The 144,179-nt window shown below is 50.2% G+C and overlaps 1 protein-coding gene across 1 annotated transcript; it reads left to right on the top strand.

Moving 5' to 3' along the window:
• The first annotated feature begins 30,180 nt into the window (after window positions 1-30,180).
• si:dkey-199f5.8 (beta-1,4-galactosyltransferase 3) lies at window positions 30,181-118,951 on the top strand. Its single transcript, XM_059957371.1, has 7 exons — window positions 30,181-30,264; window positions 90,674-91,135; window positions 95,563-95,798; window positions 105,040-105,227; window positions 107,990-108,112; window positions 108,222-108,326; window positions 115,480-118,951. Exons 2-7 carry the CDS (start codon window positions 90,880-90,882, stop codon window positions 115,625-115,627), a joined length of 1,056 nt encoding a protein of 351 aa, XP_059813354.1. The 5' UTR covers window positions 30,181-30,264; window positions 90,674-90,879; the 3' UTR covers window positions 115,628-118,951.
• The last annotated feature ends 25,228 nt before the right edge of the window (window positions 118,952-144,179 follow it).

The raw sequence follows: 144,179 nt of genomic DNA, 5'->3' as shown, positions 1-144,179 counted from the left end.
CCATGGAACAAGAAACCCCATAGAATGAATGATGGAAACTTCGAAGTCCTGAAGCCCCCCCCTGCCCCCCCACCAGCTGTACAAGCATCAGCAAATCATCAACCCCTCCCCTGGCATCCCCACTTGTGACAGGAAAAGCACCGACACCCCCAACACCAGGCAAGCAACAGCGAAAGCCCCCCCTGTCCCACCCAAGACCTTGATCAAGGGTCCATCAAAACTGCAGTCTATCAGCCAGCACATTGGTAACTTAGACAGGCTCCCTCTCTCCATAACAGGGGAGAGGTAGCTCTGCAGCAACAAGAATGGAGATCAACAACTCGCTGTTCTGTTGTTACAGTCTCCCAGCCCCCCATCTCGAGGAGGAAGGGAGAGAGAGAGAGCTCTGAAGCTTCTGACATTCCTGCGTACCACACCATTATGTATCCTGTTGAGATACTTTAAGCAGTAGATCTATAGAGGTTTGTCAGAGTGTTCTGTGACAAATTGAACCCCCTTAACCTCCCAAGGTGTTGGCGCACCTTTCTTATGATTGCAGCTACACTCAGTGGCACTTTAATTAGTACCTCCTGTACCTGTAGGTATGTTCGTGGTCTTCTGCTGCTGTATGCCATTCACTTTAAGGTTCGATGTGTTGTGCATTCAGAGATACTCTTCTGCACGTCTCTGTTGTAACGTGCGGTTACTTGAGTTACTGTCCCATTTCTTTCAGCTTGAACCAACCTGGCCATTCTCGTCTGGCCTCTCTCATTCACAAGGCGTTGCCCACAGAATTGCCGCTCACTGCACAGCTTTTCTTTGTTTTTGCACCGTTCTCTGTAAATTCTAGGGACTGTTGTCTGTGAAAATCCCTGAAGATCAGCAGTTTCTCTGATATTCAAACCTCCCCACCAGGCACCAGCAATCAGTTCACGGTCGATGTCACTTAGGTTACCTCGTCTGGGGCAGAGGTGACCTGCACAAGAGAGACGGGCTGCGCCAAAACTGGAGGGGAACCAGTATCCTGGGCTGGAGGTTCGCTAGTCCTGCTCAGGAGTGTTTAAACTAGTTTGACAGGGGATGTGAACCAGAACTCCAAGTCAGAAAGAGGATGGACAGAATGGAAGGTAGCTGTGAGCACCAGCAAAACCAGGCAAGAGTGAAGTAATAGATAGGATAGGACGGATAGTTTGTTCTTGCTGGAGAGTATTAAACTGGAGCGGGGCAAATTACGGAGCTAATAAGAGTTAATTGGGACGGCTATTTTTGGGCAAGTCCACGTCCAACATGTAGAGGGTGCTTCAAAGCCAACTGCAGAGGGTAAAGGACAGGCATACCCTTTACTAAAGAAGCCAGAAAAGAACTCAAGAAAGGAATTAGGAAAGGCAGGAAGGGACACGCAGTGTCCTTGGTAAGTAGGATTAAAGAGAATTCCGGGGCATTCTATAGGAATATCAGGAGCAAGAGGATATTTAGGGAGAGGGTGGGGCCACCCAAGGATAAAGGAGGGAGGGGGCACATTTTTTTGAATATGAAGGACGAGGGTTAGGTCTTTAATGAACACCTTACATCAATATTTACCAAGGAGAAGGACGTGGAGGATGGGGAGAACAGTGCCAAGAGTATTAATAAACTAGGGCATTTCGAGGTAAGGGAGGAGGTAGTGTTGGGTCCCTTAAAGAGCATTAAGATGGATAAGACTCCAGGGCCTAATGGGATATAACCCTGATCATCAAGGGAGGCATGTGAAGAGATTGGCTGGGCCTATGATCTTCTTGTCCTCTCTGGTGAGCTCCTGGAGGACTGGAGGGTAGCTAATGTTGTTCCATTGTTCAAGAAGGGAACCAGGGATAATCCCGCAAACTGTAGACCGGTGAGACTCACATCGGTGGTAAGGGAGTTACTGGAGAGACTTCTTTAAGGATAGTATTTATGAGCTTTTGGAAAACCACGGCTGAACTAGGGAGAGCCAGCATGGATTTGTGCGGGTAAGTTAACTGGGTTGAGGTTTTTGACAAGGTGACAAGGCCGATTGATGGAAGTAGAGTTGATGTATACATGGATTTTTGTAAGGTGTTTGACAAATTTCCTCATGGGACGCTCATCCAAAAGATTAAGATTCATGGGATCAATGGTAAATTGGCTGTTTGGATTCAGAATTGGGTTGCACATAGTAGACAGAGGGTAGTGGTTGACTTATTCAAACTGAAGGATTGTGATTAGTGGTATTCTGCAGGGATGTGTGCTGGGACTGGGATCTCTGCTGTTGGTGATGTATAAATGACCTGGATGAAAATGTGTTGGTAAATTTTGCAGATGATACAAAGATTGGCGGTATTGTGGATAGCGTAGATGACTGGCAAAAATACAGCAGCATATAGATCAGTTGCATATATGGGCAGAGAAGTGTTGATGGAGTTTAACCCGGCCAACTATGAAGTGTAGCACCTTAGTAACTCAAATGTAAAGGGACAGTCCACTGTTAGCGGCTAGACCCTTAACTGTATTGATGAGCAGAGGGATCTTGGAGACCAAGTTGAAAGCTCCCTGGAAGTGGCTATCCAGGTTGATAGGGTAGTTAGGAAACCATTTGATATGCTTGCCTTTTTTGTAGAGACACTGAGTTCAAAACTCAGTAGTTATATTGTTGCTTTATAAAGCTTGTATAGCTTTATATAACTTGCATATTGTTCTGTTCTCTCCATTATAGGAAGGATCGAGGCTTTGGTGAGGGTGCAGAAGATGTTTAGCAGGATGCTGCCTGCATTAGAGGGAATGTGCTATAACGAGGGGTTAGACAAGCTTGGGGTATTTTGTCTGGAGCGGCAGAGGCTGAGGGGAGATCTGATAGAGATTAATAAGATTATGAGAGGCACAGACAGAGTAGACAGACAGGATTTTCTCAGGCTCGAAGTGTCTAATACCAGAGAGCATGCCTTTAAGGTGAGAGGGGGTAACTTGAAAGAAGATACGAAAGGCAAAATTGGTGGGTGCCTGAAGTGCACTGCCTGGGCTGATGGTTGGGGCCGATACATTAGATGCTGTTGAGAGACTTTTAGATGGGCACATGAATGTGAGGAAAATGGCAGGATGTGGATATTGTGTAGGCAGAAGGGATTAGTGTAGTTAGTCATTTGTTTATTAATTTATTTGACTTGACATAACATTGTATGCTGAACAGCCTGCTCCTGTACTATGTTCCTAAAATTAAACTGTTCAATCCTATTGTAATTTCTATTCTGTTTCAGAATCTGTTCTAAGGTAAATTCCTCCTGAATATAAAGAGCTAACAGTTTGTCTGCTGGTTGTAATTGGCATCAGTCTCTGGGAGGACTGATTTTGTCACCAAATCCTGTAATCTTATTAAGGGACCCTTCCACTGAATTATCACTGTTGGTGAAAGTATTCTCCCGGAGCTGGACTCCATAGTGCGGGCGAGGAGAGGTCGGAACCTGGGAATGGTATTGTGGGATGTCACAGGAATAGATCAGGATCGGGGAATTGTGAAGTTGGAATCTACGAGAAATGGGGGAGATGCGGTCTGGCTGTCCAGAAGACCATAAAACCATAAGATATAGGAGCAGAATTAGGCCATTCAGCCCATTGATTCTGCTCCGCCATTCCATCATAGCTGATTCCAGATCTCACTCAACCCCATATGCCTGCCCTCTCGCCATAATCCCTTGATACCCTGACCAATCAGGACACAATCCACAGTCTTGGCCTCCACCACAGTCTGTGGTAGAGAATTCCACAGATTCACCTCTCTTAGGGTAAAAAAATTACTCCTTGCTTCTGCTGTAAAAGGTTGCCCCCCCCCCCCCCGATTTTGAGACAGTGCACTCCGGTTCTGGATGCTCCTCTCCACATCCACCCTGTCCAGTCATTTCAACATTCGGCAGGCTTCAACGAGATCCCCCCAAATTCTTCTAAACTGCAGTGAGTACAGGCCCAAAGCTGCCAAACACTCCTCATATGTTAACCCTTTCATTCCTAGAATCATCCTCATGAACCTCCTCAGAACTCTGTCCAATGACAACACATTGTTTCTGAGATATGGGGCTCAAAACCATTGACAATTCTCCAAGCGTGGCCTGTCTATTGTCTTATAAAGGTTCGTGAGGATGATGGCGCATGGCCAAGTGGTTAAGGCGTTCGTCTAGTGATCTGAAGATCGCTAGTTCGAGCCTTGGCTGAGGCTGCGTGTGTGTTCCTGAGCAAGGCGCTTAACCACACATTGCTGTGCGACGACACCGGTGCCAAGCTGCATGGGTCCTAATGCCCATCCCTTGGACGACATTGGTGGCGTGGAGAGGAGAGACTTGCAGCTTGGGCAACTGCTGGTCTCCCATGCAACCTTGACCGGGCTTGTTCCCTGGAAACTTTCCAAGGCGCAAATCCATGGTCTATCGAGACAACCTGCTACAAAGCTTCAGCTTTATCTCCTTGCTTTTATATTCTATTCTTCGTGAAGTGAATGCCAACATTGCATTTGCCTTCTTTACCACAAACTCTACCGGTAAATTAACCTTCTAGAAGTTCTGCACAAGGACTTCTAAGTCCCTCTGCACCTCTGATGCTTGAAAATTCTCCACATTTAGGTAATAGTCTGCACTATTGTTCCTTTGACCAAAATGCATTATCATACATTTCCCAACACTGTATGCCATCTGCCACTTTTTTGCTCAATCTTTCAGTTTGTCTTTTCTATTGCAATCCCATTGCTTCCTCAGCACTACTTGCCCCTCCACCTACCTTTGTATTGTCTGCAAACTTTGCCACAAAGCCATCAATTCTTATTATCCAAATCACTGACAAACAATGTTAAAAGTAGTGGTCCCAATACAGACCCCTGAGGAACACCACTAGTCACCACCAGCCAACCAGAAAAGGCCCCTTTTATTCCTACCCACAGCTATTCCACCCATCCATGCCAGTATCTTTCCTGTAATTCCATAGGATTTCATCTTGTTAAGCAGCCCCATGTTTGGCGTTTATCAAACACCTTCTGAGAATCCAAGTACATTATATCCACTGCCTCTCCTGGATTTCCCTTTTACAGAAACCATGCTGACTTTGAATTATTTTTATCATTAGTCTCCGAGTACCTCAAAACCTCATCCTTACTCCAGCACTTTCCCAGCCACTGAGATTAGGCTAACCGACCTATAGTTTAATTTCTTTTGCCTTCCTCCCTTCTTAAAGAGTGGAGTGATGTTTGTAAACTTCCAGTCTTCTGGGACCGTACCTGAATCAAACGATTCTTGAAAGATCCTGACCAATGCACTCGCTATCTCTTCAGCGATCTCTCTCGGGACTCTGGGTCGATTTGGCCCAGGTGTTTTATCTACCTTAAGACCTTTGAGTTTGCCTAACACCTTTTCCCTTTGTAATAGCAATAACACTCACTCCGCTCCCTGACGCTCACACACATTGCTAGTGAAGGCAGATAGAAAGTACCCGTTAAGTTCATCTGCCATTTCTTTTTCCCCTATTACTATCTCACCAGCATCATTTTCCAGTGGTCCGGTATCAGCTCATCTCCTTTTTATTCTTTATATAACTGAAAAAATCTTTATTGACTAGCCTGCCCTCATATTTCATCTTTTCCCTTCCTATCACTTTCTGGTTGCCTTTTGTTGGATTTTAAAAGCTTTCCAATCATACAAATTCACATTCACTTTTGGTACCTTGTATGCCCTTTTCTTGGCTTTTATGCCATCCTCAACTTCCTTTGTCGGCCACAGATGCCTAACCCTGCCTTTTGAGAACTTTTTCCTCTGTAGGACAGATTTTGGTTGGATGGACTCATTGGGTTAAAGGGGATCTGTATCACCCTATGACATGGTTAGCTCGTTCCACATACACACCACCCTCTCCATGAAGTTACTCTGAAGATCCCTTTTATATCTTTCCTCTCTCATCTTAAAACTATACCCGTTAGTTTCACCCTTCTCTTTCCCTGGAGAAAAGCAGTCATTATATGCCCTTCGTGATTTTATACGCCTCTAAAATGTCACCCATGAGATGCCAGGACATAATAACCAATGGACCGTAAACTGCGGATTGTGCCCCAATCATATAAAGTGTTTTCTAATTCTGATAGTTATAGCATTTAAAAAAGTGCAAATAGCTGAATATTATCAAAACAACAAGATTTTCGAAGTAGTCAAAAATAAACTTAAATATACCTTAAACTGTAAAAAATAACATTAACAATTAATGTAACTATACAATATACCTTTTTTTTAAAAACACCAGGTCAACATTCCCAGTTAAGCAATTAATTTTGCAGCATGTGGCCATGACTGATGTTTCCACTCAAGGTATGAAATCTGTTTCTCTCTTTGATAGACGTTGACTGACCTGTTCAGTGTTTCCAGCACTTGTTTCATCTTTTGGTCATCTGCAGGTTATTTGATTTCCCATTCAATATATTGCATTTTTCTGTTTGGTCAGGGCACAAGGACCGTAATTAACATTTGCTCCTTGTACCCACTGAAGTGAGAGGCTTGATGGGCCGCTTCAGTTAAGACTTTGTGAGACTAGAACAATTTCTTTACATGATTTCCAACCATTAAATAGTTCCAGTCATGGAATCACAGAAAGATACAGCACAGAAAACATCCCTTCAGCCCATTGAGACTATACAAACCAACAAGTTTACAGAAATCCTATGTTGATCCTATACTTTCTTATTCTCCCTGCTTAACACCCTGCACCTTGGGAACTATTCCCAGAAACTTCAGCCATTTCTGCTCTGCCGTCATCCCTGCCAGTATCCTCCCCCAATCCACCTGGGCAAACTCCTCTCTCATGCCTCTGTATTTCCCTTTATTCCACCGTTATACAGGTACTTGTGGATTACGGTATGAATTCAGTTATATGATGATCACTGTCTCCTAAGGTTTCCTTTACATTAAACTTCTGTTAAGGATCTGGCCTGAACACTGGGTCAAAGGGCCTCTGTTGTTAGCTCTGGACCCTGACAGTCTTTAACTTCTGCTTTCTTTCACCTGGCCATGTGGGTTTTGGCCCAGCCCCTTTCCTTTTTGTACTTTCTCCAATTACCTGCTTGTCTCCTCACTTGCACCCACCTGTTTCTATTTTCACTCATTACCCTGTCCATTTAAACCCTGCCTTGACTTGCATTCTCTGCCAGTTCATCCCAGCTCTGACCTGTGTCATTCTAGCCTGTCATTGCGACTGCTGCCAACTGATTTTGCCTGATTCTGTGTTTTTGGATTTTGCCTGTTCTTGGACCTGATTGTTGCCTGTGCACTCTGGATTGCCTGCCCTCGCTGGACTGCCTTTCCTGGGTAAGACCTCCGCCTGCTATTTCGGATTCATGCCTGCCTCCTGTTTTTGAAAGACTGTTGCCTTTGTGCTCCCTAATAAATCCTGGTAAAAGAGCATTCATGGGTCTGCACTTGAGTCCCACCATAACCTGACAACTTCCTAATATGATCTTGGTTATTACACGGTGCTCAATCTAATATAGCCTTTTCTCGAGTAGGCTCAAGCACAAACTGCACTAAAAAGCCATCTCATTGGTATTCAACGAATTCCCTCTCTTTCAATCTGATTTTCCCAATCCCCTTGCATATTGAGGTCCTCCATTACAAGTGTGTCATGAACCTTGTTACACGCCTTTTTCATCTCCCTTTGCAATCTAACTCCCACATCTTGGCTACTATTTTGAGGCCTATATATGATACCCACAAGGGTTTTTTCTTACCCTTGCAGTTTCTTAACGCCACCCACAAAGATTCAACATTCTCTGACCCCGTCACCTCTTTCTAAGGATGTAATTCCATCTCTTACCAACAGAGCCACACCACCACCAATGCCTTCCCACCTGTCCTTTCAATACGAAGTATATCCTTTGATGTCAACCTCCCAGCTTGGCCTTTTTTCAGCCACGGCTCAGTGATGACTACATCGCTTTACCAATCAATCTCCAATTGCACCAGGAGTTTTTCCACCTTATTCTGAATGCTACGCACATTTAAATACAGCATCTCAGTCCAGCGTTCTTCACCCTTTTGAATTTTGCCTCTGGCAACTGTTTAACTGTGCTCTGTCCACATTTGTACCCAATCACTGGCTTGTCCTTCCTTACATTCATATTACATCCATTATCTACTTGTAAACCTGCTGGCTCATCCTCAGTTCTATCATACTGGTCCCCGTCTCCTTGCCATGTTAGTTTAAACCGCTCAGAACAGTTCTAGTATGTCTGCCTGCAAGACTATTGGTCCCTCTCAGACTTAAGTGTAACCTGTCCCTTTTGTACAGGTCCCACCTGTCTCAGAAGAGGCCCCAATTATCCAGAAGTCTGATTCCATGCCCCAATTCTTCAGCCGCACATTTATCTGCCACCTCATTCTATTCCTATCCTCACTGTCACGTGGCACAGGCAGCGATCCCGAGATTTCTCAGCTTTCTTCCTAACTTCCTGTATTCTTTTTTCAGGACCTACCTATGTCGTTGGTACCAATATGTACCAGGACCTCTGGCTGCTCATCCTCTGTTTTTGGGATATTGTGGATGCGTCCAGAAACACTGTGGACCCTAGCACCTCAGAGGCAAACCACCATCTGTGTTTCCTTTCTGCATCCACTGACTGTCCCCCTGACTATAGGTCCCCTATTACTGCTGCCATCCTCTTCAGTTCCCTACCTTTCTGAGCCACAGGACCGGACTCAGTGCCAGAGGCACGGTCACTGTTACTTCCCCAGGTAGGTCGTTGACCACCACCCCCCCACCACCAACAGTACTCAAAATGGAGTACTGATTATTGAGGGGGATGGCCACAGGAGTGGTCTGCACTATCTGAATTTCTCCCTTCCCTCTCCTGACAGTCACCCATTTATCTGCCTCCTGTAGCCTTGGGGTGACTACCTCCCTGTAGCTCCTGCCTATCACTGCTTCACTTCCCCAAACGAGCTGAAGGTCATGAAGCTGCAGCTCCAGTTCCCTAACTCGGCCTCTAAGGAGCTGCATCTCGATGCGCCCGGTGCGGATGTGGCCATCGGGGGAGGCTGGAAGTCTCCTGCAAATCCCATATCTGACCCCCAGAACAGTACTGGTTCTGTACACACAACACTTATTCTCTCCAGAGTTAAATAAGGAATGAAATCAAACTACTAACCTTGCCTCCTCCTATTCTTGTCAAAGCCTCATTGAGCCAAAGCTTACTACCCTGCCTCAGACTACACCAACAATGACCGCTCCCACAATTACCTCTCTTTTATAGAGACCGGCTCTTTAAAAGCTCTTTGTCGGACCTGCACAGGAAAGCTTCTGTTGTGTCTGTGCAGTACTCCAATAAACATCTCTATGTTTTTGCAGATTTGCCTTTGATAACTTTCGACTACAGGATCCACGCCGTGTTCTGAACTACTCATCTGATTTATTATTCCCTGCTCATTATACTGATATATAGTTTAACCACATTTTATATCCGCCTCCCTCAAGTTGCTATTCCTGGTAGTCTATTACCCTTCGTGTGTCAGGACACTGGAGCAGGGATCCAGTCACAGACCTGGTTCTGTGCACACAGTGATATTAATTGAATAACAAATCCCAAGGTTCAAACAAAGTCAGTGTCAAAGTTCAGGCAGAGATCAAAACATCCAGAGAAATCCAAAAACCAGAATCGGGAAACAGGCAAAGTCGATATTCAGACAGATAGACTACAGATACAAATGCTGGAAAAGCTCAGGAAAATTCACCGGCACAATCTGGCAACAACAGGTGAAAACACGGGACTGAAATACACTGAGCAGTAAACAGAGAGGCAGATGATAGGTGGAGCACAATGAGACACACGTGGCAGCAATACAGGGAATAATGAGAAACAGGTGAGAGGCGGAGTACTCAGTGATACAGGGGTTGGAGTAGAGCAGGAGCAGGGACAGGAGAACATGGCGATACAAAACCACGGACTGACAGCTAGGGGAAACACACAAAAAGACAGAGTTCAACTGGAGGTACTGACACCATTTTAATTCTATAAACCCTCATTACAGTTCTGGCAATCTACGACAGTACTCCAGAGCGCATACCATAAATGTGAGATGCTGTAAATCCAAAGCAACATGCACAAAATGGAGGAACTCAGCAGGTCTGGCAGTAGCTATGGAAATGGGTAAATAGTTGACGTTTCTTATCGAGACCTTTCTTCAGGACCACGTCTCTGCCCACTCTACATGTAAATGTCAGGCATGTAAATTCCAAGTGAACATTCGGAAGGGGGTGGGGAGAAGACGTTACTGCAATAGATCGACAGAGCGATTAGGCAAGTGGAGCAGATCGCCTTATAACAAACAGGTCTAGAAATCTTGGAAATGGTTTATTTTTGTTACGTGTACTGAGATACGGGGGGGGGGGAAATTTCGTTTTGCATGCAACGATACAAAACACCTCATCACGCTTAGCACATTGTGATAGTACAGTGGGAAAAACAGAATGAAGTGTTACAGTAACCGAGAGAGTGCGGTTCAGGCAGAGAATAAGGTGCACGGCTAGAGCAAAGGAGTTTTGAGGTCGTGACCATCTTATTGTAAGAGGAGGCTTATAACAGTGGGGTAGAAGCCGTCCTTGAGCCTGCTGGTACCTGCTTTCCTGCTCGATCGGAGGGGGGTAGAAGTGGGGTCGCTGATTATTCTGGCTGCATGGAGGGCAGGCTGGTTTCTGGGATGTGCTGAGCTGTGTCCACAACTCTCTGCAGATTCTTACGATCACGGGCAGAGCAGGTGTCCGACTAAGCCGTGATACTTTCTGTGGTGCGTCAATCAAAATTGACGGGTGCATAAATACCACATTTCTGTAGACTCCTGAGGCGCTGGTGATCTTTCTTGGCTGTGGCGTCAACGTGATTGGCCCAGACTGTTGGTGACGTTGACACCTCGGAACGTGAAGCTGTCAACCCCCTCAATATAAACACCATTGACGTAGGCAGGAGCATGCGCACACCACCGGCCTTCCTCACCTTCCCGGTCAATGAGCCCCCATGACGCCATGCCACCAGGCTCTCTATTTATACTCCGACGGATTTTTTTTGTTTGAAAGTTGGCATGATTTCGTCCCCAAATGTGCAAATGGAGTTAGTAGGGAAACTGGCCACACCACCCTGACTGAGTCCGTGGAATTGTTCCACGCGTGGAACGCTCTGCCGGGGGTTATAGGGCTGTTACGTTAAGGACACATCTGAGTCTCTTAGATAGGCACATGACAAGAAAAATGGAGGGCTGTATGGCAGATTTGATGCACCATCAATAACTCTGAGACGTGGGTTAAGGTAGGCTTTTATTGACTGGAAGAAAGCACAAGCAGCAAGTGACCACCACACGACATCCTGGAGACTGAGGCCGGGGCTGTGTCTCCAATCGCCTTTATACCGGGGGGTGTGGGAGGAGCCACAAGAGCAGTCAGCGGGGGGGGGGGGGGGTCGAGACAGGTATATGTAGTTCACCGCAAGATTGATCTTAGAGTAGGTAAAAGGTCGGCGCAGTATCGTGGGCCGAATGGCCTGTAATGTTCGCTCTGCACAGTGAACGTGTCTACCATCATTATGTTGTTGTGGGGAAAATGTCCGCAGGAGTCACCCGTGACCTAATTACCTTGGGAACGGCGGATCTCCCAGTCGTCATCCTCCGTCTGATTCGAAGGCAGGTTGCGACTTTGATTCCCGTCCTGCGCGGACCGGTGCGGGGCCAGTTGTGACCCCTGGCCGGGTTTCTCCTGAACCTCCCGACCATCAGACACGGTTTCCGTGCGAGCCGAGCCCGCTGGAGACTCCGGGCGGCGGGCAGTTAGGGCAAGCCCCCGAGACCGGGTCAGAGCCGCAGGAGGTCCTTGATTCTGCTGCTGGTCATCTCGGGCAAATTCAGCGTATTGTAGCCGCTCTTCCCGCGGAGCCCCGGGTGGTTCGGCCTGTCCTTCCTGGACGTGCCATCCGTTTCACTGCGCGAAGCGAGCCTCGTGCTGCAGTTCCAGAGTTGCTGCCCTTTATTACCCGACACAGGCCAAGCCCAGGGGGCAGCTGAGGGTTTGCTGCCATCCCCTCTCGCATGACTGAGAGATGGCTCTCGGTGCTGAGCCGAGCCGAGGAGTCCACGCCACGCCCCTGCCTCCCAGAACTCTGTGCCCTTCGCGGCCCCGCCGAGGTTCCCGTCGTACCAGCTCAACCTCTTCAAGGCCTACCCGGTGTTCCGGGCCCAACCTCGTCACACTGTTCTGCTGAGGACCTGGTATACCCTCCGCGCCTCCGCCCTACCCTTAATATCAGCACAGTCACGCCGAGTTTCCGGCATTTCCGTTGCCCACTGATTGTCACCGGTTCTACTCCCTCCCTCTCCGATATGACACTCCATGAGGTCTCGCAGCCCGCTGGGTTGATCGAGTCATCTTTTTCGCTCATCCCCCCCCCCCCCACCCCGCTGGATTGACAAAATGAGATTGGAAGCTGACGCTCCGGATCAGTTTTCACTTCAGATGCAGTAATTCAGTTGATAAATAGAGCCAGACAAATATCAAATGTAGTAATCAGAGTGGCGAAACACCGGAGAAGATGAAGACCCTCTCAGGTTGTCCTCGGGTGCTCGGGTTGTCATGGTCCTGTACGTTAACTCCTCATTTCAGTTGATTTCCTTCCCCCCGCGTGTTCCACTGGGCTCCTTGATTAGGACACCTGATCCTCATTCGAACCGGCAGCATTTAAACTCCGGCTTTCATCTACTCGCTGCTGGTTCCCCACCTCAGCAGAGCGGCGAGTCAAGAGGGGAGGGGGGCATCTTCGTGAGCTTCTCCGTGACACAAGATTCGTATTGTCTGCTGTTGTTTGGTTTCTGTCGTCTCGTTCCCAGCTGAGTAGGTCCGGCCGTTTGCCGCTACTCTGAGCCGAGATAATGAATCATCTGTCTTTGTTTGGTGTTGTCCTCTCTGTGTTCCAAGTCCGTCTCCAGTTCCAGGCTTCTCGTCCGGTGTCCAAATCAAGTCCAGTTCCAGGCTCCTCTGGTTTGAAGTCCAACGTTCATGTCCCAATTTCCCTCGGGATCAATAAAGTATGTCTGTCTGTCTGTGTAATCATCCAACCCGATCTCCGTGTCTGTGTTCTGCACTTGGGTTCGCCCCCAGTCGCTCCATGTAACACCAGTTTCCAACGATGTACTGGGTAGTTTACTATGTTATTGTATTAGGTTAGGGTTAATCGGGGTTGTGGGGTCGCTGGGGTGAAATGGCTCGAAGGGGCATATTCTGTGCTGTATCTCTAAATAAATAACCACGTTTGCAGGTGACACCAGAATTGTCAGTGTGGTGAAAAGAGAACATCGATGTCTAAGACCCAAATCAACAGGGAAAGTGAACCAAGGGATGGCAGGTGAAATTTAACTCGGCCGAGTGCGAGCTATTCTACTTTGGTCAGTTAAACCAGGGTAGGACTTACAGAGTAAACGGCTGGGACTGTGGAAGTGATGGAGAACAGAGGTACAGGTACATAATGACCTGAAAGCAGCATTGCAGGTGGACAGGGAGGGAAAGGAAGTGTTTGGCGTACCAGCCTTCATCAACCGGAGCACTGAGTACAGAGGTTGGAATTTGAATTGGTTTATGTACCAAAATACAGTGAAAAGTTTGTGGTTTGCACACTGTTCATACAGATCAGATCCTGACATAGTGCATTGAGGTAGAACAGGTAAAGCAGTAACAATTCAGAATGAAATGTTACAGAGAAAGTGCAGTGCAGGCAGACAATAAGGTGGAAGATCATAATGAGGTAGATGGTGAGGTCAAGAATGCAATTTATCATACTAGGGGACCATTTACCAGTCTTATCAAGGAGCTGTCCTCGAGCCTGGTGGGACCTGCTTTCAGGCTTTTGTATTTTATCCCCTATGGTGATGGAGAGGAGAAAATGTCTGGGGTGGGTGGGGTCTTTGATTATGCTGGCTACTTTACTACAGCAGCAGGAAGTGTAGATAGTCCTTGGAGGAGAGGCCAGTTTCGGTGATAGTCGAATTGTAGTCTGGAGTGATGGAGTTAATGCAATCTCACCAAGCACCACCATGATGGTGGATGTCAGAGTCACTGAGCTGCAGTCGTTAAGGCGCATTGTCTTCTTTTTCTTAGTTACCAGAATGATTGTGATCTTCTCAAATCAGGAGTGAACTGTGCCTGAAGCAGGGAGATGTTCAAAATAGCTAAATACAAATAACCAACAGGCTCTGGGACAGTTTCCTCAGACTGATGAACTCACGCTGGTCTGAGTGTACTCTATAATACATTAACTGTTCTATTTATTATAAATTACTATGATTCCACATTGCACTTTTAGATGGAGTCATAACATAAAGATTTTTACTCCTCGTGTATGTGAAGGGTGTAAGAAATCATGTCAATTCAAGAGAAAATATGCAGATGCTGGAAATTCAAGCAACATACACAAAATGCTGGAGGAACTCAGCAGGCCAGGCAGCTTCTGTGGAAAAGAGTCTAGTCAACATTTCGGGCCGAAATCCTTCAACAGGACTAGAGAAGATGAGGAGTCTTAGTGAGAAGGTGGGGAGAGGGGAGGAAGAAACACAAGGTGAAACCAGGAGAGGTGAACTAATGAGCAGGAAAGTTGAAGTTGATTGGTGGAAGAGATATAGGGCTGGAGAAGGGGAAATCTGACAGGAGAGGACAGAAGACCATGGAAGAAAGGGGGAGGAGCACCAGAAGGAGGCGATGGGCAGGTAAGTAAAGGTGAGAGGGGAATGGTGTGGCTTCCTGCATATCGGGAGACTGCTCCATCCACTAGAAAAAGCGGATCTCCCAGTGGCTTCTCAGTTGAATTCCTCTTCACATTTCCATTACGACATGTCAGTCCATGGTCTCTTCTACTGTTGCAATGAGGCCACAGTCAGGTTAGAGGAGCAACATCTTATATACTATCTGGGTAGCTTCCAACCTGATGGCATGAATATCGATTTCACGAACTTCTGGTAATGCCCCCCAACCATTCTCTATTCCAATTTCCCTCCCTGACCTTATCTTCTTATCTGCCCTTCACGCCCCCCCCCCCCAGTGCTCCTCCCTCTTTTCTTTTTTCCATGGCCTTCTGTCCTCTCCTATCAGACTCCCCCCTGCCCCAGCCCTATATCTCTGTCACCAATCAACTTCAACTTGCCGGTTCCTTTCTTCACCCCTCCCACCCCCCCCCCCGCCGGTTTGATCTATCACCTTGTGTTTCTTCCTCCCCCCACCTTTTTTTTTAATTTTTTTTAATTATTATTCGAAAATAACACAGGTACATCGAAGTAACAATGCCTAAAAAAAAGAAATTATCTTAAAGATTGAGGATCTTCCATCTTCTTACTCGGACATCTCATCTTTTTTCTCTAGTCCTGAGTAAGAGTCTCGGCCCGAAACGATGATTATGTACTCTTTTCCATAGACGCTGCTATGAGCTCTAACAGCATTTTGTGTCTTTATTAAAAATATCTGCCCAATTTCGTTCTCTGGCCTGCTGTAGTTTGTGAGTCCTTCCACAGTTGATGCCTGGTCTAGAACTTCGTGTTGGAACGGTGCTGCCACTTAGCATCTCTGATAACTTGGCTCAAGTCATATCTCGATTTGGTGTAAAAGTTAGGCTCGTCTCAGTTGAATTTTCCGACCTGGAGTTCAGTTAGGAGAGGATCTCGTGGTTCACGTTCGACACCCTTCCTACATGTTACAGCTGAACCAGACCTTGGTGAGACCGCGCTTGGAGTATTGTGTGGACTTCTGGACGCCCAGCTACAGGAAGGAAGACAAGCTGGTGAGGGTGCAGGAAATATTCATGACGATGTTATCGGAACTGGCGGGGGCGAGATAGCCTGTGACTGTTTTCCCTGGAGCGAAGGGGGCTGAGGGATGACCTCATTAAACCGCAAGGGGGTAGTCACAGCCTTTTCCACCTAGTAGGGGAGTTTAAAACCACAGGGGACAGGTTTGGGGTGAGACGGGAACGATTTAAAGGGGACATGAGGGCCATGTTTTCTATACAGGAAGGTTGTGCGTATGTGTGTTTGAGGCAAGTACGTTGACAACATTTAAAATACACTTGGCTAGGTTCGTGGATAGGAAAGGATTAGAGGGCAAATAGGGCAAGCTCAGGTGGATGATTTGGTTGGTATAGACCAGTTGGGCCGAAGGGTATTATTTCTATGCCGTTTGAGAGATTCTGGCTCTGAAATCAACTGCAACCCCGTTTCCTACTTCCTTTAAAATCCCAGGGGCTCTTGCTTGGTCGTCAGAGCTGGTTGATGATTGTCACTGAAAAGGTCTGTGTCTCAACCACGGATTCCGCAGTGCAGCAGATTCGGCAATTGCGCTTGTGAATGTGGACGTGTCAGCTGATTATTTTAGTGTGATTATTTAACTCCATTCATTAGTATTTGTCGAGACTTGGAACACAGCAAGGATTCGCTGCTTCCGTTCCGGCTTGCCCGAGAAATGGGACTGTCGGGTCAACTGACTCTGAAGACGAGCGGTGTTCGTTTAGCTTTGTTGTCTTTTACGGCCGCAGTTTAGGCTTCATCCTCCATTTGAAAGTTTTAGTTCACAGCCCTGTTTGGCCTGGCGTTTATTGTTTTCTTTAACACTGTTCGCATTGAAGTCTGTGAACTGTCGACCTGCTTCAGTGTCTCTCGCTCCGCACTTGGGCCGTTATCCGAAACAGGTGACAGTTTGTTTGATCGATCATCCCGAAATAGCATTCAAGACACACGTGCCTCGAGGCAGCTCCAGGGAAAGGCAATAAAATGTGGAGTGAAGTGTTTCAGTTACAGAGAGGACAGACAGCGCAGGCGAGGGCCACGATGAGGGAGATGGTGAAGTCAAGAGTTCATCTCTAGATTCAAGGTTGTTTAATGTTATTTCCAGTACACAGGTGTAAAGGAGACAAAATATTTTTTTCTCCGATTCCAAGGCGGCATAAAACACAGTAAAATGAAGGACACTATAATAAAAATACGCAGTGAATAGAAATGCACCAGAGAGCTTATATACATAGATATATACGTCCATAAAGTGACACCGGGCGCAGGAGGGGCTGTACAATAAAGTGACTCACAGGAAATGATTAAGTAGTGGTGATGGTGGGTGTCGAGGGGTGGGTTAGTGGGTGGACGTGTTGATCGGCCTTACTGCTAAGGAAAAGTAACTATTTTTGAGTCTGTTATCACTGCTGTTGTGGAATGTGTTACTCCGCGGCTGCAGTACAGCCCAAAGGCAGATAATGTCACAAAACAAAATAGTTCAAAAGCGGGATGGTGAGGGTGTTCATGCACCATTTGGAAATCTGACGGCAGAGGGCAAGAAGCTCCTCCCTACGCAGAGAGATTGGAGAGATTGGGCTTGTACACGCTGGAATTGAGGAGATTGAGAGGGGATCTGATTGAAACGTTTAAGATAATTAAAGGATTTGATAGGATTGAGGCAGGAAATATGTTCCAGATGTTGGGAGAGTCCAGTACCAGAGGGCATGGATTGAGAATAAGAGGTCAGTTATTTAAAACAGAGTTGAGGAAGAGCTTCTTCTCCCAGAGAGTTGTGGAGATCTGGAATGCACTGCCTCGGATGACGGTGGAGGCCAATTCTCTGGATGCTTTCAAGAAGGAGCTGGATAGATATCTGATGGATAGGGGAATCAAGGGATATGGGGACAAGGCAGGGACTGGGTATTGATAGTGAATGATCAGCCATGTTCTCAGAATGGCGGTGCAGACTCGAGGGGCCGAATGGTCTACTTCTGCACCTATTGTCTATTGTCTAAAACACTGAGCGTGGGTCCTAGTTTTGCACAGTAAGACAGTGACTGGGGTTGGTTGAAGGGAAGCAGCTGTTCCTGAACCCGGTGTTGTGGGAGTTCTGTACCTTTTGCCCGATGGGAGCTGCGAGAAGGTGGGATGGTCCGAATGGTGAACGTTGCCTTCTGGATGTGCCCGTGGTGTATTGAGCGGAGTCCGTTACTCTGTGAAGCTTCTTACGTTGCTGCGTATTCGAATTGCTGTGATGTAACCTGTCAAAAACACCAGGACTGTTCCTGTTCTGATTGCGTTCCTTCTGGTAAAACTTATGCATAAATTACATTTCTGTGAACGTTGTGTATCTCTTACTATAGCCTGTGATGCTGTTCGAAGCAAGCTTTAAACCGCGCCTGTGCGCACATGGACTTGTGAAACTGACAAACTCGACCTCGACTTTTGACTTCGGAAACCTCAAATGGTTAACCAAATTAACCGTCAAGTTATTCCGCAATGATCGTAGCAGTTGTGCTACCATGTGTTGTTACCAACCCCGTAACTGGGTCACTTACCAGCAAAGATAGAGAGGTCCGTTGAAGTCTGATGGTACTATTTTAACAGTATTTATTGATAAAAATACACAAATATAATATCAATGCAAACATACAGATAATATACATCGTCAATACTAAATCTAAATGCACGGGTATAATAATAATCGATAAGGAATAGCTCTATCGTTGTCTAGGGGATAATGTATTGTCCGATGTAAATATAAAAGTCACTTTAGTTCATTCAAGCTGAAGCTTTCTGGTTGGAGAGAAAGACGGGTTAAAACTTGCCCAGTCCTTTTATGATGTCAATCCTTCGAGATTCGTTGGGAGTTGATTTCCCCGTTGTGAGCTAAAAACCGTTCTTAAATGGTAAAGGACACCGATTCCGGGGCAAATGGAAACGGACGCACGTGGCCTTCTCACCGGCTTTCACTATTACGGGATCGCTAGCGTTTCTTCTGGTGCGTCTGAGGGGCTGTTCCCACAGACCCTCTTTTATCCTGACTCACAGGGTCTCAGATGTCAATCAGGTTGGGATGATGCAATCCCTCCACCAACCTCCCTCGGTTCATTCCCTGGGGGCTTCGATGCATCGTACAGGATGCAATACACAAGTCCGTCTCCAAGAGACAATAACCGGTATCAATGGCTCCGCTTTTCGGGGGCCAGGACACATTCCAACTCTTTGTGGACTCTGCATGTCTTTCTCTCATTTCCTGGGTCTCCTGAACTGACTCAATAGTGATCTTGCGATTCTCACAAAGGAGGGGGCTACCCCGCACCCTTCGGCCTCTCAGAGCGGTGGCACATTCGTAACAGTGTTGAGTAAGTTGTTCTCCAAAGCGGTTGTCTGCTCGTGGGTCTTCAGGCTGTGCAGGCCGACCCGGATCCGCATAATCCGGGAAGTTAGGGTGAATTCCTTTAGTGACTCTGTAGACGTGGAGAGGCTGATGCACGGGCAGCACCACAGGTTCCTCGAGAGATCGGAGTCAGGGTCCAGTGGCACGGAAGGCAAAACGGCTGGGGACCCAACACTGTCGCAGCCTTTACCGCCGATCTGATGCGTTATCGTCTTCCGCCAGATCAACCGCTGCGATCAGGGTTGGATTACTCTTTGTCCGGAGCCTCCTCGCTTGACCTTACCGTCATAGGTGACCCTACCAGAAACAAGCTCCAGACGGTATCACTCCACCACGCCAACGTGACGATTCTCGGAGACGATGACCACTCATTCTGATCGTCCGGCCATGACTGGGAGACCCTCCACTCCTACCCTCCTGATTCCTCCCACTACCCCAGCTCAGTCTATCTCTCAGCCAGCAGGGAAAGGCTTTGAAGTCTGCGCTGCACCTCAAAATTCTCCCACAGGGAAGGGCGGCCTAATTTTTACAAAGCAGCCAGTTTCTCATCTCTGTCACCCAGTCTGGGAGAGGTAGAAATGAGTGTGAATGGAATGCTGGGATTTATTGTAAGGAGGATTTGATTACAGTTGTATTCGGTTGTACGAGGATCAGTGTTTTTTTTAAAAGCTTTATTTTGATTGAACACAAAAACAGAAACATTAAACACATGATAACAAAGACAGGGAATCACACATAAGCAGCAACAAATATATAGAAGCATAGAAACATAGAAAATAAGTGCAGGAGTAGGCCATTCGGCCCTTCGAGCCTGCACCACCATTCAGTATGATCATGGCTGATCATCCAACTCAGAACCCTGCACCTGCTTTCTCTCCATACCCCCTGATCCCTTTAGTCACAAGGGCTGTATCTAACTTCCTCTTAGATAGAGCCAATGAACCGGCCTCAACTGTTTCCTGTGGCAGAGAATTCCACACATTCACCACTCTCTGTGTGAAGAAGTTTTTCCTCATCTCGGTCCTTTATCCTTAATCTGTGACCCCTCGTTCTGGACTTCCCCAACATCGGAAACAATCTTCCTGCATCTAGCCTGTACAATCCCTTTAGAATTTTATACGTTTCAATAAGATCCCCCCTCAATCTTCTAAATTCCAGTGAGTATAAGCCTAGTTGATCCAGTCTTTCTTCATATGAAAGTCCTGCCATCCCAGGAATCAATCTGGTGAACCTTCTCTGTACTCCCTCTATGGCATGAATGTCTTTCCTCAGATTAGGGGACCAAAACTGCACACAATACTCTAGGTGTGGTCTCACCAAGGCCTTCTACAACTGCAGTAGAACCTCCCTGCTCCTGTACTCAAATCCTTTTGCTATGAATGCCAACATACCATTTGCCTTTTTCACCACCTGCTGTACCTGCATGCCCACCTTCAATGACTGGTGTACAATGACACCCAGGTCTCGTTGCACCTCCCCTTTTCCTAATCGGCCACCATGCAGATAATAATCTGTTTTCCTGTTCTTGCAACCAAAGTGGATACCCTCACATTTATCCACATTAAATTGCATCTGCCATGAATTTGCCCACTCACTTAATCTATCCAAGTCACCCTGCATCCTCTTAGCATCCTCCTCACAGCTAACACTGCCACCCAGCTTCGTGTCATCCACAAACTTGGAGATGCTGCATTTAATTCCCTCGTCTAAATCATTAATATATATTGTAAACAACTGGAGTCCCAGCACTGAGCATTGCGGTACCCCACGAGTCATTGCCTGCCATTCTGAAAAGGTCCCGTTGACTCCCACTCTTTGCTTCCTGTCTGTCAACCAATTCTCTATCCACATCAATACCATACCCCCAATACCATGTGCTTTAAGTTTGCACACTAATCTCCTGTGTGGGACCTTGTCAAAAGCCTTTTGAAAATCCAAATATGCCACATCCACTGGTTCTCCCCTGTCCACTCTACTAGTTACATCTTCAAAAAATTCTATAAGATTCGTCAGACATGATTTTCCTTTCACAAATCCATGCTGACTTTGTCCAATGATTTCACCTCTTTCCAAATGTGCTGTTATCGCATCTTTGATAACCGACTCTAGCATTTTCCCCACCACCGATGTCAGACTCACCGGTCTATAATTCCCCGGGTTTTCTCTGCCTCCTTTTTTATAACTATTAACTTTAAATACACAAATAAACAAGAAAATCCACTCTAAATACTGTTGGGCAGAAGGAACTATATCTAAAAGGAGTCACAAAACAGAAATATTTAAGGAGTTAACCTGAAACGCTGACAGATTTGTACAGTCTTTACAGCATTCTGGTTTAGGGAAGTTTTCAGAGTATTAACGTATAGTGTGAAGTCTGATGTAAAAATATAAATGAAAGTTCTTATTCCTGTATTTGCATTTATGGATATAAAATTTGCTGTAAATTAACAAAAGATTTATGATAAAGAAATGATCCCCATGAGATTTGGTATTATTAGTAAACCCAAATAAGACCAAAAGTAAAATCTACATTAATATATTGATCTATAAATTGAAAAACATCAACCCAAAATGTTTTAACATATTCACAATCCCAAAACAGATTTGTGCTTGGAATATTGTTGCATTGCTCTGAATCATCACACACAGAAAGGTTATTTGCTTAGGAGGTGACTGACCCGATTGATCCCGGAGAAAGTCATAGCGAACTACCGCGCAGAAACAGGCCCTTCGGCCCGTCTAGTCCATGCCCCGCTACTGTTCTGCTTAGATTCATCGACCTGAACCTTACCTCTCCCAAACACGTACTTATCACACACGCCACGATTCCGGAACAGGACGAGTTGGCGGCTAGGGATGACACTGAATACTGGTCCCAGGTCCTGGTATTCTGTGGGGACTCGGGACAAATCGAGGGGTTCCGGGAGAGGCGGGGTCGCGGTAGCTTCCCTGGGAGATGGGGCTGACCACAGACAGTTGGCGTGGCAAGACTGGCTCCACTTGGCTGTCCTCCCGGTTGATCAGTCGATGTGGGGATTGTGTTGGGTCAGCCATGGGTACCCTAGAACTACCGGGGCTTGAGGTGAACGAATGAGACTGAACCGTACCTCTTCCCGATGGCTGCCGGATAGGATCAAGGTCAGGTGAGGCGTACAGTGGGTCACCCGAGCCAGCAGTCTTCCGTCCGGGCCCCGGGCCTCCAGGGGGGTAGTTAGCGGCTCGCGAGGTATTCCGGTCTGGGAGGCTATGGCTTCGTCTAGCAGATTGCCCTCGGCACCGGAATCCACCAAAGCGGATCGGGACAGAGACTGTCGTTGGTAATTCACGGTAGCTGGGATCTGCTTCTGAGTCTGGGGGGCTGAAGGGAGTGTCGTCAAACTCACCAGAACAGTAGGAGCGGGAGAGGTTGGGGGGGGGGGGTGGAAGAAGTTAAGGTGGACCGTGGGATGGCCCGAGGAACGGGGTAACCGGTCTTCTCTCTCAGACGTTCTCGGTTGTCCAGCCTGTCCATCACTGCATCCAGGCTGTTAGTGACCCAACACAATCCCCACATCGACTGGTCTACCGGGAGGACAGCCAAATGGAGCCAGTCTTGTCACCCCAACTGTCTGCGGTCAGCCCCATCCCCCAGGGGAGCTACCGCGACCCCACCTGCCCCAGAACCCCTCGATTTGTCCCGAGTCCCCACAGAATACCATGACGTGGGACCGGTGTGCAGTCAACAACGGGCCTCCGCACCGCCCATATGATTGCGCCATCGACCTTCTCCCCGGGGCCTCGCTACCCAGCAGTCGCCTATGCCTATGCCGACCGGAGAGAGAGGCCATGGAGAAGTACATCAGCGAGACGGGTCGCTTCGTCCTTGCATTGATTACAGAGGCCTAGACAGTATAACAGTTACGAACAAGTACCCTCTACCCCCATTCGTTCGGCTTTTGAACCCCTGCATGGAGCCACCATTTTCTCAAAGCTGGACCTTCGGAACACATACCATCTAGTCAGGGTGAGGGAGGGGGATGAGTGGAAGACGGCCTTTAATACCCCTCTGGGCCACTTCGAATATTTGGTCATGCCGTTTGGCCTCACCAATGCTCCCACCGTTTTTCAAGCCCCCATTAATGACGTACTGAGGGACTTAATTATTCGTTTACCTCGATGATAGCCTGATATTTTCTAGCACCCCCCAAGAACACGTTCACCATGTTCGTTAAGTTCTCCAGAGACTGTGGGAAAACTAATTATTTGTGAAGGCGGGGAAATGGGAGTTCCACGTTCCTTCGGTCAGCTTCCTGGGCTATATCATCGAGGGCGGGCAGGTGAGGGCAGACCCCGAGAAGATCCGGGCAGTGGAGGAATGGCCGAGGCCCACAACCCGCAAACAACTTCAACTATTACTGGGTTTTGCAAATTTCTATCGCCGATTTATCAGACACTACAGTCGAGTGGAGGCCCCCCTTACCTGGCTTACCTCGTCTACTACCCCCTTCTGTTGGGACTCTGAAGCTGACTCGGCGTTCACCGACCTGAATGGGCGTTTCACCACCGCTCCCATCCTGGTCCATCCGGGCCCAGCCCCTAAATTCATTGTCGAGGTGGACGCCTCTGACTCCGGGATAGGATCAGTACTGTCCCAACGATCAAGTTCGGACGAAAAGCTTCACCCCTGCGCCTTCTATTCTCGCCGACTGTCCCCCGCCCAGCGGAATTACGACGTGGGGAATCGGGAACTCCTGGCGGTCAAACTAGCATTGGAAGAATGGAGGCACTGGCTGGAGTGGGCAGAACAACCATTTGTGATATGGACTGATCATAAGACCCTGGGGTATATTCAGACCGCCAAATGTTTGAACTCCCGCCAGGCCCGCTGGGCGTTATTTTTCGGACGTTTCAAGATTTCCCTCACATTCCGTCCAGGGTCCGAGAACGGGAAGCCGGACGCGCTCTCCCACCAATACGACTCCAAGGAGGACACTTCCAGCCCAGAGACCATCCTCCCACCATCCTGCGTGGTGGCCACCCTCACTTGGGAGATCGAGTCGAAAGCCGAACGGGATGACCCCGACCCCGGCAATGGACAGAGCGCTGGCCTGTATGTGCCCGTTTCCGTCAGGTCCCAGGTTCTTCAATGGGGGCAGACGTCTTGGTTCGCCTGCCAGCCCGGGAGTGATCGGACCCTAGCGCTCCTGAAGAAACACTTTTGGTGGACGTCCATGGAGCCGGATACCAATTCCTATGTCTCGGCATGTTCCATCTGTGTCCGGGGAAAAGCCTCTCATCGGCCACCTGCGGGTGTACTTCGTCCTCTACCTGTCCCTGGTCACACATCGCCCTGGACTTCGTCACCGGTCTACCCCCTTCATAGGGGAACACTACCGTACACACCGTGGTAGACCCGTTCTCCAAGGCGGTGCACTTTGTGACCCTCCCTTCCTCTCTAGAAACTGCATATCTTTTCGTCCGCCACGTCTTCAGCCTCCACCGAATCCCCGCGGACATCGTCTCCGATCGTGGTCCCCAGTTCGTCTCGCAGGTAAGGAAGGCCTTCTGTCAAGCCTCAGGTGCAACGGTCAGCCTGTCACCCGGCTTCCGCCCGCAGACGAACGGGCAGACGGAACGGGTCAACCAAGACCTGGAGACGACGCTACGTTGTGTAACGGCAAACAACCCGTCGACCTGGAGCGACCGCACCCCCGTGGGTTGACTCCGCCCATGTCTCTAATGAGCTCGGCCATCCGAGTGTTCCCTGGGGCACCAACCCCCGCTGCTCCCCGCGCAGGAAGAGGAGATTGCGGAACCATCGGTTCAGGACCATATCGAGCGATGCCTTAAGGTTTGAGAGGGACTATTCAATGTCGAAAATATTAATCCCGCAGCGGTCCGCCTAAAACTGCCAAGATTTATGTGCATCTGCCCGACTTTTCATATTTCCCAGTTAAAGCCAGTTTCCGTCAGCCCCTTGTGTCCCCCGGCTGAGGCTCCCCCACCTGCCCGTGTAATCGACAACCATCCGGCACACACCGTCCGAAGACAACGCCATAGGGGCAGGGGTTTCCAATACCTGTTTGACAGGGAAGGGTATGGTCCAGAGGAGCATTCCTGGGTTCCCCGCTCCTTCATCCTAGACTCTTCCCTCATACAGGATTTTTATCGGGACCATCCATTCAGGCCTGGAGCGGTACCATCATGGTCCCTTCTGGCAATCACCCACCTGGCTACTTACCTCAGGAATTGGGTCTCAATCACCTCGTTTAGTTTCCAATCATTCCCAGGTTCCACTAACTACAAACACCTGCTTTCCATCGGCAAATGCACTATAAAAAACCCCGCGACCACAACAAGGAGATGCCAGATCGTTGGTCAACTCCAGTGTGAGTAACCTCGTTTCATGGTTCCTAGGACGACCAGTTATAGGTCTAGCATCGGTCCTGGATACCGACTGCACGCTCGCTACGTTAATAACGCCTCCCGACTCTGCCTTCATGCCCGTGTTCTACACTTGGGTTCGCCCACCGACACGCCGGCCAGTTCGTTTTCCCCTCATGTTCCCCTTCAACATTTCACCTTTCAGCCTTAATCCATGACCTTTAGTTCTAGACTCACCCAACGTCAGTGGGGGGGGGGGAGAGCCTTATATTTGTCGTGTCTATACCCCTCATAATTTTGTATAACTATAAAAGATCACGCCCGCATTCTCCTACGCCCCTCAGTCGTGTGACAAGAGTTTGCAAAATCCCTGAGAGGGTGAAGATGGGGAAGGGCGTGCGGCCCTGTCTGTGGGTCCCAGCCTCAGAATAAGGCGATAGAAATTGCCGAGCAGAATTAGGCTGTAGGAAGAACTCAGTTCAGGTAGAGAGGAGCCTGCTTCCCCTCCCCTCCACACACACACACAATCAATCAATCACTGTGACAGGGTGGATGGGATAATTAGTCACAGTGACTTTGTGTGTATGTGTAGGAGGCGGGGAGGGAGGCTCCAGAGACTGAAGGGTGGGGTGTGGTGAGGAAGCCATACATGGAAACATAGAAAATCTACAGTACAATACAGGTTTTTCGGCCCACAATGCTGTGCCAAACTTTAGAAATTATTGAGGGTTACCCATAGCCGACTATTTATCTAAGCTCCATGTACCTATCCTAGAGTCTCTTAAAAGGCCCTATTGCATCCGCCTCCTCCACAGTCGCTGGCAGCCCATTCCACATACTCATCCCTCTCTGCATAAAAACTTGCTCCTGACATCTCCTCTGTGCCTGTTTCCAAGCACCTTAAAACTGTGCCCTCTCGTGTTAGCCATTTCAACCCTGGGGAAAAACCTCTGACTATTCATACACTCAATGCCTCTCGTCAACTTATACACCTCTATAAGGTCACCTCTCATCCTCTGTCGATCCAAGGAGAAAAAGCCGAGTTCACTCAACCTATTCTCATAAGGCATGCTCCCCAATCCAGGCAACATCCTTGCAAATCTCCTCTGCGCCCTTTCTATGGTTTCCACATATTTCCTGTAGTGAGGCAACCAAAACTGAGCAGAATACTCCAAGTGGGGTCTGACCAGGGTCCTATATAGCTGCAACATTACCTTTCAGCTCTTGAAATCATTCCCACGGTTGATGAAGACCAATACACCATATGCCTTCTTAATCACACAGCCAACCTGCGCAGCAGCTTTGAGCGTCCTATGGACTTGGACCCCAAGATCCCCCTGATTCTCCACACTGCCAAGAGTCTTACCATTCATACTATATTCCGCCATCATATTTGACCCACCAAAATGAACCACCTCTCACTTGTCTGGGTTGAACTTCTTCTGCCCAGTTTTGCATCCTATCAATGTCCCACTGTAACCTCTGACAGCCCTCCACACTGTCCACAACACCCCCAACCTTTGTGTCATCAGCAAATTTACTAACCCATCCCTTCACTTCCACATCCAGGTAATTTATAAAAATTATGAAGAGAAGGGGGTCCCAGAACAGATCCCTGAGGCACTCCACTGGTCACTGACCTCCGTGCAGGATATGACGCATCTACAGCCACACTTTGCCTTCTGTGGGCAAGCCAGTTCTGGATCCACAAAGCAATGTCCCCTTTGATCCCATGCCTCCTTACTTTCTCAATAAGCCTTTCATGGGGTAGCTTATCAAAAGCCTTGCTTAAATCCATATACACTACATCTACTGCTCTTCCTTCATCAATGTGTTTAGTCACATCTTCAAAAAATTTAATCATGCTCGTAAAGCCGACCTGCCTTTGACAAAGCCGTGCTGACTATTCCTAATCATATTATGCCTCTCCAAATGTTCACAAATCCTGTCTCTCGGGATCTTCTCCATCAACTTACCAACCATTGAAGTAAGACTCACTGGTCTATACTGTAATTTCCTGGGCTATCTCTGCTCCCTTTTTTGAATAAGGGAAGAACATCTGAAATCCTTCAGAACATCTCCCATCCCCATTTATGTTGCAAAGATCATCGCCAGAGGCTCAGCAATCTCCTCTCTCGCCTCCCACAGCAGCCTAGGGTATATCTCGTCAGGTCCCGGTGACTTACCCAACTTGATGCTTTCCAAAAGCTCCAGCACATCCTCTTCCTTAATGCCTATATGCTTAAACTTTTCAGTCCGCTCTAAGTCATCCATCCCTACAATCACCAAGGTCCTTTTCCGTAGTGAATACGGAAGCAAAGTATTCATTAAGTATTTCCATTACCACCTCTGGTTCCATACACACTTTTCCACTGTCACACTTGGTTGGTCCTATTTTCTGTTGCCTTATCTTCTTGATCTTCACATACTTGTAAAATGCTTTGGGGTTTTCCTTAATCCTGTTCGCCAAGGCCTTCTCATGGCCTCTTGTGGCTCTCCTAATTTTTATTCTTAAGCTCCTTCCTTCCAGCCTTATAATTTTCTAGATCTCTATCATAACCTAGTTTTTTTTAACCTTTTGTAAGCTTTTCTTCTTGACTAGATTTTCAACAGCTTTTGTGCACCATTGTTCCGGTACCCTACCATCCTTTCCCTGTCTCATTGGAACATACCTATGCAGAACGCTACACAAATATCCCCTGAATATTTGCCACATTTCAGCCTTGAAATGTTCTGCCCTGAGAGTATCTGCTCCCGATTTATGCTTCCAAGTTCCTGTCTGATAGCTTCATATTTCCCCTTACTCCAATTAAGCATTTTCTTGACTTGTCTGCCCCTATCACTCTCCAATGCTATGGGAAAGGAGATAGAATTGTGATCACTATCTCCAAAATGCTCTCCCACTGAGAGACCTGACACGTGACCAGGTTCATTTCCCAATACTAGATTAAGTATAGCCTCTCCTCTTGTAGGCTTATCTACGTATGGTGTCAGAAAACCTTCCTGAACACACCTAACAAATTCCACTCCAGCTAAACTGCTCGCTCTAGGGAGGTGCCAATCAATATTGGGGAAATTAAAATCTCCCACCGTGACAACCCTGTTATTATTGCACTGTTCTAGAATCTGTCTCCCTATCTGTTCCTCAATGTCCCCGTTACTGTTGGGTGGTGTCTAAAAAAACCCAGTAGATTTATTGACCCCTTCTTATTCCTAACTTCCACCCACAGATACTCCGGAGACAATCCCTCATGACTTCCTCCTTTTCTGCAGCAGTGACACTATCTCTGATCAGCAGTGCCCCACCCCCACCTCTTTTGCCTCCCTCCCTGTCCTTTCTGAAACATCTAAAGCCTGGCACTCCAAGCAGCCATTCCTGCCCTGCACCATCCAAGTCTCTCTAATGGCCTGGCATCATAGCTCCAAGAGCTGATCCACGCTCTGAGCACCATGTTACTGATCTCGCTGTCCACGTCTCAGCCCAAAACAGGGTCCAGAGGTATCTCGCACCCATCAATTGATTCCGTTTTCTTCCCCTTCCCCGGAGAATCTCCCCAATCCCATGGCTCCGGCAATCGGCTGGGAAACAAGAAAGGTCCCTTCTCCGTCTCCGTGACACTTCCGGCCCCTACACCCCTCCCCGCCCCCGTGACGCCCGGCCTCTACACCACATTTCTGTCTGTAAACTAGGTTCTGGAACAGTTATTACCCCTCAGCCAGCAGGCTCTTGAACCAAAGGGAATGACGTCACTCGCCCCACCACTGAACTGTTCCCACAACTAGGGGATCACTTTCGAGGACTTACTGTTGCATCTTCTCGATATTTATTATCCTTTTATTTTTTTCTCAGCTCAAGCTGGTAAAGCCTGAGGTGCGGACATGGCCAAGCACACTCATTTCTCAATAGCTAGGAACTTTCTAACTTTTCTAGCGGTGTTTAGTATTGTGGCTTTCTGGAGATTTACATGGGTATCACCGTGCAGCCCTGATTATTTAATGCTATTGTGTAGTGCCTTTGCGATGATACCAGTTGTAGGTATTACCCCACAATAGCAAGAGTAACCTGCTCATGTTCCTACACAATAGTTACTACTCAATTTCCTCTCCTAATTCAGCATATTTCTGGCGTTTTTCAATTATTAATTTCTGTAAGTTATGTGTGTTTGCAATGGCTATAACTATTAAATAAGCTGTTCTTGCTTCTTTACCCTGTAATATTATTTATATCCGATTGCCCTATTATTATTATTTCCTGTTGTATTTATACAGTATTATTTCTTTGGCACATTGGTAGTTTGTTCGTCCTTTTGGGCGTGGTTTTTCATTGACACTGTTGTGTTTCTTGGATTTGTTGTGCCGGCTCGCAGGGAAACGGTACGTACATGGATAATAAATTTACTTTAATTTTGTTGTACTTTGTAAACCCCTTTGGGAACTATAGTCCTTCCCGTCTGTCACCCCTTCCAGCCCCGCATTCCTCCAATCACCGTGGCTCCCCACGCCAGCGTTGCCAAGAGACCCGAGGCAACCCAAACCCGCCAAGCAACGGCAGGCGCTGTATTCCAGCCGCTGCCAATCACTTGCCTGTCGTCACAAGCAGTAACCAATCAGCAGCGAGGATTGGGACGAGGGGCGCGGATAATGTTACGCGTCACCTCCGTGGCGCGGGGCGGGGAAACTTCCAAATCTGTTAAATTTGGAATTATATTAGGGAGGGACGCGGCGGGATTTCAGGTACGAGCTTTTCCCCACAGTTCAGATTAATTTTACATTGTTTGCTGACGAACTGCGCGACTGCTGCTCAGAGACGAGCCGAGCTTCCTCGCAAGTTAGTTCGTGTTTCCTCCGTCTGGGACGGCTTCAAACTCTGAGAGAGTTGAAACGTTGCCCGTGTGCTCAGCAATCATTAACCGCTTCCAAGAGTGAGCCTGGCCTATTCTCGGGCGGGGTGGAGGGGGTGGTGAGGGGAGAGAAGGAAGTGGATGGGGCAGAGCGAGAGAGGGAGACAAAGGGGGAGGGGAGAGTAAAGGGAGGTAGAGGGTGGAAGAGGGAGAGAATTTAATTTAATTGGCACATGTTGTGAAATCCTGTTTTGTGGCAGCGGTACAGAACTAGACAACCATTACTGTAACTTTCAAAATAGACTGTGCAAAGGAGGTATATTGTAACAGTGTTCGTGGGCCGTTCAGAAATCTGATGGCAGAGGTGAAGTTGTTCCTGAATCACTGAGCTTTGGCCTTGAGTCTCCATATGAGAGTAATGAGAAGAGGGCGTGTTCTGGATGGTGAGGGTCCTTAGTGAAAACTACCACCTTCTTGAGGCACTGGCATTAAGAAGGTTGGGGTGAAGGGGAGGGAGAGATGGAGGGTGAGGGGTAGAGAGGGTTGGGGATAGAGAGAGGGGATGAAAAGGGGAGGGTGGGCATTCGGAGTGAGAGAGAGGAAACGTAGTGAGAACGTAATAGGGAGAGGGGGGTTTGGGCGTAGTAAGGGGGGCAGAAGGAATGTGGAGGGGGTGAGGGGGTAGGGAGCGGATGTGTCAGACTGAGAGAGGAGATTCCGAGCCAGAAGAGCAGGATCTGTGTGTGTGCGCGCGCAGCTGAGGGGCGGCGGGGCAGTCTGTGCCGCTTTGTAGCAAATTCCAGCAATTTGTTGCTTACTAGTGGCTTCGGGGAGATGTCCCCAGGGTCCGGAATGTCGTCCTAGGAGAGTGAAGGAGTCACAGAGATGGGCAGGGGTGTCAGTGACGAAGGGGACACAGAAGAGCACAGAGAAGGGTATAGGGGGCGGAGGGGGTCGCAGAGCTGGACAGGGGTGAAGGGGCCAGAGGGGTTCACAGAGATGGGGAGGGGAGTAGGGGCTGAGTGGTTTGCAGAGATAGGGAGGGGTGGAGGGGGTCATGGTGACGGGGAGGGGTGTAAAGGTTAGAGTTTAGCCTTATTTGTCAATGTTCATCAAAGCGTAGAGTGGAATGCATTGCTTTCGTCAACAAGCAACACAGCCCGAAAGTGTTCCCATGCTTTCAGCGCCAACATAGCACGCCCACAACCAACATCTTGGGAACATGGAGAAAAGCTGAGCACTGAGAGGAAACCCACGCGGTGGCGGGGGCAATGCGGAGACTCCTTACAGACAGCGGGGGGTATTGAAGCCCGGTCGGTTTTCCAGCCGGCGCTGTGAAGAGGGGAGGCCATCACGATTGCTAGCTCTCTCCGAGAGTGGAGCGTTGATCGCCTTCCCTGCTATTCCGAGCGCTCTCGTTATCTGCACTTCTCAGACAGGACGTGGGTTGCGCTGTGGTGATGGCTGTCGTCGAGAACAGGAGCACACGCGTCTGACCGTAACGTGTTGGTAGTCTTTCCTTTGCGATGGGGCAGCTCAGTGGGGGAATCGTCGGTAACTGGGGCTGAGGGTGGGGAACAAACAGAACTGCACTGGACAGGAAGGTTCTACCGTGGCTGGTCGAAACTGTCCAATTCATCACCGGCACCAGCCCACCCGCTGTCAAAGGCACACATACAGAGTGGGGGGGAGGGGGGGAGGCCTACAATATCATAATGGGACACTAGACACAAAAACAGTTACTTGCCCCAAGCAGTAAGGCTCTCTATAGCCCGACTGCCATTATTTTATCATTTCCTGTCAGTCACTCTGTGTACACTCCTGTGCCCAGCATCACTTTATGTACATATTGGTCTCTGTACTGTGTATAATTGAGTATTTATTGTGTTTTTTCTGAGCTGCGTTGGATCTGGAGTAACAATTACTTCATTCTCCTTTGCACCCGTGTACTGGAAAGATGATAAACCATCCGGAGAGTTGAGATTAGGTGTGGTTTATCAAGTTTGGTCAGATACATGTATAAAAATCTGAACAGACGCATTCCATCATATTAGTAGCATTCTCAGGAAAATCATCTTTCACAATAACAAAGCACAAAACAAGCTGACCCTAGTGTTGTTGAGCTGAAGCAGTGACTGGGGTTCAAGGGATTGAATGGTTGAAGGGAAGATGCTGCTCCTGAACCTGGTGGTGTGGGACTTCAGGCTCCTGTGCCTCCTGCCTCTTGGGAGCAGTGAGAAGATGGTGTGGCCCAGATTGTGGGGGCATCTTTGATGTGAGTTATTGCCTTCTTCAGGCAGCACCTCCTGTAGATACTATCGATAATGGGAAAGGATATGCCTGTGATGTATTGGGCCAAGCCCACTATTATCTGGCAACCACGGTTCGTCACCCGGCACATGTCAGGTTTGTTCAGGAAAAACTCCCCACCTCCCTTGGTTGAGTTAGTCCATGCAGTCTGCATTCGCCACATTACCTCTCCCCCAACGATGTCAGGAGTGTGGTGGCATATTCTGCACATGCCTGGGAGGAGTTAGTCTCTGAACTCTGCAAGTGCCACATTACCTGACCCCACCTACAAGACAGGAGTGTGGTAGGACACTCTAAACTTTCCTGGGTGGAGTTTGTCTGTGCACTCAACGTCTGCCATGTTACCTGTCCTCAATCTACAATGCCTGAGTCAGAAGTCAGAATCGCCACCTGCCACGTTGGAAACACGGGAAGCTCAATTCCCCAGGACACAGCAGCACACTGAATTGACATCCACACAGAGTCGTTCACTCACCCCACAAAAGATCAGCTCCCCATCGACAGTTCACTCACTCCACGATGAATCAGCTCCCCATCCTGGACAGTTCACTCACTCTACCACCGATCGGCTCCCCATCCTCGACAGTTCACTCACTCCACCGATCGGCTCCCCATCCTCGACAGTTCACTCACTCCACCGATCGGTCACCATCCTCGACAGTTCACTCACTCCACAACTGATCGGCACCCCATCCTCGACAGTTCACTCACTCCACCGATCGGCTCCCCATCCTCGACAGTTCACTCACTCCACCGATCGGCTCCCCATCCTCGACAGTTCACCCACTCCACGATGAATCAGCTCCCCATCCTCGACAGTTCACTCACTCCACCGATCAGCTCCCCATCCTCGACAGTTCACTCACACCACCGATCAGCTCCCCATCCTCGACAGTTCACTCACTCCAGCAATCAGCTCCCCATCCTCGACAGTTCATTCACTCCATCACTGATCATCTCCCAATCCTCGACAGTTCACTCACTCCACCGATCAGCTCCCCATCCTCGACAGTTCACTCACTCCACCGATCAGCTCCCCATCCTCGACAGTTCACTCACTCCACCACCGATCAGCTCCCAATCCTCGACAGTTCACTCACTCCATCACAGATCAGCTCCCCTTCCTCGACAGTTCACTCACTCCACCGATCAGCTCCCCATCCGCGACAGTTCACTCACTCACTCCACTGGTCAGCTCCCATCCTCGACAGTTCACTCACTCACTCCACTGGTCAGCCCCCCATCCTCGACAGTTCACTCACTCCAGCACCGATCAGCTCCCCATCCTCGACAGTTCACTCACTCCACCACCGATCAGCTCCCTATCCTCGACAGTTCACTCACTCCATCACCGATCAGCTCCCAATCCTCGACAGTTCACTCACTCCATCACCGATCAGCTCCCCATCCTCGACAGTTCACTCACTCCACCGATCAGCTCCCCATCCTCGACAGTTCACTCATTCCATCACCGATCAGCTCCCCATCCTCGACAGTTCACTCACTCCACCGATCAGCTCCCCATCCTCGACAGTTCACTCACTCCACCAATCGGCTCCCCATCCTCGACAGTTCACTCACTCACTCCACCGATCAGCTCCCATCCTCGACAGTTAACTCACTCCACCAATCAGCTCCCCATCCTCGACAGTTCACTCACTCCAGCACCGATCAGCTACCAATCCTCGACAGTTCACTCACTCCACCGATCAGCGCCCCATCATCGACAGTTCACTCATTCCACCAACGATCAGCTCCCTATCCTCGACAGTTCACTCACTACACCGATCAGCGCCCCATCATCGACAGTTCACTCATTCCACCAACGATCAGCTCCCTATCCTCGACAGTTCACTCACTCCACCGATCGGTCACCATCCTCGACAGTTCACTCACTCCACCACAGATCAGCCCCCCATCCTCGACAGTTCACTCACTCCACCGATCAGCTCCCAATCCTCGACAGTTCACTCATTCCACCAACGATCAGCTCCCCATCCTCGACAGTTCACTCACTCCACCACCGATCAGCTCCCCATCCTCGACAGTTCACTCACTCCACCGATCGGTCACCATCCTCGACAGTTCACTCACTCCACCGATCGGCTCCCCAACCTCGACAGTTCACTCACTCCACCACCGATCGGCTCCCCATCCTCGACAGTTCACTCACTCCACCGATCAGTCCCCCATCCTCGACAGTTCACTCACTCCACCGATCAGTCCCCCATCCTCGACAGTTCACTCACTACACCGCTCGGCACACCATCCTCGACAGTTCACTCACTCCACCACCAATCAGCCCCCCATCCTCGACAGTTCACTCACTCCAGCACCGATCAGCTCCCCATCCTCGACAGTTCACTCACTCCACCACCGATCAGTCCCCCATCCTCGACAGTTCACTCACTCCACCGATCAGCTCCCAATCCTCGACAGTTCACTCACTCCACCACCGATCAGCTCCCAATCCTCGACAGTTCACTCACTCCACCACCGATCGGCTCCCCATCCTCGACACTTTACTCACTCCACCACCGATCGGCTCCCCATCCTCGACAGTTCACTCACTCCACCGATCAGCTCCCCATCCTCGACAGTTCACTCACTCCATCACCGATCAGCTCCCAATCCTCGACAGTTCACTCACTCCATCACCGATCAGCTCCCCATCCTCGACAGTTCACTCACTCCACCGATCAGCTCCCCATCCTCGACAGTTCACTCACTCCATCACCGATCAGCTCCCAATCCTCGACAGTTCACTCACTCCACCACCGATCAGCTCCTTATCCTCAACAGTTCATTCACTCCACATCCGATCAGTTCCCTATCCTCGAATGTTCACTGACTCCACCGATCAGCTCCCCATCCGCGACAGTTCACACACTCCAACGATCGGCTCCCCATCCTCGACAGTTCACTCACTCCACCACCAATCAGCTCCGAATCCTCGACTGTTCACTCACTCCACTGATCAGCTCCCCATCCTCGACAGTTCACTCACTCCAGCAATCAGCTCCCAATCCTCGACAGTTCACTCACTCCATCACTGATCATCTCCCAATCCTCGACAGTTCACTCACTCCACCGATCGGCTCCCCATCCGCGACAGTTCACTCACTCCACCACCAATCAGCTCCCAATCCTCGACAGTTCACTCACTCCACAACCGATCAGCTCCCCATCCTCGACAGTTCACTCACTCCACAACCGATCAGCTCCCAATCCTCGACAGTTCACTCACTCCACCGATCAGCTCCCCATCCTCGACAGTTCACTCACTCCACCGATCAGCTCCCCATCCTCGACAGTTCACTCACTCCACTGATCAGCTCCCCATCCTCGACAGTTCACTCACTCCAGCAATCAGCTCCCAATCCTCGACAGTTCACTCACTCCATCACTGATCATCTCCCAATCCTCGACAGTTCACTCACTCCACTGATCAGCTCCCCATCCTCGACAGTTCACTCACTCCACCGATCAGCTCCCCATCCTCGACAGTTCACTCACTCCACCACCGATCAGTCCCAATCCTCAACAGTTCACTCACTCCATCACAGATCAGCTCCCCTTCCTCGACAGTTCACTCACTCCACCGATCAGCTCCCATCCTCGACAGTTCACTCACTCCACCGATCAGCTCCCCATCCTCGACAGTTCACTCACTCCACCGATCAGCTCCCCATCCTCGACAGTTCACTCACTCCACCGGTCAGCCCCCCATCCTCGACAGTTCACTCACTCCAGCACCGATCAGCTCCCCATCCTCGACAGTTCACTCACTCCACCACCGATCAGTCCCCCATCCTCGACAGTTCACTCACTCCACCACCGATCAGCTCCTCATCCTAAACAGTTCACTCACTCCATCACCGATCAGCTCCCAATCCTCGACAGTTCACTCACTCCACCACCGATCAGCTCCTCATCCTAAACAGTTCACTCACTCCACCACCGATCGGCTCCCTATCCTCGACAGTTCACTCACTCCATCACCGATCAGCTCCCAATCCTCGACAGTTCACTCATTCCATCACCGATCAGCTCCCCATCCTCGACAGTTCACTCACTCCACCACCGATCAGCTCCGCATCCTCAACAGTTCACTCACTCCACCACCGATCAGCTCCTTATCCTCGACAGTTCACTCACTCCACCACCGATCAGCTCCCCATCCTCGACAGTTCACTCACTCCACAACTGATCGGCACCCCATCCTCGACAGTTCACTCACTCCATCACCGATCAGCTCCCCATCCTCGACAGTTCACTCACTCCACCGATCGGCTCCCCATCCTCGACAGTTCACTCACTCCACCGATCGGCTCCCTATCCTCGACAGTTCACCCACTCCACGATGAATCAGCTCCCCATCCTCGACAGTTCACTCACTCCACCGATCGGCTCCCAATCCTCGACAGTTCACTCACTCCACCACCGATCAGCTCCTCATCCTAAACAGTTCACTCACTCCACCACCGATCAGCTCCCCATCCTCGACAGTTCACTCACTCCACCGATCGGTCACCATCCTCGACAGTTCACTCACTCCACCGATCGGCTCCCCATCCTTGAAAGTTCACTCACTCCACCACCGATCGGCTCCCCATCCTCGACAGTTCACTCACTCCACCACCAATCAGCTCCCCATCCTCGACTGTTCACTCACTCCACCACCGATCAGCTCCCATCCTCGACAGTTCACTCACTCCACCGATCAGCTCCCCATCCTCGACAGTTCACTCACTCCACCGATCAGCTCCCCATCCTCGACAGTTCACTCACTCCACCGATCAGCTCCCCATCCTCGACAGTTCACTCACTCCACCGATCAGCTCCCCATCCTCGACAGTTCACTCACTCCACCGATCAGCTCCCCATCCTCGACAGTTCACTCACTCCACCGATCAGCTCCCAATCCTCGACAGTTCACTCACTCCATCACAGATCAGCTCCCCATCCTCGACAGTTCACTCACTCCACCACCGATCAGCTCCGCATCCTCAACAGTTCACTCACTCCACCACCGATCAGCTCCCCATCCTCGACAGTTCACTCACTCCAGCAATCAGCTCCCCATCCTCGACAGTTCACTCACTCCAGCGATCAGCTCCCCATCCTCGACAGTTCACTCACTCCAGCAATCAGCTCCCCATCCTCGACTGTTCACTCACTCCACCACCGATCGGCTCCCCATCCTCGACTGTTCACTCACTCCACCACCGATCAGCTCCCATCCTCGACAGTTCACTCACTCACTCCACCGATCAGCTCCCATCCTCGACAGTTCACTCACTCCACCAATCAGCTCCCCATCCTCGACAGTTCACTCACTCCACCGATCAGCTCCCCATCTTCGACAGTTCACTCACTCCACCGATCAACTCCCATTCCTCGACAGTTCACTCACTCCACATCCGATCAGCTCCCCATCCTCGACAGTTCACTCACTCCACCACCGATCAGATCCCAATCCTCGACAGTTCACTCACTCCACCACCGATCAGCTCCTCATCCTAAAAAGTTCACTCACTCCACCGATCGGCTCCCCATCCTCGACACTTTACTCACTCCACCACCGATCGGCTGCCTATCCTCGACAGTTCACTCACTCCACCACCGATCAGCTCCCATCCTCGACAGTTCACTCACTCCACCGATCAGCTCCCCATCCTCGACAGTTCACTCACTCCACCGATCAGCTCCCCATCCTCGACAGATCTCACACTCCACCGATCAGCTCCCCATCCTCGACAGTTCACTCACTCCACCAATCAGCTCCCCATCTTCGACAGTTCACTCACTCCACCGATCAACTCCCATTCCTCGACAGTTCACTCACTCCACATCCGATCAGTTCCCTATCCTCGACAGTTCAGTCACTCCATCGATCTGCTCCCCATCCTCGACAGTTCACTCACTCCACCACCGATCGGCTCCCCATCCTCGACAGTTCACTCACTCCACCGATCAGCTCCCCATCCTCGACAGTTCACTCACTCCACCAATCAGCTCCCCATCCTCGACAGTTCACTCACTCCACCAATCAGCTCCCCATCCTCGACAGTTCACTCACTCCACCACCGATCAGATCCCAATCCTCGACAGTTCACTCACTCCACCACCGATCAGCTCCTCATCCTAAAAAGTTCACTCACTCCACCGATCGGCTCCCCATCCTCGACAGTTCACTCACTCCACCACCGATCAGCTCCCATCCTCGACAGTTCACTCACTCCACCGATCAGCTCCCCATCCTCGACAGTTCACTCACTCCACCACCGATCGGCTCCCCATCCTCGACAGTTCACTCACTCCACCAATCAGCTCCCCATCCTCGACAGTTCACTCACTCCACCGATCAGCTCCCATCCTCGACAGTTAACTCACTCCACCAATCAGCTCCCCATCCTCGACAGTTCACTCACTCCATCACCGATCAGCTCCCCATCCTCGACAGTTCACTCACTCACTCCACCGATCAGCACCCCATCCTCGACAGTTAACTCACTCCATCACCGATCAGCGCCCCATCATCGACAGTTCACTCATTCCATCACCGATCAGCGCCCCATCATCGACAGTTCACTCATTCCACCACCGATCAGCTCCTTATCCTCAACAGTTCATTCACTCCACAACCGATCAGCTCCTTATCCTCGACAGTTCACTCACTCCACCACCGATCAACTCCCCATCCTCGAGAGTTCACTCACTCCACCGATCAGCTCCCCATCTTCGACAGTTCACTCACTCCACCGATCAACTCCCATTCCTCGACAGTTCACTCACTCCACTGATCGGCTCCCCATCCTCGACAGTTCACTCACTCCACCGATCGGCTCCCTATCCTCGACAGTTCACTCACTCCACCACCAATCAGCTCCGAATCCTCGACTGTTCACTCACTCCACCACCGATCAGCTCCCCATCCTCGACAGTTCACTCACTCCACTGATCGGCTCCCCATCCTCGACAGTTCACTCACACCACCGATCAGCTCCCCATCCTCGACAGTTCACTCACTCCAGCAATCAGCTCCCCATCCTCGACAGTTCACTCACTCCACCACCGATCAGCTCCCCATCCTCGACAGTTCACTCACTCCAGCAATCAGCTCCCCATCCTCGACAGTTCATTCACTCCATCACTGATCATCTCCCAATCCTCGACAGTTCACTCACTCCACCGATCAGCTCCCCATCCTCGACAGTTCACTCACTCCACCGATCAGCTCCCCATCCTCGACAGTTCACTCACTCCACCACCGATCAGCTCCCCATCCTCGACAGTTCACTCACTCCACCGATCAGCTCCCCATCCTCGACAGTTCACTCACTCCACCACCGATCAGCTCCCAATCCTCGACAGTTCACTCACTCCATCACAGATCAGCTCCCAATCCTCGACAGTTCACTCACTCCACCACCGATCAGCTCCGCATCCTCAACAGTTCACTCACTCCACCACCGATCAGCTCCCCATCCTCGACAGTTCACTCACTCCAGCAATCAGCTCCCCATCCTCGACAGTTCACTCACTCCACCACCGATCAGCTCCCATCCTCGACAGTTCACTCACTCACTCCACCGATCAGCTCCCATCCTCGACAGTTCACTCACTCCACCGATCAGCTCCCCATCTTCGACAGTTCACTCACTCCACCACCGATCAACTCCCCATCCTCGAGAGTTCACTCACTCCACCGATCAGCTCCCCATCCTCGACAGTTCACTCACTCCACCACCGATCAACTCCCCATCCTCGAGAGTTCACTCACTCCACCGATCAGCTCCCCATCCTCGACAGTTCACTCACTCCACCAATCAGCTCCCCATCTTCGACAGTTCACTCGCTCCACCGATCAACTCCCATTCCTCGACAGTTCACTCACTCCTCATCCGATCAGCTCCCAATCCTCGACAGTTCACTCACTCCATCACAGATCAGCTCCCAATCCTCGACAGTTCACTCACTCCACCACCGATCAGCTCCCCATCCTCGACAGTTCACTCACTCCATCGATCTGCTCCCCATCCTCGACAGTTCACTCACTCCACCGATCAGCTCCCCATCCTCAACAGTTCACTCACTCCACCACCGATCAGCTCCTTATCCTCGACAGTTCACTCACTCCACCACCGATCAGCTCCGCATCCTCAACAGTTCACTCACTCCACCGATCAGCTCCCCATCCTCGACAGTTCTCTCACTCCACCGATCAGCTCCCCATCCTCAACAGTTCACTCACTCCACCACCGATCAGCTCCTTATCCTCGACAGTTCACTCACTCCACCACCGATCAACTCCCCATCCTCGAGAGTTCACTCACTCCACCGATCAGCTCCCCAACCTCGACAGTTCACACACTCCACCGATCAGCTCTCCATCCTCGACAGTTCACTCACTCCACCGATCAGCTCCCATTCCTCGACAGTTCACTCACTCCACATCCGATCAGCTCCCCATCCTCGACAGTTCACTCACTCCACTGATCGGCTCCCCATCCTCGACAGTTCACTCACTCCACTGATCAGTTCCCCATCCTCGACAGTTCACTCACTCCACCGATCAGCTCCCGATCTTCGACAGTTCACTCACTCCACCGATCAGCTCCCCATCCTCGACAATTCACTCACTCCATCACCGATCATCTCCCCATCCTCGACTGTTCACACACTCCAACGATCGGCTCCCCATCCTCGACAGTTCACTCACTCCATCACCGATCATCTCCCCATCCTCGACTGTTCACTCACTCCACCGATCAGCTCCCCATCCTCGACAGTTTACTCACTCCACCGATCAGCTCCCCATCCTCGACAGTTCACTCACTCCATCACCTATCAGCTCCCCATCCTCGACTGTTCACACACTCCAACGATCGGCTCCCCATCCTCGACAGTTCACTCACTCCACCACCGATCAACTCCCCATCCTCGAGAGTTCACTCACTCCACCGATCAGCTCCCCATCCTCTACAGTTCTCACACTCCACCGATCAGCTCCCCATCATCGACAGTTCTCACACTCCACCGATCAGCTCCCCAACCTCGACAATTCACTCACTCCACCGATCAGCTCCCCATCCTCGACAGTTCACTCACTCCACCAATCAGCTCCCCATCTTCGACAGTTCACTCACTCCACCGATCAACTCCCATTCCTCGACAGTTCACTCACTCCACATCCGATCAGTTCCCTATCCTCGAAAGTTCACTCACTCCATCGATCTGCTCCCCATCCTCGACAGTTCACTCACTCCACCACTCAGCTCCCCATCCTCGACAGTTCACTCACTACATCACCGATCAGCTCCCAATCCTCGACAGTTCACTCACTCCACCGATCAGCTCCCCATCTTCGACAGTTCACTCACTCCACCGATCAGCTCCCCATCCTTGACAGTTCACTCACTCCACAGATTGGCTCCCCATCCTCGACAGTTCACTCACTCCACCGATCAACTCCCCATCCTCGAGAGTTCACTCACTCCACCGATCAGCTCCCCATCCTCGACAGTTCTCACACTCCACCGATCAGCTCCCCATCATCGACAGTTCACTCACTCCACCGATCAGCTCCCCATCCTCGACAGTTCACTCACTCCACCGATCAACTCCCATTCCTCGAGAGTTCACTCACTCCACCGATCAGCTCCCCATCTTCGACAGTTCACTCACTCCACCAATCAGCTCCCTATCCTCGACAGTTCACTGACTCCATCACCGATCAGCTCCCTATCCTCGACAGTTCACTCACTCCACCGATCGGTCCCAATCTTCGACAGTTCACTCACTCCACCGATCGGTCCCAATCTTCGACAGTTCACTCACTCCACATCCGATCGGCTCCCCATCCTCGACAGTTCACAGACTCCACCGATCGGCTCCCTATCCTCGACAGTTCACTCTCTCCACCACCAATCAGCTCCGAATCCTCGACTGTTCTCTCACTCCACCACCGATCAGCTCCTCATCCTAAACAGTTCACTCACTCCACCGATCGGCTCCCCATCCTCGACAGTTCACTCACTCCACCGATCAGCACCCCATCCTCGACAGTTCACTCACTCCACCACCGATCAGCTCCCCATCCTCGACAGTTCACTCACTCCACCGATCAGCACCCCATCCTCGACAGTTCACTCACTCCACCGATCAGCTCCCCATCTTCGACAGTTCACTCCCTCAACCACCGATCAGCTCCCCATCCTCGACAGTTCACTGACTCCACCGATCAGCTCCCCATCCTCGACAGTTCACTCACTCCATCACCGATCATCTCCCAATTCTCGACAGTTCACTCACTCCACCGATCAGCTCCCGATCCTCGACAGTTCACTCACTCCACCGATCAGCTCCCCATCTTCGACAGTTCACTCACTCCACAGATTGGCTCCCCATCCTCGACAGTTCACTCACTGCATCACCGATCAGCACCCCATCCTCGACAGTTCACTCACTCCACCACCGATCAGCTCCCCATCCTCGACAGTTCACTCACTCCACCGATCAGCTCCCCATCTTCGACAGTTCACTCACTCCACAGATTGGCTCCCCATCCTCGACAGTTCACTGACTCCACCGATCAGCTCCCCATCCTCAACAGTTCACTCACTCCACCGATCAGCTCCCCATCCTCGACAGTTCACTCACTCCACCGATCAGCTCCCCATCCTCGACAGTTCACTCCCAGAACCACCTATCAGCTCCCCATCCTTGACAGTTCACTCCCTCAACCACCGATCAACTCCCCATTCTCGAGAGTTCACTCACTCCACCGATCAGCTCCCCATCCTCGACAGTTCACTCACTCCACCGATCAGCTCCCCATCCTCGACAGTTCACTCACTCCATCACCGATCAGTTCCCCATCATCGACAGTTCACTCACTCCACCGATCAGCTCCCCATCCTCGACAGCTCACTCACTCCACCGATCAGCTCCCCATTCTCGACAGTTCACTCACTCCACCACCGATCAGCTCCCCATCCTCGACAGTTCACTCACTCCATCACCGATCAGTTCCCCATCATCGACAGTTCACTCACTCCACCACCGATCAGCTCCCCATCCTCGACAGTTCACTCACTCCACATCCGATCAGTTCCCCATCATCGACAGTTCACTCACTCCACCAATCATCTCCCCATCTTCGACAGTTCACTCACTCCACCGATCAACTCCCATTCCTCGACAGTTCACTCACTCCACATCCGATCAGTTCCCTATCCTCGACAGTTCACTCACTCCATCGATCTGCTCCCCATCCTCGACAGTTCACTCACTCCACCGATCAGCTCCCCATCTTCGACAGTTCACTCACTCCACCGATCAGCTCCCCATCCTCGACAGTTCACTCACTCCACAGATCAGCTCCCCATCCTCGACTGTTCACACACTCCATCGATCGGCTCCCCATCCTCGACAGTTCACTGACTCCACCACCGATCAACTCCCCATCCTCGAGAGTTCACTCACTCCACCGATCAGCTCCCCATCTTCGACAGTTCACTCACTCCACTGATCGGCTCCCCATCCTCGACAGTTCACTCACTCCACCGATCAGCTCCCCATCCTCGACAGTTCACTCACTCCACCGATCAGCTCCCCATCCTCGACAGTTCACTCACTCCACAGATCAGCTCCCCATCCTCGACAGTTCACTCACTCCACCGATCAGCTCCCCATCTTCGACAGTTCACTCACTCCACCGATCAGCTCCCCATCCATCACAGTTCACTCACTCCACCAATCAGCTCCCCATCTTCGACAGTTCACTCACTCCACCGATCAACTCCCATTCCTCGACAGTTCACTCACTCCACATCCGATCAGATCCCAATCCTCGACAGTTCACTCACTCCACCACCGATCAGCTCCTCATCCTAAAAAGTTCACTCACTCCACCGATCGGCTCCCCATCCTCGACACTTTACTCACTCCACCACCGATCGGCTCCCTATCCTCGACAGTTCACTCACTCCAGCAATCAGCTCCCCATCCTCGACAGTTCACTCACTCCAGCACTGATCAGCTCCCCATCCTCGACAGTTCACTCACTCCACCGATCAGCTCCCCATCCTCGACAGTTCACTCACTCCAGCACTGATCAGCTCCCCATCCTCGACAGTTCACTCACTCACTCCACCGATCAGCTCCACATCCTCGACAGTTAACTCACTCCACCAATCAGCGCCCCATCATCGACAGTTCACTCATTCCACCACCGATCAGCTCCCAATCCTCGACAGTTCATTCACTCCACCACCGATCAGCTCCTTATCCTCAACAGTTCATTCACTCCACAACCGATCAGCTCCTTATCCTCGACAGTTCACTCACTCCACCACCGATCAACTCCCCATCCTCGAGAGTTCACTCACTCCACCGATCAGCTCCCCATCTTCGACAGTTCACTCACTCCACCGATCAGCTCCCCATCCTCGACAGTTCACTCACTCCACCGATCAGCTCCCCATCCTCGACAGTTCATTCACTACATCACCGATCGGCTCACCATCCTCGACAGTTCACTCACTCCACCACCGATCAGTCCTCCATCCTCGACAGTTCACTCACTCCACCGATCAGCTCCCAATCCTCGACAGTTCACTCACTCCACCGATCAGCCCCCCATCCTCGACAGTTCACTCACTCCACCACCGATCAGTCCCCCATCCTCGACAGTTCACTCACTCCACCGATCAGCTCCCAATCCTCGACAGTTCACTCACTCCACCACCAATCAGCTCCGAATCCTCGACTGTTCACTCACTCCACCACCGATCAGCTCCCAATCCTCGACAGTTCACTCACTCCACCACCAATCAGCTCCGAATCCTCGACTGTTCACTCACTCCACCACCGATCAGCTCCCAATCCTCGACAGTTCACTCACTCCACCGATCAGCTCCCCATCCTCGACAGTTCTCTCACTCCACCGATCAGCTCCCCATCCTCGACAGTTCACTCACTCCACCACCGATCGGCTCCCCATCCTCGACAGTTCTCTCACTCCACCGATCAGCTCCCCATCCTCGACAGTTCACTCACTCCATCACCGATCAGCTCCCAATCCTCGACAGTTCACTCACTCCACCGATCAGCTCCCCTTCCTCGACAGTTCACTCACTCCACCACCGATCAGCTCCCCTTCCTCGACAGTTCACTCACTCCACCGATCAGCTCCCCATCTTCGACAGTTCACTCACTCCACTGATCAGCTCCCCATCCTCGACTGTTCACTCACTCCACCACCGATCAGCTCCCCATCCTCGACAGTTCACTCACTCCACCACCGATCAGCTCCCCATCATCGACAGTTCACTCACTCCATCACCGATCAGCTCCCAAGCCTCGACAGTTCACTCACTCCATCACCGATCAGCTCCCCATCCTCGACAGTTCACTCACTCCACCGATCAGCTCCCCATCCTCGACAGTTCACTCACTCCACCAATCAGCTCCCCATCCTCGACAGTTCACTCACTCCACCAATCAGCTCCCCATCCTCGACAGTTCACTCACTCCACCGATCAGCTCCCCATCCTCGACAGTTCACTCACTCCACCACCGATCAGCTCCGCATCCTCAACAGTTCACTCACTCCACCGATCGGCTCCCCATCCTCGACAGTTAACTCACTCCACCAATCAGCTCCCCATCCTCGACAGTTCACTCACTCACTCCACCGATCAGCTCCCATCCTCGACAGTTAACTCACTCCACCAATCAGCTCCCCATCCTCGACAGTTCACTCACTCCATCACCGATCAGCTCCCCATCCTCGACAGTTCACTCACTCCACCGATCGGTCCCCATCCTCGACAGTTCACTCACTCCACCGATCGGTCCCCATCCTCGACAGTTCACTCACTCCATCACCGATCAGCTCCGCATCCTCGACAGTTCACTCACTCCACCGATCAGCGCCCCATCCTCGACAGTTCACTCACTCCACCGATCAGCTCCCAATCCTCGACAGTTCACTCACTCCATCACCGATCAGCTCCGCATCCTCGACAGTTCACTCACTCCACCGATCAGCGCCCCATCATCAACAGTTCACTCCACCACCGATCGGCTCCCCATCCTCGACACTTTACTCACTCCACCACCGATTGGCTCCCTATCCTCGACAGTTCACTCACTCCACCGGTCATCTCCCCATCCTCGACAGTTCACTCACTCCATCACCGATCAGCTCCCAATCCTCGACAGTTCACTGACTCCATCACCGATCAGCTCCCCTTCCTCGACAGTTCACTCACTCCATCACCGATCAGCTCCCAATCCTCGACAGTTCACTCACTCCATCACCGATCAGCTCCCAATCCTCGACAGTTCACTCACTCCATCACCGATCAGCTCCCAATCCTCGACAGTTCACTCACTCCATCACCGATCAGCTCCCATTCCTCGGCAGTTCACTCACTCCACCGATCAGCTCCCCTTCCTCGACAGTTCTCTCACTCCACAACCGATCAGCTCCCCATCCTCAACAGTTCACTCACTCCACAACCGATCAGCTCCTTATCCTCGACAGTTCACTCACTCCACCACCGATCAGCTCCCCATCCTCGACAGTTCACTCACTCCACCACCGATCAGCTCCCCATCCTCGACAGTTCACTCACTCCACCGATCAGCTCCCCATCCTCGACAGTTCACTCACTCCACCGATCGGTCCCAATCTTCGACAGTTCACTCACTCCACCGATCGGTCACAATCTTCGACAGTTCACTCACTCCACATCCGATCAGCTCCCCATCCTCGACAGTTCACTCACTCCACTGATCGGCTCCCCATCCTCGACAGTTCACAGACTCCACCGATCGGCTCCCCATCCTCGACAGTTCACTCACTCCACCACCGATCAGCTCCTCATCCTCGACAGTTCACTCACTCCACCACCGATCAGCTCCCTATCCTCGACAGTTCACTCACTCCACCGATCAGCTCCCCATCCTCGACAGTTCACTCACTCCACCACCGATCAGCTCCCTATCCTCGACAGTTCACTCACTCCACCGATCAGCTCCCCATCCTCGACAGTTCACTCACTCCACCACCGATCAGCTCCCAAGCCTCGACAGTTCACTCACTCCATCACCGATCAGCTCCTTATCCTCGACAGTTCACTCACTCCACCACCGATCAGCTCCCAAGCCTCGACAGTTCACTCACTCCATCACCGATCAGCTCCCCATCCTCGACAGTTCACTCACTCTACCGATCAGCTCCCCATCCTCAACAGTTCACTCATTCCACCACCGATCAACTCCCCATCCTCGAGAGTTCACTCACTCCACCGATTGGTCACAATTTTCGACAGTTCACTCACTCCACATCCGATCGGCTCCCCATCCTCGACAGTTCACAGACTCCACCGATCGGCTCCCTATCCTCGACAGTTCACTCACTCCACCACCGATCATCTCCTCATCCTAAAGAGTTCACTCACTCCACCGATCAGCACTCCATCCTCGACAGTTCACTCGCTCCATCACCGATCAGCTCCCCATCCTCGACAGTTCACTCACTCCTCCACCGATCAGCTCCCCATCCTCGACAGTTCTCTCACTCCACCGATCAGCTCCCCATCCTCAACAGTTCACTCACTCCACCGATCAGCTCCCCATCCTCGACAGTTCACTCACTCCACCACCGATCAACTCCCCATCCTCGAGAGTTCACTCACTCCACCGATCAGCTCCCCAACCTCGACAGTTCACACACTCCACCGATCAGCTCTCCATCGTCGACAGTTCACTCACTCCACCGATCAGCTCCCCATCCTCGACAGTTCTCTCACTCCACCGATCAGCTCCCCATCCTCAACAGTTCACTCACTCCACCGATCAGCTCCCCATCCTCGACAGTTCACTCACTCCACCACCGATCAACTCCCCATCCTCGAGAGTTCACTCACTCCACCGATCAGCTCCCCAACCTCGACAGTTCACACACTCCACCGATCAGCTCTCCATCGTCGACAGTTCACACACTCCACCGATCAGCTCTCCATCGTCGACAGTTCACTCACTCCACCGATCAGCTCCCCATCCTCGACAGTTCACTCACTCCACTGATCGGCTCCCCATCCTCGACAGTTCACTCACTCCATCACCGATCAGCTCCCCATCCTCGACAGTTCACTCACTCCACTGATCGGCTCCCCATCCTCGACAGTTCACTCACTCCACTGATCAGTTCCCCATCCTCGACAGTTCACTCACTCCATCACCGATCAGCTCCCAATCCTCGACAGTTCACTCACTCCACCGATCAACTCCCCATCCTCGACAGTTCACTCACTCCACCGATCAGCTCCCCATCCTCGACAATTCACTCACTCCATCACCGATCATCTCCCCATCTTCGACAGTTCACTCACTCCACCGATCAGCTCCCCATCCTCGACAGTTCACTCACTCACTCCACCGATCGGCTCCCCATCCTCGACAGTTCACTCACTCCACCGATCAGCTCCCCATCCTCGACAGTTCACTGACTCCACCGATCAGCTCCCCATCCTCGACAGTTCACTCACTCCACCGATCAGCTCCCCATCCTCGACAGTTCACTCACTCCATCACCTATCAGCTCCCCATCCTCGACTGTTCACACACTCCAACGATCGGCTCCCCATCCTCGACAGTTCACTCACTCCACCACCGATCAACTCCCCATCCTCGAGAGTTCACTCACTCCACCGATCAGCTCCCCATCCTCTACAGTTCTCACACTCCACCGATCAGCTCCCCATCATCGACAGTTCTCACACTCCACCGATCAGCTCCCCAACCTCGACAATTCACTCACTCCACCGATCAGCTCCCCATCCTCGACAGTTCACTCACTCCACCGATCAACTCCCATTCCTCGACAGTTCACTCACTCCACATCCGATCAGTTCCCTATCCTCGAAAGTTCACTCACTCCATCGATCTGCTCCCCATCCTCGACAGTTCACTCACTCCACCACTCAGCTCCCCATCCTCGACAGTTCACTCACTCCAGCAATCAGCTCCCCATCCTCGACAGTTCACTCACTCCATCACCGATCAGCTCCCCATCCTCGACAGTTCACTCACTCCACCGATCAGCTCCCCATCCTCGACAGTTCACTCACTCCACAGATTGGCTCCCCATCCTCGACAGTTCACTCACTCCACCGATCAGCTCCCCATCCTCGACAGTTCACTCCCTCAACCACCCATCAGCTCCCCATCCTCGACTGTTCACTCACTCCACCACCGATCAACTCCCCATCCTCGAGAGTTCACTCACTCCACCGATCAGCTCCCCATCCTCGACAGTTCTCACACTCCACCGATCAGCTCCCCATCATCGACAGTTCACTCACTCCACCGATCAGCTCCCCATCCTCGACAGTTCTCACACTCCACCGATCAGCTCCCCATCATCGACAGTTCACTCACTCCACCGATCAACTCCCATTCCTCGACAGTTCACTCACTCCACATCCGATCAGTTCCCCATCCTCGACAGTTCACTCACTCCACCTATCAGCTCCCCATCTTCGACAGCTCACTCACTCAACCACCGATCAGCTCCCCATCCTGAACAGTTCACTCACTCCACCACCGATCAGCTCCTTATCCTCGACAGTTCAGTCCCTCCACCACCGATCAGCTCCCCATCTTCGACAGCTCACTCACTCAACCACCGATCAGCTCCCCATCCTCAACAGTTCACTCACTCCACCACCGATCAGCTCCTTATCCTCGACAGTTCACTCACTCCATCACCGATCAGCTCCGCATCCTCAACAGTTCACTCACTCCACCACCGATCAGCTCCCATCATCGACAGTTCACTCACTCCACCAACGATCAGCTCCCAATCCTCGACAGTTCACTCACTCCATCACCGATCAGCTCCCAATCCTCGACAGTTCACTCACTCCACCACCGATCAGCTCCGCATCCTCAACAGTTCACTCACTCCACCGATCGGCTCCCCATCCTCGACACTTTACTCACTCCACCACCGATTGGCTCCCTATCCTCGACAGTTCACTCACTCCACCGATCAGCTCCCCATCCTCGACAGTTCACTCACTCCATCACCGATCAGCTCCCAATCCTCGGCAGTTCACTCACTCCCCCACCGATCAGCTCCGCATCCTCAACAGTTCACTCACTCCACCGATCAGCTCCCCTTCCTCGACAGTTCTCTCACTCCACCGATCAGCTCCCCATCCTCGACAGTTCACTCACTCCACCGATCAACTCCCATTCCTCGACAGTTCACTCACTCCACATCCGATCAGTTCCCTATCCTCGAAAGTTCACTCACTCCATCGATCTGCTCCCCATCCTCGACAGTTCACTCACTCCACCACTCAGCTCCCCATCCTCGACAGTTCACTCACTCCAGCAATCAGCTCCCCATCCTCGACAGTTCACTCACTCCATCACCGATCGGCTCCCCATCCTCGACAGTTCACTCACTCCACCGATCAGCTCCCCATCCTCGACAGTTCACTGACTCCACCGATCAGCTCCCCATCCTCGACAGTTCACTCACTCCACAGATTGGCTCCCCATCCTCGACAGTTCACTCACTCCACCGATCAGCTCCCCATCCTCGACAGTTCACTCCCTCAACCACCCATCAGCTCCCCATCCTCGACTGTTCACTCACTCCACCACCGATCAACTCCCCATCCTCGAGAGTTCACTCACTCCACCGATCAGCTCCCCATCCTCGACAGTTCTCACACTCCACCGATCAGCTCCCCATCATCGACAGTTCACTCACTCCACCGATCAGCTCCCCATCCTCGACAGTTCGTTCACTCCACCGATCAGCTCCCCATCATCGACAGTTCACTCACTCCACCGATCAACTCCCATTCCTCGACAGTTCACTCACTCCACAGATCGGCTCCCCATCCTCGACAGTTCACTCACTCCACCTATCAGCTCCCCATCTTCGACAGCTCACTCACTCAACCACCGATCAGCTCCCCATCCTGAACAGTTCACTCACTCCACCACCGATCAGCTCCTTATCCTCGACAGTTCAGTCCCTCCACCACCGATCAGCTCCCCATCTTCGACAGCTCACTCACTCAACCACCGATCAGCTCCCCATCCTCAACAGTTCACTCACTCCACCACCGATCAGCTCCCATCATCGACAGTTCACTCACTCCACCAACGATCAGCTCCCAATCCTCGACAGTTCACTCACTCCATCACCGATCAGCTCCCAATCCTCGACAGTTCACTCACTCCACCACCGATCAGCTCCGCATCCTCAACAGTTCACTCACTCCACCGATCGGCTCCCCATCCTCGACACTTTACTCACTCCACCACCGATTGGCTCCCCATCCTCGACAGTTCACTCACTCCACCGATCAGCTCCCCATCCTCGACAGTTCACTCACTCCATCACCGATCAGCTCCCAATCCTCGACAGTTCACTCACTCCATCACCGATCAGCTCCCATTCCTCGGCAGTTCACTCACTCCCCCACCGATCAGCTCCGCATCCTCAACAGTTCACTCACTCCACCGATCAGCTCCCCTTCCTCGACAGTTCTCTCACTCCACCGATCAGCTCCCCATCCTCAACAGTTCACTCACTCCACAACCGATCAGCTCCTTATCCTCGAGAGTTCACTCACTCCACCGATCAGCTCCCCATCTTCGACAGTTCACTCACTCCACCGATCAGCTCCCCATCCTCGACAGTTCACACACTCCACCGATCAGCTCCCCATCTTCGACAGTTCACTCACTCCACCGATCAGCTCCCCATCCTCGACAGTTCACTCACTCCACCGATCGGTCCCAATCTTCGACAGTTCACTCACTCCACCGATCGGTCCCAATCTTCGACAGTTCACTCACTCCACCGATCAGCTCCCCATCCTCGACAGTTCACACACTCCACCGATCAGCTCCCTATCCTCGACAGTTCACTCACTCCACCGATCGGTCCCAATCTTCGACAGTTCACTCACTCCACCGATCGGTCCCAATCTTCGACAGTTCACTCACTCCACCACCGATCAGCTCCGCATCCTCAACAGTTCACTCACTCCACCGATCGGCTCCCCATCCTCGACACTTTACTCACTCCACCACCGATTGGCTCCCTATCCTCGACAGTTCACTCACTCCACCGATCAGCTCCCCATCCTCGACAGTTCACTCACTCCATCACCGATCAGCTCCCAATCCTCGACAGTTCACTCACTCCATCACCGATCAGCTCCCATTCCTCGGCAGTTCACTCACTCCCCCACCGATCAGCTCCGCATCCTCAACAGTTCACTCACTCCACCGATCAGCTCCCCTTCCTCGACAGTTCTCTCACTCCACCGATCAGCTCCCCATCCTCAACAGTTCACTCACTCCACAACCGATCAGCTCCTTATCCTCGAGAGTTCACTCACTCCACCGATCAGCTCCCCATCCTCGACAGTTCACACACTCCACCGATCAGCTCCCCATCTTCGACAGTTCACTCACTCCACCGATCAGCTCCCCATCCTCGACAGTTCACACACTCCACCGATCAGCTCCCTATCCTCGACAGTTCACTCACTCCATCACCGATCAGCTCCCCATCCTCCACAGTTCACTCACTCACTCCACCGATCGGTCCCAATCTTCGACAGTTCACTCACTCCACCGATCGGTCCCAATCTTCGACACTTCACTCACTCCACCGATCGGTCCCAATCTTCGACAGTTCACTCACTCCACTGATCGGCTCCCCATCCTCGACAGTTCACAGACTCCACCGATCGGCTCCCTATCCTCGACAGTTCACTCTCTCCACCACCAATCAGCTCCGAATCCTCGACTGTTCTCTCACTCCACCACCGATCAGCTCCTCATCCTAAACAGTTCACTCACTCCACCGATCGGCTCCCCATCCTCGACAGTTCACTCACTCCACCGATCAGCACCCCATCCTCGACAGTTCACTCACTCCACCGATCAGCTCCCCATCCTCGACAGTTCACTCACTCCACCACCGATCAGCTCCCCATCCTCGACAGTTCACTCACTCCACCGATCAGCTCCCCATCTTCGACAGTTCACTCCCTCAACCACCGATCAGCTCCCCATCCTCGACAGTTCACTGACTCCACCGATCAGCTCCCCATCCTCGACAGTTCACTCACTCCATCACCGATCATCTCCCAATTCTCGACAGTTCACTCACTCCACCGATCAGCTCCCGATCCTCGACAGTTCACTCACTCCACCGATCAGCTCCCCATCTTCGACAGTTCACTCACTCCACCGATCAGCTCCCCATCCTCGACAGTTCACTCACTCCACCACCGATCAGCACCCCATCCTCGACAGTTCACTCACTCCACCACCGATCAGCTCCCCATCCTCGACAGTTCACTCACTCCACCACCGATCAGCTCCCCATCCTCGACAGTTCACTCCCTCAACCACCGATCAACTCCCCATTCTCGAGAGTTCACTCACTCCACCGATCAGCTCCCCATCCTCGAGAGTTCACTCACTCCACCGATCAGCTCCCCATCCTCGACAGTTCACTCACTCCACATCCGATCAGTTCCCCATCATCGACAGTTCACTCACTCCACCGATCAACTCCCATTCCTCGACAGTTCACTCACTCCACCGATCAACTCCCCATCCTCGACAGTTCACTCACTCCATCGATCTGCTCCCCATCCTCGACAGTTCACTCACTCCACCGATCAGCTCCCCATCTTCGACAGTTCACTCACTCCACCAATCAGCTCCCCATCCTCGACAGTTCACTCACTCCACAGATCAGCTCCCCATCCTCGACTGTTCACACACTCCATCGATCGGCTCCCCATCCTCGACAGTTCACTGACTCCACCACCGATCAACTCCCCATCCTCGAGAGTTCACTCACTCCACCGATCAGCTCCCCATCTTCGACAGTTCACTCACTCACTCCACTGATCGGCTCCCCATCCTCGACAGTTCACTCACTCCACCGATCAGCTCCCCATCCTCGACAGTTCACTCACTCCACCGATCAGCTCCCCATCTTCGACAGTTCACTCACTCCACCGATCAACTCCCATTCCTCGACAGTTCACTCACACCACATCCGATCAGTTCCCTATCCTCGACAGTTCACTCACTCCATCGATCAGCTCCCCATCCTCGACAGTTCACTCCCTCCATCGATCAGCTCACCATCTTCGACAGTTCACTCACTCCATCACCGATCAGCTCCCAATCCTCGACAGTTCACTCACTCCACCTATCAGCTCCCCATCCTCGACAGTTCACTCACTCCATCACCGATCAGCTCCCAATCCTCGACAGTTCACTCACTCCACCGATCAGCTCCCCATCCTCGACAGTTCACTCACTCCACCAATCAGCTCCCCAGCCTTGACAGTTCACTCCCTCAACCACCTATCAGCTCCCCATCCTTGACAGTTCACTCCCTCAACCACCTATCAGCTCCCCATCCTCGACTGTTCACACACTCCAACGATCGGCTCCCCATCCTCGACAGTTCACTCACTCCACCACCGATCAACTCCCCATCCTCGTGAGTTCACTCACTCCACCGATCAGCTCCCCATCCTCGACAGTTCACTCACTCCACCGATCAGCTCCCCATCATCGACAGTTCTCACACTCCACCGATCAGCTCCCCATCATCGACAGTTCACTCACTCCACCGATCAGCACCCCATCCTCGACAGTTCACTCACTCCACCGATCAACTCCCATTCCTCGACAGTTCACTCACTCCACCGATCAGCTCCCCATCCTCGACAGTTCACTCACTCCACCACCGATCAGTCCCCCATCCTCGACAGTTCACTCACTCCACCACCGATCAGCTCCTCATCCTAAACAGTTCACTCACTCCATCACCGATCAGCTCCCAATCCTCGACAGTTCACTCACTCCACCACCGATCAGCTCCTCATCCTAAACAGTTCACTCACTCCACCACCGATCGGCTCCCTATCCTCGACAGTTCACTCACTCCATCACCGATCAGCTCCCAATCCTCGACAGTTCACTCATTCCATCACCGATCAGCTCCCCATCCTCGACAGTTCACTCACTCCACCACCGATCAGCTCCGCATCCTCAACAGTTCACTCACTCCACCACCGATCAGCTCCTTATCCTCGACAGTTCACTCCTTCCACCACCGATCAGCTCCCCATCCTCGACAGTTCACTCACTCCACAACTGATCGGCACCCCATCCTCGACAGTTCACTCACTCCATCACCGATCAGCTCCCCATCCTCGACAGTTCACTCACTCCACCGATCGGCTCCCCATCCTCGACAGTTCACTCACTCCACCGATCGGCTCCCCATCCTCGACAGTTCACCCACTCCACGATGAATCAGCTCCCCATCCTCGACAGTTCACTCACTCCACCACCGATCAGCTCCTCATCCTAAACAGTTCACTCACTCCACTGATCAGCTCCCCATCCTCGACAGTTCACTCACTCCACCGATCGGTCACCATCCTCGACAGTTCACTCACTCCACCGATCGGCTCCCCATCCTCGAAAGTTCACTCACTCCACCACCGATCAGCTCCCCATCCTCGACAGTTCACTCACTCCACCACCAATCAGCTCCCCATCCTCGACTGTTCACTCACTCCACCACCGATCAGCTCCCATCCTCGACAGTTCACTCACTCCACCGATCAGCTCCCCATCCTCGACAGTTCACTCACTCCACCGATCAGCTCCCCATCCTCGACAGTTCACTCACTCCACCGATCAGCTCCCCATCCTCGACAGTTCACTCACTCCACCGATCAGCTCCCCATCCTCGACAGTTCACTCACTCCACCGATCAGCTCCCCATCCTCGACAGTTCACTCACTCCACCGATCAGCTCCCAATCCTCGACAGTTCACTCACTCCATCACAGATCAGCTCCCCATCCTCGACAGTTCACTCACTCCACCACCGATCAGCTCCGCATCCTCAACAGTTCACTCACTCCACCACCGATCAGCTCCCCATCCTCGACAGTTCACTCACTCCAGCAATCAGCTCCCCATCCTCGACAGTTCACTCACTCCAGCGATCAGCTCCCCATCCTCGACAGTTCACTCACTCCAGCAATCAGCTCCCCATCCTCGACTGTTCACTCACTCCACCACCGATCGGCTCCCCATCCTCGACTGTTCACTCACTCCACCACCGATCAGCTCCCATCCTCGACAGTTCACTCACTCACTCCACCGATCAGCTCCCATCCTCGACAGTTCACTCACTCCACCAATCAGCTCCCCATCCTCGACAGTTCACTCACTCCACCGATCAGCTCCCCATCTTCGACAGTTCACTCACTCCACCGATCAACTCCCATTCCTCGACAGTTCACTCACTCCACATCCGATCAGCTCCCCATCCTCGACAGTTCACTCACTCCACCACCGATCAGATCCCAATCCTCGACAGTTCACTCACTCCACCACCGATCAGCTCCTCATCCTAAAAAGTTCACTCACTCCACCGATCGGCTCCCCATCCTCGACACTTTACTCACTCCACCACCGATCGGCTGCCTATCCTCGACAGTTCACTCACTCCACCACCGATCAGCTCCCATCCTCGACAGTTCACTCACTCCACCGATCAGCTCCCCATCCTCGACAGTTCACTCACTCCACCGATCAGCTCCCCATCCTCGACAGATCTCACACTCCACCGATCAGCTCCCCATCCTCGACAGTTCACTCACTCCACCAATCAGCTCCCCATCTTCGACAGTTCACTCACTCCACCGATCAACTCCCATTCCTCGACAGTTCACTCACTCCACATCCGATCAGTTCCCTATCCTCGACAGTTCAGTCACTCCATCGATCTGCTCCCCATCCTCGACAGTTCACTCACTCCACCACCGATCGGCTCCCCATCCTCGACAGTTCACTCACTCCACCAATCAGCTCCCCATCCTCGACAGTTCACTCACTCCACCAATCAGCTCCCCATCCTCGACAGTTCACTCACTCCACCAATCAGCTCCCCATCCTCGACAGTTCACTCACTCCACCACCGATCAGATCCCAATCCTCGACAGTTCACTCACTCCACCACCGATCAGCTCCTCATCCTAAAAAGTTCACTCACTCCACCGATCGGCTCCCCATCCTCGACAGTTCACTCACTCCACCACCGATCAGCTCCCATCCTCGACAGTTCACTCACTCCACCGATCAGCTCCCCATCCTCGACAGTTCACTCACTCCACCACCGATCGGCTCCCCATCCTCGACAGTTCACTCACTCCACCAATCAGCTCCCCATCCTCGACAGTTCACTCACTCCACCGATCAGCTCCCATCCTCGACAGTTAACTCACTCCACCAATCAGCTCCCCATCCTCGACAGTTCACTCACTCCATCACCGATCAGCTCCCCATCCTCGACAGTTCACTCACTCACTCCACCGATCAGCACCCCATCCTCGACAGTTAACTCACTCCATCACCGATCAGCGCCCCATCATCGACAGTTCACTCATTCCATCACCGATCAGCGCCCCATCATCGACAGTTCACTTATTCCACCACCGATCAGCTCCTTATCCTCAACAGTTCATTCACTCCACAACCGATCAGCTCCTTATCCTCGACAGTTCACTCACTCCACCACCGATCAACTCCCCATCCTCGAGAGTTCACTCACTCCACCGATCAGCTCCCCATCTTCGACAGTTCACTCACTCCACCGATCAACTCCCATTCCTCGACAGTTCACTCACTCCACTGATCGGCTCCCCATCCTCGACAGTTCACTCACTCCACCGATCGGCTCCCTATCCTCGACAGTTCACTCACTCCACCACCAATCAGCTCCGAATCCTCGACTGTTCACTCACTCCACCACCGATCAGCTCCCCATCCTCGACAGTTCACTCACTCCACTGATCGGCTCCCCATCCTCGACAGTTCACTCACACCACCGATCAGCTCCCCATCCTCGACAGTTCACTCACTCCAGCAATCAGCTCCCCATCCTCGACAGTTCACTCACTCCACCACCGATCAGCTCCCCATCCTCGACAGTTCACTCACTCCAGCAATCAGCTCCCCATCCTCGACAGTTCATTCACTCCATCACTGATCATCTCCCAATCCTCGACAGTTCACTCACTCCACCGATCAGCTCCCCATCCTCGACAGTTCACTCACTCCACCGATCAGCTCCCCATCCTCGACAGTTCACTCACTCCACCACCGATCAGCTCCCCATCCTCGACAGTTCACTCACTCCACCGATCAGCTCCCCATCCTCGACAGTTCACTCACTCCACCACCGATCAGCTCCCAATCCTCGACAGTTCACTCACTCCATCACAGATCAGCTCCCAATCCTCGACAGTTCACTCACTCCACCACCGATCAGCTCCGCATCCTCAACAGTTCACTCACTCCACCACCGATCAGCTCCCCATCCTCGACAGTTCACTCACTCCAGCAATCAGCTCCCCATCCTCGACAGTTCACTCACTCCACCACCGATCAGCTCCCATCCTCGACAGTTCACTCACTCACTCCACCGATCAGCTCCCATCCTCGACAGTTCACTCACTCCACCGATCAGCTCCCCATCTTCGACAGTTCACTCACTCCACCACCGATCAACTCCCCATCCTCGAGAGTTCACTCACTCCACCGATCAGCTCCCCATCCTCGACAGTTCACTCACTCCACCAATCAGCTCCCCATCTTCGACAGTTCACTCGCTCCACCGATCAACTCCCATTCCTCGACAGTTCACTCACTCCTCATCCGATCAGCTCCCAATCCTCGACAGTTCACTCACTCCATCACAGATCAGCTCCCAATCCTCGACAGTTCACTCACTCCACCACCGATCAGCTCCCCATCCTCGACAGTTCACTCACTCCATCGATCTGCTCCCCATCCTCGACAGTTCACTCACTCCACCGATCAGCTCCCCATCCTCAACAGTTCACTCACTCCACCACCGATCAGCTCCTTATCCTCGACAGTTCACTCACTCCACCACCGATCAGCTCCGCATCCTCAACAGTTCACTCACTCCACCGATCAGCTCCCCATCCTCGACAGTTCTCTCACTCCACCGATCAGCTCCCCATCCTCAACAGTTCACTCACTCCACCACCGATCAGCTCCTTATCCTCGACAGTTCACTCACTCCACCACCGATCAACTCCCCATCCTCGAGAGTTCACTCACTCCACCGATCAGCTCCCCAACCTCGACAGTTCACACACTCCACCGATCAGCTCTCCATCCTCGACAGTTCACTCACTCCACCGATCAGCTCCCATTCCTCGACAGTTCACTCACTCCACATCCGATCAGCTCCCCATCCTCGACAGTTCACTCACTCCACTGATCGGCTCCCCATCCTCGACAGTTCACTCACTCCACTGATCAGTTCCCCATCCTCGACAGTTCACTCACTCCACCGATCAGCTCCCGATCTTCGACAGTTCACTCACTCCACCGATCAGCTCCCCATCCTCGACAATTCACTCACTCCATCACCGATCATCTCCCCATCCTCGACTGTTCACACACTCCAACGATCGGCTCCCCATCCTCGACAGTTCACTCACTCCATCACCGATCATCTCCCCATCCTCGACTGTTCACTCACTCCACCGATCAGCTCCCCATCCTCGACAGTTTACTCACTCCACCGATCAGCTCCCCATCCTCGACAGTTCACTCACTCCATCACCTATCAGCTCCCCATCCTCGACTGTTCACACACTCCAACGATCGGCTCCCCATCCTCGACAGTTCACTCACTCCACCACCGATCAACTCCCCATCCTCGAGAGTTCACTCACTCCACCGATCAGCTCCCCATCCTCTACAGTTCTCACACTCCACCGATCAGCTCCCCATCATCGACAGTTCTCACACTCCACCGATCAGCTCCCCAACCTCGACAATTCACTCACTCCACCGATCAGCTCCCCATCCTCGACAGTTCACTCACTCCACCAATCAGCTCCCCATCTTCGACAGTTCACTCACTCCACCGATCAACTCCCATTCCTCGACAGTTCACTCACTCCACATCCGATCAGTTCCCTATCCTCGAAAGTTCACTCACTCCATCGATCTGCTCCCCATCCTCGACAGTTCACTCACTCCACCACTCAGCTCCCCATCCTCGACAGTTCACTCACTACATCACCGATCAGCTCCCAATCCTCGACAGTTCACTCACTCCACCGATCAGCTCCCCATCTTCGACAGTTCACTCACTCCACCGATCAGCTCCCCATCCTTGACAGTTCACTCACTCCACAGATTGGCTCCCCATCCTCGACAGTTCACTCACTCCACCGATCAACTCCCCATCCTCGAGAGTTCACTCACTCCACCGATCAGCTCCCCATCCTCGACAGTTCTCACACTCCACCGATCAGCTCCCCATCATCGACAGTTCACTCACTCCACCGATCAGCTCCCCATCCTCGACAGTTCACTCACTCCACCGATCAACTCCCATTCCTCGAGAGTTCACTCACTCCACCGATCAGCTCCCCATCTTCGACAGTTCACTCACTCCACCAATCAGCTCCCTATCCTCGACAGTTCACTGACTCCATCACCGATCAGCTCCCTATCCTCGACAGTTCACTCACTCCACCGATCGGTCCCAATCTTCGACAGTTCACTCACTCCACCGATCGGTCCCAATCTTCGACAGTTCACTCACTCCACATCCGATCGGCTCCCCATCCTCGACAGTTCACAGACTCCACCGATCGGCTCCCTATCCTCGACAGTTCACTCTCTCCACCACCAATCAGCTCCGAATCCTCGACTGTTCTCTCACTCCACCACCGATCAGCTCCTCATCCTAAACAGTTCACTCACTCCACCGATCGGCTCCCCATCCTCGACAGTTCACTCACTCCACCGATCAGCACCCCATCCTCGACAGTTCACTCACTCCACCACCGATCAGCTCCCCATCCTCGACAGTTCACTCACTCCACCGATCAGCACCCCATCCTCGACAGTTCACTCACTCCACCGATCAGCTCCCCATCTTCGACAGTTCACTCCCTCAACCACCGATCAGCTCCCCATCCTCGACAGTTCACTGACTCCACCGATCAGCTCCCCATCCTCGACAGTTCACTCACTCCATCACCGATCATCTCCCAATTCTCGACAGTTCACTCACTCCACCGATCAGCTCCCGATCCTCGACAGTTCACTCACTCCACCGATCAGCTCCCCATCTTCGACAGTTCACTCACTCCACAGATTGGCTCCCCATCCTCGACAGTTCACTCACTGCATCACCGATCAGCTCCCCATCCTCGACAGTTCACTCACTCCACCACCGATCAGCACCCCATCCTCGACAGTTCACTCACTCCACCACCGATCAGCTCCCCATCCTCGACAGTTCACTCACTCCACCGATCAGCTCCCCATCCTCGACAGTTCACTGACTCCACCGATCAGCTCCCCATCCTCAACAGTTCACTCACTCCACCGATCAGCTCCCCATCCTCGACAGTTCACTCACTCCACCGATCAGCTCCCCATCCTCGACAGTTCACTCCCAGAACCACCTATCAGCTCCCCATCCTTGACAGTTCACTCCCTCAACCACCGATCAACTCCCCATTCTCGAGAGTTCACTCACTCCACCGATCAGCTCCCCATCCTCGACAGTTCACTCACTCCACCGATCAGCTCCCCATCCTCGACAGTTCACTCACTCCATCACCGATCAGTTCCCCATCATCGACAGTTCACTCACTCCACCGATCAGCTCCCCATCCTCGACAGCTCACTCACTCCACCGATCAGCTCCCCATTCTCGACAGTTCACTCACTCCACCACCGATCAGCTCCCCATCCTCGACAGTTCACTCACTCCATCACCGATCAGTTCCCCATCATCGACAGTTCACTCACTCCACCACCGATCAGCTCCCCATCCTCGACAGTTCACTCACTCCACATCCGATCAGTTCCCCATCATCGACAGTTCACTCACTCCACCAATCATCTCCCCATCTTCGACAGTTCACTCACTCCACCGATCAACTCCCATTCCTCGACAGTTCACTCACTCCACATCCGATCAGTTCCCTATCCTCGACAGTTCACTCACTCCATCGATCTGCTCCCCATCCTCGACAGTTCACTCACTCCACCGATCAGCTCCCCATCTTCGACAGTTCACTCACTCCACCGATCAGCTCCCCATCCTCGACAGTTCACTCACTCCACAGATCAGCTCCCCATCCTCGACTGTTCACACACTCCATCGATCGGCTCCCCATCCTCGACAGTTCACTGACTCCACCACCGATCAACTCCCCATCCTCGAGAGTTCACTCACTCCACCGATCAGCTCCCCATCTTCGACAGTTCACTCACTCCACTGATCGGCTCCCCATCCTCGACAGTTCACTCACTCCACCGATCAGCTCCCCATCCTCGACAGTTCACTCACTCCACCGATCAGCTCCCCATCCTCGACAGTTCACTCACTCCACCGATCAGCTCCCCATCTTCGACAGTTCACTCACTCCACCGATCAGCTCCCCATCCATCACAGTTCACTCACTCCACCAATCAGCTCCCCATCTTCGACAGTTCACTCACTCCACCGATCAACTCCCATTCCTCGACAGTTCACTCACTCCACATCCGATCAGATCCCAATCCTCGACAGTTCACTCACTCCACCACCGATCAGCTCCTCATCCTAAAAAGTTCACTCACTCCACCGATCGGCTCCCCATCCTCGACACTTTACTCACTCCACCACCGATCGGCTCCCTATCCTCGACAGTTCACTCACTCCAGCAATCAGCTCCCCACCCTGGACAGTTCACTCACTCCACCACCGATCAGCTCCCCATCCTCGACAGTTCACTCACTCCACCGATCAGCTCCCCATCCTCGACAGTTCACTCACTCCAGCACTGATCAGCTCCCCATCCTCGACAGTTCACTCACTCACTCCACCGATCAGCTCCACATCCTCGACAGTTAACTCACTCCACCAATCAGCTCCCCATTCTCGACAGTTCACACATTCCACCACCGATCAGCTCCCAATCCTCGACAGTTCATTCACTCCACCACCGATCAGCTCCTTATCCTCAACAGTTCATTCACTCCACAACCGATCAGCTCCTTATCCTCGACAGTTCACTCACTCCACCACCGATCAACTCCCCATCCTCGAGAGTTCACTCACTCCACCGATCAGCTCCCCATCTTCGACAGTTCACTCACTCCACCGATCAGCTCCCCATCCTCGACAGTTCACTCACTCCACCGATCAGCTCCCCATCCTCGACAGTTCATTCACTACATCACCGATCGGCTCACCATCCTCGACAGTTCACTCACTCCACCACCGATCAGTCCTCCATCCTCGACAGTTCACTCACTCCACCGATCAGCTCCCAATCCTCGACAGTTCACTCACTCCACCGATCAGCCCCCCATCCTCGACAGTTCACTCACTCCACCACCGATCAGTCCCCCATCCTCGACAGTTCACTCACTCCACCGATCAGCTCCCAATCCTCGACAGTTCACTCACTCCACCACCAATCAGCTCCGAATCCTCGACTGTTCACTCACTCCACCACCGATCAGCTCCCAATCCTCGACAGTTCACTCACTCCACCACCAATCAGCTCCGAATCCTCGACTGTTCACTCACTCCACCACCGATCAGCTCCCAATCCTCGACAGTTCACTCACTCCACCGATCAGCTCCCCATCCTCGACAGTTCTCTCACTCCACCGATCAGCTCCCCATCCTCGACAGTTCACTCACTCCACCACCGATCGGCTCCCCATCCTCGACAGTTCTCTCACTCCACCGATCAGCTCCCCATCCTCGACAGTTCACTCACTCCATCACCGATCAGCTCCCAATCCTCGACAGTTCACTCACTCCACCGATCAGCTCCCCTTCCTCGACAGTTCACTCACTCCACCACCGATCAGCTCCCCTTCCTCGACAGTTCACTCACTCCACCGATCAGCTCCCCATCTTCGACAGTTCACTCACTCCACTGATCAGCTCCCCATCCTCGACTGTTCACTCACTCCACCACCGATCAGCTCCCCATCCTCGACAGTTCACTCACTCCACCACCGATCAGCTCCCCATCATCGACAGTTCACTCACTCCATCACCGATCAGCTCCCAAGCCTCGACAGTTCACTCACTCCATCACCGATCAGCTCCCCATCCTCGACAGTTCACTCACTCCACCGATCAGCTCCCCATCCTCGACAGTTCACTCACTCCACCAATCAGCTCCCCATCCTCGACAGTTCACTCACTCCACCAATCAGCTCCCCATCCTCGACAGTTCACTCACTCCACCGATCAGCTCCCCATCCTCGACAGTTCACTCACTCCACCACCGATCAGCTCCGCATCCTCAACAGTTCACTCACTCCACCGATCGGCTCCCCATCCTCGACAGTTAACTCACTCCACCAATCAGCTCCCCATCCTCGACAGTTCACTCACTCACTCCACCGATCAGCTCCCATCCTCGACAGTTAACTCACTCCACCAATCAGCTCCCCATCCTCGACAGTTCACTCACTCCATCACCGATCAGCTCCCCATCCTCGACAGTTCACTCACTCCACCGATCGGTCCCCATCCTCGACAGTTCACTCACTCCACCGATCGGTCCCCATCCTCGACAGTTCACTCACTACACCGATCAGCTCCCCATCCTCGACATTTCACTCACTCCATCACCGATCAGCTCCGCATCCTCGACAGTTCACTCACTCCACCGATCAGCGCCCCATCCTCGACAGTTCACTCACTCCACCGATCAGCTCCCAATCCTCGACAGTTCACTCACTCCATCACCGATCAGCTCCGCATCCTCGACAGTTCACTCACTCCACCGATCAGCGCCCCATCATCAACAGTTCACTCCACCACCGATCGGCTCCCCATCCTCGACACTTTACTCACTCCACCACCGATTGGCTCCCTATCCTCGACAGTTCACTCACTCCACCGGTCATCTCCCCATCCTCGACAGTTCACTCACTCCATCACCGATCAGCTCCCAATCCTCGACAGTTCACTCACTCCATCACCGATCAGCTCCCATTCCTCGGCAGTTCACTCACTCCACCGATCAGCTCCCCTTCCTCGACAGTTCACTCACTCCACCGATCAGCTCCCCATCCTCGACAGTTCACTCACTCCATCACCGATCAGCTCCCATTCCTCGGCAGTTCACTCACTCCACCGATCAGCTCCCCTTCCTCGACAGTTCTCTCACTCCACAACCGATCAGCTCCCCATCCTCAACAGTTCACTCACTCCACAACCGATCAGCTCCTTATCCTCGACAGTTCACTCACTCCACCACCGATCAGCTCCCCATCCTCGACAGTTCACTCACTCCACCACCGATCAGCTCCCCATCCTCGACAGTTCACTCACTCCACCGATCAGCTCCCCATCCTCGACAGTTCACTCACTCCACCGATCGGTCCCAATCTTCGACAGTTCACTCACTCCACCGATCGGTCACAATCTTCGACAGTTCACTCACTCCACATCCGATCAGCTCCCCATCCTCGACAGTTCACTCACTCCACTGATCGGCTCCCCATCCTCGACAGTTCACAGACTCCACCGATCGGCTCCCCATCCTCGACAGTTCACTCACTCCACCACCGATCAGCTCCTCATCCTCGACAGTTCACTCACTCCACCACCGATCAGCTCCCTATCCTCGACAGTTCACTCACTCCACCGATCAGCTCCCCATCCTCGACAGTTCACTCACTCCACCACCGATCAGCTCCCTATCCTCGACAGTTCACTCACTCCACCGATCAGCTCCCCATCCTCGACAGTTCACTCACTCCACCACCGATCAGCTCCCAAGCCTCGACAGTTCACTCACTCCATCACCGATCAGCTCCTTATCCTCGACAGTTCACTCACTCCACCACCGATCAGCTCCCAAGCCTCGACAGTTCACTCACTCCATCACCGATCAGCTCCCCATCCTCGACAGTTCACTCACTCTACCGATCAGCTCCCCATCCTCAACAGTTCACTCATTCCACCACCGATCAACTCCCCATCCTCGAGAGTTCACTCACTCCACCGATTGGTCACAATTTTCGACAGTTCACTCACTCCACATCCGATCGGCTCCCCATCCTCGACAGTTCACAGACTCCACCGATCGGCTCCCTATCCTCGACAGTTCACTCACTCCACCACCGATCATCTCCTCATCCTAAAGAGTTCACTCACTCCACCGATCAGCACTCCATCCTCGACAGTTCACTCGCTCCATCACCGATCAGCTCCCCATCCTCGACAGTTCACTCACTCCTCCACCGATCAGCTCCCCATCCTCGACAGTTCTCTCACTCCACCGATCAGCTCCCCATCCTCAACAGTTCACTCACTCCACCGATCAGCTCCCCATCCTCGACAGTTCACTCACTCCACCACCGATCAACTCCCCATCCTCGAGAGTTCACTCACTCCACCGATCAGCTCCCCAACCTCGACAGTTCACACACTCCACCGATCAGCTCTCCATCGTCGACAGTTCACTCACTCCACCGATCAGCTCCCCATCCTCGACAGTTCACTCACTCCACTGATCGGCTCCCCATCCTCGACAGTTCACTCACTCCATCACCGATCAGCTCCCCATCCTCGACAGTTCACTCACTCCACTGATCGGCTCCCCATCCTCGACAGTTCACTCACTCCACTGATCAGTTCCCCATCCTCGACAGTTCACTCACTCCATCACCGATCAGCTCCCAATCCTCGACAGTTCACTCACTCCACCGATCAACTCCCCATCCTCGACAGTTCACTCACTCCACCGATCAGCTCCCCATCCTCGACAATTCACTCACTCCATCACCGATCATCTCCCCATCTTCGACAGTTCACTCACTCCACCGATCAGCTCCCCATCCTCGACAGTTCACTCACTCACTCCACCGATCGGCTCCCCATCCTCGACAGTTCACTCACTCCACCGATCAGCTCCCCATCCTCGACAGTTCACTGACTCCACCGATCAGCTCCCCATCCTCGACAGTTCACTCACTCCACCGATCAGCTCCCCATCCTCGACAGTTCACTCACTCCATCACCTATCAGCTCCCCATCCTCGACTGTTCACACACTCCAACGATCGGCTCCCCATCCTCGACAGTTCACTCACTCCACCACCGATCAACTCCCCATCCTCGAGAGTTCACTCACTCCACCGATCAGCTCCCCATCCTCTACAGTTCTCACACTCCACCGATCAGCTCCCCATCATCGACAGTTCTCACACTCCACCGATCAGCTCCCCAACCTCGACAATTCACTCACTCCACCGATCAGCTCCCCATCCTCGACAGTTCACTCACTCCACCGATCAACTCCCATTCCTCGACAGTTCACTCACTCCACATCCGATCAGTTCCCTATCCTCGAAAGTTCACTCACTCCATCGATCTGCTCCCCATCCTCGACAGTTCACTCACTCCACCACTCAGCTCCCCATCCTCGACAGTTCACTCACTCCAGCAATCAGCTCCCCATCCTCGACAGTTCACTCACTCCATCACCGATCAGCTCCCCATCCTCGACAGTTCACTCACTCCACCGATCAGCTCCCCATCCTCGACAGTTCACTCACTCCACAGATTGGCTCCCCATCCTCGACAGTTCACTCACTCCACCGATCAGCTCCCCATCCTCGACAGTTCACTCCCTCAACCACCCATCAGCTCCCCATCCTCGACTGTTCACTCACTCCACCACCGATCAACTCCCCATCCTCGAGAGTTCACTCACTCCACCGATCAGCTCCCCATCCTCGACAGTTCTCACACTCCACCGATCAGCTCCCCATCATCGACAGTTCACTCACTCCACCGATCAGCTCCCCATCCTCGACAGTTCTCACACTCCACCGATCAGCTCCCCATCATCGACAGTTCACTCACTCCACCGATCAACTCCCATTCCTCGACAGTTCACTCACTCCACATCCGATCAGTTCCCCATCCTCGACAGTTCACTCACTCCACCTATCAGCTCCCCATCTTCGACAGCTCACTCACTCAACCACCGATCAGCTCCCCATCCTGAACAGTTCACTCACTCCACCACCGATCAGCTCCTTATCCTCGACAGTTCAGTCCCTCCACCACCGATCAGCTCCCCATCTTCGACAGCTCACTCACTCAACCACCGATCAGCTCCCCATCCTCAACAGTTCACTCACTCCACCACCGATCAGCTCCTTATCCTCGACAGTTCACTCACTCCATCACCGATCAGCTCCGCATCCTCAACAGTTCACTCACTCCACCACCGATCAGCTCCCATCATCGACAGTTCACTCACTCCACCAACGATCAGCTCCCAATCCTCGACAGTTCACTCACTCCATCACCGATCAGCTCCCAATCCTCGACAGTTCACTCACTCCACCACCGATCAGCTCCGCATCCTCAACAGTTCACTCACTCCACCGATCGGCTCCCCATCCTCGACACTTTACTCACTCCACCACCGATTGGCTCCCTATCCTCGACAGTTCACTCACTCCACCGATCAGCTCCCCATCCTCGACAGTTCACTCACTCCATCACCGATCAGCTCCCAATCCTCGGCAGTTCACTCACTCCCCCACCGATCAGCTCCGCATCCTCAACAGTTCACTCACTCCACCGATCAGCTCCCCTTCCTCGACAGTTCTCTCACTCCACCGATCAGCTCCCCATCCTCGACAGTTCACTCACTCCACCGATCAACTCCCATTCCTCGACAGTTCACTCACTCCACATCCGATCAGTTCCCTATCCTCGAAAGTTCACTCACTCCATCGATCTGCTCCCCATCCTCGACAGTTCACTCACTCCACCACTCAGCTCCCCATCCTCGACAGTTCACTCACTCCAGCAATCAGCTCCCCATCCTCGACAGTTCACTCACTCCATCACCGATCGGCTCCCCATCCTCGACAGTTCACTCACTCCACCGATCAGCTCCCCATCCTCGACAGTTCACTGACTCCACCGATCAGCTCCCCATCCTCGACAGTTCACTCACTCCACAGATTGGCTCCCCATCCTCGACAGTTCACTCACTCCACCGATCAGCTCCCCATCCTCGACAGTTCACTCCCTCAACCACCCATCAGCTCCCCATCCTCGACTGTTCACTCACTCCACCACCGATCAACTCCCCATCCTCGAGAGTTCACTCACTCCACCGATCAGCTCCCCATCCTCGACAGTTCTCACACTCCACCGATCAGCTCCCCATCATCGACAGTTCACTCACTCCACCGATCAGCTCCCCATCCTCGACAGTTCGTTCACTCCACCGATCAGCTCCCCATCATCGACAGTTCACTCACTCCACCGATCAACTCCCATTCCTCGACAGTTCACTCACTCCACAGATCGGCTCCCCATCCTCGACAGTTCACTCACTCCACCTATCAGCTCCCCATCTTCGACAGCTCACTCACTCAACCACCGATCAGCTCCCCATCCTGAACAGTTCACTCACTCCACCACCGATCAGCTCCTTATCCTCGACAGTTCAGTCCCTCCACCACCGATCAGCTCCCCATCTTCGACAGCTCACTCACTCAACCACCGATCAGCTCCCCATCCTCAACAGTTCACTCACTCCACCACCGATCAGCTCCCATCATCGACAGTTCACTCACTCCACCAACGATCAGCTCCCAATCCTCGACAGTTCACTCACTCCATCACCGATCAGCTCCCAATCCTCGACAGTTCACTCACTCCACCACCGATCAGCTCCGCATCCTCAACAGTTCACTCACTCCACCGATCGGCTCCCCATCCTCGACACTTTACTCACTCCACCACCGATTGGCTCCCTATCCTCGACAGTTCACTCACTCCACCGATCAGCTCCCCATCCTCGACAGTTCACTCACTCCATCACCGATCAGCTCCCAATCCTCGACAGTTCACTCACTCCATCACCGATCAGCTCCCATTCCTCGGCAGTTCACTCACTCCCCCACCGATCAGCTCCGCATCCTCAACAGTTCACTCACTCCACCGATCAGCTCCCCTTCCTCGACAGTTCTCTCACTCCACCGATCAGCTCCCCATCCTCAACAGTTCACTCACTCCACAACCGATCAGCTCCTTATCCTCGAGAGTTCACTCACTCCACCGATCAGCTCCCCATCCTCGACAGTTCACACACTCCACCGATCAGCTCCCCATCTTCGACAGTTCACTCACTCCACCGATCAGCTCCCCATCCTCGACAGTTCACACACTCCACCGATCAGCTCCCTATCCTCGACAGTTCACTCACTCCACCGATCGGTCCCAATCTTCGACAGTTCACTCACTCCACCGATCGGTCCCAATCTTCGACAGTTCACTCACTCCACCACCGATCAGCTCCGCATCCTCAACAGTTCACTCACTCCACCGATCGGCTCCCCATCCTCGACACTTTACTCACTCCACCACCGATTGGCTCCCTATCCTCGACAGTTCACTCACTCCACCGATCAGCTCCCCATCCTCGACAGTTCACTCACTCCATCACCGATCAGCTCCCAATCCTCGACAGTTCACTCACTCCATCACCGATCAGCTCCCATTCCTCGGCAGTTCACTCACTCCCCCACCGATCAGCTCCGCATCCTCAACAGTTCACTCACTCCACCGATCAGCTCCCCTTCCTCGACAGTTCTCTCACTCCACCGATCAGCTCCCCATCCTCAACAGTTCACTCACTCCACAACCGATCAGCTCCTTATCCTCGAGAGTTCACTCACTCCACCGATCAGCTCCCCATCCTCGACAGTTCACACACTCCACCGATCAGCTCCCCATCTTCGACAGTTCACTCACTCCACCGATCAGCTCCCCATCCTCGACAGTTCACACACTCCACCGATCAGCTCCCTATCCTCGACAGTTCACTCACTCCATCACCGATCAGCTCCCCATCCTCCACAGTTCACTCACTCACTCCACCGATCGGTCCCAATCTTCGACAGTTCACTCACTCCACCGATCGGTCCCAATCTTCGACACTTCACTCACTCCACCGATCGGTCCCAATCTTCGACAGTTCACTCACTCCACTGATCGGCTCCCCATCCTCGACAGTTCACAGACTCCACCGATCGGCTCCCTATCCTCGACAGTTCACTCTCTCCACCACCAATCAGCTCCGAATCCTCGACTGTTCTCTCACTCCACCACCGATCAGCTCCTCATCCTAAACAGTTCACTCACTCCACCGATCGGCTCCCCATCCTCGACAGTTCACTCACTCCACCGATCAGCACCCCATCCTCGACAGTTCACTCACTCCACCGATCAGCTCCCCATCCTCGACAGTTCACTCACTCCACCACCGATCAGCTCCCCATCCTCGACAGTTCACTCACTCCACCGATCAGCTCCCCATCTTCGACAGTTCACTCCCTCAACCACCGATCAGCTCCCCATCCTCGACAGTTCACTGACTCCACCGATCAGCTCCCCATCCTCGACAGTTCACTCACTCCATCACCGATCATCTCCCAATTCTCGACAGTTCACTCACTCCACCGATCAGCTCCCGATCCTCGACAGTTCACTCACTCCACCGATCAGCTCCCCATCTTCGACAGTTCACTCACTCCACCGATCAGCTCCCCATCCTCGACAGTTCACTCACTCCACCACCGATCAGCACCCCATCCTCGACAGTTCACTCACTCCACCACCGATCAGCTCCCCATCCTCGACAGTTCACTCACTCCACCACCGATCAGCTCCCCATCCTCGACAGTTCACTCCCTCAACCACCGATCAACTCCCCATTCTCGAGAGTTCACTCACTCCACCGATCAGCTCCCCATCCTCGAGAGTTCACTCACTCCACCGATCAGCTCCCCATCCTCGACAGTTCACTCACTCCACATCCGATCAGTTCCCCATCATCGACAGTTCACTCACTCCACCGATCAACTCCCATTCCTCGACAGTTCACTCACTCCACCGATCAACTCCCCATCCTCGACAGTTCACTCACTCCACAGATCAGCTCCCCATCCTCGACTGTTCACACACTCCATCGATCGGCTCCCCATCCTCGACAGTTCACTGACTCCACCACCGATCAACTCCCCATCCTCGAGAGTTCACTCACTCCACCGATCAGCTCCCCATCTTCGACAGTTCACTCACTCACTCCACTGATCGGCTCCCCATCCTCGACAGTTCACTCACTCCACCGATCAGCTCCCCATCCTCGACAGTTCACTCACTCCACCGATCAGCTCCCCATCTTCGACAGTTCACTCACTCCACCGATCAACTCCCATTCCTCGACAGTTCACTCACACCACATCCGATCAGTTCCCTATCCTCGACAGTTCACTCACTCCATCGATCAGCTCCCCATCCTCGACAGTTCACTCCCTCCATCGATCAGCTCACCATCTTCGACAGTTCACTCACTCCATCACCGATCAGCTCCCAATCCTCGACAGTTCACTCACTCCACCTATCAGCTCCCCATCCTCGACAGTTCACTCACTCCATCACCGATCAGCTCCCAATCCTCGACAGTTCACTCACTCCACCGATCAGCTCCCCATCCTCGACAGTTCACTCACTCCACCAATCAGCTCCCCAGCCTTGACAGTTCACTCCCTCAACCACCTATCAGCTCCCCATCCTTGACAGTTCACTCCCTCAACCACCTATCAGCTCCCCATCCTCGACTGTTCACACACTCCAACGATCGGCTCCCCATCCTCGACAGTTCACTCACTCCACCACCGATCAACTCCCCATCCTCGTGAGTTCACTCACTCCACCGATCAGCTCCCCATCCTCGACAGTTCACTCACTCCACCGATCAGCTCCCCATCATCGACAGTTCTCACACTCCACCGATCAGCTCCCCATCATCGACAGTTCACTCACTCCACCGATCAGCACCCCATCCTCGACAGTTCACTCACTCCACCGATCAACTCCCATTCCTCGACAGTTCACTCACTCCACCGATCAGCTCCCCATCCTCGACAGTTCACTCACTCCACCGATCAGCTCCCCATCCTCGACAGTTCACTCACTCCACCGATCAGCTCCCCATCCTCGACAGTTCACTCACTACATCACCGATCAGCTCCCAATCCTCGACAGTTCACTCACTCCACCGATCTGCTCCCCATCCTCGACAGTTCACTCACTCCACATATCAGCTCCCCATCCTTGACAGTTCACTCCCTCAACCACCTATCACCTCCCCATCCTTGACAGTTCACTCCCTCAACCACCCATCAGCTCCCCATCCTTGACAGTTCACTCCCTCAACCACCTATCACCTCCCCATCCTTGACAGTTCACTCCCTCAACCACCTATCAGCTCCCCATCCTTGACAGTTCACTCCCTCAACCACCTATCACCTCCCCATCCTTGACAGTTCACTCCCTCAACCACCTATCAGCTCCCCATCCTCGACTGTTCACACACTCCAACGATCGGCTCCCCATCCTCGACAGTTCACTCACTCCACCACCGATCAGCTCCCCATCTTCGACAGATCTCACACTCCACCGATCAACTCCCCATCCTCGAGAGTTCACTCACTCCACCGATCAGCTCCCCATCCTCGACAGATCTCACACTCCACCGATCAGCTCCCCATCCTCGACAGTTCACTCACTCCACCGATCAACTCCCATTCCTCGACAGTTCACTCACTCCACATCCGATCAGTTCCCTATCCTCGACAGTTCAGTCACTCCATCGATCTGCTCCCCATCCTCGACAGTTCACTCACTCCACCGATCAGCTCCCCATCTTCGACAGTTCACTCACTCCACAGATCGGCTCCCAATCCTCGACAGTTTACTGACTCCACCGATCAGCTCCCCATCCTCGACAGTTCACTCACTCCATCACCGATCAGCTCCCCATCCTCGACAGTTCACTCACTCACTCCACCGATCGGCTCCCCATCCTCGACAGTTCACTCACTCCACCGATCAGCTCCCCATCCTCGACAGTTCACTCACTCACTCCACCGATCGGCTCCCCATCCTCGACAGTTCACTCACTCCACCGATCAGCTCCCCATCTTCGACAGTTCACTCACTCCACCGATCAGCTCCCCATCTTCGACAGTTCACTCACTCCACCGATCAGCTCCCCATCTTCGACAGTTCACTCACTCCACCGATCAGCTCCCCATCCTCGAAAGTTCACTCACTCCACCGATCATCTCCCCGTCCTCGACAGTTCACACACTCCACCGATCAGCTCCCCATCCTCGACAGTTCACTCACTCCACCGATCATCTCCCCGTCCTCGACAGTTCACTCACTCCACCGATTGGCTCCCATCCTCTACAGTTCACTCACTCACTCCACCGATCGGCTCCCATCCTCGAGAGTTCACTCACTCCACCGATCAGCTCCCCATCTTCGACAGTTCACTCACTCCACCGATCAACTCCTCATCCTCGACAGTTCACTCACTCCACCGATCAGCTCCCCATCCTCAACAGTTCATTCACTCACTCCACCGATCAGTTCCCAATCCTCGACAGTTCACTCACTCCATCACCGATCAGCTCCCAATCCTCGACAGTTCACTCACTCCACCGATCAACTCCCCATCCTCGACAGTTCACTCACTCCATCACCGATCAGCTCCCAATCCTCGACAGTTCACTCACTCCACCGATCAGCTCCCTATCCTCGACAGTTCACTCACTCCATCACCGATCAGCTCCCAATCCTCGACAGTTCACTCACTCCACCAATCAGCTCCCCACCCTTGACAGTTCACTCCCTCAACCACCGATCAGCTCCCCATCCTCGACTGTTCACACACTCCACCGATCGGCTCCCCATCCTCGACCGTTCACACACTCCACCGATCAGCTCCCCATCCTCGACAGTTCACTCACTCCACATCCGATCATTTCCCCATCCTCGACAGTTCACTCACTCCACCGATCGGCTCCCCATCCTCGACAGTTCACTCACTCCACCACCGATCGGCTCCCCATCCTCGACAGTTCATTCACTCCACCACCGATCAGCTCCCCATCCTCGACAGTTCACTCACTCCACCACCGAGCAGCTCCCCATCCTCGACAGTTCACTCACTCCACCACCGAGCAGCTCCCCATCCTCGACAGTTCACTCACTCCACCGATTGGCTCCCCATCCTCGACAGTTCACTCACTCCACCGATCAGCTCCCCATCCTCGACAGTTCACTCACTCCATCACCGATCAGCTCCCCATCCTCGACAGTTCACTCACTCCACCAATCAGCTCCCCATCCTCGACAGTTCACTCACTCCACAACTGATCGGCACCCCATCCCTGATAGATCACTCACTCCACCGATCAGCTCCCCATCGTCGACTGTTCACACACTTAACCGATCAGCTCCCCATCCTCGACAGTTCACTCAGTCCACCACCGATCAGCTCCCCATCCTTGACAGTTCACTCCCTCAACCACCGATCAGCTCCCGATCCTCGACAGTTCACTCACTCCACCGATCAGCTCCCCATCCTCGACAGTTCACACACTCCACCGATCAACTCCCCATCATCGACAGTTCACTCACTCCATCGATCAGCTCCCCATCCTCGACAGTTCACTCACTCCATCGACCTGCTCCCCTTCCTCGACAGTTCACTCACTCCATCACTGATCATCTCCCAATCCTCGACAGTTCACTCACTCCACCACCGATCAACTCCCCATCCTCGAGAGTTCACTCACTCCACCGATCAACTCCCCTTCCTCGACAGTTCACTCACTCCATCACTGATCATCTCCCAATCCTCGACAGTTCACTCACTCCTCCACCGATCGGCTCCCCTTCCTCAACAGTTCACTCACTCCATCACCGATCAGCTCCCCATCCTCGACAGTTCACTCACTCCACCACCGATCAGCTCCCCATCCTCGACAGTTCACTCACTCACTCCACCGATCAGCTCCCATCCTCGACAGTTCACTCACTCCATCGATCAGCTCCCCATCCTCGACAGTTCACTCACTCCATCGACCTGCTCCCCATCATCGACAGTTCACTCACTCCACCGATCGGCTCCACATCCTCGACAGTTCACTCACTCACTCCACCGATCGGCTCCACATTCTCGACAGTTCACTCACTCCACCGATCAGCTCCCAATCTTCGACAGTTCACTCACTCCACCGATCAGCTCCCCATCCTCGACAGTTCACTCACTCCATCGATCAGCTCCCAATCTTCGACAGTTCACTCACTCCACCGATCAGCTCCCCATCTTCGACAGTTCAGTCACACCACCGATCAGCTCCCCATCCTCGACAGTTCACTCACTCACTCCACCGATTAGCTCCCCATCTTCGACAGTTCAGTCACTCCACCGATCAGCTCCCAAGCCTCGACAGTTCACTCACTCCACCGATCGGCTCCCCTTCCTCAACAGTTCACTCACTCCACCGATCGGCTCCCCATCCTCGACAGTTCACTGACTCCACCGATCAGCTCCCCATCCTCGACAGTTCACTCATTCCACCACCGTTCAGCTCCCCATCCTCGACAGTTCACTCACTCCACCACCGATCAGCTCCCCATCCTCAACAGTTCACTCACTCCACCACCGATCAGCTCCCCATCCTCGACAGTTCACTCACTCCACCACCGATCAGCTCCCCATCCTCGACAGTTCACTCACTCCATCACCGATCAGCTCCCCATCCTCGACAGTTCACTCACTCCACCACCGATCAGCTCCCCATCCTCGACAGTTCACTCACTCCACCGATCAGCTCCCAATCCTCGACAGTTCACTCACTCCATCACCGATCAGCTCCCCATCCTCGACAGTTCACTCACTCCACCACCGATCAGCTCCCCATCCTCGACAGTTCACTCACTCCACCGATCAGCTCCCCATCCTCGACAGTTCACTGACTCCACCGATCGGCTCCCCATCCTCGACAGTTCACTCACTCCATCACCGATCAGCTCCCCATCCTCGACAGTTCACTCACTCCACCACCGATCAGCTCCCCTTCCTCGACAGTTCACTCACTCCACCGATCGGCTCCCCTTCCTCAACAGTTCACTCACTCCATCACTGATCATCTCCCAATCCTCGACAGTTCACTCACTCCACCACCGATCGGCTCCCCTTCCTCAACAGTTCACTCACTCCATCACCGATCAGCTCCCCATCCTCGACAGTTCACTCACTCCATCACCGATCAGCTCCCGATCCTCGACAGTTCACTCACTCACTCCACCGATCAGCTCCCATCCTCGACAGTTCACTCACTCACTCCACCGATCAGCTCCCATCCTCGACAGTTCACTCACTCCACCAATCAGCTCCCCATCCTCGACAGTTCACTCACTCCATCACCGATCAGCTCCCAATCCTCAACAGTTCACTCACTCCACCACCGATCAGCTCCCCATCCTCGACAGTTCACTCACTCCACAACCGATCAGCTCCCCATCCTCGACAGTTCACTCACTCCATCACCGATCAGCTCCCCATCCTCGACAGTTCACTCACTCCACCGATCACCTCCCCATCCTCGACAGTTCACTCACTCCATCACCGATCAGCTCCCCATCCTCGACAGTTCACTGACTCCACGGATCAGCTCCCCATCCTCGACAGTTCACTCACTCCACCGATCACCTCCCCATCCTCGACAGTTCACTCACTCCATCACCGATCAGCTCCCCATCCTCGACAGTTCACTGACTCCACGGATCAGCTCCCCATCCTCGACAGTTCACTCACTCCATCACCGATCAGCTCCCCATCCTCGACAGTTCACTCACTCCACCGATCACCTCCCCATCCTCGACAGTTCACTCACTCCATCACCGATCAGCTCCCCATCCTCGACAGTTCACTGACTCCACGGATCAGCTCCCCATCCTCGACAGTTCACTCACTCCACCGATCACCTCCCCATCCTCGACAGTTCACTCACTCCATCACCGATCAGCTCCCCATCCTCGACAGTTCATTCACTCCACCGATCACCTCCCCATCCTCGACAGTTCACTCACTCCATCACCGATCAGCTCCCCATCCTCGACAGTTCACTCACTCCACCGATTGGCTCCCCATTCCTCGACAGTTCACTCACTCCACCGATTGGCTCCCCATCCTCGACAGTTCACTCACTCCACCGATTGGCTCCCCATCCTCGACAGTTCACTCACTCCACCGATTGGCTCCCCATCCTCGACAGTTCACTCACTCCACCGATTGGCTCCCCATTCCTCGACAGTTCACTCACTCCACATGCGATCATTTCCCCATCCTCGACAGTTCACTCACTCCACCGATCGGCTCCCCATCCTCGACAGTTCACTCACTCCACCGATCAGCTCCCCATCCTCGACAGTTCACTCACTCCACCGATCAGCTCCCCATCCTCAACAGTTCACTCCCTCAACCACCGATCAGCTCCCCATCCTCGACTGTTCACACACTTAACCAATCGGCTCCCCATCCTCGACAGTTCACTCACTCCACCGATCAGCTCCCCATCCTTGACAGTTCACTCACTCCACCACCGATCAGCTCCCCATCCTTGCCAGTTCACTCACTGCACCAATCGGCTCCCCATCCTCGACAGTTCACTCACTCCACCACCGATCAGCTCCCCATCCTCGACAGTTCTCTCACTCCACCGATCAGCTCCCCATCCTCGACAGTTCACTCACTCCACCACCGATCAGCTCCCCATCCTCGACAGTTCACTCACTCCACCACCGATCAGCTCCCCATCCTCGACAGTTCTCTCACTCCACCGATCAGCTCCCCTTCCTCGACAGTTCACTCACTCCACCAATCAGCTCCCCATCCTTGACAGTTCACTCACTCCACCACCGATCAGCTCCCCATCCTTGCCAGTTCACTCCCTCAACCACCGATCAGCTCCCCATCCTCGACTGTTCACTCACTCCACCGATCGGCTCCCCATCCTCGACAGTTCACTCACTCCACCGATCAGCTCCCCATCCTCGACAGTTCACTCACTCCACCGATCAGCTCCCCATCATCGACAGTTCACTCACTCCACCGATCAACTCCCATTCCTCGACAGTTCACTCACTCCACCACCGATCAGCTCCCCATCCTCAACAGTTCACTCCCTCAACCACCGATCAGCTCCCCATCCTCGACTGTTCACACACTTAACCAATCGGCTCCCCATCCTCGACAGTTCACTCACTCCACCGAACAGCTCCCCATCCTCGACAGTTCACTCACTCCACCGAACAGCTCCCCATCCTCGACAGTTCACTCACTCCACCGATCAGCTCCCCATCTTCGACAGTTCACTCACTCCACAACTGATCGGCTCCCCATCCTCGACTGTTCACACACTTAACCAATCGGCTCCCCATCCTCGACAGTTCACTCACTCCACCGATCAGCTCCCCTTCCTCGACAGTTCACTCACTCCACCGATCGGCTCCCCATTCTCGACAGTTCACTCACTCCACCGATCAGCTCCCCATCCTCGACAGTTCACTCACTCCACCAATCAGCTCCCCATCCTCGACAGTTCACTCACTCCACCAATCAGCTCCCCATCCTCGACAGTTCACTCACTCCACCACCGATCAGCTCCCCATCCTTGCCAGTTCACTCCCTCAACCACCGATCAGCTCCCCATCCTCGACTGTTCACTCACTCCACCGATCGGCTCCCCATCCTCGACAGTTCACTCACTCCACCACCGATCAGCTCCCCATCCTCGACAGTTCTCTCACTCCACCGATCGGCTCCCCATCCTCGACAGTTCTCTCACTCCACCACCGATCAGCTCCCCATCCTTGCCAGTTCACTCCCTCAACCACCGATCAGCTCCCCATCCTCGACTGTTCACTCACTCCACCGATCGGCTCCCCATCCTCGACAGTTCACTCACTCCACCACCGATCAGCTCCCCATCCTCGACAGTTCACTCACTCCACCACCGATCAGCTCCCCATCCTCGACAGTTCTCTCACTCCACCGATCGGCTCCCCATCCTCGACAGTTCACTCACTCCACCACCGATCAGCTCCCCATCCTCGACAGTTGTCTCACTCCACCGATTGGCTCCCCATCCTCGACAGTTCACTCACTCCACCACCGATCAGCTCCCCATCCTCGACAGTTCACTCACTCCACCACCGATCAGCTCCCCATCCTCGACAGTTCACTGACTCCACCGATCAGCTCCCCATCCTCAACAGTTCACTCACTCCATCACCGATCAGCTCCCCATCCTCGACAGTTCACTCACTCCACCGATCAGCTCCCCATCCTCGACAGTTCACTCACTCCACCGATCAGCTGCCCATCCATATAACCATATAACAATCACAGCATGGAAACAGGCCATCTTGGCCCTCCTAGTCCGTGCCAAACTCTTAATCTCACCTCGTCCCACCTACCCGCACTCAGCCCATAACCCTCCACTCCTTTCCTGTCCATACACCTATCCAATTTTACCTTAAATGACACAACTGAACTGGCCTCTACTACTTCTACAGGAAGCTCATTCCACACAGCTATCACTCTCTGAGTAAAGAAATACCCCCTCGTGTTTCCCTTAAACTTCTGCCCCCTAACTCTCAAATCATGTCCTCTAGTTTGAATCTCCCCTACTCTCAATGGAAACAGCCTGTTTACGTCAACTCTATCTATCCCTCTCAAAATTTTAAATACCTCGATCAAATCCCCCCTCAACCTTCTACGCTCCAATGAATAGAGACCTAACTTGTTCAACCTTTCTCTGTAACTTAATTGCTGAAACCCAGGTAACATCCTAGTAAATCGTCTCTGCACTCTCTCTAATTTATTGATATCTTTCCTATAATTCGGTGGCCAGAACTGCACACAATATTCCAAATTTGGCCTTACCAATGCCTTGTACAACTTTAGCATTACATCCCAACTTCTGTACTCAATGCTTTGATTTATAAAGGCCAGCGTTCCAAAAGCCCTCTTCACCACCCTATCTACATGAGACTCCACCTTCAGGGAAGTATGCACTGTTATTCCTAGATCTCTCTGTTCCTCTGCATTCCTCAATGCCCTACCATTTACTCTGTATGTTCTATTTGGATTATTCCTGCCAAAATGTAGAACCTCACACTTCTCAGCATTAAACTCCATCTGCCAACGTTCAGCCCATTCTTCTAACCGGCATAAATCTCACTGCAGGCTTTGAAAATCCACCTCATTATCCACAACACCTCCTACCTTAGTATCATCGGCATACTTACTAATCCAATTTACCACCCCATCATCCAGATCATTTATGTATATTACAAACAACATTGGGCCCAAAACAGATCCCTGAGGCACCCCACTAGTTACCAGCCTCCATCCTGATAAACAATTATCCACCACTAATAAACAATTATCCACCACTATAAACAATTATCCACCACTAATAAACAATTATCCACCACTAATAAACAATTATCCACCACTATAAACAATTATCCACCACTAATAAACAATTATCCACCACTAATAAACAATTATCCACCACTAATAAACAATTATCCACCACTAATAAACAATTATCCACCACTCCAGTTAACACTCCAGCACCGATCGGCTCTCCATCCTCGACAGTTCACTTACTCCATCACCGATCAGCTCCCCATCCTCGACAGTTCACACACTCCACCGATCAGCTCCCCATCCTCGACAGTTCACTCACTCCACCGATCATCTCCCCGTCCTCGACAGTTCACTCACTCCACCGATTGGCTCCCCATCCTCGACAGTTCACTCACTCCACCGATCATCTCCCCATCCTCGACAGTTCACTCACTCCACCGATCATCTCCCCGTCCTCGACAGTTCACTCACTCCACCGATTGGCTCCCCATCCTCGACAGTTCACTCACTCCACCGATCATCTCCCCATCCTCGACAGTTCACTCACTCCACCGATCATCTCCCCGTCCTCGACAGTTCACACACTCCACCGATCAGCTCCCCATCCTCGACAGTTCACTCACTCCACCGATCATCTCCCCGTCCTCGACAGTTCACACACTCCACCGATCAGCTCCCCATCCTCGACAGTTCACTCACTCCACCACCGATCAGCTCCCCATCCTCGACAGTTGTCTCACTCCACCGATTGGCTCCCCATCCTCGACAGTTCACTCACTCCACCACCGATCAGCTCCCCATCCTCGACAGTTCACTCACTCCACCACCGATCAGCTCCCCATCCTCGACAGTTCACTGACTCCACCGATCAGCTCCCCATCCTCGACAGTTCACTCACTCCATCACCGATCAGCTCCCCATCCTCGACAGTTCACTCACTCCATCACCGATCAGCTCCCCATCCTCGACAGTTCACTCACTCCACCACCGATCAGCTCCCCATCCTCGACAGTTCACTCACTCCACCACCGATCAGCTCCCCATCCTCAACAGTTCACTCACTCCATCACCGATCAGCTCCCCATCCTCGACAGTTCACTCACAGCATCACCGATCAGCTCCCCATCCTCGACCGTTAACTCACTCCACCACTGATCATCTCCCCATCCTCGACAGTTCACTCACTCCACCGATCAGCTCCCCATCCTCAACAGTTCACTCACTCCACCGATCAGCTGCCCATCCATATAACCATATAACAATCACAGCATGGAAACAGGCCATCTTGGCCCTCCTAGTCCGTGCCAAACTCTTAATCTCACCTCGTCCCACCTACCCGCACTCAGCCCATAACCCTCCACTCCTTTCCTGTCCATACACCTATCCAATTTTACCTTAAATGACACAACTGAACTGGCCTCTACTACTTCTACAGGAAGCTCATTCCACACAGCTATCACTCTCTGAGTAAAGAAATACCCCCTCGTGTTTCCCTTAAACTTCTGCCCCCTAACTCTCAAATCATGTCCTCTAGTTTGAATCTCCCCTACTCTCAATGGAAACAGCCTGTTTACGTCAACTCTATCTATCCCTCTCAAAATTTTAAATACCTCGATCAAATCCCCCCTCAACCTTCTACGCTCCAATGAATAGAGACCTAACTTGTTCAACCTTTCTCTGTAACTTAATTGCTGAAACCCAGGTAACATCCTAGTAAATCGTCTCTGCACTCTCTCTAATTTATTGATATCTTTCCTATAATTCGGTGGCCAGAACTGCACACAATATTCCAAATTTGGCCTTACCAATGCCTTGTACAACTTTAGCATTACATCCCAACTTCTGTACTCAATGCTTTGATTTATAAAGGCCAGCGTTCCAAAAGCCCTCTTCACCACCCTATCTACATGAGACTCCACTTTCAGGGAACTATGCACAGTTATTCCTAGATCTCTCTGTTCCTCTGCATTCCTCAATGCCCTACAATTTACTCTATATGTTCTATTTGGATTATTCCTGCCAAAATGTAGAACCTCACACTTCTCAGCATTAAACTCCATCTGCCAACGTTCAGCCCATTCTTCTAACCGGCATAAATCTCACTGCAGGCTTTGAAAATCCACCTCATTATCCACAACACCTCCTACCTTAGTATCATCGGCATACTTACTAATCCAATTTACCACCCCATCATTCAGATCATTTATGTATATTACAAACAACATTGGGCCCAAAACAGATCCCTGAGGCACCCCACTAGTTACCAGCCTCCATCCTGATAAACAATTATCCACCACTAATAAACAATTATCCACCACTATAAACAATTATCCACCACTAATAAACAATTATCCACCACTAATAAACAATTATCCACCACTATAAACAATTATCCACCACTAATAAACAATTATCCACCACTAATAAACAATTATCCACCACTAATAAACAATTATCCACCACTCCAGTTAACACTCCAGCACCGATCGGCTCTCCATCCTCGACAGTTCACTCACTCCACCGATCATCTCCCCATCCTCGACAGTTCACTCACTCCACCACCGATCAGCTCCCCATCCTCGACAGTTCACTCACTCCACCGATCGGCTCCACATCCTCGACAATTCACTCACTCCATTACCGATCAGCTCCCCATCCTCGACAGTTCACTCACTCCACCGATCGGCTCCGCATCCTCGACAATTCACTCACTCCATTACGGATCAGCTCCCCATCCTCGACAGTTCACTCACTCCACCGATCGGCTCCGCATCCTCGACAATTCACTCACTCCATCACCGATCAGCTCCCCATCCTCGACAGTTCTCTCACTCCACCGATCGGCTCCGCATCCTCGACAATTCACTCACTCCATCACCGATCAGCTCCCCATCTTCGACAGTTCACTCACTCCACCACCGATCAGCTCCCAATCCTCGACAGTTCACTCACTCCATCACTGATCAGCTCCCCTTCCTCGACAGTTCACTCACTCCATCACTGATCAGCTCCCATCCTCGACAGTTCACTCACTCCACCACTGATCAGCTCCCATCCTCGACAGTTCACTCACTCCATCACTGATCAGCTCCCATCCTCGACAGTTCACACACTCCACCATCGATCAGCTCCCCATCCTCGACAGTTCACTCACTCCACCATCGATCGGCTCCCCATCCTCGACAGTTCACTTACTCACTCCATCGATCAGCTCCCCATCCTCGACAGTTCACTCCACCACCGATCGGCTCCCCATCCTCGACAGTTCACTCACTCCACCATCGATCAGCTCCCATTCCTCGACAGTTCACTCACTCCACCACCGTTCTGCTCCCCATGCTCGAAGAGATCACTCACTCCACTGATCAGCTCCCCATCCTCGACAGTTCACTCACTCCACCATCGATCAGCTCCTCCTCCTCGACAGTTCACTCACTCCACCACCGATCAGCTCCCCATCCTCGACAGTTCACTCACTCCACCGGTCATCTCCCCATCCTCGACAGTTCACTCACTCCACCGGTCATCTCCCCATCCTCGACAGTTCACTCACTCCACCACCGATCGGCTCCCATCCTCGACAGTTCACTCCCTCAACCACCGATCAGCTCCCCATCCTCGACATTTCACTCACTCCACCGATCAGCTCCCCATCCTCGACAGTTCACTCACTCCACCTATCGGCTCCCCATCCTCGACAGTTCACTCACTCCACCACCGATCAGCTCCCCATCCTCGACATTTCACTCACTCCACCGATCAGCTCCCCATCCTCGACAGTTCACTCACTCCACCTATCGGCTCCCCATCCTCGACAGTTCACTCACTCCACCACCGATCAGCTCCCCATCCTCGACAGTTCACTCACTCCACCACCGATCAGCTCCCCATCCTCGACAGTTCACTCACTCCACCGATCAGCTCCCCATCCTCGACAGTTCACTCACTCCACCGATCAGCTCCCCATCCTCGACAGTTCAGTCACTCCACCACCGATCAGCTCCCGATCCTCGACAGTTCACTCACTCCACCACCGATCAGCTCCCCATCCTCGACAGTTCAGTCACTCCACCGATCAGCTCCCCATCCTCGACAGTTCACTCACTCCACCGATCAACTCCCCATCCTCGACAGTTCACTCACTCCACCGATTGGCTCCCCATCCTCGACAGTTCAGTCACTCCACCTATTGGCTCCCCATCCTCGACAGTTCACTCACTCCACCTATTGGCTCCCCATCCTCGACAGTTCACTCACTCCACCACCGATCAACTCCCCATCCTCGACAGTTCACTCACTCCACCTATTGGCTCCCCATCCTCGACAGTTCACTCACTCCACCACCGATCAACTCCCCATCCTCGACAGTTCACTCACTCCACCGATCAGCTCCCCATCATCGACAGTTCACTCACTCCGACACTGACACACAACAGTCACAGATTTTACTGTCTGCAGGGTGCACTGTAGAAACTCATGAAGACTCCTCAAGCAGCTCCTTACAAATTCACCACCTCTACTGTTTGGAAGGATGAGAGCAGGATGAGCAGGGGGAACATCACCCCCTCCCACTGAAAGTTGCCCTCCAAGCCACATGCGGCAAATATGATCACTATTTGTTCACCGTCACTGGTTCAAAATCTATGGAACTCCGCTCTAAACTATTCACACAGGTTAAGGATGGGAGTGGTTGATCTTATCTCCACCTCTCAAGCAGTAACCAGGGACAAATGATTGAATGCTGGCTCAGATTAGTAAGCTAAATGTTTTGGTTTGATTGGTATTATGGAATGTAGTTTTACAGGAATGTTTGCAACAATGAAAGGGTTAATGTCTGAGGCGTGTTTGATTGTTCTGGGTTTGTACTTTCTGGAGTTCATCTGGGAGGATCTTGTTAAAACCTGTCAAATATTGAAAGATAAGAGTGGATGTTTCCTGCAATGGGGGAAGTCTCAGTCCAGGGAGCTCAGCCTGAGAAAACAAGGGTGTCTGTTTTGAACAGAGCAGACAATGAATTTCTTTAGCCCCAGGGTGGTGCGTCTGGAAACCTGGGTACAGGTGGCCGTGGAGGCCAAGCCACTGGTTAAAACTGTAAAAGAGATTGATAGGTCCTGGAATAGTAAGAATGTCAAAGGTTTCAGGGTGAAGGCAGGAGAATGAGGTTGAGAGGGAGAATAAATTAGCCATGATTCAATGGCAGAGCAGGCTGCATGGCTGAATTAGCTCCAGTGTCTTATGTGCCAAGATACAATTAAAAAGCTTGTCTTGCATACTGATTATTTCACAGGGCATAGAGGTAGATGCAGGTAAAATGATAAGAGAATGCAGAACAATGTGTAGCTGTTTCAGAGAAACTGCAGTGCAGATGAACGATAAAGGCAAGATCATAGAGAAATAAACCGTGAGGTCAGGAGTCCATTTGGTAATACTAGGAAACCAATTAATAGTCCTGTTAAGCAGTTTAGAAGCTGTCCTTGACCCTGGTAGTACATGCTTTCAGGCTTTTGTATCTTCTGGAGCGAGAAGAGAGAATGTTGGGGTGGGTGGGGTATTTGATTATGTCAGCTATTTAACCGAGGCAGTGTGAGGTGTAGACAGTCCACAGTGATCTCAAATAGCCATGATTTGGAGTACAGGAAGGAGTTGGAGAAGCGAGTGACATGGTGTCATGACAAACCTTTCCTGCAATGGTCAACAAAAGAGCCTTCAGGATGGAGGGGTTGAACAGTACACACACCCCTGTCTACATCTACAGTGTTGAGTCGAGAGGGTTGAGTTCCCAGGTGCGAGCATCAGCAGCATTCTGTCCTGGTCCAACCACACTGGTGCGATGTAAGAAAGCTCATCAATGCGTTTACTTACTCGGGAGGCTAAAGAAATTCGGCATGTCCCCATTGACCCTCACCAATTTTTTATCGATGCTCCAGAGAAAAATGTTCTCCCTGGATGCATCACGGCTTGGCACGGCATCTGCTCTACCCATGACCACAAGAAACTGCAGAGAGTTGTGGATGCAGCTCAGCACAGCACAAAATCCAGCCTCCCTTCCATAGACTCTCTACACCTCCCAGTCAGCATAATCAAACACCCCACCAACCCTGGACACTCTCCCATTGGGCGGAAGACACAAAAGTTTGAAAGAACATACACCAAGCTCAAGGACATCTTCTCTCCCACTGTTACCAGACTTTTAAATGGACCTCTTGTATAATAAGATGGACTTTGTCCTTGCAGTGTACCTCATTATGATTTTGCACTTTTTATTTTACTTGACTGTACTTTCTCAGTAGCTTTTACACTTCATTCTGAAATTTTGTATTATCTTATTCAAGCTCAATGCACCATGCAATTTGATCTGAATGAATCGCGTGCAAGACAATTTTGAAAAAGTGTATCTTGGTGTGTGTGACAACAATAATCCAGCACCAGTCGAGGGGAGGCTGTTGTCTTCGGTGTGTGCGCAGAGCTGTGCCCACAGTTCTCCAAGGTTTCCCGCACTCATGGAAAGTGTGTTCCTTGAACCAAGCCGTGATGCAGTTCGGATACTTTGACAGATGGTGGTCATTGGGTTGTTGGGGACGTGCCAAATTTCCTGAGGAAGGAGAGGCTTTTGACATCGTAAGGCACTCGTGAGACCACACTCGGAGTATTGTGTGCAGTTTTGGGCTCCTTATTTTAGGAAGGATATACTGACATATTCACATTGGAGAGGGTTTAGAGCAGATTCACGAGAATGATTCCAGGAATGAGAGGATTACCGTACGAGGAATGTCTGGCAGCTCCTGGGCTGTATTCCCTGGAGTTCAGGAGAATGAGGGGGAATCTCATAGAAACATTCCAAATGTTAAAAGGCCTGAACAGATTAGATATGGCAAAGTTATTTTCCATGGTCGGAGATTCTAGGACAAGAGGGCACGACTTCAGGATTGAAGGACGTCCTTTTGGAACTGAGATGTGGAGAGATTACTTTAGTCAGAGGGTGGTAAATCTGTGGAATTTGTTGCCATGAGTGGCTGTGGAGGCCAAGTCATTGGGTGTATTTAAGGCAGAGATAGAGAGGTTCTTGATTAGCCAGGGCATCATAGGGAATGGGGTGAAAGCAGGGGAGCGGGGATGACTGGAGGAATTGGATCAGCCCATGATTGAATGGCAGAGTGGACTCGATGGGCCAAATGGCCTACTTCTGCTCCTATATCTCATGGTCTCATGGTAAGACCATGAGAGATTTGTGAGCCTTTATGGCCGTGGCATCAATGTGGTTGGACCTGGACAGACTGTTGCTGATATTCATTTCTCAGAACCTGGAGCGCTGTGGCCTCTCGACCTTAGCACCGTTGATGTAGTTGGGAGCATGTGCATCTCTCTTCTTCCCCAGCCACCCCCCCCCACCCCCACCTTCCCGGTCAATGATCAGCTGTTGTGCTGATGTTGATAAAGAAGGCTGTTGTGACACTATCTCACAAAGCTCTCTATCTCCTTCCTGTACCCTGATTCATTATTTGAGATGCGGAAACCCTGTAAATAGGGTGAGAAGAGAAGCTGGCCGCACAGCCACAGACATACAGGGTGAAGAGTAGTGCACAGCTACTAGATAATCTAACCACTGTTAGATAAACACGGCTGAGGTATTGCTGTGTATCTTTACTGATTGTTATCTGTTGGTCAAATTGGTGTGATCGAGGGAGGGTGTGGGCAGAGATATGAGGCTGTGTATTGGGGCCCAGTGAAAGGAAATTCTGAAAAAAAGAATTGACAATGGCTGAAAATATAAGAAAGACACAAAATACTGGACACACAGGATGGGAATGGCAGCATCTGAGGAGGGAGGAACAGGGCCAGCGTCCAACCCAACCCGTCTTCACAGACATCGCCCGACCACAGTGTCTCAGCAGCCTCGGTGTTGCTGGTGGGAGTTGCAATCCATATCCAACTCCGCCTGCTGTGGCTTTGTACTCCCTCCAGAGTGCGGGGGCTTGAGGGAGCAGGGGGAAGTGAATAGGAAGGCGTGGGGTCCTGACAGAGGGAGTGAATGGGATTGTGGGAGGGGTGTCTCATTGGGATTGCAGGTGGTGGGAGTGAATAGGAAGGCGTGGGGTCCTGACAGAGGGAGTGAATGGGATTGTGGGAGGGGTGTCTCATTGGGATTGCAGGTGGTGGGAGTGAATAGGAAGGCGTGGGGTCCTGACAGAGGGAGTGAATGGGATTGTGGGAGGGGTGTCTCATTGGGATTGCAGGTGGTGGGAGTGAATAGGAAGGCGTGGGGTCCTGACAGAGGGAGTGAATGGGATTGTGGGAGGGGTGTCTCATTGGGATTGCAGGTGGTGGGAGTGAATAGGAAGGAGCAGGATCCCAGTGGGACTGAAAGTGAAGGGGTGGGGTCTGTTTGGGAATCTTAACGGTGGGCCAGGGGGTTTTCCAGAAAAATTCTAGGGACCTTCAACAGATTTCTCTTGTCTTATCAGCCGATGGGACGCTCCAGCGGTTGGCCTTCCTGGCTGAGTGGGACACCAGAATGAGTCCAAGGACAACTTCTGAAGGAATATCTGACACTTGGTGCCATAGAAATTCCTGCAATTTTTGAGCTGGAGGCAAGGGCGGATGGCCAGCTGAAGGGAAGCCCCTGCTGGGAGTTGCGCACTGCCTCCGGAGACCTCTGTGGGATTGGACTATGCTTCCCAAGATCCGCTACCTTTTCCTCTTTCTGTGCGTCCAGCTGATGGTGATGCTGCTGTACGGGGTGGAGTACAGGTGGCGGGTGACGGACTTCATCAGTGTGCTGCTAGGAGCAGGCCTTTCCTCTGGCCCAGGCGCTCCCCCCAACGCCTCGCATCTCCTCGGCCTGCACCGAAACGAGAGCCTGGCCACCAGGTTGCATGGAAACAGGGACAAGCTCTCTTACTGCCCGCAGGTCTCGCCATACCTCGGTGAGTGGGGTGCGTTTGAGGGGCTGGGGGTTAGGGATGGGGGTGAGGAGGAGGGAGAGAGATTTAGATGGGGGGGGAGTGAATGGGTTCAAGAGGTCTTAACCTGTTGTGGTTGCAGGTTTGGGGTTGGGAGTACACTAGGCCTCAACGTGTTGCCCTGGGCGTTCAATGCGCTTTTTCCTATTGCTCTGGTTACAATCCTGGGTTTAGATATTCATTGGTACTCACCCTGTCACTGTAGTTATAAGCCTGGAGGGGCATTTATAGGGCCACATCCTGTCGCTGTGGTTACAGGCCTGGGATTGGGTGTTTATTGGTCCTATCCCTCAGCTGTGGTTATAGGCCTGGGGATGATAAATTAGGATCAGAAGCCATTTGCAACTTGAAGAACATGGCTTTGTCAGGGGGATGTCACGTCTTAAATGCTTGCTTGAGGTTTTTGAGGAAGGGACCCTGAGGGTAGAGCAATGGATGACATCTATGTGGACTACAGTAAAGATTTTGACAGGGTCCCTCACGATCGGCTGCTCTAAGTGATAAACACTTGTGAGAACTATGGAAGCTTGGTAGATTGGAATCAGAATTGACTTGGGCATAAAGGTCAGAGGGTGTGAGTGATACTCATGGGGGCTCTGTGACTTAGTGGTGTTCTTCAGGCATCAGTGCAGGGATGTCTGTTGAAAATGTAACTGGGCTGATTAGTAAGTCTGAAGATGAAACAAAAATTGGTACAGTTGTGGCCAGTGTAGAAGATTGCTGCAGGATGCAGTGGGAAATGGATCAATCGCAGGTATTTTGGAAGGCCAAGCGTATGCAGTAAATGGCAGGAAACAGCAGCGTTGATGTGCAGGTATCCTGGGATCCAAGTCCATAGATTCAAAGATAAAGATTAACTTTATTTCTCACAAGTGCATCCAGACATACAGGGAGATGCGTTCCTTCGTCATGACAACACCAATGCAGTCCGGGGATGTGCTGAGGAGTGTCCCTGAGTGTAGCCATGCTCCCAGCGCCCATTGCGTAGCTCACTAACCCCGACCCGAACAGCTTGGAATGTGGGAGGAGACCAGAGTGCCCGTCCAAAGCCCAAGAAGTCTCAAGAATGTATAATGAATGTACATTTATTAACAAAGATGCAGTTATAAAGAAGGCAAGAAAGCGACTATACTTCATTAGGAGGTTGAAGAGGTTTGGTATGTCAACAAAAACTTCTATAGATGTGCTGTGGAGATCATTCTGACAGGCTGCATCACTGTCTGGTACTTGGTGGGAGGTGCGGTGCTGCTGCAGAGGCTTGTAAATCTAGTCAGCTCCATTTTGGGTATTTGCCTGCAAAGTACCTAGGACATCCAGGACCAAGGAGCAGTGTCTCAGAAAGGCAGCGTCCATTATTGATGACCTCCAGCACCCAGGGCATGCCCTTTTCTCACTGTTACCATCAGGTAGGAGGTACAGAAGCCTGAAGGCACACACTCAGGAACAGCTTCTTCCCCTCTGCCATCCGATTCCTAAATGGACATGGAACCCGTGAATACTACCTCACTTTCTTAATATATATAATTTCTGTTTTTTTGCATGACTTTTAATCTATTCAATATGCATACACGTAATTGATTTATTTATTATTATTTTCTTCCACATTACATATTACATTGAACTGCTGCTGCTAAGTTAACAAATTTCACGATACATGCCAGTGATAATAATTCTGACTCTGACCCATATGTCACCATAGACAACCGTGAGATGTAATTTGCTCGTGCGCATACTCAACAAATCTATAGAATAATAACCATAACAGAATCAGTGAATGACTGTCCGACTTGGGTGTTCAACCAGAGTGCAGAAAAGAACAAACAGTGCAAATACAAAAGAAACAGTGATAAATAAACAATAAATATCAGAATGTAAGATTGAAACATAGAAAATCTACAGCACAACACAGGCCACAATGCTATGCCCAACATGTACTGTTTTTTGTGTGTGCCCCGCTCTGCCAGACTCGGCAACCACTTATTTTCTCAGGATTCTGTGAGTGGTCCCTGACAACCTCCTCACAGCACGGTGTTTTTTTTTTCAACACTCAACCTGGCACGGATGGAAAACATGCCCGGGAGCAGCCCGACTGGATTCGAACTCAGGAACCTTCGCTCCGGAGTTCAGTGCTGTTGCGCCACCAGCCGGCCAATGTGTACTTACTTTAGAAATTACCTAGGGCTACCCATAGTCCTCTATTTTTCTAAGTTCCATGTACCTGTCCAGGAGTCTCTTAAAAGACCCTATCGATCCCTATAAGACCCTATCTTATTATGGTGAGAAGGCGGGGGAGTGGGACTAAAGGGGAGATTGGATCAGCTCATGATGAAATGGCGAAGCAGACTCGATGGGCCGAATGGCCGGCTTCTGCTTCTTGTCTTATGGTATCCGCCTCCACCACCATCGCTGGCAGCCCATTCCATGCACTCACCACTCTCTGAGTAAAGGAAAAAGAACTTACCCCTGACATCTCCTCTGTATCTGCTTCCAAGCACCTTAAAACTGTGCCCTCTTGTGTTCGCCATTTCAGCCCTGGGGAAAAGCCTCTGACTATCCACACGATCAATGCCTCTCATCATCTTATACACATAAAGAGGAGTCCTTAACAGTGAGTCGCTAGATTTTAGGAACAGTTTAGTGATGGGGTGAGTGAAGTTACCCCCTTTGGTTCAAGAGCCTGGTTGTTGAGGGGTAAGAACTGTTCCCGAACTTGGTGGTGTGAGTCTTGCAAACAGCAGACTCCACGGGTGGGAATTGAACCCCATCCCTGATTGCTGGAGCTATAAAATATGCTAATTCTACGCTTATGTGCCGCCCTAAAAGATGCCGCACGGTTAGATAGGGTGGTGAAGGAGGTGGACTTGCCTTCATCAATCAGTCACAAAAGTAACGAGATCTTTAACTCTGGTTAGGCTGCATCTGCATTACTGGTCGCCCCAATGCGGGAAGGGTGTGGAGACTTTGGAGGGGGTGCAGAGGAGGTTCACCAGGACACTGCCTGGTTTAGAGGGCATGAGCTGTGAGGGGAGGTTGGACAAACTTTGGTTGTTTTCTCTGGAGCGGCAGAGACTGAGGGGAGACCTAATAGAAGTTTATAAAATTATGTGATGCATCGACAGTCAGAGTCTTCTCCTGCGGTCAAAATGTCAAATACTAGAGGGTGTGCACTTAAGGTGATTGGGGAAATTTTAAAGGTGATGTATGGAGCAAGTTACTTTTACACAGAGAGAGGTGGGTGCTGGAATGCACCATCAGGCGTGGTGCTGGAGTCTGATTCAATAGATACACTTAAAACCCTTTTAGACACTTGAACGGGAAAGGAACGGAGGAATATGGACCAAGTACAGAATGACAGAATTAGTTAGATTGACACCATGGCCAACACAGACATAGTGGACTGAAGGGGCCTCTTCTGCTGTCGAACAGTCTTGGGGTTTGGGTAATCACTAGGTCATGCTCCATTGCCAAAGCTGCTGCCTGGTGCTACGGGTTCACTAGGCTTTGTCCTGTTGTCACGGATATTGTGTGAGAGCAGGTGGATCCACAGGGCTTCATCCCATTGTTATGATTACAGCCCTGGGGTTTGGGGTCCGTTAGGCCGTGTTCTGTTGCTGCAGTTGCTGTTCTGTGTTTGGGGGGGGGGGTGGTGTCTGTAGACCTCGTCCTATTGCTGCAATTACCATCTGGGTGTTTGGGGATCAGCCATGATTATAGGCCTGGTGTGGAGAGTCTGCTGGGCCTTGTCGCATTGCCACAGTTACCGCTCTGGTGTTTGAGAGTAGGCCTTGTCCTTTTGCTACGGTGACCGTCGCTGCAGTTACTGCCCTGGGGTTCAGGGAGGGCCTCATCCTGGTGTTTAGACATCCACTAGGCCTCATGCCATTGCTTTGGTGAATGTCTCAGCATTTGGGGGTTCAGTAGGACTCATCCTGTTGCTTCAGTTACAGTCCTGGTTCGGGGGTGTCTGCTAGGCCTTGCTCCATTGCTGCCGTTACTGTCCCAAATTCCACTAGGTGTTGTTCTATTACTGCAGTGATCATCCTGCAGTTTGGGGTTGTCTTCTGGGCCTTGTCTCATTACCATGGTTACCATCCTGGGGTTTGATAAGCCTTGTCCTGTTGCCACGGTTACTGACCCAAAGTACACTAGGCCGATTCCCATTGCTGCGGTTACCGTTCTGGGGTGTGCTAGGTCTTGTCCTGTTGCCACGGATCCCTTCCTGGTGTTTGGCGGTTCAGTAGGCCCCATCCCATTGACTACTAGGCCTCTTACTTATCGCTGGGGTTTGGGCTTAATTAGGCCTTGTACTATTGCCACAGTGACTGTTATGGAGTTCAGGCGTGTCCAGTATCCTCACCCCATCACCAACTTTCTCCCTTCTCTGCCGACAGCGGGTCCACGGCAGGTAAGCTTCCCGGCGGGGCTGACGATGGAAGAAGTCCTCCGGCGGAACCCAGACGTAGTGGCCGGAGGCAAGTACCAGCCTCCGGACTGTGAGCCCCAGCACAGCACGGCCATCATTGTCCCGCACCGGAACAGGGAGCAGCACCTGACGTACCTGCTCTACCACCTACACCCTTTCCTACAGCGGCAGCAACTTCGCTATGGCATCTACATCATCCACCAGGTGAGGGCCGCCACTCCACTGGCCTTTCCCTTCCCCTCCGTTCCTCCAGATCTCGGGACTCGTGCTTCCTTGGTCTCCTCCTCCCACCTGTGCCCCTCAGCCTGCATTCGCAGTGTCCCCCGTGATCTGGGGACCCTTGGTTTCCATTTATATCCCCATCTCCTATCACAGAAACAAGCCCTTAAGCCCATCCAGTCTGTGCTGACCAAGAGGGCAGCATCAGGGCAGTTCCTATTGCATTTGTCCCGTATCCCTCTGAATCTTTCCTCTCCAGGTACCTGTCCAAGTGGCTTTTACGTGCTGTGAATGTACTTCCCTCAACTACTTCCTCTGGCAGCTCGTTCCATCTACCCATCACCTTCAGGGTGAAAATGTTGCTCCTCGGGTCCCCTTTAAATCTGTCCCCTCTCACCTTAAATCTGTCCCCTCAACCCTATCCTGGGGACAAGACTGTGACCATCCACCTTATCAACACCCATCATGGTTTTATAAAGCTGTATAAGGTCACCCCTCAGCCTCCTTCACTCCAGGGAAACAGTCTCAGCCTGTCCAGTCTCTCCTTATAACTCAAGCCCTTCAGTCCTGGTAACATCCTCACGAATCTTTCCTGCACGCGATACTCCCGAGTGCGGTCTCACTGACGTCCTGCAAACGTGATGTCCCAACTTCTGTACTCGCTGCCCTTGCGGATGAAGGCCAGCGTGCCAAACGCCTTTTCCACCACCCTGAACACAAGAGATTGTGCGGAAGCCGGAAGCCTTGACCCACACGCACAAAGAGCTGGAGGGACTCAGCAGGTCAGGCAGCGTCTATGGAGGGGAACAAACAGCCGGTGATTTGCGTTGAGACTTCCAGCCCCGAACGTTGGAAGGATTCCCTTTCAAAGGTGCTGCCTGACTCGCTGAGTTGCTCCAGCACTCTGCCTGCGTTCATCACCCTCTCTACCTGTGTCTCCACCTTCTGAGAACTATTGACAGTGGATTCTGGTTAATTGGGACTTCCAGTACATTTTGGTCCAATTCAGTGGCTGCCCCAATTAGCCAAAGTTTCATGGAAATAGCTAAAAGGGGAATAAAAAGACACGTACTGTTTCACTGAGAAACAATGTAGTTTGTGGGTCTCCGTTAGTCTCAACAGACCATGGATTTGCGCCTTGGAAAGTTTCCAGGGCACAAGCCTAGGCAGGTTTTTTTTTTATGGAAGACCAGCAGTTGCCCAAGCTGCAAGTCTCCCCTCTCCACACCACCAATGTTGTCCAAGGGAAGGGCACTAGGACCCATACAGCTTGGCACCAGTGTCGTCGCAGAGCAATGTATGGTTAAGTGCCTCGCTCAAGGACACACACGCAGGCTCAGCCAAGGCTCGAACTAGTGACCTTCAGATCACTAGACGAACGCCTTACCCACTTGGCCACGCGCCAACACACTGAGAAACAATATTTGTATTTAATCGAAATATAAAACATATGAGAAAATTTTCTTTCTTTCACGGCCTTCTGTCCTCTTCTATCAGATTCCTCCTTCTCCAGACCCGTGTCTCCTTCACCGTTCAACTTTGCAGCTCTTTACTTCACTCCTCGCCCTTTAGGCTTCACCTCTCACCTCGTTTTTCTCTCTCCCCCCCCCCCCCCACCTTTTAAATCTACTCCACAGCCCTCTTTCTCAGTCCTGCCGAAGGGTCTCAGCCTGAAACGTCGACTGGTTACTCTCTTCCTGGCCGCCTGAGTTCCTCCAGCATGTTGTGTGTGCTGCTGAGAAAATTACCAATACCTCTTCAGTCCTATAACTATTAGTTCCTAATAGTTATTGATGAGGAATTCATTTGCCGTGTCCTTCTGATTGACTGTAAATGCACAAAATCTGTGCAGACACCTAACGCAGAAAATGGACTGCCATCATACAATGCTTTTCACAATTGCAGCCTTCAAATCTTAATGTTCATCGTAATATTCAAGATGAATGTTGATACCTTCATAATTCATAATTTGTTGAAGTAGTGAAATTGTTCAGTTTTCACTCCCAGCCGTTTCTGGGCCCTCCAAGCCTGACTACTTGAAACCACGGAGAGCAAAACAGTTCTGAATCATCTTACCAGTTATTTCTCACCAACTATCAGTGACAAAAATCACTGCCTTTTGAACACAAACACATGGAACTGATGTTGCTTTAGAAACTGTTTGCTCTAGGTGTGGTGTCCAATGGCTATACAAGTGCACATGACTGACGCCATTTAGAAACTGTTCGACAACAGTCTCCAATTAAGAGGAAGAGTGAACATAGGAAATCCCGGCAATTTTCTCAGTTTAGTGTTTGTTCTTTTAAAGTTGTCTTAAAAAACACAGCTGCCGCAATTAACCAAAGGCCCAAGTAACTGGAATCCACTGCACCCCCGGCCGTCCCTGTTCTATAACAAACACTCCCTATGTCTCTACCATTCACTGTGCAAGTCCCACTCTGGTTTAACTTCCCAAAATGCAACATCTCACATCTGTTTGAGTTAAATTCCTTCCTCGGGCCACTTCCCCAGTCGATCTCGATCCCCTTGTATCCTCAGACAACCTAGTTCACTGTCCAATATGCCACTAAGTTTAGCATTATCTGCAAACTGACTGATTTCTCCTGCAGCTTCCCGCAGTGAGCTAGGGTCAGGCCTAGATCAGGCCTAACTTGATCAGGCCTAGGAATCTCTAGCTATTTAATTTAGAGATGCAGTGCAGAACTGGCCTTCCAGGCTCAGTGAGCTTCACCGCCCAGTAACCCGCCTAATGCCCCTGCCTAGCCTAATCACAGGACAATTTGCAATGACCTATTAACCCACTAACCGTACGTCTTTGGGCTGTGGGAAGAAACAGCAGCACCCGGAGAGACCCACACCTTTCACGGGGAGGACGTACAGACAGCGCTGGAACTGAGATCCGAACTCTGACGCTCTGAGCTGTAATCGTGCCACATTAACTGCTACATGGCCATGGCACCTCTTTATGCCTCGCTTATCTCTCTCTTAAACCCACTGCCTCTCTGACCTTCTGCACTATAAGTACAGAGAAGTATTCACCTATTATCAATGTAGAGAAAATTTACTTGAGGACCAGAATTAATGGAAAGTTTATTTCATGAATAGAGGTGTATAAAATTAAGATGGTTCAGATAGGAAAAACGCAAGCAGGCTTTTTCCACTGAGGTAGGGTGACACTATGTGTGTGTAGGCCTCCGTTAGTCTCGATAGACCACGGATTTGCACCTTGGAAAGTCCTGGGCAAGGTTTTTTTATGGAAGACTGGCAGTTGCCCAAGCTGCAAGTCTCCCCTCTCCACGCCACCGATGTTGTCCAAGGGAAGGGCATTAGGACCCATGCAGCTTGGCACCGGTGTCGTCACAGAGCAATGTGTGGTTAAGTGCCTTGCTCAAGGACACACACGCAGACTCAGCCAAGGCTCGAACCAGTGACCTTCAGATCACTAGACGAACGCCTTGGCCACACGCCAACACGACTAGAATTAGAGGGTTGAGGGTGAAAGGTGAAATATTTAAGAGGAACGAAAGGGATCTTCTTCACTCAGAGGATGGTGAGAGCGTGGAACAATCTGCCAACAGAAGGGGTGGATATGGATATGATTTGGATATGTACTTAGATGGGAGGGGTGTGGAGGGCTACGGTCCAAGTTCAGTCAACGGGACAAGGCAGAATAATAGTCTGGCGCAGACTAGATGGTCTGAAGGGCCCGTTTCCATGCTGTATGTACTCCGCCTGTTCATCTGTTCAGTTCTGTTCATCTCAGCATAGGAAGGATGTGGAAGCTTTCGAGAGGCTGCAGAGGAGATTCACCAGGATGCTGCCAGGATTAGAGAGCATGTCTTAAGAGGAAAGGTTGAGTAAGCTGAGGTTCATCTCTTTGGAGCGAAGGAGAATTGATAGAGATGTAGAAGATAATAAGAGGCATGGATAGAGTGGATAGCCAGCGGCTTTTACTCCAGGGCATAATTTTAAGGAGATTGGAGAGATATTTTTTTACATGGAGAGTCGTGGGTGCATAGAGTGCCCTGTCAGGGGTAGTAGTCGAGTCTGACACATTAGGACATTTAAGAGAATCTTAGATAGCTATCCATGTGGGAAAGAAGGATTAGATTGATCTTGGGAGTGGGATAAAAGATGGCACAATATCATGGGCTGAAGGGCGTGTGCTGTGCTGTACTGTGTTTTAACACCTCTCCTAAATTCTGTGGCTCTACACATTGACAACATTATTGGTCCTTAGAGAGGCTTATTCTCTTGCCAGTTACCCTTTATCCTCTTAATACTGTATACTTGCAGGATCGCTCAGGATTCTCCGTGACTTTATCTGCAATCTCATGTCCTCCTCTTGCTATCCTGATTTCCCTCTGAACTGTACTCTGACAACCCTTACACCTCCCAAGAGGTTCCCAGCTCCCAGTGCCATACCCCTCCTGTTCCTCTCTGGGTTCCCTAATCACTCCAGATTTGCCCGTCACTTAACAGGTACATACAGTCCCTGAGGTCTCCCTCTCTTACTTTTAAATCTTTCCAATTTCATGGCCTCATTTAAGTAATAATTTGTATTTTTTTATATTTTTCTTGTCTTGGAGCAATACCTCACATTTTCCCACATTAAACTCCATCCAGCCAAGTTATTCCTTTCACATAACCCTTTGGAAATTGATTTTCAGAAGGCATTTGCTAAGGTGTCATTCAAAACACTTACCACCCAATTATGTCCTCACAACTTGCTAATCCACCCGTATCTGTATCAGCATTGAATGTGGCTGCGATACACTTGGCCTTTCATCCAGGTAAGTTGATCTGAATCCTGTTGAAACCTTAGACGCCCTCTCCACGGTCCTCCATATCACCAGTTCTGGCGTCATCTGCAGACTTGCTGATTTCTTCCCCGGCTTCTGTCAGCGACCGAGGTTTCAGGTTGCACTTGTAATTCTAGGCCCCTGAACTCAACCCATCTTACTTTTAAATCCCTCCCACTTGCCCTGCAAGCACAGTCTCCCAATTGGCCCTTGCAAGTCCCTGCCTAATGCCATCAAAATTAGCCTTGCCCCGTTTCAAAATTTTCAGATGTGGACCAGTCTTGTATCCCTCGATGACGATCTTACCACTAATAGAATAATGGACACTGGTCCTACTGTCACTTCAGCCTCTTCCCCCTACCTCGTTCCCCAATGGGAAGTCCGGTGTTGCCCTTTCTTTAGTAGGGCCATTGACACATCATCTTCACATGCCACACTCTGCCAGAGCCTCGGCCACCACTTTCTTCCACTGAGATCAGTCGGCAGTCAAACCTCTTGCATCTCTGGCTGTGAGGCTGGTCCACTTCTTGACGTTGTCGATCTAGGTTGTCCTTTGTCTGCCTCGGGAGCGGCTTCCTTCTACTCTGCCTTCAAGCACAGTGTGTTCCAGTGTGTCATCAGTTCTTGAGATGTGTCCAAAATAGCGAAGTTTCCTTTGGATAATGGTTTGCAGAAGTATTGGTTTTGTGCCAATCTCTTCTAGGATGAAATTGTTGGATCTGCTTTCAATGTATGATACCCTGAGGATCCATCTGTATGCCCACATCTCAAATGCTGTCAACTTCTTTTCATCAGCTGTTTTTAGGGTCCATGTTTCACAGCCAGATAGGGCTACTAACCAGACGAGACTCTTGAGGAGGCGTATCTCGGTGCCAGTGCTCACAGATCTATCTGTCCAGATGTCCCAGAGTTTGGTAGCGCTTGTGCTAGCCTTCGCCTTATTTCCTTGCTGCGTTCATTTGTGTCATTTAGTTCTGCGCCAAGGTATATAAAGAAGGGTACTTGTTCAATCTTGTCGTTTCTGATGTAGATGTCAGTTTGAATTGCAGTTTTGCTTATCACCATAACTTTGGTCTTTTAGCCATTTATCAGCAATCGAAATTCAGCAGAGACTTCTGCAACATTATTGAGTAGTGCCTGTAGGCCTTCTTCTGTTGTGACTAGCAGGGTCATGTCATCTGCGTATCTTAAGTTACTGATGGTTCTTCCTCCTATTTTAGCGCCAGTGTTGTCTGGAATTGCCAGTCTCATGATTGTCTCAGTGTAGATGTTAAGAAGGTGTGGAGAAAGGATGCAGCCTTGGCGGACTCCTTTCCCATTGCAGAATGATTCAGTCTCACCAGATATGGTCCGAGGGCTGAAGGATTGCATAACACAGTGTTTCTAGAAGAGCCACTAGGTGTGGTGCCACGCCCAGCTGAATCATTGTCGTCCACAGTTTGGTGTATTGGACACAGTCAAATGCCTTTGAGTAGTCTGTGAAGCAGATGTATAGGGGGGTATTGACCCCTCTCATTTTCTCCATTATTAGGTGCATGTTGAAGGGCTGGTCCCTGGTACCTTGGTCACTCCTGAGGCCAGTGTGTTCGAGTGCAATCTCTCTATCTGTGTAGTTCTTTAGTCTCTCAGGGATGAATATGAGTAGAACCTTGCTGACGTGTGATATGAATGTAATTGTTCTGTAATTACTGCATTGCAGGAGGTTCCCTTTCCTGGGAATTAGAATGTAGACAGATTTGCACCAGTCTGTTGGCCATTTGCCAGTTTTCCAGATGGCACAGACAATGTGGTGCAAGCTGTGCGTTACTGAGGTGCCTGTTGCTTTCAGTAGTTCTGCTGGTATGTCGTCTGGACCAGGTGCTTTATTCTTTTTAATCTTCTCGATTGCTCTTTCTACCTCTGACAGTAGTGGCTCGAGTTCGTGTTCCATTGTGTTGTCCAGTCAATGGCTTTGTCACGGCTTTCATTCTTGTGATCTTCATAGAGTTTCTTGGTGTACTCGAGCCACCTTTCCCTCACATCTGCATCTTCTGTCAGAATTTTTCCCTCGTCATTTTTGATTGCACCAATTCTTGGTGTGAAGGTGCCGATAAGTTCTTTTAGTGCAGCATAAACTATCTTACTGTTGCCATTGTTGGCCTCATTTTCCATGTTGGAGCAGATGCGTTGTAGGTTTGCCTCTTTGTCAAGCCTGCAGCGTCGTTGTACTTCACACTTCAGCTCCTTGTATTCTTCACTTGTTGTTCCTTTCTGACCTTTCACCCATCTCTTCTTTTCTACTGCATACAGCGTTTCATTTGGGATCCATTCTGTGCCTTTGTGCTTTCATCACTTTGGAACATGTTTCTCTGCTGCTGTCGTCAATGCATCTCTTATTACATTCCCAAGTTCTTCAGGTTTAACCTCTTCTTGTAAGTTCAGCAGGGCTTCAAACCTGTTGCAAAGCTCTACGCTGAAAGATCTGAGAGATCATTGGTGGTTTTGCTCGTTTTACGTTCTCAACCCTGAGCTCATCTTGGCCAACAACAGTTGATGACCAGTATCACAGTCAGCACCCGGATATGTCCGGCATTCCAGAATATTTGATTTCCATCTTCTGATGCTGAGGATGTAATCAATCCGGTTCCTGTTTTACCATCAGGAACTGTCCATGCGTATTTGCGTGGTGGCTGTTGATCAAGCATTGTGTTCATTATACAGAGGTGGTTTTCTTGACAGAACTCAACTAGCCATGTCCTCCGTTCATTTGGCGTTCCCATGACTTCCTTATTCAGAGATGTTTGACCTGCTTTTGCATTAAAATCACCAAAAATGAGGACAACGCCAGTTTTTGGAGTATCATCAATGAGGCCTGGCAGGTTGTTGTCGTTGGTGAGTAGTTGACAGTGAGTGTGATTGGGAAAGGCTTGCATTGTATGTGGATGGACAAGAGTCGTTCGTTCAATGGGTTGTGGCCTAGTACTGCTTTAGCTATTTCTTGCTTCGAGATGAACGCAACACCTGCTCTTCCTCCTTTCTCAGATCCAGAGTGGTACATTGTGTAGCTGTTCTTTGTTGTAAAATGACCTCCGTCAGACCATCTGATCTCTGTTATTCCAAAGGTATCACAGCCGATTCTGCCGATTTCATCGATGAGAAGGTGAAGTTTCCCTGTGCTTCTTAGAGCGCGAACATTCCAAGTGCCAATATTGATATAATGTTTGTTAAGTCTGAGGGTCTTCATTCTAGCACTGGCTGTGTCAGATTCTGGGGTTCCTGGAAGAGGACTCCCCCCAGAGTCATCATCATGACCAGAGGTACTTGAAGTGCCGTCAGCCTCTTCTCCAGTGGTATTGTTACTGTGATACAGCCTGTGGGTCCCACTGTCCACGGAAAGGTTTTTGTCATTCATTGGTCCTGTCATAGAGTGAAACTGGTGGTCTTGGAGGAAAGAGGATTCTGTGAGTGGTCCCCCACATCCTTCTCACAGCACAGTGGTCGCTCACGGACCAAATTGCCCAGCCGTTGATGCCATCATGGCATTCTTCCGCCTGCGCAGTTGACATTATTGCCGTTGATCTGCTGAGTTCCTCCACCAATGCTGTCACCCATCGCCCTGCTGTCAGTGTCTTCACCATAACCCTGGTAAGGGAGGCTGACAGGTGCTAGTCCTTGCCCAGGGGACCTGTGACGCTCCATCATCCTCGTAGCCCTAGTGGACCCTGGATGCAGTTTTACATACTGCCCAGGACGACCCTTGACACAGCTCGAGGAAATTTTCCTGGATGGATGAGATCAATTCTGTCTCAGTCAATCTGAGGGAGGTTGATACCACCTACGGTGACAGTCCTGTCCATTCTACAGCTCACGGCATTCTCCCTACGTATTTCCTCATCCAATTCCCACTGACCGTTGTGGGGGCTGATAGTCCAATCCCATCAAAGTGAACTCCCTATGAGTTCTACTCTTACACACTCACTGGACAATCCCCCGGTAAGTATTACTGAGATATTCTCCCTTATTTAAATAAAACATAGTCCACATGTGCTTTACTCCTCTTTTTTGAGTCTACGTAGTCTAGGTTTGCATTAACCCTCTTGGGGTTGCGTGCTTTGGTTTTGTGTTTCCAGCCTCTCTCCTTAGGTCTACGTATCCCTGCTTCACATTCATGCCGTCCCTTCTTGGATCTGCATGTCCTGGGTTTGCATACCTGCACCCCTGTCCGCTCCGCATGCCTCGGTCTTGCGTTTACACCCTCCCCCCTTAGGTCTGCGTGACCTCAGTTATGTTTACACTCTCCCCCTTTCTCAGGTTTCTGAGATTCAGCCCCGTGTTCCTGCCCTTTGTCCCGCGTTACCCGCCTCCGTCCTGATTCCCCACCCTCAGTTCCGCGTTCCCGGCCGCGGTATGGAGCTGACGGCCGCGGGCTGCTCTCTGGCTCCCAGGCTGGGATGTCCACCTTTAACCGAGCCAAGCTGCTGAACGTGGGGGTGCGGGAGGCGATGAGGGAGGCCGACTGGGACTGCCTCTTCTTCCATGACGTCGACCTGATCCCCGAGGACGACCGGAACCTGTACGTCTGTGACGCTCACCCCAAGCACGCCTCCGTCGCCATGGACAAGTTCGGCTACAAGTGGGTCTGCCCTCTGTAACACACCCTCCCGGGGGCGCTGTGGGAGGGGCGGAGCGGAGGGAGTTTCATGCTGATGGGGGGGGGGGGGGCTGGGTGTCGCAGTGAGCTCGAGCGCCGTACAGTGGGAGGGGCGGTGCAGAGGGAGTCCATGGTTTGGGGCAATGAGCAGGAGCTTTGTGCAATGGGGAGGGCAGTGGGCAAAAGCCCCATGGGAGGTGCAATAAGGAAAATGCCACCGAGAGACAGGCATCCCGGATATAAACTTTGTGCAGTAGAAACACAAGTTAATATAAACATAAGTTATACATACTTTTCATAATAACTGTAATAAATTAGATTATAATGAGGTAAAGTGGATCAGCAAATTTGTAGACGTTTCTAAGACCAGGGCATAGAGGACAGTGTGGAAAGTTATCAAAGCTTGCAGAGGGACCTGGGCCAGGTGGAACGATGGCAGGTGAAAATGAACACAGAAACGTGAGGTGTTGCACTTTTGGACCATGTTTAGGATCTGCACAGTGAACGGTAAGGCATTGAAGTGTGCGGTAGAGCAAAGGGATCTGGGAGTACCCGTCCATAACTCTTTGAGTGTGGCATCACCGGTAAATAAGGTACCTCTAAAGAGAGCTTTTAGCACATTGACCTTCATGAATCAAAGTATTGAGTACAGGAGTTGGGATGTTATGTTGAAGTTGTATAAGGTGTTGGTGAGGTCATGCCTAGAGTATTGTGTGCCGTTCTGGTCAGCTACCTACAGGAAAGGTATCACCGCGTACAGAGAAAATTAACAAGGATGTTGCCAGGACCTGAGTTATAGGGAAAGATTGGATAGGTTAGGACTTCCTTCACTGGTGTAGAGAAGAACGATGGGAGATCTTCTGTATAGATAAGGTAAATGGATGAGACTGGATCTAGAGGTCATGGGCTTGGGGTACTTAAGGGGAATCTGAGGGGGATCTTCCTCACTCCGAGGGTGGTGCGACTGAAACAAACTGCCAGCAGAAGTGGTGGATATGAGTTCAGTGGAATTTTGGATAGGTACGTGATTGAGAAGGGATTGTAGGGTTTTGGTCGGTAGGTGGGATTAGGAGGAAGACCAGGCTGCACAGCCATTTTCTGCACTGGAGTGCTCTTGTGTCTCTCAGGACTAAATTACACATAACATCCCAGGAAGCTGAGAGATACGTACAGTGTGAAGGTTTTTCAGGTAGATTTAAGAATCCGGTGGCAGTGGGGTCAAGCCTGCTGTTGAACCTTGAGGTGAGGGTCTTCAGGCTCCTGTACCTCCTGCCTGATGGCAGCATTGAGCAAGGGCCTGGCCCAAATGTTGGGGGGTCTTTGATGGTGGGTCGCCTCTTCTCGGAGAGCTGTACCCATGATGGAACTGACCAAGTCCCAGTGCTGCCTGTACCCCCTGTGTTTCAGTGCAATGGATCTCCCATACTGATTCAACCAGTAAGAATGCCCTCCATGGTCTTTGATGCTGTGTCAAATCTCCTTAAACTTCTAAGAAGGAGACACTGATGTGCCTTTCTCATGGCTGGGTTCAGGGTAGGGCTTCTGAGATGTTAACACCCTGCAACCTGAGCCCCTCAATGAGGATGGTGCGCGTTTTCCCAACTTCCTCGTTTGAAGACCACAATAAATTCCTTGATCTTGCGGATGTTAAATGGGGGTTGTTGTTATGACACCATTCAACCGGCCAATCTTTGTGGCTCCTGTACTCCCTCTTGTCACTATCTGACATTCTGCTGCTAACATTGGTGAAGTTATAGATGGCATTTGAGCTGCGTCTAGCCACACAGCCACAAATTCAGTGAGAATAGAGCAGCGGGCAAAACAGGTTTGCCCTTGTTGGTTATCAGCCAGGAGATGCGATTTCCGATCCACACTGACTAGGCTCTCCTGATGAGGAAGCCAAGGCTCCAGTTGCAGAGGAAGGTATAGCAGCCCAGGTTCATCGATTGGTACTGAGGGAATGATGGTGTTGGATGCTGAGCTGCCGTGAATAAACATGCTGGTGATGTAGGTGTTGTCCAGGTGGTCCAAGGGCAAGTTGCGAGTCAGTGAAGCTGCGTCCACTGTAGATCTATTGCTGCGGCAGGCAAAACGTAGCAGGTCCAGGTCCAGGACCTTACTTAGGCAGGAGCTAATCCTAGACATGACTAAACTCTCAACGTAGTTCCTTCCAGTAGATGTGAGATATAGATAAGTGCATGTTGCATGAACCATGTGCAGTGCCATATGTGTCAAAGCAAAACAGCAAACTTGTCTTGCACAGTGTTCCTACAGATAATTCACTACAGCAGTACAAGGGAGAGTGTCTAATTCTGGCCATGACCGATCTCTTAGAATCAGAATCGGGTTTATTATCACTAGCGTGTGACGGGAAATTTGTTAACTTAGCAGCAGCAGTTCAATGCAATACATAATGAAGAAAAAAAATAATAATAAATAAAATCAATTACAGTATACGTATATTGAATAGATTAAAAAAACGTTCAAAACCATTTCATCACAGTAGATTTGAGTGTGACCGAGTGATAGTTGTTGAGGCATCTGACCATAAACCTGCCCAACAAATAAATACTTTTTAAAATCACAATTAATTCAAACAGCCCAAAGATTCACCATAGTTTCAACAATACTTTTTAACTCTTTAGTTTCTGTGTGCTGGAACTCTACTAGGCCGTGGGAGATGGGGGGAGTATGGGGAGAGACTGGGTGGGTAACTGGTGACGTCTCTGCTCTCTGCCTCACAGACTGCCGTACTCTGGTTACTTTGGCGGAGTGTCGGCCCTCACCCCTGACCAGTACATGAAGATTAATGGTTTTCCGAACACCTACTGGGGCTGGGGCGGCGAGGACGATGATATTGCCTCCAGGTCAGTACCGGAGTGTTGTGCTATGAGTAGGGGGTGCTTTGGGAGCACTCTGTTGTGGGTGGGATGGTGGGCCGACTCCGGTACTAACCCTCCCCTCCTGCTACCCCAGGATCCACCTAAGCAAGATGCTGATCGTTCGACCGTCGGTTAAGGTGGGGAGATACAGAATGATCAAACATGGCCACGACACAGGCAATGAGAAGAACCCCAAAAGGTAAAGCTATCCCATTGTACCTTCCCCTCCGCTCAAGAACCCCCTCCCATTCTCCACAACCCTCCTGAATGTTTTGAAGTTCCCCTACCCAGCCAACACACTTTTTGTCCCTCTTCCCTCCGGAGAAGGTCCAGGAGCTTGAAGATTCGTACGGCCAGATTTGGGAACAGCTTCTTTCCAACTGTGATAAGACTGCTGAACGGATCCTGACCTGGATTTGGCCGTACCTTCCAAATATCCGGACCCGACTCGCACTACCTTACTTTCCTTTTCTATTTTCTAATTATGATTTATAATTTAAATTTTTGTTATATTTACTTCAATTTGTACTTCAGTGAGTGATGAATTTACACTCAGTGGCCACGTTTACCTACACCTGATGAATGCAAATATCTAACCAGACAATCATTTGGCAGCAACTCAATGCATTAAAGCCTGCAAAATCGATGTTCCCATGTTGATCGGAATAAAGTGGCGCTTCTAGTTCGGGCCGAATGCTTACTCTCACCTAGTCTCACTGGCCTGCACTCAGCCATAACCCTCCATTCCTTTCCTGTCCATATAGCGATACAATTTTACTTTAAATGACAATACCGAACCTGCCTCTACCACTTCTACTGGAAGCTCGTTCCACACAGCTACCACTCTCTGAGTAAAGAAGTTCCCCCTCGTGTTACCCTTAAACATTTGCCCCCTAACTCAACTCATGTCCTCTTGTTTGAATCTCCCCTACTCTCAATGGAAAAAGCATATCCACGTCAACTCTATCTATCCCCCTCATTATTTTAAATATCTCTATCAAGTCCCCCTCAACCTTTACACTCCAAAGAATAAAGATCTAACTTGTTTAATCTTTCCCTGTATCTTAGGTGCTAAAACCCAGGTAACATTCTAGTAAATCTTCTCTGTACTCTCTCTATTTTGTTGACATTTTCCTATAATTTGGTGACCAGAACTGTACACAATACTCCAAATTCGGCCTTACCAATGCCTTGTACAATTTTAACATTACATCCCGACTCCAATACTCAATGCCCTGATTTATAAAGACCAGCATACCAAAAGCTTTCTTCACCACCCTATCCACATGAGATTCCACCTTCAGGGAACTATGCACCATTATTCCTAGATCATTCTGTTCTACTGCATTCCTCAATGCCTACCATTTACCATGTATGTCCTATTTGGATTATTCCTACCAAAATGTAGCACCTCACACTTATCAGCATTAAACTCACCACTCTCTGCCATCTTTCAGCCCAATCTTCTAACTGGCCTAAATCTCTCTGCAAGCTTTGAAAACCTACTTCATTATCCACAATGCCACCTGTCTTAGTATCTGCATACTTACTAATCCAATTTACCACCCCATCATCCAGATTAGTGTCACATGGACCGAGATACAGTGAAAAGTTTGTCCTGCATACAGATTTCATACAGATCAGATCATTACACAGTGCACTGAGCTAGAACAAGGCCAAAACAAGAAAGAATGCAGATAAAGTTATAACAGCTACAGAGAAAGTGGGCAAATCATATTGACAGGAGATGGAAGTCTTGAGCAACACACACAATCTTTTCCCCAGGGTTGAGGAATCAGGCACTGGAAGATACAGATTTAAGATGAAAGGAGAGGGATTAACAGCAACTTTTTCAGCCAGAACACGGTCTGTATTGTTACATACCCCATAACTGGGTCACTTACCAGCAAAGATAGAGAGGTCCGGTTGAAGTCTGATGGTACTATTTTTAACAGTAATTTATTGATAAAAATACACAAAATAATATCAATGCAAACATACAGATAGTACCGACCATCAATACTAAATCTAAAAGCGCGGGTATAATAATAATCAATAAGGAATAGCTCTATCGTTGTCTAGGGGTTAATGTATTGTCCGATGGAAATATAAAAGGTCACTGTTAGTTCGTTCAAGCTGCAGCGTTTTGGTTTGAGAGAAAGACGGTTAAAACTTGCCCAGTCCTTTTATGATGTCAATCCTTCGAGAGTCGTTGGGAGTTGATTTCCCCGTTGTGAGCTAAAAACCGTTCTTCCATGGTCAAGGCTCACCGATTCGGGGCAAATGGAAACGGTACGCACGTGGCCTTCCCACCGACTTCCGCTATTACGGGATCGCTAGCGTTTCTTCTGGTGCGTCTGTGGGGCTGTTCCCACAGACCTCTTTCATCCTGACTCACGAAGGTCTCAGATGTCAATCAGGTTGAGATGATGCAATCCCTCCACCAACCTCCCCCTCGGTTCATTGCCTGGGGGCTTCGATGCATCGTACAGGATGCAATACACAAGTCCGTCTCCAAGAGACAATAGCCGGTATCAATGGGTCCCCTCTTGAAGGCCAGGTCACATTCCAATCTTTGTGAATCTGCATGTCTTTCTCTCATTTCCTGGGTCTCCTGAACGGACTCAATAATGATCTTGCGATTCTCACAAAGGAGGGGGGCTACCCAGCACCCTTCGGCCCCTCAGAGCTGTGGTACGTTCATAACACCCCCTTTCTTCAAAGTGTTTTCACCAGCAGTGAAACGAAGTAGTACAGAGTCTTACAGGATTTTAGAATCTAACACAATACAAAAGCTTGTCCTTTTCACTACAGAGTAATACAGTTATACATTCAATTCAGCAGCTAAACAGTTAACGATTACAGTGTCACTTCCTTTAATATCTTAGCATCTTGTACCTTACTAAAGTCTTGTAGCATCAGACTTCAATTTAATAACCACCTATTTTATTTCTTTCCTTCAGCAAACAAAAACTAAAGGGTTGTGATCTTAGCTTGCGTGTGTACTACAAAAGTTCATGCAAATACTAATCTTTCTGTTGCTTTCAAACTTAACAGGCAGCTTCCATGGGGTTGTCTTTATTATTCACATGCTTGTCGAAATCCCGTAAAACCGGCTCTTGCTTTTAAAATGGCGTCCCATTAACCCTTGCCTCTTTTCCGGTTATTTCCCACGTGGGGAGCTTGGGTAACCTGCTGAAAATAGGCTTTCGCCTGCTTCTTTCATAGAGTTATTTATCATCACTGTGTCCTGCTGAATTTCCACCCCAATGCTTTAATTTTATGCAAGTTGCTAGCTTTCTTTTCTTCTTGCTTCGACCCTTCAGGCTATTAGCTTTCAGTTCAAGCTCTTTGTTCAAGCAGCATTTCAAATTCTGCCTTTTCACACCACACTCTGGAATAACAATAGCATGCCCCCCCCCCCCGCCCTGTCATCTTCCAACTCAACCTGTAGATGATCTGCAGGCTTTAAATTTTCTTCATTCGATTTGGGAACTACATATTTCCCGTTTCCTTCAATAATAATGTTCATCTCCCCACTTTTGATCTTCGCATTAACTTTTAACACACCTTCAAGCACAAACACTGGGAACTCTCACTTTCCCCACTATTACCAAGGTTAACCCTTTCTTCGCTGAACCAAGTCTATTTGACCCACAAGGACGGCCGTCCTGTTCAACTGAATCAAATACCTCAGACTTTTTCTGAGTTCCATTACTAGGTTCAGTACCACGTGCATCCACATCTTGGACACACTCCAGTGTCCCATTGCCTCTTCCAGGCTTTCAATATCCGTACCTGGTCCCAAGCTCTAAATTCCCCTGATTCTCCCAGCTACTCTCATGGGCAACTCCCTTCGGAGTAAACTCAACCCGCGGGCTGAAACAACCTCATCTGCCAACCCAGCAGACTTCTTCAAGGTAAGGCACCCTTTTCAGCTAGGGCTGCCCTCAATTCATTATCAGGAACACCTTTAGAAGTTTCAACTTCTTCAAACAGTTCTGCCAAACCAGACAGATCATCCATGTCCAACCCTGGACCTTTTAACAGCTCTATCTGTTCCTCATCTTTATTTTCTGCCTCTAGAACTTTTCTCCTCGCTAAGGGCAGGTCTACCTCCTCTTCCTTACCCTCTTTCACTTTACTACTCTTTGTTTTACCACCCTCTAAACCCTCGTGGTACAGGGTCGGTAAAAACATCTCGGCCAAATCGAAACTGGCTGGATTTAAACTGCTCCCTTTCTCAGCTGCCTTTCTCGACATGCTGCGAGTGATCGCGCATGCGGGATAGATCTTGGAATCTAGGGGCAGGGCCGCAACACTCACTGGCCGACTTGTCAACGTCATGGCTGACCAAACCTTACCACTGGCTAAATCATTACCAAGCAGGACGTCCGCGTCAGTTCTCGGGAATTCTGATCGCATCCCCATTTCAACTGGTCCAGAGACTAGCTCACAATTCATAATGACCCTATGCAAGGGCACCATTTCCCTCCCTTTGCCTATTCCTTTCACAGCTACCATTCCCGTCTTGCGACCAAAATCTAGTACCTTACTGCTGATCAACAATAGCTCAGCCCCCGTATCTCTGCAGATCTGTACTGGAAATGGTGTGTCTCCCTCCCTCACAGACACGGTTCCGTTTGACATACAAGTCTCAGACCCTTCTCGTACTCTGTCTACCCGGGGCTCTCTTGTCGATTTACTGATTACCACGGCACATCCGATAGGGATTGCAGCTTTCCCTTTTCCTGTCTCTTTCCTCGGAGCAAAGCACCTAGATGCAATATGCCCCCCCTTTCCACAATTAAAACAGGTCAAGCCCGGAAATCTCTGGCCGTCTGGCCTTTCCCCCTCAACCTTACCACTTGCTCCTGGTGGGACCTCTGCCTCAGCCGGTGGGGTTTCTTGATCGTTCCCATGGTCTCTCTGGGAACTTTTATTCAAGGAAAACTTTGTCTTGTGGGTTAGGGCATATTCATCTGCGAACCTAGCAAATTCTGAGATGGACTTATTCGGCTTCTCATTCAAATACATCCGGATATCCTCCGAAACACAACCTTTAAATTCCTCAATCAGAATTAACTCCCTGAGATGCCAATAATCCTCTTCCACTATCTCTGCTGTGCACCAACGGTCCAGGAGCACACCCTTCTCATAGGCAAACTCGGTATACGCCTGATTCCCCCCTGTCTTTAAAGTTCTGAACTTTTGTCTATAAGCTTCAGGTACTAACTCATAACTTCGGAGAATGGCCGCCTTTACTTTGTCATAGCTCTCCTCCTCTTCCTCCTCCATGGCCAACGCCGTATATGCCCGTTGTGCCTTCCCTTTTAACACACTTTGTAACAATGCCACCCACTGACCTCTGGGCCACTTCTGATTCACTGCCACCTTTTCAAAAAGGAAGAAATAACTATCAACATCCGTCTCCTCGAACGGAGGTACTAACCTCAACTCTTGACTAACATTAAACCGCTCCTCTCGGTCTTACCCTTGATCTCTTCGCCCTTGCCTTAACTTCTCCATCTCCAAGTCATGTTTCCTTTGTTTCTCTGCCACCCCATACTCTCTCTCCTTCTCGGCTCTCTCTCGCTCTTTCTCGGCTCTCTCTTTCTCTTTCTCGGTTCTCTCTTTCTCTTTCTCAGCTGCTTCGAGCTGTTTTAACTGAATTTCATGCTCCCTTTGTTTCTCAGCTCTTTCATTCTCCTTCTCAGCTGCTTCCTGCTGCTTTACCTTAATTGCATGTTCCAACTTTAATTTCTCCAACTCTAACTGAGCCGTCCCACTAGCTGGTACCTTTTCAGGGATATTTTCCAACACCTCAGCTGCAAACACATTCTTCCCAATATAATACTGAGTTATTGCCCTTCACACCTCCCGCTTTTTCATTGACAACTTCACCTCTGCGAGGTTTAACACTTTCGCCAAATTTATCAAGTCTGATTTGGTGGCCGCCTCTAGCGCCTCCAGAGTCGGGTTTTCTATAAATTCACCCACGTCCATCTTTGCTGGTTTCCCGTCTGGCTACCCGCGCAACCAGATCCAAGTTCGGACTTACAAGCCCGATTCAATGGCCCCCCAATTTGGTGTCAAATCTCGAGACGAGAACCCCAAGTTGTTACGTACCCCTTAACTGGGTCACTTACCAGCAAACATAGAGAGGTCCGTTGAAGTCTGATGGTACTATTTTTAACAGTATTTATTGATAAAAATACACAAAATAATATCAATGCAAACATACAGATAGTACACGTCGTCAATACTAAATCTAAAAGCGCGGGTATAATAATAATCAATAAGAAATAGCTCTATCGTTGTCTAGGGGTTAATATATTGTCCGATGGAAATATAAAAGTCACTTTTAGTTCGTTCAAGCTGCAGCGTTTTGGTTTGAGAGAGAGACGGGTTAAAACTTGCCCAGTCCTTTTATGATGTCAATCCTTCGAGTCGTTGGGAGTTGATTTCCCCGTTGTTAGCTAAAAACCGTTCTTCCATGGTCAAGGCTCACCGATTCCGGGGCAAATGGAAACGGACGCACGTGGCTTTCCCACCGACTTCCGCTATTACGGGATCGCTAGCGTTTCTTCTGGTGCGTCTGAGGGGCTGTTCCCACAGACCCTCTTTTATCCTGACTCACAGGGTCTCAGATGTCAATCAGGTTGAGATGATGCAATCTCTCCACCAACCTCCCCCTCGGTTCATTGCCTGGGGGCTTCGGTGCATCGTACAGGATGCAATACACAAGTCCGTCTCCAAGAGACAATAGCCGGTATCAATGGGTCCCCTCTTGGAGGCCAGGTCACATTCCAATCTTTGTGAATTCTACATGTCTTTCTCTCATTTCCTGGGTCTCCTGAATGGACTCAATAATGATCTTGTGATTCTCACAAAGGAGGGGGCTACCTCGCACCCTTTGGCCCCTCAGAGCTTTGATACATTCATAACAGTATATGGAATGATTTGCCGGAGTAAGTGATTGAGGCTAGTACAAAAGATATTTGGCCAGGTGTGTCTATAGGAAACTTGGAGGGATTTGAGTCTAACACAGGGAAATGTGACTTACTCGGATGCTAATCTTGGTCGGCATAGTCTAGTTGGGCTCAAAGACATGTTTGGGTGCTGTGGGAGTCTGTGACATCCGCTCCCCACTCTGAGTCTGTAGATTCTCAATCTGATTTAGCCTGCCATTCCTCCGCCCTCCGTAGATGCTGCCTGACCTGCTGAGACTGCTCCATGTTGTAGCTTCCGGGGTCTCTTGTGACCCCACCGATGGCTTTGTGGCTGGGGAGGGGGAGTGATTTCGAAACCCTGGGCAAGTGCATTAAGCTGAACCTTCCCTCTATCTGCAGGTTCAACCTGTTGGCCCGGACGAGACTCTCGTGGAGGAAGGACGGGATGAACGCGCTGGATTACAGTGTCCTCTCCAAACACTACTCCCCACTCTACACAAACATCACCGTCGACATCGGCACGGAGGAGCGGCCTCGTGCAACGTGACCGCTCGTGGCCCCACTGCCACCCCGCACCCTCGCCCGAGGTTGGAGGAGTTTCCTGACTTTGGCCATCGAGGAAAGCAAAATAAAAATATCTCTGTCGGAAGAGAAGAGAACCCACCATAACCTGGGTGTTTCACTGGGGTGGGGTGTGGGGGAGGCGACCACATGACGGATTTTAGTCACCTGACCCACCCAGCACCTTGAGACCTGGCTTCCTACGGGTGGGGACGGTCCGGTCTTCACAGCCCCTCTAGGCCTCCGGAGTTCCGCCCTGGGACAAGGTCTCCCACTCAATACAGACCCGTTTCTGATGGGGGGAGGTGGAAAGAGGGGTGTGGTGGTGATGACAGAAGTTATGACGAGAGGTCACACAGTGTAAACTGCAGTTTGTCACTGAACCCTTGGGTGGAGGGTGGGATGGGTGGGAGGGGGTGAGAGACGCACAACCTGTCGTTACACCTTAGTCCTGGCAACATTCTCGAAAATCTCTTCTGTACTCTTTCCAGCTTAATGACACTTCCCCCACATGGAGATGTCAAAAACTGAACACACCGTTGTAAGTGCAGTTTCCTCAATGTCTTGTCCAGCTTGAATGTAAAGTCCCAACGCCTGTGCCCAGCCTTCTGATCGACCAAGGCAGTGTGCCAAGTCGGTCTGCCATAGCTCCACTTTCAGGCAACTCTGTTCCCCTCGGTCCCTCTCTTCTACGGCACTCCCTGAGGCCCCGCTGTTCACTTGGAAAGCCGTGCACTGATCTGATCTTCCAAAATTCAACACCTCACTCGTACCAGAATTAAACTCCTCAGCTAATCGAGATCCCCCAGTGATGTCTGATAACCCTCTTCACTGCTGGCATCAATGCCCGTTTTAAACGTCATCGACAAATTTCCTAACCATGCATTGTACGTTCTCATCCAGGCTGTTGTTGTAGATGACAGACTACAATTGTCCCAGCTCTGAGCCCTGGGGAACACCTCGTCACAGGTCTCCAGTCTGAGACCATCCACCATCACTCTCTACTTCCTACCCTCGAGCCACGTGTCCTATTCACCAGCTCTCCCTGCACACAGAGAGAGGGGAGCAGCGGACTCACTGAGGGCATCTAGATAGATAGATAGGCACTTCATTCACCCAAGCAGGGGGCTATGGGTCAAGTGCTGGGCAAAGTTGTGATGAAGCATCCGTGGTCCGGAACGTTTAGTCCCCTTCACAGATGCCGCAAGACTGCCGAGTTCCTCCAGCATTTTGCTCGAGATTCCCAGCAGCTGCAGAATCTCTTTTGCTTATATTGGGTTAGGATGGAGGAGTTGGCAGAACTGTCTACTGGCTGGCAGGAGTCAGATGGCCCGACTGGCATGTTTCCATGCTGTTCAATGCTCTGATTCTGCGCCAGCACAGCATGCCCACAGCTCACTAAGCCGAGCCCGTAGGAGGAAACCGGAGCTCCTGAGGAAACCCACGAGGTCACGGGGAGAACTCCTTACAGCTGCGGCGGTCGAACCCCGATCCACGTGGCGGTTGTACGCGTGCTGTACCCCCCACAACCCAGTCACACAGTGCTTGGAGGTACAACTGGGTAACAGCAACAAGGCAGAATAAAGTGTAAAAGCTACAAGGAAGTGCAGTAAATACACGTTGCGTGCAATTCTAATCACCCAGATACAGGGAAGTGAGGGGGATTTGGACAGGGTGCAGAACAGTTTCAACAAGGCGCACAAACAGGAAGCTGAAGAGTGACTTGATGGAGACAATGGAGACTGTGTTCCAGTCACAGGAGGACAGAAGTTCAGGTAGTTAGGATGGAAAGGCCACAAGAAGATTCCATCTTATCATACCAGAGCACTGTTCAACGGTCTTATAACAGCAGATTAGAAGCTTTCCTTGAATTTGGTGGCCTTCAGACTTTTGCATCTTCCGCCCGATGGGAGAGGGGAGGAGAGAGAGTGTCCAGGGTGGGTGAGTCTTTGATTATGCTGGCTGCTTTCCTGAGGTAGCGAGGAGTGTCGATGGAGTCCGTGGCGGGGAGGCCGGTTTCTGTGATGCGCTGAGCCGCGTCCACAACTCTGCAGCTTCTCGCTGTCATGGGCAGAGCGGCCCGTCGTACGTACTGAAGCTTGGTGCAGCCCCCGCAAGGGGCCGGTGGGGAAGGACCAAAGTATGCGGTCCGTCCACTACTGGACGGGGAGGGGACGCACAGAGAGCACGGCTTCAGAATAGAGGTGAAATAGAGACTTCTACCTGCACAGGAATTTCTTTCGGTGGTGAATCTGTGGAATTCATTGCCACAGTTCAAGGTACGAAAGCTCTAACAAAATTTATTATCAAAGTGTGTGCGCCATATAAGCACAGCCCCGAGATCCATTCACTCGCAGGCACCCACAGCAAAACGAAGAAACACAATACTGTTCACGGAAACCCCACATGCAACAAAAGCCAGCAGACATCCAACGGGCAAAAGACGACAAACTGTGACGGAATAAATGAAGCAAATAACTCAGAGACCATGAACCATGAAAGTCAGTCTACACGCTGCAGAGTCACTTCGGTGCCAAAGTGAGTGAAACCCGCCCGGGAGCCCAATGGCTGCAGGCCAGCTGCTCCTGGACCTGGAGGTGTGCGGCCCAAAGATCCTGCTCCTCCTGCCCAACGGCAGCAGCAAGAAGGGTCAAATGCAATAAATCAATTTTATGCTATAAGTCGATTTCTTCTCAGCTCAAGCTGGTACAGACAGAACCAACCACATTTCTCAATCGCCAGGAACTTTTGAACTCCAAGTGGTGCTTAGTACTCTGGATTTCCACCTGCTCAGCAATATTTATGTAATTGTTTAATGCTTATTGTGTAGTGACCTGGGATGATACCAAATGTAGATATCACTTTTCAGCCAATGTATACCCTGTTCATATTCCATGGTCTTCCAAATTCCTCTTTTAATTCAGCATATTTCTAGTGTTTTCCAGTTATTCATGTATGTATGTGATGTGTGTTTGGAATGGTTATACCTATTAAGTTAATTGTTCTTGCTTGTAATATTATACCCAGATGGTTAATACGAATTTTGCTGTCTGTGATAATCGGACATAATATAATTTGAATCTAAAATTGGATCAGACTTGTATTTTTAGTAAGGTATAATATTAATGCAGAATCCTGGTGAATGACATTTACCCCTTGATTGTGCCTGTGTAAGAGACAAGATGGAGTTAAACTGTTGCAGAAGTGATAATTGTAATCGTTATTATTTCTGTTATGATTTTATAATACTAATAATAAATATTATTTTTGTGATAATTGCAAAGACAATAAACACTTTTGTTATACAGTGCCCCTATTCTTTTTGCATGATATTTTGGTCTGAAATGGATCTGATAAATTTACAAAGAAAAATAAGAACTGGAATGGCAAGTTTCAGAAAACACACAAACATTAACATTACTGCGGACGGTAGGAGTAATAGAGAATAGACAGTAGGTGCAGGAGTAGGCCATTCGGCCCTTCTAGCCAGCACCGCCATTCACTCTGATCATGGCTGAACATACACAATCAGTACCCCGTTCCTGCCCTCTCCCCATATCCCTTGACCCCGCTATCTATAAGAGCTCTATCTAACTCTCTCTTGAATGCATCCAGAGACTTGGCCTCCACTGCCTTCTGGGGCAGAGCATTCCACATATCCACCACTCTCTGGGTGAAAAAGTTTTTCTGCATCTCAGTTCTAAATGGTCTACCCCTTATTCTTAAACTGTGGCCTCTAGTTCTGGACTCACCCATCAGAGGGAACATGCTTCCTGCCTCCAGCATGTCCAATCCCTTAATAATCTTATATGTTTCAATCAGATCCCCTCTCATCCTTCTAAATTCCAGTGTATACAAGCCCAGTCGCTCCAATCTTTCAACATATGACAGTCCCGCCATTCTGGGAATTAACATTCTGAACCTACGCTGCACTCCCTCAATAGCAAGAATGTCCTTCCTCAAATTTGGAGACCAAAACTGCACACAATACTCCAGGTGTGGTCTCACCAGGGCCCTGTACAGCTGCAGAAGGACCTCTTTACTCCTATACTCAATTCCTCTTGTTATAAAAGCCAGCATGCCATTAGTTTTCTTCACTGCCTGCTATACCTGCATGCTTGAATGATGTACAAGAGCACCTAGATCTCGTTGCACTTCCCCTTTTCCTAACTTAACTCCATTTAGATAGTAATCTGCCTTCCTGTTCCTGTAATATTTCAATGCTTTTTATCTGATGAGTAACACATCAGATAAAACTTCTGTAGGGTTCTCAGTAATGTTAACTGCTAAGGCTAATGAAATGACTTCTCGGTAAGGCTATCTGCTGATGTAATGGTTTCTCTTTAGCTGCGATGTTTGGGTTAGAACTACAGACAACAGGTAGCTAACCAATGGGAGACATGTCATTCTGTCTTGTATGTCTGGGAACCGGGCTTTTGGTCGAGGAGGAACGAGAGGAAGGGCGTGCGTGGAGAGCGGGCGGACTACCGGACGGCGGAGACGGGGGTCCGAGTGTCGGCAGCATTTTTCGCAGAGGTTGTTTAGTGGAGGAATACTTGCTGTGTGAGCTCCAATGATTTATTGTGCATGAACTATTTTATTAACAGTGGCACCTTTTTCTTTTATATTCTGTTTCTCTACCAACCACATAGTCAAAGCAATTGTTAAAAAAGCGTAATTACTTAATCGCATATTATCTGATATTTTACGTTGTGGGTTTGTACCGGGGTGCTTTACACAGCATCCACACAAACGTGATTACACCATTTGGTGGGGCAGGCAGCAGCTCCCCCTAGACCAGGGGTCAGCAACCTTTACCACTGAAAGAGCCACTTGGACCCGTTTCCCACAGAAAAGAAAACACTGGGAGCCGCAAAACCCGTTTGACATTTAAAATGAAATAACACTGCATACAACGTTTTGTTTTGCCTTTATGCTATGTATAAACAAACTATAATGTGTTGCATTTATGAAATTGATGAACTCCTGCAGAGAAAACGAAATTACATTTCTGCATGCAACAAAAACATTTTGAACTCCGAAAAAAAGACGTTGGGTTGAAGGTTACTTTTAAGTAAAATACTCAACGTCTATTTGAGTCCTTCTTGTATTTATGAAAAACGCCAAACTTAAATTTGCCGCCAGCAGCAAACCAAAAATAACGTCAGCCAGCTGTCAACCTGAAAAATAAAAGGACTATTTCACTGAACAATGAAAACATATGAATATACGTAAAATAATAGGCAATTAAAATATTTATCATACTTGTTCAGGTTGACTCACACCTGACAATGCAGTCGTATTTAGTAGGGATGGATCGATGCTTAGGGGAGTGACCGGGAAGGATAATGTGTTTTTTTCCTCTCTGAACTCACAGAAGCGTTTCCCAAACGATGTTTGCATTGCGAAGATTGCAGAATGTAAATACTCCGAATTTATCATGTCGTGACCTTGTTTGAACTCTCTCAAATTGGGGAAGTGAGACAATGTGCCTTTCTGTAAACCTCTGGCAAGCAACGTCAACTTGCGCTGGAATGCCAAAACATCCTCCAACATGTGCAGGGCTGTACGTCCTTTCCCCTGAAGAGCTGTGTTCAGCGTGTTCAGGTGCGCTGTCATGTCTACCATGAAGTGTAGCTTTTCCAGCCACTCTGACTGTTCCAGCTCAGGAAAGTTGAGCCCTTTGCTGCCCAGGAAAGTTTTCACTTCTTCCAGACACGCGACAAAGCGTTTCAGCACCTCCCCTCTGGACAGCCAGCGATAAAAACACGTTGTAGCGGTGTGCTACACGCAGTCAGTAAACTGCAGTCAAAGATAGCTTTATTCGAACTAAACAGCCTTGCTTTTAAGCCTCCCTCAACCCGCCCCCCCCATGGGCGCGGATGCTGCAAAAGACACATACTCACGAACTCCCGTAGGCTATCTCCCTTAGCCTGAACGCTGGCTAATTGTGAGCTGGTTCGGATGTGTCAGGAAATGGGTCGCCACAACGTCTTATTTAGATTGTACAAGATCACCATAATCTTCAAATTTAGATTTACATTTCAAAAACTAACAAACTAACATAAAATACATTTTAATTAAATACTGACCATGTAGCGGTGTGCTACAAGCAGCGCTAAAATTACGACACGGAGTCGGTAACTGCAGTCAAAGGAAAAAGCTTTATTCGAAATCTTCAGCCTCACTTTTAAGCCTCCCTCAACCTGCCCCCCATGGCGCAGAGGCTCCAAAGCTCTGTGCTCGCAAACCCCTGTAGGCTATCTAATTGTGAGCAGGTTCGGATGTGCCAGGAAAAGGGTCGCCACAACCAATTATTTCCCAAAGCAACAGGGAGCCGCAGCACAGACGTAAAAGAGCCACATGTGGCTCCGGAGCCGCGGGTTGCCGACCCCCGCCCTAGACGAAGGTGAGTTAATCGAGCCGAAGGACATATTTTCATCACAAACAGGATTCAGTGCTCCAAGTATGTAATTCTGATAAGTAGTACACGCCACTAGACTTAAATGAAGGCACAACTCAGCAAAATGAGGGAATTATCACTACAGAAGGAAAAATTAAGCAATACAAGAGCACTACCCTCCAAGGAAGGCAAAACCATGATCTGAGCAGGGTACGCGTTGACAAGGAAGCATTGAAAGCCCGGCGGAACAGCACAGCATAGCAACAGGATATTCGGCCCGCATTGTTGTGCTGAACCAACGAAAGAGCAAATCAAAAATACTCAGACACTCATCCCTCCTTCCAACACAACGTCCGTATCCCTCCACCTTCCTTGCATCCATGAGGTCTGGCACCTGGAATACAACGTTGGTAAATGCGAGATGATGCACTTTGGAAGGAATAATAAAAGAGCAGATTATTATTTAAATGGTGGAAGACTGCAGCATGCTGTTGTGCAGAGGGACTTGGGAGTGCTTGTCCATGAATCACAAAAAGTTGTCTTGCAGGTACGACAGGTTATTAAGAAGGCAAATGGAATGTTGGCCTTCATTGCTAGAGGGATTGAATTCAAGAGCAGGGAAGTCATGCTGCAATTATACAGGGTACTGGTGAGGCCGCACCTGGAGTACTGTGTGCAGTTCTGGTCTCCTTACTTAAGGAAAGATATACTGGCTTTGGAGGCGGAGCAGTGGAGGTTCACCAGTTTGATTCCAGGGATGAAGGGGTTAATCTATGAGGAGCGATTGAGTTGCCTTGGACTATACTCTCTGGAATTCAAAAGAATGAGAGGAGATCTTATAGAACATACAAAATTTTGAAAGGGATAGATAAGATAGAAGTAGGAAAGTTGTTTCCATTGGTAGGTGAGACTAGAACTAGGGGACATTGCCTCAAGTTTCGGGGAGAAGATTTAGGATGGAGATGAGGAGAAACTGTTTTTCCCAGAGAGTGGCGAATCTATGGAATTCTCTGCCCAGAGAAGCAGTTGAGGCTTCTTCACTAAGTACTTAAGAAACAGTTAGATAGGTTTTCACATAGTAAGAAAATTAAGGGTTGTGGGGAAAAGGCAGGTATATGGAGCTAAGTTTATGGACGTGTCAGCCATGATCTTATTGAATGGTGGAGCAGGCTTGATGGGCTGGATGGCCTACTCCTGCTATTTCTTATGTTCTAATGTTCTTACGTTCCTATCCAAACGTCTCTTAAAAGCCTCTAATGTATTTTCCTTTACAACCATACCATGTCACGCATTCCAGGGGTCAACATCTCCGAATAAAAACACCCTCATATCCCCTTTGAACCTACACACCCTCTCTGGTATTAGACCTTTCACCTTGCGAAAAGATATTCCCTGTCCATTATGCATCTCATTGTCCTGTAGACATCTATCAGATCTCCTCTCAGTCTCCAGCTTTCCAGGGAAGAACCAAGTTTTTTTCAGCCTCTCATGATAGCATGTGCCCTCTAAACCCAGGCAGCATCCTGGTAAACCTCTCTGCACCCTCTCAGAAGCACCCACATCCTTCCTGTAGTAGGACAACCAGAACTGTATGTAATGCACCCTAATGCACTGTGGGAGTTACATGTACTGTGTTGTCACCGAATTATAGGAAAGGTGTCAACAAAATAGAGAGAGTACAGAGAAGATTTACTAGAATGTTACCTGGGTTTCAGCACCTAAGTTACAGGGGAAGGTTGAACAAGTTAGGTCTTTATTCTTTGGAGCGTAGAAGATTGAGGGGGGACTTGATAGAGGTATTTAAGAGGGAAATAGATAGAGTTGACGTGGATAGGCTTTTTCCATTGACGTAGGGAAGATTCAAACAAGAGGACATAAGTTGAGAGTTAAGGGGCAAAAGTTTAAGGGTAACATGAGAGGGAATTTCCTTACTCAGAGAGTGGTAGCTGTGTGGAACGAGCTTCCGGTAGAAGTGGTAGAGGCAGGTTCGGTATTGTCATTTAAAGTACAATTGGATAGGTATATGGACAGGTAAGGAATGGAGGGTTATGGGCTGAGTGCGGGCCAGTGGGACTAGGTGAGAGTAAGCATTCGGCCCGGACTAGAAGCGCCGAGATGGCCTGTTTCCGTGCTGCAATTGTTATATGGCTATATATGCGGCCTAACCAGAGTTCTATGAGTTCAAAATCAGGAGGTTATAGAACTTTAATGTCCCGACTAATAAGCATTGCATAAGCCCTTTAACCACCTTATCAACCTGTGTAGCCACTTTCAAGGAGCTATGAACTTGGATCCCAAGATCTCTCTGCTCAGCAGCGTTGCCCGAAAAGCATCCTGTCTCCTTGCATTTGTCTGACTGAAGTACAAAACCTCACATTTATCTGGGCTAAACTCCACCTGCAATTTCTCTGCCCATATCTGCAACTGATCGAAATCATGCTGAATTCTTTGCCAGTCCTTGACACTACCCACATCTCCGCCAATCTTGGTATCATCCGGAAACTTGCCCCCCCCCCACCGCCATCTACATTTTCAACCAGGTCATTTATGTACACAGCAGAGGTCCCAGCCCAGCTCACTGCAGAACACCACTAATTACAGACCTCCAGCTTGAATGTCTCTTCAATCACCACGCTCTGGCTCTCCCTTTTTCAGCCTTCGGTTTCCAAATGCTCTTATATCCTATTAACTGGTTTATAGTTCTTAGGATTTTCCCTTGATCGCTCGCCAGTCCTCCAGGACCTCACCCGGCTGGAGATGACACGAAGATGCTGGCCAAGGGGGATGACCATGGAGTAGGTCGCATTCCTAGCGGCTCGCTCTCTTCTAATGTATTTTATATCCCACCAACAGATCCCTTTTAGCTTTGATGATTTACTACTTCTACTGAAGGATTTATTATTTCTTCTGAAGGATTCATGACTTAATTACAATGGCCAAAAAAAGTCGTTCTGGTATGAACTGAGAAGTGGCAAGTCTTTCCCCGAAACGGAACAAACCAGGAAAACGGAGGAACCTGTTACTCTAGCAGGAATATTTTCTCCAATACAAGACATGAAGTCTGAATTCGGATCGCTTAATATTAAAATTGATAAGCCGGCCAGTTCAAACGGGAAGCTCGAAAAAGCTATTTCTATGATTCAAGACTCTCTGAAAAACTTGGACTCTCAACTTCAAACACTTCAGCAGACGACAACCCGAATCGAGAGTGAGCATGATCTGTTCAAGCAAACAATTAAAGATCAAGAAATGAAGATAACTTCAATGGAAAAGAAAATCAATGAAATTACCTCGGAACTATCTAAAACAAAAAGAATGGTTGATTTAGATAGTAGAGGGCGTCGGAGGAATCTGTGTATTCTGGGACTGCCTGAAAATACTGAAGCTGGTGATTTGTTAAAATTCTTTTCAGATATGCCGTACTCACTTTTCAATGAGACCCTCGAAACTAGCCCCTTAATTGACAGCTCACAGAATTCCATTCTCTCGGCGTTCAGCCGAATTACGTCCTCGAGCAGTTGTACTTTCTTTGCATTATTACACGACTAAAGAAGCTATTATTCGAGAAGCCAGAAAGAAACGGAAGATACTGATCAAGGGCCCGACAACCTTGTCTCCTACCTCCTTCAATAACCTGGTTAAATCCCACCAGGCCCTGGGGACTTTACACATTCAGAGTCTTAGAACTTCCTCCTCCTTGACCTCTATGCCTTAACATATATACAGTGCCTATAAAAAGTATTCCCCCCCCCCCGGAGGTTTTCATGTTTTATTGTTATACAACTTTGAATCACAGTAGATTTAATTTGGCTTTTTTGACACTGATCAAGGGAGAAATACTCTTTTGTGTCAAAGTGAAAACAGATCTCTACAGAGTGATCTAAATTAATTATAAATATAAAATAAAATAATTGTTTCGCATAAGTATTCACCCCCTTCAAGTCAGTATTTAGTTGATGCATCTTTGGCAGCAATAACCGCCTTGAGTCTGTATGTGTCGGTCTCTTTCAGCTCTGCACATCTGGACACTGCAATTTTTCCCTATTCTTCTTCACAAGACTGCTCAAGCTGTGTCAGATTTCATGGAGATCACAAGTGAACAGCCCTTTTCAAGTCCAGCCACAAAGTCTCAATTGAATTGAGGTCTGGACTCTGACTTGGCCACTCCAGGACATTAACTTTGTTGTTTTTAGTCACTCCTGTGTAATTATGGCTTCATGCTTGGGGTCATCGCCTTGCTGTAAAACAAAACTCCTCCCAAGACACTGATCTCTTCCAGACTGCATCAGGTTTTGCTGCATTCATTTTACCCTCTTCCTTCACAATCCTTCCAGGGCCTGCCGCATGAAGCATCCCCACGGCAGGGATGGTGTGTTTTTGATGACGTGCGTTGATTTCTGATGGGCAAAACACTCAATTTTGCTTTCATCAGATCATTGATTCTTCTTCCATCTGGCTTCAGGGTCTCCCACATGCCTTCTGGAAAACTCCAGTCAAGTTTTCATGTGAGTTTTTTCAAAAGTTGGTTTCTCTTTGCCATCTATAAAGCTGCGACTGGTGAAGCACCCAGTCTCTCCCACCTCACCCACTGAAGCTTGTAACTCCTCCAGTGGCCCCCCTCACTAGCCCCCTTCTTGCACGGTCACTCACTTTCTGAGCACAGCCTGCTTTAGGCAGATTTACAGCTGTGACATATTCTTTCCATTTCGTGATGATTGACTTAACTGTACACCAAGGAATACTCAGAGACTTGGAAATTTTATTGTGCTTTTTAATAAACTTCTTACAGAATTGCTTGGAGTGTTCTTTTGTCTTCTCGGTGTAGTTTTTGCCAGGATACTGACTCACTAGTAGTTGAACTTTGACTGCATACAGATCTCCAAAAACAGATGTCCATTAAACTAATTATGTGACTTCTAAAAACAATTGCCTGCACCAGTGGTGATTCTTACCTCTTCCCTTATTTATTTATTTATCTATCTATCTATCTAACTTTCTATTTATTTATTAATTATCGCTCACACACGCACCCCCCTTATTTTTTTCTCTCTGCCCCTCTCACAATCACTCCTTGCCTGTTCTCCATCTCCCTCTGGTGCTCCTCTCCCTCTTTCTTTCTCCCTCGGCCTCCCGTCCCATGATTCTTTCCCTTCTCCAGCTCTGTATCCCTTTTGCCAATCACCTTTCCAGCTCTCAGCTTCACCCCCACCCCCCCGTCTTCTCCTATCATTTCGGATTTCCCCCTCCCCTCCCACTTTCAAATCTCTGTCTATTCTTTCAGTTAGTCCTGACGAAGGGTCTCGGCCCGAAACGTCGACTGTATTTCTTCCTATAGATGCCGCCTGGCCTGTTCCACCAGCATTTTGTGTGTGTTGGCGGAATGAATGAAGAGAGCTGCAACAACTCTACTGATCTGCAGGGGGCGCTGCTGGCCGGGCTTGATATCTCGGCAGAAATCTGTCAACACTTGTGTTCCAAGTCAAGTTTATTTATAAGCACATTGCTCTGCGACCACACCGGTGCCAAGCTGCTTGAGTCCTAATGCCCTTCCCTTGGACAACATCAGTGGCGTGGAGAAGAGCGACTTGCAGCTTGGCAACTGTTGGTCTTCCATAAAAAAACCTTGCCCTGGAAGCTTCCCAAGGCGCAAGTCCATGGTCTGTCGAGACTAACGGAGGCCCACACGCACACATATTTAAAAACGACCCACATTGACCAATATGCTCTGTACAGATCTGAGCAGTTAGCTAAAATCAGAAATACAAGAAACACAGACGTAACCAACAAGGCAAACAGCTTATAGGCTCGAAAGAAACAACACAAGTACTTCACCATTGGGGAGTCAGCCTCTGGGGCCTATCGTCGCCTGAGGGGCTGCTACCACTGATGGAGTCCACTGGAGCAGGTCAAAGTTCACAGCACCATTATTATCACAGTCTGTCTGCACCATACAACCTTAGGAATTGCCTCCTTACAGGCAGACACAAAACAAAGAAACCCAAAAGACTGTCAAACACCCAATGTGCAGAGATCTTTTAAAAGTGCAAACCTTAATAGTAAGCAAATAGGATTCAGAACGAAAGTGAATGCACTGAGGGAGGGGTGAGGAGGGAACACTGTGGGAGGGATGAGGAGGGAATGCTGTGGGAGGGGTGAGGAGGGAATGCTGTGGAAGGGGTGAGGAGGGAATGCTGTGGGAGGGGGTGAGGAGGGAATGCTGTGGGAGGGATGAGGAGGGAATCCTGTGGGAGGGGTGAGGAGGGAACGCTGTGGGAGGCGTGAGGAGGGAATGCTGTGGGAGGGGGTGAGGAGGGAACGCTGTGGAAGGGGTGAGGAGGGAATGCTGTGGGAGGGGGTGAGGAGGGAACGCTGTGGAAGGGGTGAGGAGGGAATGCTGTGGGAGGGGGTGAGGAGGGAACGCTGTGGGAGGGTTGAGGAGGGAATGCTATGGGAGGGTTGAGGAGGGAATGCTGTGGGAGGGGGTGAGGAGGGAATGCTGTGGGAGGGGTGAGGAGGGAACGCTGTGGGAGGGTGTGAGGAGGGAACGCTGTGGGAGGGGTTGAGGAGGGAATGCTGTGGGAGGGTTGAGGAGGGAATGCTGTGGGAGGGTTGAGGAGGGAATGCTGTGGGAGGGGGTTGAGGAGGGAATGCTGTGGGAGGGGGTGAGGAGGGAACGCTGTGGGAGGGGGTGAGGAGGGAATGCTGTGGGAGGGGGTGAGGAGGGAATGCTGTGGGAGGGTTGAGGAGGGAATGCTGTGGGAGGGGGTGAGGAGGGAATACTGTGGGAGGGGTGAGGAGGGAATGCTGTGGGAGGGTTGAGGAGGGAATGCTGTGGGAGGGGGTGAGGAGGGAACGCTGTGGGAGGGGGTGAGGAGGGAATGCTGTGGGAGGGGGTGAGGAGGGAATGCTGTGGGAGGGTTGAGGAGGGAACGCTGTGGGAGGAGGGAATGCTGTGGGAGGGATGAGGAGGGAATGCTGTGGGAGGGGGTGAGGAGGGAACACTGTGGAAGGGGTGAGGAGGGAATGCTGTGGGAGGGATGAGCGGGGGACGCTATGGGAGGGGCGAACATTAAAATACTGCAATATTATCTTTGACCCCATCCCCTCCCTAACCCCTACACCCCTCCCTGTCTGCATGACCCCCCTCTGGCCCAAAACCTCTCCCTGTTTCTGTGACCCACCCCAACCTCTACACCCTTCTGGGTCTCTGTGACCCCATCTGACCCCTACACCCCTCTGTCTCTGTGACCCCCTCTCTGACACCTACACCCCTCCACATCTCCGTGTTCTCTTTCTGATCCCCGTCTCAAGAACCCCTCAGACTCTTACATGCCTCCCCGCCTCTGTGACTCTCGTCCTGCCCCTGTGAGGCTCAGTTTCTGTGAGGGCAGTTCTTGACTGGTGCTCTGGCTTCGTCCCCTGTGCTAAAAAGGAAAGTTGAGCAAGTTAAACAGTGGGTTACTCAGGCTTTTTAAAATTACCCCCACCCTACCTGAGTGGGTGAGCGAGTGAGTGAGCAAGTGTGTGAAAGAGAATGTGTGTCAGTGAGAGAGAGAGTGAGAGAGGGAATGTGTGTTTGAGAGAGAGAGTGTGTGAGAGAGACACAGAACCAGGCATGTAGATATTTTATTCTGCCTAGTCCCATTAACCTGCTCCAGGATCATATCCTTCCCATCCATGTATATTTCTGAAATGTTGAAAGCAAACTTTCATTCATCACCTTTGCTGGCAGCTCTTTCCACACTGTCATCAATCTCTGAGTGAAGCTTCCCTTTATGTTCCCACAAAACATTTTACCTTTCACCCCTAACCTATGACCTCTATCTCTAGTCTCCCCAGTCTCTGAGGAAAGGCCTGTTCCTGTGCTGTACGTATTCTATGTTCTCTGTTTTGATTCAGGAAACTTTCCTGAATATATTTGATAAACTTTACCCCGTCCAGTTCCTACACAGTCTGGCTGTTCCAGTCAATATGTGCAACAGTTTGCAATGTCTCTGCAAGTTTGCTCCCTAAATCCCTCTAACTACTGGGTGGTGCATAATATCATTCATTCACTTGGACTCCCTTTCAGCTCCGCCCAACCAGCTCAGAAGACAAGCTCTGCAATGTGTCCTGTCTCTGCACTGTTGTGACATTGTCCCTGATGAGTAATGCTGCCTCCGATCATTTAATCACTCCATTTCTATCATAGAAAATAGAACATAGAAATCTACAGCACATTACAGGCACTTCGGCCCCAACATGTTGGCTACTCTAGAAACTGCCTAGAATTTCCCTACCGCATAGCCCCCTATTTTTCTAAGCTCCATGCACCTGTTTAAGAGTGTCTTAAAAGACCCTATTGTATCCGATTCTACCACCTTTACTGGCAGAGCATTCCATGCATCCAACACTCAGTGTGAGAAACCTCTTATTTCCCCCTTGCACCTACTTCTGAGCCCCTTAAAACTGTGTCCCCTTGTGTTAGCCATTTCAGCCCTGGGAAAAAGCCTCAGGCTATCCACACGATCAATACCTCTCACCATCTTGTACACCTTTATCGGGTCACCTCCCATCCTCCGTCGCTCCAGGGAGAAAAGGCTGAGTTCACTCAACCTGTTCCCCATCGTGTATGAAACAACAGAACCCTGGAACACAGAGCTGCCAGGCCTGACTCTCCTGCAAGCAAGACTCGCACATGTCTACAATCCAATAATTCCATGTGCTGATCCACTAATATCTGCAACTCCTTGCATGGAAATAGGCACCACTCAGAATATTATTCCCACCATGCTCAACCTTTCGATTTCTTTCCTTGTGTGTAGGCTTAACAACATTTTTCCCTGCCACCTCACTGCGAGCTCTCCCGATATCTCTTCTTCCACTGCAGCTCTAGTTTACCCCCTGGCCCTGGTAAAACCTACCCACACGGATATTAGTCCCCCTCCAGTTCAGGTGCAAACTATCTCTTCTGTACAGGTTCCACCTACCCTGGAAGAGAGCCCAAAGATCCGAAAACCTGAAGCCCTCCCTCCTAAACCATCTCCTTACCCAGATGTTAAACTGTATGATCTTCCTACCTCTGACCTCACTGGCTCGTGGTACGGTTAGCAATCCTGGGACCACAACCGTGGAGTTCCGGTCCTTTGAACTCACTTCGCAGGCAGCTCATCACCCTTCCTACCTGTGTCATTTGTACAAATGAGAATCTCGATATCTGGCTTCAGAGTGCCCTCTCGCTTAGGAATGTGACAGACTTGATCTGAGATGTCCCTGACCCTGGCACCTGGGAGGCCACGTACCATTTGGGAATCTCATTCTTGCCCAGACAAACTCCTGCATGTCCCCAGCCATTGAATCCCCTATCACTGCAGATCACTGCTTCTCCCTCTCTCCCTTCTGAGCCATGGAGCCTGACTCAGTGCCAGAGACCTCATCGGTGGCTTATAAAGCCTCAACGTTACAGCCTTGCTTTTATGCTCTAGTCCGCTTGAAATGAATGCTAGCATTTCAGTCACCTTCCTCACCATCGACTCAACCTGGAAGAGAGAAAGCTACCCTAAAAATATACCGAAAGCCTAAACGTCTCCCTGTCTAAGCCTCTAAGAGCCAAACTTCAAGCTCCCCACTCTAACACTGGCCCACTTACAAAATGGCCGCTCTGCTTGACCCTGACTTCTTTTTATTGATCTTTACCAAGGACCTAATTAACCTGTAGTCTGTGGTGTGCAGAATGTCCCAACTGGCAGCTGTGCCTTTTCAAATCTCACTGCCACTTCACACCTTTCAACGACTCCTGGCAAACTGTGGGGCATAATGTGTGTTTGTCAGTGAGAGAGATAGAGTGTATGTGTGTGTGTGTGTGTGTGTGTGTGTGTGTGTGTGTGTGTGTGTCCCTCTCCATCTCTCCCCCTCTCTCTCCCCCATTTTTCCCCCTCTCCCTCTCCCTCCCCCCTCTCCTCTCTCTCCCTCCTCTTTCCCCCTTTCTCCCCCTCTCTCTTCCCCTCTCTCCCCCTCTCTCCCCTTTCTCCCCTCTCTCTCCCCCTCTCTCACCTTCCTCTCCCTCCTCTCTCCCACCTCTCTCCCCCTCTCTCTTCCCCTCTCTCCCTCTCTCCCCCTTTCTCCCATTCTCTCTCCCCCTCTCCCCTTTCCTCTCTCTCCCCTCTCTCCCCTCTCTCTCCCCCTCTCCCCTCCTCTTCCCCCTCTCTCCCCCCACTCTCTCTCTCCCCTCTCTCCCTCCCCCTCTCTCCCTCTCTCCTTTTCTACAGACCTCTACAAAATGATCTAAATTAATTACAAATATAAAGTGCAAATTAATTGATTGCTTAAGTATTCACCCTCTTTAGTATGACAAACAGAATCATGACTGTTGCAGCCAATCGGTTTAAGAAGTCACATAATTACTTAAGTAGAGATTACCGTGTACAGTAAAGGTATTTCAATCGACGGTAGTAAAATTACACCTGTGTCAGGAAGGTCCAACAGCTGGCGACAAAGAACACCATGAAGACAAAAGAACACTTCAAACGACTCCGCAAAAGTATTATTGAAATGTACAAGTCAGGAGATGGATGCAAGAACATTTCCATGTCACTGAATATCCTTTGGAGAACAGTTAAGTTAATCATCAGGAAATGTAAAGGATATGGCACAGCTGTAAATCTGCCTCAGCAGACCATCCTCAAAAACCTGAGTGGCTGTGCAAGAAGGGGACTAGTGAGGAAGGTCACCAAGAGACCTGTGACGACTCAGGAGGAGTTGCAAGCTTCAGTGGCTGAGATGGGAGAGACTGTGCAAACAACAACTGTTGTCCAGGTATCCAGGGCACTGTTGAAAAGAAACCCACATGAAATCTCAGCTAGAGTTGGCCAGAAGGCACGTGGGAGTCTCTGAAGTCAGCTGGAGGAAGGTTCTATGGTCTGATGAAATCAAAATTGAGATTTTTGCCCATCAGACTAAATGCTCACCGCACATCATCAAAAATCTTTCAAAAATGGCTGCCATTGGGAGTTGAATGTCCAAGAAAAAATGATGTATCCGAAAGATAGGTTAGTAGGCAGAGAGGTGGTGTGGCCCTGTGCATAATATTAAATCATTAGAAAGGGATGACCTAGGATCGGAAGGTGTGGAGTCTCAATGGGTTGAGTTAAGAAATGGCAAGGGTAAAAGGACCCTAATGGCAGTTGTATACAGGTCTCCAAACAGCAGCTGGATTACAAATTACAGCAGGAGATAGAAAAGCGTATTAGAAAGGCAATGTCATGATAATCGTTAGGGATTTTAACTTGAAAGTGGATTGAGTAAACCAGGCCAGTACCGGATCTCAAGAATGTCTAAGGGATAGCTTTTTACAACAGATTGTTGTTGAGCCCACTAGGGAATCGGCTATGCTGGATTGGGTGTTGTGCAATGATCTGGAGGTGATAAGAGAGCTTAAAGTTAAGGAATCCTTAGGGAACAGTGATCACAATATGATTGAGTTCACTTTGAAATTTGAGAAAGAGAAACTAAATTTCAATGTGTCAGTATTTTAGTGGAATAATGGAAATTACAGTGGCATGAGAGGGGAACTGGCTGAAGTTGACTGGAAAGGGACACTAGGACGAACAGCAGAGCAAGAATGGCTGGAGTTTCTGTGCAAAATGAGGGAAGTGCAAGACAGATATATTCCAAATAAGAAGAAATTTTAGAATGGAAGAAGGACACCATTGCTAACAAGTGACATCAGAGCCAAAGTAAAAGCAAAAGAGAAGGCATAGAAGGAAGCTAAAGCCAGTGGGAAGATAGAGGATCGGGAAGCTTTTAAAAACCTTGCAGAAGGAAACTAAGGTCATTAGGACGGAAAAGATGAATTATGAAAGGAAGCTGGCAACTAATATCAAAGAAGGTAGAAAAAGCTTTTAAAAAAATATATATAAAGGGTAAAACAGAATTGAGGGTAGATATAGGGCCAATAGAAAATGACGCCGGAGATATTGTAATGAGAGACACAGAGATGGCAGAGGATCTGAATGCATATTTTGAATCAGTCTTCACAGTGGAAGACGTCTGCAGTATACCGGACATTCAAGAGTGTCAGGGAAGTGAAGTTTGGGCAGTGAAAATTACAACTGAGAAGGTGCTCAGGAAGCTTAATGATCTGAGGGTGGATAAATCTCCTGGACCTGATGGAATGCACCCTCGGGTTCTGAAGGAAGCAGCTACAGAGACTGCGGAGGCATTAGCAGTGATCTTGCAGGAATCGATAGATTTTGGCATTGCACCGGGTGACTGGAAAATTGCAGATGTTACTCCGCTATTTAAGAAGGGTGGGAGGCAGCAGAAAGGAAACGATAGACCTGTTAGTCTGACATCAGTGGTTGGGAAGTCATTGGAATCGATTGTTAGGGATGAGATTGTGGAGTACCTGGAGGCACATGACAAGATAGGCCAAAACCAGCATAGGTTCCCGAAAGGAAAATCCTACCTGACTAAGCTACTGCAATTCTTTGAGGAAATTCCAAGCCGGGTAGACAAAGGAGATGCAGTAGACGTGGTGTACTTGCACTTTCAGAAGGCCTTTGACAAGGTGCCGCACAGGAGGCTGCTTAGCAAGATAAGAGCCCATGGAATTACAGGGAAGTTACTACAGTGGGTGGAGCATTGGCAGATCGGCAGAAAGCAGAGAGTGGGAATAAAGGGATCCTATTCTGTCTGGCTGCCGGTTACCAGTGGAGTTCCACAGGGGTCGGTGTTGGGACCGTTGCTTTTTATGATGTATGTCAATGATTTGGACTATGGGATTGATGGAATTGTGGATAAATTTGCTGATGATACAAAGATAGGTGGAGGAGAGGGTAGTTTGAGGAAACAGAGAGCCTGCAGAGAGACTTAGATAGGTACCGTTAGGGGAATGGGCAAAGAAGTGGCAAATGAAATACAATGTTGGAAAGTGTACGGTCATGCACTTTGGTGGAAGAAACTAATGGGCAGCTATTATTTAGATGAGGAGAGAATTCAAAATGCAGAGATGCAAAAGAACTTGGGAATCCTTGTGCAGGATACCCTAAAGGTTAACCTTCAGGTTGAGACGGTTGTGAAGAAGGGGAATGCAATGCTGGCATTCATTTATAAAGGTATAGAATATAAGAACAAGGATGTGATGGTGAGGCTCTATAAGTCACTTGTGAGACCACATTTGGAGTATTGTGCGCAGTTTTGGGCTTCTTATTTTAGAAAGGATATACCGACATTGAAGAGGGTTCAGAGAAGATTCACAGGAATGATTCCAGGAATGAAAGGGTTACTATATGAGGACGTTTGGCAGCTCTTGGGCTATACTCCTTGGAGTTCAGGAGAATGAAGAGTTATCTCATAGAAACATTCCAAATGTTAAAAGACCTGAACAGGTTAAATATGGCAAAGTTATTTCCCATGGTAGGGGAGTCTAGGACAAGTGGGCATGACTTCAGAATTGAAGGACGTCTAGTTAGAATAGAGATGAGGAGAAATTACTTTAGTCAGAGGGCGGTAATTCTGTGGAATTTTTGCTGCCACGAGCGGCTGTGGAGGCCAAGTCATTGGGGGCATTTAAGGCAGAGATAGATAGGTTCTTGATTAGCCAGGGCATCAAAGGGCATGGGGAGAAGGCAGGGGAATTGGGATGACTGGAGGAATTGGTTCAGCCCATGATTGAATGGCAGAGCAGACTCGATGGGCCAAATGGCCCACCTGCTCCAATAACTTTTGGTCTTATGGTCTTATGGAAACACAGTGGTGGCTGCATCATGGTGTGGGGATGCTTCACTGCAGCAGGCCCTGGAAGGCTTGTGAAGGTAGAGGGTGAAATGAATGCAGTAAAATACAGGGAAATCCTGTTGGAAAACCTGATGCAGTCTGCAAGAGAATTGTGATTTGGGAGAAGATTTGTTTTCCAGCAAGACAATGACCCGCAGCATGAAGTCAAAACTACACAGGAATGGCTTAAAAACAACATGTCCTGGAGTGGCCAAGTCAGAGTATGGACCTTAATCCAATTGAGAACTTATGGTTGGACTGGAAAAGGAGTACAATTGCGATCCCCTTGAAGTCTGACAGAGCTTGAGCAATTTTGTAAAGAAGAATGGGGAAAAGTTGCAGTGTTCAGATATGCAAAGCTGGAAGAGACTTATCCGCACAGACTCAAGGCTGTAATTGCTGTTAAAGGTGCATCTACTAAATACTAATTATGCAATCAATTATTTTGAATTTAATATTTGTAATAAATTTAGACCAATTTGTAGAAATTCTTTTCACTTTGACATGAAGGAGTCTTTTTCTGTTGATTAATGTCAAAAAAGGCAACTTAAGTCCACTGTGATTCGATGTCGTAAAACAATAAAACATGAAAACTTCCGGGGGTGTGAATACTTTTGATAGGCACTGTATATATTTTTCTCTACTTTCTCTCCATTCTCTATATCTCTATTTCTCTCTGTCTGTACTCTCCCTCTTCCATCTACTATTTCTTTGCTCCTCTCATCCTCTGTTCAATTTATCTCTGTTCTATCTCTTTATTCTCTGTCTGTCTGTCTGTCTCTCCCCACTTTTTCTTTCAGACTCTTTTCCCTCTCTCTTTGCTTTTTGTCGGCCACATGTGCAGCTGGTCAGAAACCACAACGACTTCTGACTCTGCGTGAAGCCAGGACGTTAGCATGTCTATTTCTTGCTGCAGTTCGGCCACGAGCAGCTGTGTTTTTTTCCTCAACGGCTCTCAGCCAGCTCCCCTAGGAGGCCCACTCTATCAGAATCAACCCTTTCCTATCTCCAGCTCCAGGCACTGCAACAATCTCAACCGCAGGTACTGAAGGCCTGGTCTTTACTGATAAAGATAACAGTAAATGTTGCAGTCTCTGTATCCCTGGATCCGATCACACCAGGAACACTGTGCACATAATGTTGTGCTGAACTAATTAAAGTAGAAATTAAAAGGATCTCTTCCGCCTGCACAATTCCCCTGTTGCTTCGTTCCCTGCTTATCGAAGAGCCTCTTCAATGCTTCTATCATATCTGCCTCCACCAACATCCTTGGCACCCGCTACTCTCTGTGTAAAAATTAAAACTTGCCCCAGACATTTCGTTTAATCTTGCCCCCTCTTACCTTAAATGCATGCCTTCTGATATTAGAGATTTCAACTCTGGGGAGAATGACATCTGCCCTATCTATGCCTCTCATAACCCTGTAAGCACCCTCACCCGCTGCAGAAAAAAACAACCAAAGTTTGCCCAACCGCTTTTTCTCGCTCATGCCCTCTCATCCAGGAGGTATCACTGCAAACTTCTTCTGCATCCTCTCCAACGCCTCCACATCCTTCCTGTAACGGCTGAACAGAACTGAATGCAAGACACAGAAACGGCCCAACTAGACTTTTATAACCTCCTGACTCTTGAACTCAATGCTTCGGCTAATAAAGACGCCTTCTTTACCACCTTTTCAGCCTGTGCAGCCGCTTAGTGCACTTGGACACAGTGGCCTCTCGGGGCCCAACCAAAGGTGTTTTTTACGTTGTTAAATGTCCTTTCTCGTCACAATTGCAAGCCAGTGCTGGACTCCATGAACTTGGGGTGCTGCCGGTCAGTGAGCTGCTTCTTGGCGGATTGCGGACTGTGTTGCCACAGGAGGTCATCGAGGGCATCGGGGTGGTGGGTGAAGGAATGCAGCGTTACCGCGGGTAAATGACTTCTTTTGCGATGGCAAGACCCTGTTGGGCATTGATCATGTACGATGCCATAGGCCTGTTCCCTTGTTTGGTGGCGTGACAAACAGCGGGAGAGCTGCACAGACTGAGCTGAATTGACTTTATTTCTTACACCCCTCACATACACGAGGGGTAAAAATCTTTACGTCGTGTCTCTGTCTAAGTGTGCAATGTGCAATTTATAATAAATAGGTCAGTCAATATAACATAGAAAAACAATTGTGTCAGCGTGAGTTCATCAGTCTGATGGCCTGGTGGAAGAAGCTGTCCCGGAGCCTGTTGGTCCTGGCTTTTATGCTGCGGTACCGTTTCCCGGACGGTAGCAGCTGGAACAGTTCGTGGTTGGGGTGACTCAGGGCCCCAATGATCCTTTAGGCCCTTTTTACACATCTGTCTTTGTTAATCCCCTGAATAGTGTGAAGTTCACATGTACAGATGCGCTGGGCTGTCCGCACCACTCTCTGCAGAGTCCTGCGATTGAGGGAAGTACAGTCCCCATACCAGGCAGTGATGCAGCCAGTCAGGATGCTCTCAATTGTGCCCCTGTAGAAAGTCCTGAGGATCTGGGGACTCATGCCAAACTTCTACAACCGTCTTAGGTGAAAGAGGTGCTGTTGTGATTTTTTCACCACACAGTCAGTATGTACAGACCACGTGAGACCGTTAATGATGTGTGTGGCAAGGAACTTAAAGCTGTTCACCCTCTCAGCCCAAGATCCATTGACGTCTATAGGGGTGAGCCTGTCTCCATTCCTCCTGTAGTCCACAACCAGCTCCTTCGTTTTTGAGGGAGAGGTTGCTTTCTTGACACCACTGTGTCAGGGCGATGACTTCTTTGTAGGCTGCCTCGTTCTTATTTGAGATAAGGCTGGAGATAAGGCGGTTGTAGAAAGGACTAAGCCTCAAGCCTCTGGCTTGTCTGCTGCTGCAGTCCAGAAGAGGAGACACCAGACGTGGAATAGCCTAGCATCCGTGCTCTGTTGGGGGCTGTCTTGTCCCGTTGGTGCTGCCCGCCGGTGTTCAACTGGTGGAATGACAGGTTAGACTTTGTGTGTGTGTTTGCACACTGCCGAAAAGTAACTGCACAATCAATTTGTGGGACTTGGCAATCAGGGGCTGGGCTATATATATATAATTTTTTTTAATTTCTTTTTTTGCTCGCTATTTTGAATGGGCAGTGTATGTTTTGTACCGTGGCCCCAGAGGAACGCTGTTTTGTTTGGCTGTATCCATGTACGGTTGAATTTGATTTGATTTCAGGGGAGCTATGGATTTCAACCCCAAATCACTTTACATCTGCACTGTTAATGGTCCTGCCACTGCCTATGTACTGTCCCTTTATAGTTGACCTCCAAAAGTGTAACACCTCACACTTCCCTGGGTTGCACTCCATCTGCCATTTCTCTGCTCAGATTGACAACAGATCTAGATCCAGCTGTACCTTCTGACAATCTTATACACTCTCCACAAGGTCACTAATCTTGGAATCACCTGTCAACATACTAATGCACTCATCTGCATTTTCATCCAGATCATTTATATGCATGATAAACAACAGAGGTCCCAGCCCAGATCCCTGTGGAACACCATTCCAAACTGAAAAGATCCCTGCAACTTCTAGCCTCTACCATATATGGCCAGGCCAATTCAGAATTCAAGTGACTAATTCACTATGGATCCAATCCAATCTTCTGGATAAGCCTCCCATAAAGAGCTTTGTCAAATGATTTATTAAAACACATGTAAACTAGTCGGAGCTCTCCCTTCATCAATCACCCTGGTCACCTCATCAAAAAGTTCAGTTAAGTTAGTTAGATAAGCCTTGCCCTGCAGAAAGCCACACTGACTGTCCATAATTAGGCCGTAGTTCCCCAAATACTTCTAAATCCTATCCCTAAACATTCTCGCCAGTAAATCTCCTACCAATGACATAGAAACACAGAAAACCTACAGCACAATACAGGCCCTTCAACCACAAAGCTGTGCCAAACATGTCCTTACCTTAGAACTACCCAGGCTTACCCATAGCCCCCTACTTTTCTAAGCTCCATGTATGTATTCAGGAGTCTCATCAAAGACTCTATCGCTTCCACCTCCACCACCTCTGCCGGCAGCCCACTCCACGCACTCACCACTCTCTGTGTAAAAAACCTACTCCTGACATCTCCTCTGTTCCTACTTCCAAGCACCTTAAAACTATGCCCTCTTGTGCTAGCCATTTCAGCCCTGGGAAACAGCCTCAGGCTATCCACATGATCAAGATGCCTCTCATTATCTTGTACACCTCTATCAGGTCACCTCTCATCCTCCGTCGCTCCAAGGAGAAAAGGCCGAGTTCACTCAACCTATTCTCATGAGATCCTCCCCAATCCAGGCAACATCCTTGTAAATCTCCCCTGCACCCTTTCTATAGTTTCCACATCCTTCCTGTAGTGTGGTGACCAGAACTGAGCACAGTACTCCAAGTGGGGTCTGACCAGGGTCCTATACAGCTGCAACATTACCTCTCGTCTCAATCTTACGATTGATGAAAGCCAATACACCATATGCCTTCTTAACCACAGAGTCAACCTGCACAGCAGCTTTGAGTGTCCTAAAAACTTGGACCCAAAGATTCCTCTGATCCTCCACACTGCCAAAATACTATATTCTGCAATCATCTTTGCCAAAATGAACCACCACACTTATCTGGGTTGAACTCCATCTGCCACTTCTCAGTCCAGTTTTGCATCCTATCAATGTCCCACTGTAACCTCTGACATCCCTCCATACTATCCACAACACCCCCAACCTTTGTGTCATCAGCAAATTTATTAACCCATCCCTTCACTTCCTCATCCAGGTCATTTATAAAAATCACAAAATGTAGGGGTCCCAGAACAGATCCCTGAGGCACACCACTGGTCACCAGCCTCCATGCAGAATACGACCCGTCTACAACCACTCTTTGCCTTTTGTGGATAAGCCAGTTCTGGATCCACACAGTAATGTGCCCTTGGATCCCATGCCTCCTTACTTTCTCAATAAGCCTCGCATGGGGTACCTTATCAAATGCATTGCTAAAATCCATATACACTACATCTATGACTCTACCTTCATCAATGTGTTTAATCACATCCTCAAAAAATTCGATCAGGCTCGTAAGGCATGACCTGCCTTTGTTAAAGCCATGCTGACTATTTCTAATCATATTATGCCTCTCCAAATGTTCATAAATCCTGCCTCTCAGGATCTTCTCCATCAACTTACCAACCACTGAAGTAAGATTCACTGGTCTATAATTTCCTTGGCTATCTTTACTCCTTTCTTGAATAAGACTACCTTCCAATCCTTCGGAACCTCTCTCATCCTCATTTATGATGCAAAGGCATTGTCAGAGGCTCAACAATCTCCTTCCTTGCTTCCCATAATAGCCTGGGGCACATCCCATCTGGTCCCGGTGACTTATCCAACTTGATGTTTTCCAAAAGCTCCAGCACATCCTCTTTCTTAATATCTACATGCTCAAGCTTTTCAGTCTGCTGCATCATCCCTACAATCGCCAAGATCCTTTTCCGTAGTGAATACTGAAGAAAAGTATTCATTAAGTACCTCTGCTATCTCCTTTAGTTTTATACACACTTTTCCACTGTCACACTTGATTGGTCTTATTCTTTCATGTCTTCTCCTTTTGCTCTTCACATACTTGTAGAATGCCTTGTGGTTTTCTGTAATCCTGCTCGCCAAGGCCTTCACATGACCCCTTCTGGCTCTCCTCATTTCATTCTTAAGCTCCTTCCTGCTAGCCTTACAATCTTCAAGATCTCTTTCATTACCTAGTTTTTTGAACCTTTCGTAAGCTCTTCTGTTCTCCTTGACTGGATTTACAACAGCCTTTGTACACCACAGTTCCTGTACCCTACCATCCTTTCCCTGTCTCATTGGAACATGGCTATGCAGAACCCCACGCAAATATCCCCTGAACATTTGCCACATCTCTTCCGTATGTTTCCCTGAGAGCATCTGTTTACAATTTCTGATTCCAAGTTCCTCCCTGATAGCCTCATATTTCCCCTTAATCCAATTAAATGTTTCCCTAAGTTGTCTGTTCCTGCCTCTCTCCAATGTTATGGTAAAGGAGATAGAATTGTGATGATTATCTGCAAAGTGCTCTCCCACTGAGAGATCTGACACCTGACCTGGTTCATTTCCCAATACCAGATCAAGTACAGACTCTCCTCTTGTAGGCTTTGTGTCAAGAAACCTTCTTGAACACACCTAACAAACTCCACCCCATCTAAACCCCTCAGTCTAGGGAGATGCCAATCAATATTTGGGAAATTAAAATCTCCCTCCACAACAACACTGTTATTGTTACTCCTTTACAGAATCTGTCTCCCTGTCTGCTCCTCGATGTCCCTGTTACTATTGCATGGTCTATAAAAACACCCAGTATAATTATTGACCCCTTCCTATTCCCTATTTCTACTCACAGAGACTCCATAGACAACCCCTCCATGACTTCCTCCTTTTCTGCAGCCGTGACGCTATCTCTGATCAACAGTGCCACGCCCCCACCTCTTTTGCCTCCCTCCCTGTCCTTTCTGAAACAGCTAAAGCCTGTCACTTGAAGTAGCCATTCCTGTCCCTGCACCATCCAAGTCTCTGTAATGGCCGCAACATCATAGCTCCAAGTGTTGATCCACATGTGATTTATCGGTCTACAAATTTTAGGGTTATTTGTATTTCTCTACATGAATAATGGAACGATATTAGCTACTCACCAATCCTCAGGGAACTCACCTGTGATTGGTCAAGGTCCCCGTAAACTTTTCACTTGCCTCCGTCAATAACCTGAGGTATATCCCATTTGCCCCAGGGTACTTAACCACCTTGATGTTTCTTAGATGAGGAGCCCAAACTGTTCACAATACTCAAGATGAGGCCTCACCAGTGCCCTATAAAGCCTCAGCATCTCATCCCTACTCTTGTTTTCTTGACTATTTGAAATGAATGTTAACATTACATTTGCCTTCCTCACCACTGACTCAGCCTCCAAGTTAACCTTTACGTTGTTCTGCACAAGCAATCCCAAGTCCCTTTGCATCTCAGTTTTGAATTTTTCCCCATTTGGAAAATAGCCTGCACATTTATTTCTTCTACCAAAGTGTATGACCCATGCATTTTTTCAACATTGTATTTTATTTGCCATTTTCTTGCCAATTCTCCAAATCTGCCCAAGACCTTCTGCAGCCTACCTGCTTCCTCAATGCTACCTGCCCCTCCACCAGTCTTTGTATCACCTGCAAACTTGGCAACAAAGCCATCTATTCCATTATCTAAATCATTTATATGCAGCATAAAAAGAAACGGTCCCAAAACTGACTCCCTGTGGAACACCACTAGTCACTGGCAGCCAACCAGAAAAGGATCCTTTTATTTCCAGGTGCTGCCTCCTACCAATAAGCCAATACTCTAACCAAGTTAGTAACTTTCCTGTAAGACCATGTGCTCTTAAATTGGTAACCAGCCTCACGTATGGCACCTGTCAAAGGCCTTCTGAAAGTCCCAATATACAGTGAACATCCTCTGCATCCCCTTTATCCATCCTACTTGTAATCTCCTCAAACAATTCCAACAGGCTCTCCAGGCAAAATTTTCCCTTAAGGAATCCATGCTGACTTGGTCCTGTCTTGTCCTGTGTCACCAAGTTGTAACCTCATCCTTAGCAATTGACTCCAACATCTTCCCAACCACTGAGGTCAGGCTAACTGGTCTATAATTTCCCTTCTGCTTCCTTCCTCCTTTCTTAAAGAGTGGAGTGACATTTGCAATTTTCCAGTCCTCTGGAACCATGCCAAATGATTCTTGAAACATCAATAATAATGCCTCCACAATCTCTACCACTACCTCTTTCTGAACCCTAAGATGCAGTTCGTCTGGTCTGGGTGACTTATGTACATTTAGGTCTTTCAGCCTTTTACACCTTCTCCGTTGTAATAGTAACTTCTCTTCCCTCGCACCCTTCAACACCTGGCATACCATTAGTGGCTTCCACTGTGAAGACTGCCATCTCGGTGACCCTCTTTATTATTTCTCCGGCCTCATTTTCTAGCCCTCCTATCTCCCTCTTTTTATTTTTTATATACTTGAAAAAGCTTTTTCTCTCCACCTTGATAATGTTTGCTAGCTTGCTTTCATATTTCATCTTTTCCTTCCTAACGATTCTTTTAGTTTAATTTTTGCTTCGTTGTATGTCCTCTCTTCTGCTTTTACATTAGCTTTGTCTTTCCTTGTCAGCCGTGCTTGTAGTATTTGCCATTTGAGGACTTGATTGTTTTTGGAGTACATCTGTCAGATCACTACTCAACCATCTTCTCCCCGGGCTGAAAGGGCTCAGGCCCGACAAGGGGGTAAATGAGGCACGTGGCCTGCTTGCCTTTTTTGGGTGATGCATTGAG

The sequence above is a fragment of the Hypanus sabinus genome (genome assembly GCF_030144855.1).
Source record: "Hypanus sabinus isolate sHypSab1 chromosome 1 unlocalized genomic scaffold, sHypSab1.hap1 SUPER_1_unloc_1, whole genome shotgun sequence".
In the NCBI taxonomy this organism is placed as follows: Eukaryota; Metazoa; Chordata; class Chondrichthyes; order Myliobatiformes; family Dasyatidae; genus Hypanus; species Hypanus sabinus.
Note: the sequence above shows the minus strand (reverse complement) of the source record. Positions and strands in the feature narration are given on the sequence as shown.

Coding starts and splice junctions, on each gene's coding strand:
- si:dkey-199f5.8 (XM_059957371.1), top strand. CDS start 90,880: ATGCTTCCCAAGATCCGCTACCTTTTCCTCTTTCTGTGCGTCCAGCTG. Junction 91,136..95,562: donor GCAGGTCTCGCCATACCTCG/GTGAGTGGGGTG, acceptor CTCTGCCGACAG/CGGGTCCACGGCAGGTAAGC. Junction 108,113..108,221: donor GACGATGATATTGCCTCCAG/GTCAGTACCGGA, acceptor CTGCTACCCCAG/GATCCACCTAAGCAAGATGC.